Source organism: Triturus cristatus, chromosome 12 (assembly GCF_964204655.1).
Source record: "Triturus cristatus chromosome 12, aTriCri1.1, whole genome shotgun sequence".
NCBI lineage: Eukaryota > Metazoa > Chordata > Amphibia > Caudata > Salamandridae > Triturus > Triturus cristatus.
The window spans coordinates 22,569,585-22,713,763 of record NC_140595.1 but is presented as its reverse complement, the minus strand read 5'-3'; the positions used below and the strand labels follow the sequence as shown (position 1 = coordinate 22,713,763).

The following is a 144,179-nucleotide window of genomic DNA, read 5'->3' as shown; positions in this document are numbered from 1 at the left end:
AAGAACTAAACCTGGGCATTATTTTTAACCAAGAGCTAAACCTGGGCGTTATGTTTAACCAAGAGCTAAACCTGGGTATTATTTAACCAGGAACTAAACCTGGGCGTTATTTTTAACCAAGAGCTAAACCTGGGCATTATTTTCAACCAAGAGCTAACCCTGGACATTATTTTTAACCAGGAACTAAACCTGGGCATTATTTTTAACCAAGAGCTACCCCTGGGCATTATTTTTAACCAAGAGCTAAACCTGGGCATTATTTTCAACCAAGAGCTACCCCTGGGCATTATTTTTAACCAAGAGCTAAACCTGGGCATTATTTTTAACCAAGAGCTAAACCTGGGCATTATTTTTAACCAAGAACTAAACCTGGGCGTTATGTTTAACCAAGAGCTACTACCCCTGGACATTATGTTTAACCAAGAGCTACTACCCCTGGACATTATGTTTAACCAAGAGCTAAACCTGGGCATTATTTTTAACCAAGAGCTAAACCTGGGCATTATTTTTAACCAGGAACTAAACCTGGGCATTATTTTTAACCAGGAACTAAACCTGGGCATTATTTTTAACCAAGAGCTAAACCTGGGCATTATTTTTAACCAAGAGCTAAACCTGGGCATTATTTTTAACCAAGAGCTAAACCTGGGCATTATTTTTAACCAGGAACTAAACCTGGGCATTATTTTTAACCAAGAACTAAACCTGGGCATTATTTTTAACCAAGAGCTAAACCTGGGCGTTATGTTTAACCAAGAGCTAAACCTGGGCATTATTTAACCAGGAACTAAACCTGGGCGTTATTTTTAACCAAGAGCTAAACCTGGGCATTATTTTCAACCAAGAGCTAACCCTGGACATTATTTTTAACCAGGAACTAAACCTGGGCATTATTTTTAACCAAGAGCTACCCCTGTGCATTATTTTTAACCAAGAGCTAAACCTGGGCATTATTTTCAACCAAGTGCTACCCCTGGGCATTATTTTTAACCAAGAGCTAAACCTGGGCATTATTTTTAACCAAGAACTAAACCTGGGCGTTATGTTTAACCAAGAGCTACTACCCCTGGACATTATGTTTAACCAAGAGCTACTACCCCTGGACATTATGTTTAACCAAGAGCTAAACCTGGGCATTATTTTTAACCAGGAACTAAACCTGGGCATTATTTTTAACCAGGAACTAAACCTGGGCATTATTTTTAACCAAGAGCTAAACCTGGGCATTATTTTTAACCAAGAGCTAAACCTGGGCATTATTTTTAACCAAGAGCTAAACCTGGGCATTATTTTTAACCAGGAACTAAACCTGGGCATTATTTTTAACCAGGAACTAAACCTGGGCATTATTTTTAACCAAGAACTAAACCTGGGCATTATTTTTAACCAAGAGCTAAACCTGGGCGTTATGTTTAACCAAGAGCTAAACCTGGGCATTATTTAACCAGGAACTAAACCTGGGCATTATTTTTAACCAGGAACTAAACGTGGGCATTATTTTTAACCAAGAGCTAACCCTGGACATTATTTTTAACCAGGAACTAAACCTGGGCATTATTTTTAACCAGGAACTAAACCTGGGCATTATTTTTAACCAAGAGCTAAACCTGGGCATTATTTTTAACCAGGAACTAAACCTGGGCATTATTTTTAACCAGGAACTAAACCTGGGCATTATTTTTAACCAAGAGCTAAACCTGGGCATTATTTGTAACCAGGAACTAAACCTGGGCATTATTTTTAACCAGGAACTAAACCTGGGCATTATTTTTAACCAAGAACTAAACCTGGGCATTATTTTTAACCAAGAGCTAAACCTGGGCGTTATGTTTAACCAAGAGCTACTACCCCTGGACATTATGTTTAACCAAGAGCTACTACCCCTGGACATTATGTTTAACCAAGAGCTAAACCTGGGCATTATTTTTAACCAAGAGCTAAACCTGGGCATTATTTTTAACCAGGAACTAAACCTGGGCATTATTTTTAACCAGGAACTAAACCTGGGCATTATTTTTAACCAAGAGCTAAACCTGGGCATTATTTTTAACCAAGAGCTAAACCTGGGCATTATTTTTAACCAAGAGCTAAACCTGGGCATTATTTTTAACCAGGAACTAAACCTGGGCATTATTTTTAACCAGGAACTAAACCTGGGCATTATTTTTAACCAAGAACTAAACCTGGGCATTATTTTTAACCAAGAGCTAAACCTGGGCGTTATGTTTAACCAAGAGCTAAACCTGGGCATTATTTAACCAGGAACTAAACCTGGGCGTTATTTTTAACCAAGAGCTAAACCTGGGCATTATTTTCAACCAAGAGCTAACCCTGGACATTATTTTTAACCAGGAACTAAACCTGGGCATTATTTTTAACCAAGAGCTACCCCTGGGCATTATTTTTAACCAAGAACTAAACCTGGGCGTTATGTTTAACCAAGAGCTACTACCCCTGGACATTATGTTTAACCAAGAGCTACTACCCCTGGACATTATGTTTAACCAAGAGCTAAACCTGGGCATTATTTTTAACCAGGAACTAAACCTGGGCATTATTTTTAACCAGGAACTAAACCTGGGCATTATTTTTAACCAAGAGCTAAACCTGGGCATTATTTTTAACCAAGAGCCAAACCTGGGCATTATTTTTAACCAAGAGCTAAACCTGGGCATTATTTTTAACCAGGAACTAAACCTGGGCATTATTTTTAACCAGGAACTAAACCTGGGCATTATTTTTAACCAAGAACTTAACCTGGGCATTATTTTTAACCAAGAGCTAAACCTGGGCGTTATGTTTAACCAAGAGCTAAACCTGGGCATTATTTAACCAGGAACTAAACCTGGGCATTATTTTTAACCAGGAACTAAACGTGGGCATTATTTTTAACCAAGAGCTAACCCTGGACATTATTTTTAACCAGGAACTAAACCTGGGCATTATTTTTAACCAGGAACTAAACCTGGGCATTATTTTTAACCAAGAGCTAAACCTGGGCATTATTTTTAACCAGGAACTAAACCTGGGCATTATTTTTAACCAGGAACTAAACCTGGGCATTATTTTTAACCAAGAGCTAAACCTGGGCATTATTTGTGACCAGGAACTAAACCTGGGCATTATTTTTAACCAGGAACTAAACCTGGGCATTATTTTTAACCAAGAACTAAACCTGGGCATTATTTTTAACCAAGAGCTAAACCTGGGCGTTATGTTTAACCAAGAGCTACTACCCCTGGACATTATGTTTAACCAAGAGCTACTACCCCTGGACATTATGTTTAACCAAGAGCTAAACCTGGGCATTATTTGTAACCAAGAGCTAAACCTGGGCATTATTTTTAACCAGGAACTAAACCTGGGCATTATTTTTAACCAGGAACTAAACCTGGGCATTATTTTTAACCAAGAGCTAAACCTGGGCATTATTTTTAACCAAGAGCTAAACCTGGGCATTATTTTTAACCAAGAGCTAAACCTGGGCATTATTTTTAACCAGGAACTAAACCTGGGCATTATTTTTAACCAGGAACTAAACCTGGGCATTATTTTTAACCAAGAACTAAACCTGGGCATTATTTTTAACCAAGAGCTAAACCTGGGCGTTATGTTTAACCAAGAGCTAAACTTGGGCATTATTTAACCAGGAACTAAACCTGGGCATTATTTTTAACCAGGAACTAAACCTGGGCATTATTTTTAACCAAGAGCTAAACCTGGGTGTTATGTTTAACCAAGAGCTAAACCTGGGCATTATTTAACCAGGAACTAAACCTGGGCATTATTTTTAACCAGGAACTAAACGTGGGCATTATTTTTAACCAAGAGCTAACCCTGGACATTATTTTTAACCAGGAACTAAACCTGGGCATTATTTGTAACCAGGAACTAAACCTGGGCATTATTTTTAAACCAAGAGCTACCCCTGGGCATTATTTTTAACCAAGAGCTAAACCTGGGCATTATTTCTAATCAGGAGCTAAACATGGGCATTATTTTTAACCAAGAGCAACTACCCCTGGGCGTTATTTTTAACCAGGAGCTACCCCTGGGCATTATTTTTAACCAGGAGCTACCCCTGGGCGTTATTTTTAGCCAGGAGCTGCCCCTGGGCGTTATTTTTAACCAGGAGCTAAACCTGGGCATTATTTTTAACCAAGAGCTAAACCTGGGCATTATTTTTAACCAGGAACTAAACCTGGGCATTATTTTTAACCAAGAGCTAAACCTGGGCATTATTTTTAACCAGGAACTAAACCTGGGCATTATTTTTAACCAAGAGCTAAACCTGGGCATTATTTTTAACCAAGAGCTAAACCTGGCCATTATTTTTAACCAAGAGCTAAACCTGGGCATTATTTTTAACCAGGAACTAAACCTGGGCATTATTTTTAACCAAGAGCTAAACCTGGGCATTATTTTTAACCAGGAACTAAACCTGGGCATTATTTTTAACCAGGAACTAAACCTGGGCATTATTTTTAACCAAGAACTAAACCTGGGCATTATTTTTAACCAAGAGCTAAACCTGGGCATTATTTTTAACCAAGAGCTAAACCTGGGCATTATTTTTAACCAGGAACTAAACCTGGGCATTATTTTTAACCAGGAACTAAACCTGGGCATTATTTTTAACCAGGATCTAAACCTGGGCATTATTTTTAACCAGGAACTAAACCTGGGCATTATTTTTAACCAGGAACTAAACCTGGGCATTATTTTTAACCAAGAACTAAACCTGGGCATTATTTTTAACCAAGAGCTAAACCTGGGCATTATGTTTAACCAAGAGCTAAACCTGGGCATTATTTTTAACCAAGAGCTAAACCTGGGCATTATTTTTAACCAGGAACTAAACCTGGGCATTATTTTTAACCAGGAACTAAACCTGGGCATTATTTTTAACCAAGAGCTAAACCTGGACATTATTTTTAACCAAGAGCTAAACCTGGGCATTATTTTTAACCAAGAGCTAAACCTGGGCATTATTTTTAACCAGGAACTAAACCTGGGCATTATTTTTAACCAGGAACTAAACCTGGGCATTATTTTTAACCAAGAACTAAACCTGGGCATTATTTTTAACCAAGAGCTAAACCTGGGCGTTATGTTTAACCAAGAGCTAAACCTGGGCATTATTTAACCAGGAACTAAACCTGGGCATTATTTTTAACCAGGAACTAAACGTGGGCATTATTTTTAACCAAGAGCTAACCCTGGACATTATTTTTAACCAGGAACTAAACCTGGGCATTATTTTTAACCAGGAACTAAACCTGGGCATTATTTTTAACCAGGAACTAAACCTGGGCATTATTTTTAAACCAAGAGCTACCCCTGGGCATTATTTTTAACCAAGAGCTAAACATGGGCATTATTTTTAACCAAGAGCAACTACCCCTGGGCGTTATTTTTAGCCAGGAGCTACCCCTGGGCATTATGTTTAGCCAGGAACTAATATATCCAAAAAATGAACAGGGGGGGCATAAGGGCGCTTTTTGAAAAAGGTCCAGCTATGTGTGCCCTCAGAAAGTACAACAATAATAACAGAGCTGTTCCTATATGTGAGGGAAGGAAAGGGGAGGAATGTGTTCACGGACACTTAAAATATTGGATATTGAGGCCCTCACACAAACTCAAGGGTATCGTAATTCACGTTACCCCTTCGAATGTATTGCATCATCATCGGGCTGCTCCTGCGTCGAGTCGGCTGGTGCAATACCCGACGGGCTCTTGTTTAAGGAGCACTTTTATGGAGATCTTTTTAATCCAATGAAGCCGGTGGATGCATGCGTGTGTGGGGCTCTAAAGTGATGTAGATGAAAATGCGTTGGTAGTTAAAAATAGGGGTCGAAGTACTTGCTCAACTAATTTATCAGGAAGTCTTCTCCCCTAGTTAAAAAATGCTGAGGTCAAGTGTTATTAACCTAGAGTTATCAAATAAGTTATATACACTGCCTCAGTTGGGTCGACATGTTTCTCGCTCTATTTAGAGAAGTACTCTGGCGATTCTTCAGGACCAAAAAGATGTTTGTCTATCTACATCTACAGTCCTGGTAGAACGGGGTAGGTGTGTACGAGACACGGACTCGGCGTGTCAAACGCGAGGAACTCCTTGCGTTCATCTACCAGGAACTGCAGTGGACTATCCTTATGAATTGTTAGGGTAGACCGAGCTGCAGGTAACACTATATTTGTGACAGAGAATGCATACTGTTTATTTAGATATTATTTTAGATGTAGATAGACAAACATCTTTTTGGTCCTGAAGAATCGCCAGAGTACTTCTCTAAATAGAGCGAGAAACATGTCGACCCAACTGAGGCAGTGTATATAACTTATTTGATAACTCTGAGCAAGTACTTCGACCCCTATTTTTAACTACCAACGCATTTTCATCTACATCACTTTAGAGCCCCACACACGCATGCATCCACCGGCTTCATTGGATTAAAAAGATCTCCATAAAAGTGCTCCTTAAACAAGAGCCCGTCGGGTATTGCACCAGCCGACTCGACGCAGGAGCAGCCCGATGATGATGCAATACATTCGAAGGGGTAACGTGAATTACGATACCCTTGAGTTTGTGTGAGGGCCTCAATATCCAATATTTTAAGTGTCCGTGAACACATTCCTCCCCTTTCCTTCCCTCACATATAGGAACAGCTCTGTTATTATTGTTGTACTAGCCAGGAACTAAACCTGGGCATTATTTTTAGCCAAGAGCTGCCCCTGGGCGTTATGTTTATCCAGGTGTTTGCGCTTCGCGCTGCGGCGCAGAAGGTGTGGTTCTTGCATTTTCCTCTTCTGTAGAAACCCCTCCATATTTACAACATGTCGCGGTGACCGGGGAAACCTTCCTCTTGCGTTTGGCATGCGCCGATCCCCCGTTCGTGGGCTTCCAGAGATTGCAGCTGCAAAGTTGCGTAGACTACAAAACATGGCTGTAAGACTTGCTACCGATTACATAGGTTTCATATGTTTGGGGACCTCAGATCGATTCAATGGCTGCCGGTAGAGCAGCGTATTCACTTCAAACCTGTGTGGACAGCACACCGGCCTCCGCAAGGGGCGGCGCCAAGCTTTTTGTCCTGTCTGTGATCCTGTACATTCATGCAAGGCCTCTCAGATCGAGCATGATGTACCACAAAGTGCCTCCCTTTCAAGGCACTTGCTGCAGCATCATGGCTTTTCTGGGTCTTCGGACCCAACATTTTGGCGGATCACTCCATCCATTTCCCTTCCATCTTTGATCATTTTATTTGGCGTCATGGGACGCGTGGATTAAATTTTAATTACGCCTGCGAAATTCATGAAATTTCTCATTACATAAAATCCATGAAATTTCTCGACAGTGTGCATTACACCATCTTTCCATTGATCTTTTTTACAGCCCACTTTTACCAAAGGAGGCTGAAGGAGGCAGTGGGACTTGGACCATCCGGGCCAGAAGCAGCTTCACCACATAGTGTGGACATTAAGGCACTCTAGGAGGACCAGTTACATGCTGACGCTCTTCTCGCTCTCGGAATACGCACTCCCAGGTCTTCGAAAGTGTCAATGACCTATCAAGTGCTGCACTCAAATTTTTAAAGATTTGTTGGACAGTAAAGACCTTAAATTTTCTCACACAAATCGAGAAACTAATTTTATGCCGCATGAAACCCCTAAAACACAAAATTAGTAAAATATTGCAATCCTCCAGCAAACAGTTTAAAAATCTGCATTTCGCGTTGCGAATCAATTTTGCAGAAAATCTGTGGAATAAAGCAAATTCTCTTTTGCAGATGAATATCTAAAAAAGTCAAATTTAGCTGATTTTGGATTTCTGCAAAAACGCCACCCACCGCTAGTCTGTAGCACAATGACCTGTCATGGTGCCAATAGCTCTCTGTTAGATTTCATGCGACATTTCTCTGTCAGCAGTGCCGGGAGCTATATGGGTATTGAACCCTGTCTGTTCGATACCTGTTGATCCATTGGTCACTTACTCTGCACGTAGCTCTTTGGTTTCCAAGCAGGAGCATTGCTCTTATTAGTGCAGTAGGTGCAGTGCACCGGGGCATGGGGTCCACTGCACACAGGTGTGGCTGCCTTTTACTGCTCAAGAGGTGGCAGGCGTCCATTTTCCCAGGGTACCCTTGTACTCAACGGAAACTAAACGCTGTCTGTCTGATATACATTGATGCCCGTAAATGTACAGATGTGGGGGTGTTGTTCCTCGGTTAGGGGGTCACCTCAAAAGAGAGGAGTAAGAACATATCTTGTGAATCGACTGACCTGAAGAGTGAGACCAATTAAAAAAGAGCTTCCGCACAAGACAGAACGTCTCTTGTCTGATTCCCTAACTAGCAGGTGGCTAAGAGAGGTTTCAGGAATCAGAAACGCGTTCTCGCTCACTGATTCCAGCGCAGAGGCCCGCAGGATTCTACGGAACTGTTGGATATGGTTATGTTTTCCAGTTTTCCATTTTTACTGATTTTTACAGATACATACAGACAGAAAACAATATGCTTCTTGTCTGTATTTATTTTTTAAGCCTAAAAAATACAAAAAATAGTGTTTCCTGTGAGTGACTGTCCACGCTGTTCTTCATGAATTTCAAGCCAACAGCTGAGCAGATAGACAGCATTGGGAGGTAAAAAGCAGGATGAGATTTCCTTAAATACCTACATATATTGACATAAATCTGTATTCAAAGTTAATATTTACTTGTGGATGTAGTGCTTTGACGTGTATGTGGCTGCTTAATTTGCTAAAATGCAACGGGCATCTAAGTATGAGTGCATGTTTATCGGTCAAATAACTTGATTATCAATTCATTAAATATGGAAAAATACCATTTTATGGTTCCACTTATCATCAAAACACAAAATAAACATGGATAAATACCAATACAATTTGAATAAAAACAGACAGAAATGCTGAAAAAAAGAAATACCATAAAACTGGGAGCGCTAGATATGATACAGTCCTGATGATACATACTACCTCTCTTTGGCAGTGGCGTAAGGAAACAGGGGGGCCATGCAAATTACATAGAGGGGGCCTCACTCAGGAGCTCTCAGGCCAAGATACTGTTCTAAAGGGCCCCCCTGGAGCTCGGGGGGGGGGCTGGGCTCCTGCACTGCGGGCCTTTCTTATGCCACTGCTCTTTGGTGTCTGGAGAGAAGGCAGTAGAGCTGGAGGAGTTTGAGCCGACAGTCATAACATTCTGTAAAGAATAAGCCAGAATTCCGAAAGAGAGTCTCACACCACTATGAATAATACCTAGATTTGTGACTTAACAGGGGGGGTGGATAGATAAAAAGATAAGCAGACAGACAGACAGACAGACAGACAGACAGACAGACAGACAGACAGACAGACAGACAGACAGACAGACAGACAGACAGACAGATAGACAGACAGATAGACAGATAGATAGATAGATAGATAGATAGATAGATAGATAGATAGATAGATAGATAGATAGATAGATAGATAGATAGATAGATAGATAGATAGATAGATAGATTTGGAGCATTTTAGTGTAGCCTTGGAAACCTACTCCAAGGGCTCCGGATCCAGCTGGAACCATGTCTCCTGCCCACTGCTCGAGTCTGAGTGGCCCACCTGTCCAGTGAAGTTTCCCCAGCAATCCTGACCTCAAGGCCAGCATTGGCTGGCCCCTCTTGGACCCCGATGATGCCTAAAGCCTGAAACCAGAGACTCCCCCTGACCGCGACCGGCAAGAAGATTCCAATGTATGAAGGCACCCATGTAGCCAAAGCCCTGCACCTTAGTGAGCTGAATTGATGGTGCCCCTATGACCCCCTACAGCTCTACTTACATCTGCTGTCGTACCTTTCTCTACTGCAACCTCTGGTACGCTGCCTGCAGCCTGTTTGTCGAAAGCAGAATCCTCATTGAACAGCAATGGGTGCCCGATGCTGAAATTGCACCCTGCACCCCGGCCGCCCCTGTGCCACTGTGAGTGTATATCTGGTGCTGCTTTGTGCCCCCAGTGCTTAACTTAGCCCCTAAAGCTTGCCCCCTGCAACCAATTTACTTACCTACAAGCAGAGTGGCTTTGAGCACACCCAGTCTCTATTGAAACGCAATGGACCGGACTCAGATTTTAACCTCTGCACCCAGCTGCTCCTGTGCCTCTGGTGGTGCAGTTTTGGTTCTCACCTGACCCCTGCTGACCTTTTGTCCCAAAGACTGGAACTGTAAGTGTGAAATTTACCCGTATGTTGGACAGGCCACATGAAGGGCTTGCTCCCTCCCCGCATGACAGGGCCCGAGCCCCGGCCCTCCAGGTGTTACCCACAGAAACAACCCGCACCCCGTCTCCAGACGGGACTCCTGCCCCCGGACATCTCTGTATCATGGGGCCGAACCACTACCGGCTCCCTCGCCCGGCCCGGCCGCCATCTTGGACACTGCACCACGAGGCCGCGTGGCCTCAGCTCGACCCTAACCCTGGGCCTGGCCAGGCCCCGACATCCCGGCACCACCATCCACCCAGGAGGTGAACGGACCACTTGGCAGGTCGATGGGAGAAAGAAGTGTCGATGGCTCTCCCCCGCCAGGTGCCGATCGCCCCCCAGCTCCCCCGGGCGCTGGCTCCACCCCCCTGCTGGGTGTCTGGACTCCCTCATCCCGGACCTCCCGACCTCCAAGTGCGAGGGTCCGGACATCAAAGGGCGCCAGACCTATAACTGGGGCAGCTCCAGAGCAGGAAGGCAGTTGTATCCTGGAGTCGAGAGACACCGAGAAGAACTCATCCTTGACGGACTACCGGCGCTGCCGTAGCCCCGCTTTGTGAACTATCATCCTGCCTGCTGGCGCTGCCTTCTGCATCCTCCATCCTCGTCGGGACCTGCTGGCGCTGCCGCGGACCGTTGTAACTACCACCTTCGTTGGGACCTGCTGGCGCTGCCGCGGACCGTTGTAACTACCACCTTCGTTGGGACCTGCTGGCGCTGCCGCGGACCGTTGTAACTACCACCTTCATTGGGACCTGCTGGCGCTGCCGCGGACCGTTATAACTACCACCTTCACCGGGACCTGCTGGCGCTGCCGCGGCCCATCCCGCTAGAACACCGAGCTCGAGGATTGTGAGCTATCCATCATATCATCGCATCCACCAGATTGGTAACCAGACTGTCCCGCTACCCCCTCTCCCAACCAAGAGACTAGAATCGAGGGGACCCCTGAGTCCAGACCTCCTTGTAACATTCTATCGTACCTAAGAGATCGCTTATAAAGAACGTTAAAACCTTATCCTTGTGTGGTGTACATCTGTGGGGGGGAAGTTACTCGACTGTACGATCGCTGGAGACGGCTCTCCCCGGAGACCTCTCCCCTTGTCCTCGGCCGACCCTCCCGGTCCGTCTAACATTGGTGGCCAGCGGCGCGATCCGAATCAACGCGTAATCGTACAGAGAGTAGCTCACCCCACGACGAAACCACAATGTCAACCAAAGAGAGCGGATCCACCGAGAAATTCCAGATGGAGAAATTGGAAGAGTACAGCCATCGTGAATTGAAACAATTCTGCATTGAACTAGGCATTGCTACCACCGGCCTGAGTACCAAAGACGATTTCAAGCACGCCATTGAGTCGTGGGCAGAAACCGGGGCCGCCAGATCCCCGGACCAAAACATTGCAGCATCAGAGAGGAACACCACGGCTCCCGAAGAGCGAAGAACGGGCCTCTCGCAGGAAGAGATCCAAGAGAGAGAAAAAAACAGACTACATGAGTTAGAAATGGCACGGCTCAAAATGGACGGTGAACTAAAATTAGCCGAACAAAAACTGAACCTAGAGCATCTGCGGCTCCGAGAAGAACGGGAAGAAAAACAGAGGCAGAGAGAGCTCGAAGAAAAGAGATTAGCATACGAACACGAGCGCAAACTGGCAGAAATAGACCTACGGAAGCAGAACAAAGAACTGGAGGTGCCCGAGCGACCGCGCACCCCGAGAGCGACAGAAAAGAAAGTCCACATCCCCAAGGATGTCGTTCGAGAGTATGTCCGAGAGGACGACATACAACAGTGGTTCAAGGCCTACGAGATCGCCATGACCTCCCACCGGATCGATCGAAATGACTGGGGAGCCGGTCTATGGGGGAGGTTCGTCAATGAAGGCCGCGATGCCCTGTTACAGCTTCCAGACCATCTGATGTCATCCTATGACCACATGAAGGCTGCCCTCCTCACCCGATATGGGCTCACACCCGAAATGTACCGCCAGAGGTTCCGAGACTGCACCCGGATCCCGGGTACAACTTGGGTGGAATATGTCAACTATTTCAGCCGAGCCTTCGAGGGTTGGATCAAGGGAAGCCACGTAACGACCTACGAGCAACTTTTTAATCTCATGGTGTGGGAGCACCTCTCTAACAACTGCTTCGTCGAGCTCAGGCAGCACCTCCTCGACAGTAAATTGACTGACCCACGGCAACTCGCCGCCGAAGCTGACCGGTGGGAAAGCACCCGAGTGGGCCGGAGAGGGCCGCACGAACAGAACCGGAACAACCAAGGTCAGCACCGTCCCCGAGGAGGAGGAGGAGGCCAGGGACGAGGAAGAGACACCGTCCCGGCCGCTCCCGCTGCCAGCACCCCGCCCCCGGCCAGCCGGGGCAACCCCCCGATGCGCCCGGGGTTCCGAGCCAATGTCACGTGTCACCGATGCCAGCGAGTCGGCCACTACGCCAATGACCCGAACTGTCCACAGAACCAAACTCCGAGACCCCGCCAGGTAGCTGCCGCCGCCCTGGGGGGAGAACAAATCTCCGAAGAACAGGAAGAATACGAGCAGGAACAACAAGAGTGGGAACCGGCCGCCATGGTTCTAGCGTGCCTAGGGGGAAGAGACATGGTCCCGCGGGCTCCCCTACCCGCCAACACCAGAAAATATAGTCAGTGGGTGAACATTAATGGACGCCGGGCCGAAGCACTACGTGACACGGGGGCCAGTGTGACGGCCGTCCGCTGTCACCTGGTAAAACCAGAGCAGATCCTGCCGAACATTCTCTGCCCCGTCCGTTCAGCCGACAATTCGGAGAGTCTATGTCGGATGGCCTGCGTCCCCTTCGAATGGGGAGGAGTCTCCGGCATGTTGAAGGTGACGGTCCGAGATGATGCCCCCGTGGACTGTCTCCTGGGGAATGATCTTGAGAGTTCCCCGTGGGCCGCCGTAGAAAGAAGAGAGCACCTGGGGATGTTGGGCCTCCCGGACTGGGCGTGCGTAACCACCCGGTCGATGGCCGCCCGTGCCATCCCCCGACCAGAAGAACCAGAATGGCCAGCACCTCCTCCCCCGATCGCTCCAGTAGAGGACACCGACCATACCGACCCCCCAGAGCAAACCCCCAAAGGGCTCACTCAGCCCCAGGACCTTCCCAACCTGGCTCAGTGGCGTCAAGAAGGGGGGCCCACCCAGGAACAGTTCCGTCAAGAACATAAGACCTGTCCCTCCCTCGAGGGACTCCGCCAGCAAGCCCTCGCCCAGAGCGCAGGGGACACCACCGGAGCCCATTGGATCTATTGGGACAACGACCTATTGTACAGTGAACAGAGAATCGCGGAGTTAGGGGCCAGTCGAGTGCTGGTGGTGCCCCTCCGTTTTAGAGACTTCCTGTTAAATTTGGCCCACGATGTCCCTCTGGCTGGACACCTGGGCCAGGACAAAACCTACAGTCGCCTGGTGACCCACTTTTTCTGGCCAAAGATGAGAAACGACGTCCTCAACCACTGCCGGTCCTGCCCCACGTGCCAGGCCAGCGGGAAGAGCGGCCGCAAACTCAAAGCACCTCTGCAACCCTTCCCAGTTGTCACCACCCCGTTCGAGAGGGTGGGAATAGACATTGTGGGGCCCCTGGACCCCCGTACAGCACAAGGACATCGGTTCATCCTGGTACTGGTGGACCACGCCACCCGCTACCCCGAGGCTGTGCCCCTGCGAACTGTAACAGCCCCGGTGGTCGGCCGGGCCTTAATGGGGATCTTCTCCCGGGTGGGCTTCCCCCGAGAAGTCGTCAGCGACAGAGGCACAAACTTTATTTCAAAGTATATGAAGTCCCTCTGGCAACAGTGCGGGGTCACCTACCGATTCACGACCCCCTATCACCCTCAAGGAAACGGACTAGTCGAGCGGTTCAACCGCACGCTCAAGGGAATGATTGGGGGGTTGGAAGAGCTCCTCCGTCGCCAGTGGGATGTACTACTTCCGTGCCTCCTCTTCGCCTATCGAGAAGTTCCCCAGAAGTCCCTCGGCTTTAGCCCTTTCTAACTCTTGACCGGGCACCCGGTGCGAGGGCCCCTCAGCCTAGTCAAAGAAGGTTGGGAGATGGCCCCCCTAAAGACCCCTCCAGACGTCTTCAAGTACCTCCTGACCCTACACAATCAGACCAGGCGATTCAGAGAAATGGCGAAAGCGAACCTTGAGGCCAGTCAGGAGGACATGAAAAAATGGTACGATCAAAATGCCTCCTTCATCGAATTCGAACCTGGCCAACAAGTGTGGGTGATGTCCCCCACCGAACCATGTGCCTTGCAGGACAAGTGGACGGGGCCCTTCAAAGTGGTCGAACGCAAGAGCCCCGTCACCTATCTCATCGATATGGAATCTCCACGGAACCCCCTCCGGGTCCTCCACACCAACAGACTCAAACCCCACTTTGTGCGCTCGGAGCTCAGCCTCCTGATGGCTACAGACAGTGGAGCGGAAGAAGACTCCGGGCCTCTCCCTGATCTCCTGAAGGCTCGTGAGAAAGATGGTTCCGTGGACGGGGTCCGGCTCTCCGATGCCCTCACCCCGGAACAGCGCCAAGGCTGCCGGGACCTCCTGCTGCAGTTTGCTACCTTGTTTTCCCTCACCCCAGGGGTCACCCCCTGGTGCTTGCACGACGTGGACACTGGGGACAGTCCCCCTATCAGACACCGGGCGTACCGCGTACCAGATCGGGTACGGGCCTGCATCCAAGAGGAGGTATCAAAGATGCTCACGCTCGGGGTCATCGAGCCCTCGGACAGCCCCTGGGCCAGCCCGGTCGTGCTGGTCCCCAAAGCTGCTGCCCCCGGCACCACTCCTGAGCTCCGATTCTGCGTCGACTATCGGGGCTTGAATGCTGTTACCAGAACCGACGCTCATCCCATCCCCCGAGCGGATGAACTGATCGACCGCATGGGGGCTGCCCGCTACCTCAGCATCTTCGACCTGACAGCGGGCTACTGGCAGATCGGTCTCACACCCCGGGCCCAAGAACGATCCGCCTTTTCTACCCCCGATGGCCACTACCACTTCAAAGTCATGCCCTTCGGCATGAAGAATGCCCCAGCTACTTTTCAGCGACTGATGAACCAGGTCTTGGCGGGGCTCGAGGAGTTCAGCGCCGCCTACCTGGACGATATCGCTGTGTACAGCCGCCACTGGTCCGACCACCTCCACCACCTCCGAGAGGTCCTGCAGGCCCTCCAACGGGCCGGCCTCACAATCAAGGCCAGCAAGTGCCAAATTGGTCAGGGGTCCGTGACCTATCTCGGACACCAGGTGGGAAGCGGGCTGGTGGCCCCTCTGCAACTCAAAATCGCTGCCATCCAGTCCTGGCAGCCCCCAGTCACGCAGACCGAGGTCCGAGCCTTCTTGGGGCTCACCGGCTACTACCGGCGGTTCGTGAGGGACTATGGCAGCATTGTGGGGCCCCTCACGGGACTCACATCCAAAAACCACCCGAAGAAGATCAACTGGACCCCAGACTGTCAAGCGGCCTTCGAGAAGCTGAAAGCCGCCATGTGCACTGCCCCTGTGCTCCAGGCCCCCGACTACAGTCAGAATTCATCGTACAAACAGATGCCTCCTACCATGGCATCGGGGCGGTCCTCTCCCAGCTGAACTCCGAGGGACTTGACCAACCGGTGGCCTTCATCAGCAGACGCCTCCTGGCCCGAGAACAGCGCTGGAGCACCATCGAGAGGGAGGCCTTCGCAGTGGTGTGGGCCCTCAAAAAGCTCCGGCCCTATCTCTTCGGTACCCACTTCCGGGTGCAAACAGATCATCGACCCCTGCAGTGGCTAATGCAGATGCGGGGGGAAAACCCCAAACTATTGCGTTGGTCCATCTCCCTGCAGGGGATGGACTTCACTGTGGAACATCGACCGGGCCAAGACCACGCCAACGCAGATGGCCTGTCACGCTTTTTCCGCCTCGACGAGGAGAGTCCCCAAGAGGATGGGTGACTCTCCCTGCCTTCAGCTGGGGGGGACGCATGTTGGACAGGCCACATGAAGGGCTTGCTCCCTCCCCGCATGACAGGGCCCGAGCCCCGGCCCTCCAGGTGTTACCCACAGAAACAACCCACACCCCGTCTCCAGACGGGACTCCTGCCCCCGGACATCTCTGTATCATGGGGCCGAACCACTACCGGCTCCCTCGCCCGGCCCGGCCGCCATCTTGGACACTGCACCACGAGGCCGCGTGGCCTCAGCTCGACCCTAACCCTGGGCCTGGCCAGGCCCCGACATCCCGGCACCACCATCCACCCAGGAGGTGAACGGACCACTTGGCAGGTCGATGGGAGAAAGAAGTGTCGATGGCTCTCCCCCGCCAGGTGCCGATCGCCCCCCAGCTCCCCCGGGCGCTGGCTCCACCCCCCTGCTGGGTGTCTGGACTCCCTCATCCCGGACCTCCCGACCTCCAAGTGCGAGGGTCCGGATATCAAAGGGCGCCAGACCTATAACTGGGGCAGCTCCAGAGCAGGAAGGCAGTTGTATCCTGGAGTCGAGAGACACCGAGAAGAACTCATCCTTGACGGACTACCGGCGCTGCCGTAGCCCCGCTTTGTGAACTATCATCCTGCCTGCTGGCGCTGCCGCGGCCTTCTGCATCCTCCATCCTCGTCGGGACCTGCTGGCGCTGCCGCGGACCGTTGTAACTACCACCTTCGTTGGGACCTGCTGGCGCTGCCGCGGACCGTTGTAACTACCACCTTCGTTGGGACCTGCTGGCGCTGCCGCGGACCATTGTAACTACCACCTTCATTGGGACCTGCTGGCGCTGCCGCGGACCGTGTAACGACCACCTTCACCGGGACCTGCTGGCGCTGCCGCGGCCCGTCCCGCTAGAACACCGAGCTCGAGGATTGTGAGCTATCCATCATATCATCGCATCCACCAGATTGGTAACCAGACTGTCCCGCTACCCCCTTTCCCAACCAAGAGACTAGAATCGAGGGGACCCCTGAGTCCAGACCTCCTTGTACCATTCTATCGTACCTAAGAGATCGCTTATAAAGAACGTTAAAACCTTATCCTTGTGTGGTGTACATCTGTGGGGGGGAAGTTACTCGACTGTACGATCGCTGGAGACGGCTCTCCCCGGAGACCTCTCCCCTTGTCCTCGGCCGACCCTCCCGGTCCGTCTAACACCGTATAACCGCATTATTGTTTTCCTCCATAGAATAACTTTTAACTGCTCAAAAATTGTTCGAAGTGTCAACTTTTGAAAGTGAAAAGTATTTCTGTTTAAAATGTACTTACCTAATTGCAAAGATCTTGGTCCTAAAATAAAGAACAAACAAAAGCTTATTTTTCTAAAATTGGTGTGGATCTCCTTTTTGAGTCGTGTGTGAGTTATTGATCAATGTTTTGCAATAAATGTCTTACACTCCTCTGTGTTAGGCCTAAGGCTGCTCGCCCACACTACCACTAATAGAGCACTGTGGGTTTAACAATGAGCCCAGTGCACTTCTGGGGTCTTCTCTGGACTCTGTGCACGGTAAAACCACTCAGTGGCAATATCATATACAGAGTCAGCTTTCGACGAGATGCACAACTGAATTTTTAGTCGTTTTTCTCAAAGCATGATGATCAGTAGTGTCTTTAAGCTTAAAAGCAATTTATTCCTGGATGCTGATGCAAGGACTGAGAAGGAACTCCCACCTGACGTTGATGATGAATACAAAAAGTGTGTATTAATACTCAGCCTCCGATAAGAGGAAGCACAGAGGGAATGTATGACGATATTCCGCAGCCTTTTATCCATCAGGGAATCACAACGCGGTCGTTGTAACGACCGCGTTGTGATTCCCTGCATTTTAAAAGTTTCGGGTAAACGTTGTTTACCGCACAGAGGTTCTCATCTGGGGTGTTCATACAGCAAAATAATGGTGGTACACCATACACTCACCAAACCGATGTAAAAGGCAAAAAAAAACATTTCTGATTGGCGTGCTAATACCCAATTACAAATTAGGTGGACAAATAGCTCACATGCACTATTTCTGCACCTTGGAATGGGGAATAACATGTGCTGTTGGCGCGTTAACCTCTTTCCGAGGTACACAAAGTGGAACATAGGAGGCAGACTCCTGCTGAATACTGAAACCTTCAAAATAAGTGTGTATCGAGTGCCCAGTTTGCATCCGGGAGGTCAGACAATGAGTGGCCCTATTATAACCCGCTTGACACTGCCCATTCTGACGATATTTTTCAAAGTGTATATATAGATTAGAGAACGGGGACCTACTTTCTCACTTTATTCCTCATTTGCTCGGTGCTTTTAGTAGTTAAAATGTACCATGTTTGCAAAGAAGGGCTGTAAACAACTGAACTGTAGCAATACCTACAGATGTATGAAGGGAAACAAAGCGGTGTTATATTTTATTTGTGACTGTATTATATAGAACTGTTGACTTGCTGAGCAGAAATCCAGAGAGCGCTTCCATCTGGTTTTACCATGTGAGACAGTGTGTAAATTGTTCTTTAACACACTTTGCATGTAGCAGCAGTTCTATACTTGGCTACAATGTAGCCACTGTTCTCTGACACTCTACAATGTAACCTTTGTCCTGTACATTGCTACTCTGTTGCCACTGTGCCTTAACACTGTGATTATTGTCCCATGAGACATCACAATGTCACATTCCCTGCCCCCACATCACGTGCTGTCCGTGGGATGCCAGCACATGAACTGGAGGGGTCGTGGTAAAACACACAGTTCGTGTTGGTGGCGTTTCAAACATAGTTTAAGGGTCACACACAGATCCCTTGGAACGAAAATGTGTTTATTCCGGCATTTCATGGTGATTTCGAGTGGGCTCACAGGAGGTGAAGTCAACCGAGCCGTTCTGAAGAGGCCAGAGTTTTACATCAATAAGGACCATGTCCTGATATTAATGCCCTGACCGCACAGGTGAAGCCCTCTCCTTCATTAGAAACTGCATCCCACCCATACGCTGTTGTCCATTATGAAATAATCTTAGACTTCAGGGTATGTTTAAGAAGAAGTAACGCAGCGAGTCACCTTGCTGCACTGGGTCACAGGGAAAGGGAAGGCATGTGCCATATTTATTACAACGCAGCGCATTCCTGCCCTCTCCCCAGTGCAATGGGAACACCCACGCAACGCCCAGGACAGAGTAACGCAATGCAGCTTTTTGCCCTTCGTTTCATTACTCCTGATTTATCAAGCCACAGAAATGGCCTTGCGTGGCTTAATAAATCACATTTTAGTCTTTTGTGTCGCACATGCTTTACGTTGCATGGTGCAAACGCAACGCAAACCCTTGAAAAATATGCCCTTCATGTTTAGGCCGTTCTCATTCAGCTTCATCTCTACTCGATCAAAATGAAAACAAATTTACTTCCTGGTTGTAGGCAGAGCATTCTAGGCTACAGACAGTGAAAGGGCCTTCCCGCTGCTCCATAATATAACCTCGGTGACCTATAAAGCAATATATCATTTTATTCAGTTGTATTATATATCTTCAAGTCACTTAAAAACACTTCTCAGAAAAGTTGAAAAATGTGTCAACACTGGTTGTATACGCGACTGACCCACTACTGCGGGGACAGTTTCCAGGTAGTGTCTGTTCAGCGATTGGTCCCAATACCTCCTGGATTGGGGATCTGCAAACACGGATAGCCTTCGGGTAGGTTCAGAAATGTTGTTGTAGTGGTACCTGCGAGGAATGTGATGGAGGACAAGTGTGGAAACCCTGTTTTCATCAAAAAGTGGAATGATGCTAGAAAAAACTGATTTTGAAGTCTTTCTTGAACAGAACGTGGGTCAGTTGAGTTCCTGGGGCCGGTAGATGTCCTTCCAGAATGTTGAACCCTACAACACGTTCAATGTGGTTCCTCTCAACCTGCTTAGGACTATCGAAATAAAATGTCATGACTTCAGCTTCTTTTTGGGAACCTCAGTAATGAAGAGTTACTTTTTAAGTAGAGTTGAGATGTTGTTTAACCACCAAACTCCATAGTACCAAGGTAGGAGCTTGGAATGTTACCTTGTGTTGCACGGAGTTCGGTGACGAGCTTAACCTACTTGGTGTGGGACCACGCCCGAGAGTCGAAACCATCTAAACGATGTTATGGTTAGGCCAGCCTTCATTAATACTGCTGATTGTGCCTTGCAGGACTGGTGAATCTTAAATTCATCCAAAACGATATGTGTTTTAAACATTTTGAGATGTTACAACTTGGCGATGAGCTGCCCACCATCACACAGCTGCTCTCAGTGTTGTCATATGTTGTACTTTGAGGACCCAGGCTAGGCGATGTTTGCACACCCAATGGGTCTGTTTCCCAGCCACTGAGGTCGAACAAAAGATAGGGTTGTTGGTTCGGTTTAGGCCTGGGTAGAAATCGCAGAGTTTAACTCTGCGGAGTCACAAAAAACATCTGTGAGATTTGCAGAATTCTACGAATGGGTGGAAATAGGCACGTCACGCTGCTTGTACTGTGATTTAGCGCCAGTAGCTTTTTCTGTACTGAAAAATCAGCGTAAATGGCACCATATGGCGTGCAAGAGGGCGCCACTGGTTGAGTCGATTTTGCTGCCACACAAGTAGATTTTCAACTCGAGCTGCAACTTTCTGACCTCGAACGATCGCGACCTCCTGTGACTGCCTTCATTGGAGAAATCATACTAGGAGACACCAAATCTAGCTCGCTAACTTACCGTTCACGAGACGCGTACGACAAAAACCTCTGCCACGTGGCAGTTGGGGGATTTGGCTGGAACTCCATGTTACAAGCATAACATGGGGCTCCACAAACTCCATCAACACCAGCGGTGGAGCGGAATATACCGCTCACCACTAGTTTTGTTACCCATCAGTGACACCTCAACCTTTGGTTTGTTAAGTAGAGAAAACTTCCCCTCACACATTACTGGATATGTTTCAAACATTCTGTGATATTTCTGTGTGCCCAGGGTTCTTCCCACAATTGGAGGCTCAGGCGCATGACACATTAAAAAGTCTGATGCACAAAATTGACTATATTAGGGCTCCTGGTTTTCCATTCAAACAGATTTTTACAAAAAAATACAGACGGAAAACAAGTTTTCCTTTGTCTGTATTTATATTTAAAAACGGGAAAATACTAGCACATTTTGCGGCACTGCCGTGCTCCAGCAGTGAGTTGTAAAACAGTACGGTATGGTAATTGCTCACAAAGTAAGTATTGCCTCTGGGGTTATCAGTATTTATGAAGTGAGAAAAAGCCATTCAAGATAAAGAGTCTTTTGGGAGAGTCGAGTGCAGCTTCTAATTGATGGATGTTCTGTCAAAAAATAGACACAAAAACGGCCTTGATTCTGCACATTTCCACTTGGACACCCCTATTTTACCTTCAAATATCGTAAAAGAAAACTCATGAGCCACGCTAAAGATAGAGTCATCTTAAAAAGTGAAAAAAACATTTCTCAACTATGTTTTAATATCACAAACACATTGCATCACACACATATTTTGGGGGATTTTCTGTGTCGAGGAATCAGACAAGCAAATCTCTACTGATGGGTTTCAGTCACTACAAAAAAAAAGACAGAATAAAGTTACTATAAAATATACTTTGTCAGACAAAGAAAGATACCTCTGATTGATGCAGAACAAAGAGGCTAACATTTTACTTTTACAAAGTTCATGAAATGCCCAAAGGAAAGGCAGATCACTTGAACTTATTTAGTTCCAATTCTAAAAGGTAGAATATCACCCCAAAAACAGTGTGGTCCAGGCCCAAGCGTTAAGAGATTTGAAAACCATCGAAGACCGCTATACCAGGCTCATCTGATATTGCTACCATAGCAGATTCTGGTCGGTTTACTGATCTTCTGGACTTAGAGGTAGGGAACTGATAAGAAAATATAGTAAGCACAGCTGTGCTAATGCAATGTTGACATTTCGGGTGCACAAACTGATCACTATGCTTATAAAAGCAAACACTGCTGACGCTATGCACCCTGGATATTTAACCTTCTCTTTGACACCTGCTTGTGATCCTGCTAAATTATGATGTTTAAATATTCAGCGTCTTTGGATTGTTTTTCGACCCTGCCTCCTACATCCCAGCTTCTCCTCAAAGACTGTGGAATCTCACCCTGGTAGATGGCATTACCATAAAGGCTTCCAGAAACAAAACATTCATATTTTAGGTGAAGGGACCACTAGTATATTATCGTTTATTACACTTAATTTAATTCTAAATGCTAAAACGTTATTCGCCTAAAATAATTAGATGGGAACAGCAGTGATTTCACGAGTGAATCTAAATCACCTCAGAGGGTGTCAATACAGCCAAACAGCAAGAGCCCCTGTGATTGTGCTGAGATCAGACTTACTGCTAAATTAGATTGGAGTCCCTAGTCCATGTGTACCTAATACTTTGAATTGCTGTTAATGTGGAGGCTTGCTTGGGTCCTGAAAGAACCTCTCAATCTCTGAGATACGAGTCTAAGTGCATTTTCATGTCAAGTAAACAAACGAAAATTACCTAATGTGTTTCTCCCTGTTCCTTTTGTTTTGGAATTTGTTTTTTTTATACTCTACTGTGAACAGGGTTCAGTCAAACCTGTACTGTTAAAATGGTGTTTCTTTATTCTCTTTAGTGCATCCCGTGCCCCTGTGTGTCTGGCCAGAATTGGTGCCAGGAGCTCAAGCTGACAATGGCAAAAACTAACATATTAATAACCATGGAATTATAAGGAAACAGTAAAGTGCAAACCACCCTCACCGTGCAATCTGGGTCAGTTAGGGTAGGGAAAATCCAGATATTTTCCCAATTCAAAAACGATAACATGCAGTTTAGAAAGCAGTGCTGGGCACTGTATGTGCCCAGCACTGCTTTTTAAACTGCATGTTATCGTTTTATCTGTCTGACGCTTTTTCAGGCAGCAGATTGCTCTTGTCTAGTGCATAATTTGAATTGAGTTGCTTCCAGGTGTTTATAGCGGGCACAATTGGGTTGTAGCTGGAGGCAGTGCGAGTTTCTCTCAGTGGGGCAGTATGGTGTTCAGTGTGGGAGAGGATGTGGCACTCCGCGGATGACAGAAACTGCAAGGCTCTGAGACAAATGGCTTTTGATACCACTTTTAGGCGTAAATGGGACATTCTGAGAATGGCAACGTTTTCAGATGAATGTATTGTGTTGACCAATAACAAACGAGTGCATGTGTGCATTGTCAATCTAAATAAATGTGAAAAAATACTAGCAGCAGCGTCATCTTTTACTTGTGGCAAAAATAAATGTGGATAAATACACATAAAATGCCCCAAAAATAAATATGGATATACAGACGGAAATGGCAAAAAAATGAATACCATAAAACCGGGAGCCCTAACTATAATCAACACCGCTTGTGCCATAAACACAAACTTACAATGCATAGTTAAAGCAAAGTGCTTAGATCTGACTCAAGCTTCTTACTCAAGGCTCCAAGATTTAAATGCACCAGGTTTGGTGATCACATTATAACACACCTTGCGCCACCTGCATCTGGACAACAGCTGCTCATCTCGCCAAGTAAATGTTACATCTATGCCATGATGTGAAGTTACCAGTGGCAGTGCTGTGCGGTTAGAGCAGGCAGCCGTATATCAGTGCTAACCGTGTGGTGTGGTGGTGCTTAGCTTGACCTAGGTGCTCAGTTCATGGGAAGGTGTATCTTCCCTTACCTCTCAGACCATGCCTGCATTTACCGTGACTGAAGTCACCCAGAGAGTTGTTAAGCAGCTTGAGCTGAGCACCTGTCTTGAAAGGTGGCAGTCAGAGCATGGACGCTCACAGAGGAAAAGGGTTATCAATCGTGGACTCATCGTCTCATGTTTGCAAGATGCTGTGGTTAGCGTTATATATGACCCTTTCCAAGATGGTGGCTTTTCCAGTGATTGCCGCAAATGTTCCCAATCCAAAATGGATCTAATCTATTATTCACTTTATAGATCATATATAAAGGGGCACTGATGAGAGGAATGCAGTGCAATGCATTCATTTCCCTTTTTTTTGCCTGACTAAGAGCCCCCAGATCCAACTACCAAGACAAGTATGCAATTATTTGGGGGGTGTCACAACCTAACCCACCTCCCCCCGAACCTACACTCCTGACAATTGCTGACCTGCTAGAATTCATCAGAACTGCAATTAATAAAACTTCTTTCTAAAGATTCCACCACCAAATCTCCTTCAACCTAAATCTCTCAAGACCCAAAACTACCACAGCACTACCATCAACTACCTCCCGGCACTAGAAACAACCAGACCTCTGAAAAACTTATCTCACTTCACTTTGCATTCTCCCACCGAACAAATAATGGATGTTGACCAGCTGTCTGACTGGCTCTTCAAAGCCTTTGACAGTCATCCCTATAAAAAGATCCATGAACTTTAAATGATGGTACACAAAGCCTTAAATTAATGATGAATTAAAGGCGATCAAATCACAAATGGCTGTACATCAACACCACTAAACGAAAGACAGAAGCACAGCAATAAAACCCACCTCCAAGGACTGAACAGGACCTGCATAGTCTTTCCGTATAAAGCTAACGGGCCAGAATCCTCAACCAGAATGTCCAGTGCTAAGTGTCCCCTAAGGGAACTGCCAAGTGTTCTCACAGAATTCCATAACCTAGAGAGCACCACTGCCCAGACCGTTCGGCCTCAAGCAGTGCTTTAAATGGGCCGGTACTAACTGGCACTGAGTACCGGCACTTCTTTTTTCCCCCTTGGAGTACCGGAACTTCTCCTTGCCCAGGCTGAGTACCTGTACGCACTGCAGCATGTTGGGATTTCCCAAAGCAATGGTCATCATGAGAGCATGCACAGCATTTCTACTCTGCAGTGTATGCACACATGTTTGGCATTTCACACTGGCAGTGACCATCCATCATCTTGCCATCAGCAAAACGTGTGAAGTTACCACCCCGTAGCTGTGTGGCAGGAAGGAATGGAAGCCCTCTAAATGTGCAGTTTGCAATGGCTTTCCCTTCCTCCTTTGCCATACAGCCGCGACCATCATCGACAAGGAGCCAGCCAGGAATAGTAACTGAGTAGCAGGTTTCCCTCCAGCGCCATCCGGGACCCACGAAGCAGCAATCAGATTCCTGCAGGTGGGCCCCCATCCATACAGCGTCACTAAGGACCCAGGACACCAGATGGGCCATTTTCACCTCCTAGCCTGCCTGCTACTGGGGTCTCACAGGGTCTTTCAGCTGACTCCTTTGCCCCCTGCCGAGCTGGGACATTGAGCCCATAATGGGGGGAGATGGCCTGGGCGGCGTCCCTGGAGCCCAGGTGAGTTTGGAGGAAGGCTCTACCCTGGTGGAGACTCTGCATATAGGACCCAGCAGTGCTCACTCTCTCTGCTACTGAGAGGTCTCAGGCCCTGGGGCCTTCTAATCCAAATCAACTCTGCCTGCTGCAAAGGGGGAGATTTTTGTTTTACAATTGTTTCTAGCTGTTAAAATAACTGCCCTGGAGTTAAGGTGAATAGATGCCTTTAAATGTTGTGTTTTCTCTTGCCACAGAAGTTGAATGTGAGGCGATACCATCGGGCAACCGGCTGCTTATTCTTTTAATATAGAGATTGATGATTGCTTTTCTTTAATTGAGTATAGGGTGAGAGCAATTTTGAAAGTTTGGAAGCATAAATACCTGTGAATGAACTGTACGGATGTTTCAGATTACGAAATATAAAGGAAAAATGAAGCAGCTCTTTTGTTATTCTGAAGTATCATGGAAGAATTTAATAGGATACTTTACTGGGTGATGTGCAAAAGCTAAATATTCTCAGGAGCCCGGGGCCTTGCTCCCATTGGTGCAGCATGTGCAGTGGCACCGAGGCCTGGAGTCCATTGAAACCACATAATTGCTATATTTCACAGATAAAACAGGGGTAAGTGGCCCATTCCCTTTCTTACACTAAGGCCCATGACACACTGGATATGTCACTGGCTGGTACCCAATTCCACACATTATTCGTGGTGCACTTCATAGTTTTTGTCAGTAAAACTACATCTGTGCAAATTTAGTGGTAATGACAATGGGAAATGTGTTGTCCCTGAATGACAGTGCACTACCACACTATGCACCACCAGTTACATACCACACAGATGCCCGTAAGTGTTGGCCAGTAGCACCGCCCCCTGGGCCCACCCCTCAACTCGCCTCCTCGCCCCACCCCATCGGTCATAGCTCAATTTGGTGCGTACCTGCACTTTTCTCCCCACATTTAAAGCACTGGTCTCAAGAATGATGAAACTTCATCGCAGATCATGCTGTGGTGAACGTAAAAATCTGGGAAATGATATCACCACCAAGGCACCAAACTCACAGCTGGCTGAAGCCAAGCTAATGAGGAACACGTCAGATGAAAAAACAAGTGCCAAGAGTGTCTGAGCAAAGTTGAACCTCATCAGTACCTGCTCAACACCTGACTATATCAATCAGCAACTGAAAGGTGGCCAGTTAACTGTGCAAAATATGTGCCACTCTGCAGAACCACGCGTGGTGGTTTTTGTTTGGTAACTTTAGAGTTTATGATAAAAATACTTTTTAATCTGCAAATTATACAGCAGATGACAGATTATATGGTAAATGTGGGAAACTCAAAATCATTTGGAGAAGACCTAGTCAGCAGAATCACATTATTCCAGTGCCCCTGATTATAATGCAGATACTGGCATAATGCCCTCTCAGATGGGTTACCTCTCTTGTAGCTCATGGGCAGACCCCCCAGAGCATATAGGAGCACTTTTGGCATGGGTTGTGTTTGTAATGCTGCTTGGCCAGGCCCAGCAGGCCATGTACTACACCCAGTGGTATAATATTTTATGATATACGTTACTTCACTGTCTCTGGAAAGGCGGGTTGTATTGGAGCCAATCAAAGCATGCGCCACAATGTGGCACTTCATACACAGTGTGAAGCGTGACATAGTGTGCTGGACTTTTCACCTACACACAATTGTTTGCAAGCATACTATTCTAGTTTGGTCAAAGTATACAAGCCAAGACTACAAAACCCAAAATGCTGTAGGTTGTCACACAAAAGCCAAGGACTGGAAAATGTCCATAATGGTATAAAGTGGTCACCTTAATTTAGCTGGAACTACCACACTACAAGGTAGATTACATGTCCAGCACATTAACAAATGCTAATGTGGTCTTCCTGCCAGTGCTAGCAGCCGCCGTCCCTGTCATAAAACCAGCCCTCCCAATTAAACCCCGAGGAGACAGTGGCGGTGATCCAAGGAGCCAATGACGTGGGTTTGTTGGCTCCCGGCCGATGACTGGATTACGACGATAGTGGGAGTGAACCGCAGGATCGTTGTTGTTTGTGCGGATATTGTGAGGTTTTAGGCCCGCCCGCGCTCTGTTTCCGTATGTATCCCTCCCGCGGCCGCCACAGGTCCGCGCGCGTCCAGGATCCACAGAGCCGCCGCTGTCACCGGGCGATATAGTGTGTGTGCGGCGCCCGCCCGCCCCGCGCCCTGCCTTTGTCCCTCCTCTCCGGAGCTGCACAGGGCGGAGCGGTGCGTCCCTCCCCGGAGCACGGGAGAGCAGCCGCAGCATGCCCGGGAGAGCCGAGCCCGGGGACCCCCGGGGGGAGCCGGAGGCCGGGGTGCTGGGTGAGTGACAGGGGGTGCAAATAAGAGAGGGGCACTGGAGGGCAATGATGGGCCGGTGTACCAGATGAGGGGGCCAATGCTAGGTGAGGGCAATGCAACGGGAGGGGGGTGGCAGGATGCAAGAGTACTGGGGCAATGCAGGGGGTGCTGTGAGCCTGGCACTGAATGCAAGGGCATCGTGAGGGGGGCAATGCAGGCACGGATCATGGATGGGTGATGCAGGGACCCCCGGGTAGTACCACGGGGCATGGAGGGCGGCTTGTCTATTGCAGATGGACACAGGTGAGATCCTGGCTGTGTGCAGGCTTCTAGGGCACTGCAGAAGAGGTAATAAAGGAGGGACCGGGAAATGCCATGGGGCAATACTGAGGTGTCCGGGGCAACAGACCTGACTTGGGTGGTACAAAGGGGCAGACAGGAAAGAGTCTGAGGCAATGCAGGGGGTCAGGGCACCCAGAGCCAAAGGATAGGCGCTGTACAAGGTGGCATCAGAGTGAGTTTGGGGCACTGCAGAAGCGCGTGCTAGTGACGATGTGACCCCTGCCTCCTCCCACGTGTCATTCTGTAAATAACATTGTTGTATATATATGTGTGCGTACATGAAGTTTACAAGCGCCACAGCCCAACCACCTACAGGGAAGGTAACCATTGGCTGGTCGTTGAATGCGTACTAACAAGACTGCTCTGCATCGGCTCGCATCGAGGCGCTATGATTGATTGTAAGTTAATATACAGAAGTGGGAGCATGTACCGGTGCTGACTGTGTCAGAGAGCGAATATGATACATGGTATTTTGGGAATTCATTCACGGTGATTGTTGGTGGGCGGGGGCTCGGGGAGCACCTGCATGGGGGGGGGGGGGTCCTCTTTGGGTCTAATGCACAGTCTAGGCTAGGGGGTGGTTATGTACGGTGTCCAGCCGGGTCTGTGCAGTGTCTGGAAGCGCCAGGGCATTTTATTTGGTTGTGGGCGCAGGGTGTCTGGACTATTAACGCAGGGTGTCTGGGAAAGGCCTTTGCAGGGGATGAAACAGCCCGCACAAGACGTCTGAAGGCGGCAGGATATGGTATCTGCTGTTGTCGGTGCAGGACGTCTGGGCTGTTAATGCAGGGCGCCTGGGCTGTTAATGCAGGGCGCCTGGGCTGTTAATGCAGGGCGTCTGGTCTGTTAATGCAGGGCGTCTGGTCTGTTAATGCAGGCTGTCTGGGCTGTTAATGCACAGTTTCTGAGGAAGGCCCGTGCAGAGGATGGGGCAGCCCATGCAGGGTGTCTGGAGGCACCAGGATATGTTACCTGCGGTTGTCAGTGCAGGGCGCCTGGGCTGTTAATGCAGGGCGCCTGGGCTGTTAATGCAGGGCGCCTGGGCTGTTAATGCAGGGTGTCTGGACTGTTAATGCAGGGTGGCTGGACTGTTAATGCAGGGTGGCTGGACTGTTAATGCAGGGTGGCTGGACTGTTAATGCAGGGTGGCTGGACTGTTAATGCAGGGTGGCTGGACTGTTAATGCAGGGTGGCTGGACTGTTAATGCAGGGTGGCTGGACTGTTAATGCAGGGTGGCTGGACTGTTAATGCAGGGTGTCTGGGCTGTTAATGCAGGGTGTCTGGGCTGTTAATGCAGGTTGTCAGTCTGGACTGTTAATGCAGGGGGTCTGGACTGTTCATACAGGGTGTCTAGTCTGCTAATGCAGGATGTCTAGTCTGTTAGTGCACAATGTCTGGGCTGTTAATGCAGGGTGTCTGGGCTGTTAATGTAGGATGTCTGGGCTGTTAATGTATGATGTCTGGGCTGTTAATGCATGGTGGTGTCTGGGCTGTTAATGCAGGGAGTCTAGACTGTTAATGCAGGGTGTCTGGTGGAAGTTCGTCCAAGGAGACGGTTTGGGGGTCTGTTCCATGCTCTGCTGGGCCAGTTTTTACTGTTGGTTTCCTTGATATTAAAACAAGCATTGCCTGCAGCAAGCCTAAACACAGTAACTCTCCCATACCCTGCAAGTTCAGAAGCGCCCCAGTTTGCGAACGCGGGGCACCTCTTTCGCTATCTGATTGGCCAATTAGGGGCACTTTAATTCTGGTGCCGGAGCCTGTTTTCTGACCCTGGCCACCACCTGGTATAGCCCTTGGTTGAACTGATACTCAGGGGTGTGTCCGGCCCTGCAGTGCCCCCTTCCCCACTGGCCCCTGGTCAGTGGGGGGGGGGGGGCAGCTGCCCAGCACCCCTGGGGAGGGCAGTTCCTATTCAGCTCGGGTGTATGGATGGGGGTGCATGGGATACCCTGCAGTGATTGGGTTAGCTCCCCCCCCCCCCCGGGAAAGGGTGGGTAGGTTCACACGTTGCGGGGCTCGACCTGTGTGCACAGGGTGGGTGGTCTGCGGGGCCCACTGCCCTGCCCGAGTCCGCATCACCCTGTGGCTGGGCCCCCATGCAGGGCCGACCCCAGACCCTCGCGGAGTGAGGCCTGCTGGAAGGGGCAGGGTGGCTTCGCACCTGCGCATCGTGTTCCTGTTTACGAAACCCGCGCTGTTGTGCCTTTGACTTTGAAGCTGTGTAAAGTTAATGGCCCAGTTCTAACAGCACGTGGGATAATCGGTTTCACTCTAAACTACTTGTCTGCGCCGGTCCCGGCCTCCAGCCCCCGGGCGCGCATCTCCCCATAGCTGCTGTGTGAGCATGTGTCTTGTGGGACACCTGCAGCCAGGCGCTGTGCATGCTGGGATTTTTAAAGCCACACTTATAATGGCAAAAAATAACAACAAGTCCCAGCATTCAGTGTGGTTGGCTAGAAAGTCTGGACCGGCTGAAGGTGTCACGGATGACGTGCGGGCACGTGGCAGCCGTGTGTTTACTATGAGCAGAGAAGTTAGAGGTGCAGTGATGTAAGGGGAGGGGAGGGGGGGGGTCTTGACTGAAATCCAGGATTCGTGGGGCAGAGATATCAGACTCATGTAACTGACTCCTTGCCAGCCCTTGCAGCCCTACGCTCAGCACCATCAAGTCTCCTCCTGGTCCCGTGTGGATGCGCCCACGCGAGGGATGGTTGGCGCAGCTGTCTGCGCGTCTCTGGCGCAAGAGGCCAACTCGCTTTCTCTGAGAGATGTAACGTTCAGCGACAGCCGATAAGCTCCAGGGAGACGTGGACGACTTTCAGGCGACGCTTGGGGTCACCGTGACCCGGCGCGCAGCTCGAGGAGAGGATGCGCAGTCCTGGGTACCAGCGGGGATGCGCGCTTGGAGGCAGCTCCCAGGGCCTCAAGGAGAGCCGCCGGCGGCGCTGTCCTTACCGCTCCCAGCCAAGGTTAGCGGAGAGGCCTGCTCTGCAGACAGCCGGACCCTCCTGGCCGTAAATGCGCAAGGTCGACCCTGTGTCTGTCGCACACAGAGCCTGTTCCCTGATATTTCGGATTCTTGTGTTTTGAAATGAGACGCATACGGCCCGTCGTGGCCCTGTCCCCTCGCCTCAGCCCCTCGAGCCGCGGAGGACGAGGGCAGAGCGACGGCTGTCGCTGCTGCTATGCGGTCCTCGAGCAGGCTGCGGGCGCGTGATGCCGGCGCTCCGTCCTGTGCAGAATAAAAATGAGATATTTTTCCTCACAAAGCCTCCCTCGTGTTCAAACAATCCGACACCTCCTCTTACAAACAGAGGGGCTGCAACCGGGCCGACCGGTTTGTCGTACTTTTTTTTTTGCCTCTTTTCTTTTCCTGCACGAATGTCACTCGCTTTGAGGTACACGTTCCGCGGGAGGAAGGCAGGGAAACGTGTTTGTCTTTTGCAAATCTCGTTGCTCCTTTTTGTTTCTCAAGATCTAAATTGTTTCCGCCTTCAGCTCTAGAGTCGACGATCTCAAATTCTTCCTATGTTGTTGTTCGTTTGTATTTTGTTTTTGTACTTCCAACTTGTGTAGCGCTTCTTTGCCTCCAGCTAGATTAGCGCTACACGGCGATCCTTTGGTACCAGGGCACAAGTCCTAAAAAAAGAAGTGGAGGAAAGGGCTAACATAGTTAGGCAGTTTGCAAGTGACATCATGGTGCATGACATTACGTCGCGTGACATGTAGCTTGACATCACGGCGCACAACATCACAGCGCACGACATCACAAATGGCATCACAGGAATTGACATCATAGAAAGTGGCATCACAAGTAAGGGTGGGCGTAGTGGGCGTAGTGGGGCTACGTGAAGCAGCACGTAGTGTGCCCAAATCTACGCACACTACGCGCTTCGCGTAGCCCCACTACGTGCCACCCACCTCCCGCCCGCCCTTCTTTTAAATAATATAAGCATTGAAAAATAAATTAAAATAAGTCGACTTACCCGTAAGCGCGGCGTCTCCGGGGCTCCCTCTTTCTGTTTCTAATTTCTTCTGGCAAATGCGCATGCGCGGACGCCCGCGCATGCGCATTTCTCGCGAGAAATGCGCATGCGCGGGTGTCCGCGCATGCGCATTTGCCAGAAGAAATTAGAAACAGAAAGAAGGAGCCCCGGAGAAGCCGCGCTTACGGGTAAGTCGACTTATTTTAATTTATTTTTCAATGCTTATATTATTTAAAAGAAGGGCGGGCGGGAGGTGGGTGGCGGGTGGCAAGCAGCTACGCTAAGCCCTCGGCGTGTGCGTAGCGCTGCCCTGCTTCGCCTACTTCGGAAAGTGCGAAGCAGGCAGCGCTACGTACACTACGTGGGCGAAGCGTAGTGCTACGCCCGGGGTTAATCACAAGTCACGACTTTACAGGAAGTGGCATCACAAAAAGTGACATCATAGAAAGTGGCATCACAAGCCACGACTTTACAGGAAGTGGCATCACAAGGAGTGACATCAGATGTAAAGCCTTCACATATATGTTTAGCAGCTCTATCATGTGTATGTTTGAGCGCGTTGCGACGATAATAGCACAGTGAGCTATGGAAGATGATATGTGAATTCTACATCTTGCAATCCCCCAGTTTTATGTAACACATCCTGTACATTCATTTACAAACATGTATAATTTATTGCATATGTAATATGCTTGTCTGATGTAAAGTGCTTTGACACCCGGCATTGGGATAAGTAGGGCTATACAAGAAAAAATAGTGGTACCTGTATTATTTTAACACCTCCTTAGGGGAAGTAAGCTTTATATAAATGCAATTTGTTTTGCTGTAAATACTGGGAAAGACCAACACATCTGACATTCGTACAGTGCAGGCATATCTCCTAAACAGGGACTGAACCAAGTGAAAAGCTGCCTCTCTTAAGTATATGTGAAGTGCTAACAAGGTGTGAGCCTTTGTTTCCCCTCCGCTGCATTTGCATCAGGTGTGAGGCTCCTGACTGCTCCCAGCCAAGAGACTTGAACCAAAGGAGGCCGATGACACCTCAGACTCAGCCTTTGCTACGGGCCCAGCAGGAGTCAGAAATAAGAACGCCCCCTCCCGCCTGCAGGTTGTTGCTGATCCCAGCAGACAACAATGTGCAGGTGCTGCTGAATGTGTCCCGGTACTTGGAAATCACACTGGGGCGAGTTCAGCACGTTATTCTGTGGGTCCAACTTCTTGGCAGTGCCAACCACATTCACCCTGTGAAAATAGTGGGTGGATGCTGTCCACCCGCGTGTACCCCCAACATGTGCCCTGATTGGTACATTCCATTCTCCAGGATTGTTGGTTTACTTGAATGAACTGTCATAAGTGGGCAAGTAAAACATTTGTATGGTCTACCAAGAGGTGTGTCATGGGGTGGGCGTAACTCGCAGAGTAAAATGAAAACGCTGCAAGATTCAGCAGAGTTCTGCGAACGGGTGGAAATCAGCACGCCACACTCATTTTAAGCACCAGGAGCTTGTTCTGTGCTGCACCACGTGGCGTACCAGTGGACGCTGCTTCTTTGCAGCCGCCCAAGTAGATTTTCTAGTCGAGAAGCAGCTTCCTCACGACTGCCCACGTTGAGAAAATCTCACCGCGTGCCTGAAAATCATGCTAGGGGACGCCAATTCTCGCTCGCCAACTTACCGTCCGCGAGCTGTGCACAAGAAAAAACTCCTGCACACGGTGGTTAGCAGAATTTGGCTGGAACTGAACGCCGCCAACTCCGCCGGCGAAGCAGAACTTATTGCTCACTCCTACTCATATGGTGTACAGACCTCTTATGGCTGCGCCAAGTGTCCTATGTTTATAAGATGCGCACATTTCACCTAAGACACACACTGACACATAGATTTTAACAAAAGTTCTAATACCTCCTTAACTGAGCTCCACCTACATTTCTTGGCACTCGCATTATATTTTTTCATGTGAAGGCTTACCCACTCTGCTGTTAAGTTTACGTAAAGGGGTCACCACATCTGTTCCTCTTAAAATAATAAAAGTCCACTTTACACAACAGTCTCCAATTGGAAGTTTGCTCTTACTTTGAGTATTTTCACCCAGTTTGCAGATACAATGGATTTAAACATTAAATGTTTCTGATTTACCTGCTAATCTAACCTCTAGAGTTCTGCTTTTAGTATAATGTAAACATTTTAAAACAATGCAATTGTAGAATGAAACCATCAACATTAACATTAAAAAATCTACCTCATGCATATATTTTGTCAGTAATGCAGAGTTTGAAAGTGTGTTACAGAGGATGTCGCCGCCAGGTATACTGTCAAAGCATGAACCGGTTGGTACAAATTCACAATATGGGTTTTGCAATAATTAATGTTTAATCTTGATTTTTTATCGAAGTATTTAGTTGCTATAGTACCGGTTTGCTATAATCGATTCACATTTCCATGTTTATTTAAATGTATGGATAGTAAAAGTGTAAAATTCACAATTTGAATCGGTTGCGGGTTTTTGAAATGCACCGGCCTATAAGCCCTGCTAACGTTACTCGTCTTCAAAAAGCCCTCCGACTGTCTGTTTATGGTTAAGAGCTTCTGGGCACTTAGTAAAGATACCAAAATGCAAATCGTGCAAATGTGTTGGTGGTTAAACTGTTTAACAAAAGCGTGTCAATAACTTAAATAGCTTTTAAACGAAACACTTCATAGTCCTGTATGCTATATAATATATCAGAGTAAAATTTGTGGAAACATTCCAATATCTAGTGCTGTAAAGTGTTATCACCTGGTTATTACCTGCTCAGTTAGGGGGCGGTGGAACGTAAACATGATTACGAAGCATCCCACATCGAATCCCTTGTGGAAGAGGTGTGGCGCTGCGGCCAGGGCGACTGACTCCGGAATCTGGGGATCACGGTTCGATCCCCGGCGCCGGCGGCAGATTAGCCCAGCACCATGTGACTCTGGGCAATAGCTTGCTTAATCTTGCTGACGGCCCCCAGCACCTAGGACCCTTACGGGTGAATGTTCGCGCTTTACAAATGTGGATTATTTGTATTAATACTTTGGCCAGTTCAGGGGAAAGGCCTAGTAATCTTGGTGCTTACAGCAACGGATAATATGGGCAGCAAATTTGACTTGGAAGCAGCAAAATTTGACAGAGTAATGAGTGAGGGCTGGCAAAGGGCCCTTTCTACCGCGTTTGAAACTCCTGCACAGTCTTTTCCTGGGAAGATTAGCTTTGAGTTTCCAGTTACTGGATCACCTTCTTTATATAGCTGACTTGAATCTTTTCCCCGCAGGCGGCCATCTTGCTTATTTTTTATTTAAGAAGTTCTTTATGTTGTGTCTACACCTACCCAAAGCGCATGCGCCAGGTGTACATAGATCCATTTAACCAACTGGGCAGTGTTCACATATATACGGGATTTCCTTTAAATTATTCCTTGCGAGTTGGGCACGTCCCTTATTTTGGCACTTTTTTACTGGTTTGAGAAAAAGGCGTCACTGGTCTATTTTTTACCATTTTTATTTTATTTTCCATGCTTCAGTTATAGTCATTTTGAAGAGGGGTTTGAAGTTTTGTTGGACCTGAGTATGGTACTGGAAGATGTAATGTGATCGAGTGAGTGTGTGTGTTGAGACCGGCATTCCCTTCTCCTCATTTTATGGATGGGATTTGAGGTCTAGAGCTCACCACATTCTGATGTGACATGTATCCTCCGTTGGAACAGTCATCGTAAGTGGATGAATGCAATGCGTCATGCTTCGTCTAAACATAACTAGTGTATCTCCAAGTTCTGGGGCAGTGACCCTACCTAAATAAATGGAAAGGATCGTGCCTTGTCCTTGTGTGATGAGTGTATCGTCAAGTCTTGCAAAAAGTGATCGGTTACTGGATAAGTGGAATGAGGTGAGGACCATGGAACGCTTGATATAGAGGAATCTTCACTGTTTCTAGATTTTTCGCAATGGTACGATGGATTTTGTGGCAGTTGGGTTGGATTTGCCGTGCATTCCCCAGTTTCTTAGTCAAAGTGACTGAGTTTCAAATACAGACTGAGCCAAGAATTGAAGTTTAAGGTTGCTTAACAATAAACCAAAGGATTTGTTCACTTTTAATGGGACATTCTCCGCTTCTGTCAATTTTTTTACCAGTGTTAATTGTGCTGTCCTTCACCGTGTCATTTGACCCTGCAGACACCATAGGACAACACTTTGTGTTCATTCCAGGCGTCGCAGAAGTGAGATGATTCTTGCTCCACATACTTTCTAGCATGCAAATTTACGGCTCGGCAGTGTGCGCCAGTATCAGTAGGGTTTGCAGTAATCGGATGCTTTTATGAGCCATAGACTACTGCACCAACTTAGGGGTGAGCGGAATGTTCTATTACGCCCGCTGAATATTGGCCACTCAGCATTACTTTTTAAGCGGGAGTTCTAGCCAAATGCTGCCAATCGCTGCATGGTGGAATTTTTCTTCCACGAGGGTACAGCATATGCAAGCTGGCGAGTGCGAGCAAGATTTGGCGTCCCCTAGCGCAATTTTCTAGTGCAAGTGGTGGCCGGCGTTTGCGAGCGGCTGTGGTCAGAGTGCTGACGTTCGAGTAGATTTGCTGCCGCTCTAGTAGATTTTTCTTCTCAAGTGGCAGAAAAATCCACTCCAATGGCTGTGCGCTCTTGCTTTTCAGCACTGATTGTGCCACTGGTGTTAAATTGTAGTGCGAGATGCATATTTTCTCCACGAGTTCTGCACAACCCTAATTGCAAACTATAGTTTCACAAAAGATGTAAAATATAATTGATTAAAAACTTTTGGATTTAGTTATCAACACAAGAGGACTTTTGTAGCTGCTTCTAAAAGGGTAATCCATTATGGTATGTGACTTTTGTCACTGGTGGTACCAAACACTGCTGTTTGCAGGATTCCAAGTAATGGCGTGATACGCTTCAATTTTTGATATCTGTGCTACAGCTATCCTGGTTAGCTTCAACCACTAACGGTTATCTGGGACTCTGTACATGGGTAAGGCCCCTATCACCTCAGCTAGAAAGGGCCCTTTCACAAGCAGACTGGTCGTTTGAGCTCAGTGGATAAGAAGTGTGCTAATTGCTCTTAGATTTCGATGTAAAACACAAAACAATTGTGCGCGAGGACTTGTATGGTAAAAACATTAATTTCTTAATAATTGATAATGGTCTGGAGTGTGTGTCCAGCAGAAGTCCACTCTTTCCCAGCATCCTGATGATCCCTGGAGTTAACTTGTTAACTTCTCAGTTCTCCAACCAACCACTTTCAAGGAGTCCAAAGTGTTCCGCTGTGATTGTCCTTCGTGAACTGGAATCCTCTCCTCCTCACTAGAGGACTCGGTTGTCTCTGCAAATAGGTTTCTGGGTCGCCGGTCTCTGAAGGGATTTCCTTGCTACTAATGCTCATTAGCGTTATCTAATCAAGTCCCTTTAAAGGGATTCCATGTCTGCCTCACATTCGATTTTAATACAGAAATAACAAGCTTCTGTTTTATCTCCGAAGCCCGACAAAACTTGAACACCGCCTTTCTCATGCCTTAAATGTTAGATGTCGGCTGATAACTCACCTTTCTCTGAAGTTGGCCACATTTGCAAGCGTGTAGGTCGGTCTTCATGTAAGATGCTATTTGAAGTACGACAAACTTGTCTTTCGATGGGCCTCAAGAGAGAATAGAAAACAATAATTGGAACTCTTGTTCCCATGAGAGCTTCAAGACGGCTTTCTTATCAAATAAGGTCGCTGAGATACGAGAAGGAAGATCAGAAACATTAGGTGCAAACTGCAACTCAGTTTTTTTAGATCTGCCTTTCATTTTGCGATGTAACTACGTGCTCATAGCTAACGTCACAAAATGTCCAGTTGCAGGGCTTCACAGCCTAATGAATATTAATTAGCCCATTTGATAATTAATTACAATCCCCTGTGATTGGCCGTGAGCAAAGTGATGATGGCTGTGAGGAACAGACGGCCATCCTTGCATTCACATTCCAAAACTGGAATTTACTAAGACGGGCTTTAATCCTTAGAAGAACAGTTACTGCTTTAAAACTAAAGAAGTTTCCTGCCAAGGAAGGGATACGGGGCAGCTCGTGCCGCGGCTACCCAACATAATTCCCAAAGTAGAAGTTGTCCAGTGGACACAGCATGCCTTTACTAATGAGTTATCGCTTGCTTTGTGGAGTTTGTAACTTTCCGGTGAATTGTGACTGTAGTTGTGGCCAAAGGCGATTGATACTTCTTTCCTGGCCCCTTGCAAATGCAGTTTGGAATCTGCGGCAAAAGCCGTTTGGCGATTTGGAAAGGCGTTTTTTGGATCACAAAAAGAGGTTTAGTTCATTACATAAAATCATTTTGTGAATGGCAGCATTTGCCGTTGCAAAATGTTTTTCTCCATCCGGTCCCAAATCCCTTTTCTATCCAGTTCCTTTTAAGCCAAATTTGGAGAAATTGCATTTTTATTAGTTTCCTTTTTGTTTTTCAAACCGCCATCTCCCAAATGTCAGGAGTTTTTCTCCCTGAGGGATTTTTTATTTTGGGGGTCTTTGAAGGCCCTTCCTCCTGTCGCTCGTATAGGTGGGTTGCGTGACACTGCCATCTTCAAAGATGTCGGCTGGTCAGTCTTACCCAGGGTCTTGGCATCTTTTAAAGACTTCATGCTGCCTTTATCTCATACATACACTTGAATAAATTCAGTGGTTTTGCTTTTTTAGCAGAAATGAGCTTCTTAATCCCTCATGAAGGCAAAACTTGAGCCATGAGCGATTTCATGAGCGTGAAGCTTTGAGACCCACCGCTCTGGTGCCAGCCTGCCGCCCGCCGCCTGTGAGCATCTTTCTGGCTGCTCTTCCTGCCTCTCCAAGATACGATTATGCAGATGTCACTCAAAGGGGTCTGCGGCGCGCGCGAGGGGTGCGCGAGGAGCGGAGCTCCTGAGTGACAAGCCGCCTTCCACTGCGCAGCGGGTCACATGCATAATTGATGAGGGCGGTGGATGGGTCTGGAGGAGACAGGACGCTGTCGTTATGTTAAATTTTCTAATCCCCCATTAAAGATTTGCTCTCCCATTAGGTAATGCAGTGCGTCAGTGATGTCGTCAGCAAATTGAAAGTTACCCGTGAAAAAGTTAAATCTCCTCACGGATTTGCATGCTCCATGGAGTTTTGCACATTTCAAACTTCCTGTCACGTGATACACTCCAGGAAGTCCACAGCAGTGACTTTAAGTTCACTGCAGGAGCCCAGGTGTCTGCGCATGTACCGCTGAGCGCTGATGTCGGCCTGCCCGGCGGTGTCAGGTCCGCCTCTCCTTCCTCCCTTGTACACATGGAGTGCATCAGTGGACTTGTTCTCACTCGCTCTGCCACAGGGAGGGCACACCGGGTGCACCTGTCCTCTCTTGTGCCACAGGTACCACAAGAGGTGAACCTCTCTTCCCTTCTCTGGCACAGAGGGCACACCAGGGGCACCGTCCTCTCTTGTGCTACAGGTACCACAAGAGGTGAACCTCTCTTCCCTTCTCTGGCACAGAGGGCACACCAGGGGCACCTGTCCTCTCTTGTGCCACATGGAGTGCATCAGTGGACTTGTGCTCACTCGCTCTGCCACAGGGAGGGCACACCGGGTGCACCTGTCCTCTCTTGTGCCACAGGTACCACAAGAGGTGAACCTCTCTTCCCTTCTCTGGCACAGAGGGCACACCAGGGGCACCTGTCCTCTCTTGTGCCACAGGACCACAAGAGGTGCACCTCTCTTCCCTTCTCTGCCACAGGGAGGGCACACCAGGTGCACCTGTCCTCTCTTGTGCCACAGGTACCACAAGAGGTGAACCTCTCTTCCCTTCTCTGCCACAGGGAGGATACACCATGTGCACCTGTCCTCTCTTGTGCCACAGGTACCACAAGAGGTGAACCTCTCTTCCCTTCTCTGCCACAGGGAGGGTACACCAGGTGCACCTGTCGTCTCTTGTGCCACAGGTACCACAAGAGGTGAACCTCTCTTCCCTTCTCTGGCACAGAGGGCACACCAGGTGCGCCTGTCCTCTCTTCTTGTGCCACATGGAGTGCACCAGTGGACGTGTTCTCACTCGCTCTGCCACAGGGAGGGTACACCAGGGGCACCTGTCCTCTCTTGTGCCACAGGTACCACAAGAGGTGAACCTCTCTTCCCTTCTCTGGCACAGAGGGTGCACCAGGTGCACCTGTCCTCTCTTGTGCCACAGGTAATGTAAATGTATGTGTCTTGTAAAGCGCACTGCTGCCCTGAGGCGTCGTGGCGCTGTAGACCGCTGGGGAACCTGTCCTGGTTATCCCTGTGAGATGGTCCCTCCAGGGTATCTCCAAGGTGAAACCAGGCATCCCCGGCGAATGTGGGGGGCCGTTGTGGAGATGAGGCAAGCTAATGCCCAGAGTTGCCGAGTGTGATCCCTGGTTAGAGTAGGCACCGAAGCGAGAATTATCGAGTCCGCTGGCCCTGGTCCACGACCCTGCCGCGTCGGGAATTGAACCCTGGTCCCGGGCCGTCCTCTGCTTCCGGGTCTGCTGCCTCTAACCAGTGAGCCACACCACACAAGAGGTGAACCTCTCTTCCCTTCTCTGCCACAGGGAGGGTACACCAAGTGCACCTGTCCTCTCTTGTGCCACAGGTACCACAAGAGGTGAACCTCTCTTCCCTTCTCTGGCACAGAGGGCACACCAGGTGCGCCTGTCCTCTCTTCTTGTGCCACATGGAGCGCACCAGTGGACTTGTTCTCACTCGCTCTGCCACAGGGAGGGTACACCAGGTGCACCTGTCTTCTCTTGTGCCACAGGTACCACAAGAGGTGAACCTCTCTTCCCTTCTCTGGCACAGAGGGTACACCAGGTGCACCTGTCCTCTCTTGTGCCACAGGTACCACAAGAGGTGAACCTCTCTTCCCTTCTCTGGCACAGAGGGCACACCATGGGCACCTGTCCTCTCTTGTGCCACAGGTACAACAAGAGGTGAACCTCTCTTCCCTTCTCTGGCACAGAGGGCACACCAGGGGCACCTGTCCTCTCTTGTGCCACAGGTACCACAAGAGGTGAACCTCTTCCCTTCTCTGGCACAGAGGGTACACCAGGTGCACCTGTCCTCTCTTGTGCCACAGGTACCACAAGAGGTGAACCTCTCTTCCCTTCTCTGGCACAGAGGGTACACCAGGGGCACCTGTCCTCTCTTGTGCCACAGGTACCACAAGAGGTGAACCTCTCTTCTCTTCTCTGCCACAGGGAGGGTACACCAGGTGCACCTGTCCTCTCTTGTGCCACAGGTACCACAAGAGGTGAACCTCTCTTCCCTTCTCTGGCACAGAGGGCACACCAGGTGTGCCTGTCCTCTCTTCTTGTGCCACATGGAGTGCACCAGTGGACTTGTTCTCACTCGCTCTGCCACAGGGAGGGTACACCAGGTGCACCTGTCCTCTCTTGTGCCACAGGTACCACAAGAGGTGAACCTCTCTTCCCTTCTGTGGCACAGAGGGCACACCAGGGGCACCTGTCTTCTCTTGTGCCACAGGTACCACAAGAGGTGAACCTCTCTTCACTTCTCTGCCACAGGGAGGGTACACCAGGTGCACCTGTCCTCTCTTGTGCCACAGGTACCACAAGAGGTGAACCTCTCTTCCCTTCTGTGGCACAGAGGGCACACCAGGGGCACCTGTCTTCTCTTGTGCCACAGGTACCACAAGAGGTGAACCTCTCTTCACTTCTCTGCCACAGGGAGGGTACACCAGGTGCACCTGTCCTCTCTTGTGCCACAGGTACCACAAGAGGTGAACCTCTCTTCCCTTCTCTGGCACAGAGGGCACACCAGGGGCACCTGTCCTCTCTTCTTGTGACACAGGGAGCACAATAGATGATCCACTCTTCCATCTTGTGCCACAGGAAGGGCACACTGGCTGAACCTGTTCTCTCTTGTGCCACAGGGACCACAAGTGGTGAACCTCTCTTCCCTCTTGTGGCACAGGAATGGCACACCAAGTGCACTTGTCCTCTCTTCTTGTGCAACAGAGAGAACATGAGGTGACGCTCTCTTCCCTTCTCTGGCACAGGGAGGGCACACCTGGTGCACCTGTCCTCTCTTGTGCCACATGGAGTGCACCAGTGGACTTGTTCTCACTCGCCCTGCCACAGGGAGGGTACACCAGGTGCACCTGTCCTCTCTTGTGCCACGGGTACCACAAGAGGTGAAGCTCTCTTCCCTTCTCCGGCACGGGGAGGGTACACCAGGTGCACCTGTCTACCCCTGTGCCACAGGGAGCACAAGAGGTGAAGCTCTCTTCCCTTCTCCGGCACGGGGAGGGTACACCAGGTGCACATGTCCACCCCTGTGCCACAGGGAGCACAAGAGGTGAAGCTCTCTTCCCTTCTCCGGCACGAGGAGGGTACACCAGGTGCACCTGTCCTCTCTTGTGCCACAGGTACCACATGAGGTGTACCTCTCTTCCCTTCTCTGGCACCTCGTCCCTTCTCAGGCACAGGGAGGACACACCAGGTGCACCTGTCCTCTGTTTTTGCCACAGAGAGCACAAGAGGTGAACCTCTATTCCCTTCTCTGGCACAGAGGGCACACCAGGTGCACCTGCCCTCTCTTCTTGTGCCACAGGGAGCACAACAGGTGAACCTCTCTTCTCTGGCATGGGGAGGGCACACCAAATGGACCTGTCCTCTCTTCTTGTGCCACAGGGACCACAAGAGGTGAACCTCTCGTTCCTTCTCTGGCAGGGAGGGCACACCGCGGCACCTCTCCTCTCTTCTTGTGCCACATGGACCCTATGAGGTGAACCTCTCTTCCCTTCTCTGGCAGGTAGGGCACACCGGGGCACCGGTCCTCTCTGGTGGTAACCGGAGCGCAGCAGTTTCACCTGTTCTCGTGGCACATGGAGCACACCGGTGCACCTGATCTCCCCTCTCGTGGCACTGGAAACATACCTGGTGCCCCATCATGTCTTTGTTGCCTCCTATCCCCTTCCCTTCACCCCGCAGTAAACAACAAGCATTTGCAATGCAATAGGTCTTGCATTCACACAAGTTTGAGCTATTGGCATTGTAAATGACAATGCCTTTTATTTATGTTTTGGTTTTTAAAACCGAAATAAAAGGCATTGTCATTTACAATACTAATAGCTTAAACTCTTGCCCCCTGCAGGCCCCGCAGCAATATATAATGACGCTGACTCTCTTAACCGCCTCTTTCTGCAATGTACCCCTGCACGGACCAGCTGCGATGGTCCATCGCTGCATTTTGTTCTGGACACTACGCACACGTTGTCGCAGTAGGCCCAGCCACTAACTCCCTGTCAGTTCTCCGTGTGGGTAGTGCTGCCCCGCCACTGCCGACACGTGCAGGCATTGTCCTGTTCTTGTTGTCCATTAGCCCCTGGCTGCACACCAAAGGCCAAGAATGTGCCATTTGTCTGAACAATTTCTGGGCCGTATCAAAGACACATGTTCACTGCAGAGGAGAAACAGACCTGGTCTACACTGCAGTGGAAGGGCCAGCCACACACACACACAATGGCATGGGTATACAAAGATACAGTTCCATAGAACAGACACACAGTAGTGATGTGCTGCCTTTGCTCTATATTTACAAGCTCCTTCAGGTCGGGCGTTCATGTGCTGGAACCTGCATTCTTGCAGTTTCCAGTTTCCATCGATGTGAGCATCAAAAGCTGATGCTCTGGGGCATGGCCAGCGGCATGGCCGGGTAACAGCACCATTGGGCAGCTCCGTCAGCCCCAAACTAATCTTGGTACTAATCCTGCCTTCGTGATCCCCTTAATTGACCAAGAAGGAGGCCTGATGTCCCCTAGTGTATAGCGGTTGCAGCGGAAGGGCGAAAAAGAAGACTAATACCCTGTGAGGAGTGTCTGTGGACGACTCCAGTGACCCAAGATGGTGGTGGGGTGCAGACATTGAACCTGGCCGCCGTGTCGGAGAAAAGGAGAGCTCTGAGGCGCGGACATCATCAGCCCTCCAAGAGTCCTGACATCGGCAGACGAGGAAGCGGTGCCGGGAGTGCTCTCCGCGATAGGTGTCCGTGCGGTGCACCCGACGGCAACAATCCCTTTGTCGGGAGCGGCAGGGGGAGGCCTGCGCAGCAGCGAGACCGGCTGCAAGAAGGAAGCGGGGGCGGCCTGCGGAGTTCTGCGGACCTCAGAGGGTGAACCGACTTCGACGACAGTGGCCTCGGTGAGTCATTGTTGGTGGGCGGGGTGGCCGGGAACAGCATAAATACATAAAGAGCAGTGGGCGGCAATATAGGTAATAAGAGAGACGCGGCCGTCTACCTGGACGGCGGCCGCTGAAATTGTGGGCGGGGACCCAAACCAACCGGCACCTTAAGCCCATAGAGACTGATAGTGAGTAGGGGAACCCCAAATTCCATAGTACACAGCGGCTGTAGACAAGTCCCCATGAAACTGCAATATATATGGCCACACAGGCAACCAGCAAGGAGAGCTACGGCCTGATTACTTCCGGCGGTGTCTTGGAAAGAAGCTGGGGCGGCCTATGGATTTCTGCGGACCTCAGAGGGTGAACCGACTTCGACGACAGTGGCCTCGGTGAGTCGCCGTTGGTGGGCGGGGTGGCCGGGAACAGCATAAATACATAAAGGGTACTCGGCGACAATATAGGTAAAAAAAGAGACGTGGCCGTCTGCCTGGACGGCGGCCGCTAAAATTGTGGGCGGAGATTTAAAACAAACAGAGCGCGGTGTCCCTTAAGCTGGCGCTGCGCTCTGAAGTAATAAATAAATAAATAAACAGAGCACATGCAGAGATGGGAAACTGTGGGATCGCAAAGAGTAAAGAAAGTGAAGGTGCGCATTGCTATTAAACTAAACGCCCGGGGAAAGCAAAGCAGCACGTGCATAAGTCTTGTCCAGGCGCGTGCACATGCTCTGTCCGAGCAGGCACGCCGAAGGAAGACAGGGAGGGAACCAAATATGCTTCGCTCTCAATGGAAACCACGGATTTGGCGGGCGTGCCAGTAAGAAGCGTGGGTGGAGCTTCCACCCTCGCTTCACAAGAAAAGCAACGACAATGGATCTCACCAGGAGCAAGCAGCGCATGCGCTGCGTCGCTAGGTGAGACCTAAAAACAAAGCATAAAGTCACCAGTGCTAGCCACGTCTTAATGCTATTTTCCTCACACCCTCGATTGTCTGTGTTGCCAGTCCACACACACTCACTCCAGTCATGTTATCGCTCATCCCACCAGCAATTTAAAAAGTGCCATGAAGCATCTAGTGCTGGTCATGACAAAGCCAGTAGCTCTCTCGTAGGTGAAACCTATTGATTTTGCCTATGCTTGTTTTCCATAGAAGCTGGCCCCATGCTCCTTCCAGGTCTGTGATCATCGACAGACAGGTAAATGGACCTTGTGGGGGCAGGGAGAACTCGGGGTTGAGTATCCTTTGAAGCCCCCCCCCCCTTCTTGATCCTAGCTGGCAACGAGAGACCCCCCCCCCCCCTTTCTTTCCTACTAGAACAAACTGTTCTCTTCCTTAAAGGAAAACTCAAACTCACTGCTTAACTTCTTCCAAAACCTCAAACAAACCCTGGTTTTGGCCCAGGGCTGGCGCCTTGCTGTCCGTCAGTCCGATACTCAATGCTGTTTGCACCTCCATGCACAAATGGGCTTTTGCAGCTGTAAAACCACTTTGGCTATCCTCAAACGGTGATCCTGCATTCTTAAAGGATTGACCAGCATGTGTGTAACTTTGCTGTTGGGATCAAGGAGGCAATGTAGCTAGAAGGATTCCCAGCAGGTCTTGAACATATCCATTCGTGGGTGTTCACAAACGTTGCCTCCGCTCTTTTTCAGTCTTGAAAAAGGTATGGGTAAATGCCTTTCCAGGACGGGAAGGCATTTCTTACCCACAAACAAAGGCAAGTTGTTAGGGAATGAGTTTCTCTTCAGGGAAATATATTTTCCACATGGAAAAAAATAAAAGGCAAAAGTTGGCTTGTGTATTAGAAACTGCTTATTTGCCTTAAGCAAAATATAATATTTGTGCGTAAATTCGTGCATGCTGATGTGAATTAACTTTACCCAGGTTGGCAGGACTGGCATAGAAAACCTTTGTGAATTGCAAAGGTCTTACACTTCTACCCATTCGAGGTCTGAAACTTAAGCATGCAGTTTATGACTGTATTCATGACTCATGCCTCCCAAGCTTACTTAACGTATCCAAGTTTGCTCAGGTGTAAGGACCCCTGGATTAGGGTGATCACCTCCGGCCTGGTCACTGCAGACACTGTTTCCTGTAATGGACTTTTGTGTGAAAGCAGAATGCATTCTGGGTGTTGTAGTCTTGTTTTACTTGTATTGAACTCATTGTACTACAAATCTACCAACATTCAAAATAGTCTTACACTGCGAGAGAAGGGGGCGGCGCCTTGAAGGTATGTGGTTTAGAGTCGGGGAATGGAACTTTGAGCATATCACCACCACCTGGTCAACCAATGAGGAGGTGGGAGTCTACGAGGGGGCGGTGCTTAGAGCCCAGCAGTGTCCAAGCAGACCCTCCCACTATCCCCTGCCCAAAAAACAAATTACAATGGTGTCCGAGGCAGGGCCGTTTCTACCATTAGGCAAGACTAGGCGGCTGCCTAGGGCAGCAAAACGGGGAAGGCAGCAAAAAACATGAGTCTGGGAATATCTAATGCATCAATTCTTCTAGCCTGGATGACAGGGGGAGAGAGTGATTGTAGTAAAAGGGAGGGTGCTGCATTTTTCAATTCTCGCCTAGGGCGGCAAAACACCTAGAAACGACCCTGGTCCGAGGCTGCCGCCGACGTCCTGACGAGCCGCGCGCAGTGCAGAACCTCCGAACATTGAGCTAAAATGTCACTCTCTGCAGGGGTTTCCAGCTCGATCTGTGCACGCCGTGGGAGACCATGTGGAGGCGGTTGATACTGTGCGACACACAATGACGCCATGGGAGTTGGCAAGTCTGAGACTAAAACATCTGAAATCAGTGATTTGTCGGTGAAAAGTTCAGCACTGGAGAAAGTGTCCGCAATGACCTGGAGTGGGGCTGCCCCCCTACCCTAGATCCTCACTATTACAATGTATTGTAACTGCACTTTTATAGTGCTTACTACCCCCCACGAGCTCTTCATGGCGCGTGGCACAATAGTCCAGATATTATTGGCAGGTGAAAGGTTCTTTGACCTGGGACCTGTTTGTCATTGGGCAGCACAGGGGGTGCTCACTCACACTCGGTGACATGTTAGGGAAGGGCAGGGTGGGCTCTGGCCCGGGGCCCCAGCCTTTCAGGGGGCCCTGATGGAGCCAGCTCTCTTCTGCACACAGTCTTGCCCTGATGACCTTGAATAATTCTTAAACAGATTTTTTTTAATGTTATTGACAGTTCCTTTTAGATCAAAACAGGACCTCACTTGTGAGAAATGGGAGGGTGTCACAGAGATCATTTGCAGTAATATGAGCGAGCTGCTGCTGCTGTGTTACAAAATTGAACACAGCCCTGAATATTAGATGTAACAACTTCAGAATTCGGACAGGTGTGCCTGTGCACTCCCAGTGACCTGGCAGGAAAGACCTGCAATTGGATCATAAAATAAAAGCGCACTGTATAAACGCACAGGGGCCCCCAACATACGTTTGGTCCAGGGCCCCCCCAATCCTTAAGATATCCCTGCTCACACTCAACCATTCTAACCCCTCCCGCATCACTCCTGCTTCCCCTCAGACTGTGGTTCGCGCCACCTCTCCTCCTGCTGTCTCCGCTGTTACCTGAGAGGGAGTTCGGCTCCGAGGCACAGTCCGCTCCTCAGAGTCATTTTACAGGTTTATATCCGGCGTCGACGCGCCCTGACATCTGTTTTCTCGAGATAATGTGACTGCGTTCAGGCTGTTTATCCCGGAACTGCGTCATAAGAGGATGCGCGGAGCGTGAAGATCCCGGCGCGCCCCTTTCCCTGCCGTGACCTTTGCCGCGAGTGCTGGAGGGTGAGGGGTGCCCTGGGGCAGGATAGGCACGTGCTGGCATCACCGCCTGGGCATCAGACTCCGAAAGCCAAGGGCTCTGAAGGGCAGTTAGTTGGGGGTCGGCGAGCCAACAAATGAACAGGTGGAGCCGAGCCACGGGTCGGCTCCGGCTCCAAGGGCCCTTGAAGGGCCCAAGCTTAGAAAATATTCGGCATGTCAATCATGCAACTGAGAGCTTAAAAGTGCAAACTGTTTTTCTCTTACATGTGGAAGCATCTCACCTTAGTATATCAGATTGTTCCAGAAGTATTTATGAAAAGTGAGTGTTATTAGTGAATTAAGAGGCGAGTCAGAGGTGATGTGTACCCCATATGTGGCCTGGATTCACATTGTAGATGGAGCACGATTAGATAAAATTCAAGGGAGTTTTTTTTTTGTACAGCGGACATCCTAAACGCAGGTATTTGAAGGTTCTCTCATATGTGATAATGAACAAAAAGGAAATTTAATGAAATAAAGTTTTTGCCTAAGATCACACAGTTTGGTCAGGCAGGGAAGCCAGGACTGAAGTAGAGTGGCTCCTCATTCTGACATTAAAGGTTAATGCTTTGTCCTTAAGTCTCTGAGGACGAGCGCAGAGCGGGAGTGGTAGCCAAAATCCACATTATATTTTTGGCAGCTTTACATAGCGCAAACCTCGTCCAAGGACATAAGCGCGTTTCATAACAGACTCAGACAATGTTAAGGGCATTTTTTCCGCTACATGGAGATTTGCTGGGCTCGCAGGATGGTGCGCCAAGGCTGGAAGTCGAAACTGTTTCCCCGTGATGCGTGGCCAGCAGCTGTAGCAACTAGGCCACATCCCATTTAGCTCGGCTCGTTTTTGGACCCGAGGGTCAAAGAGGACCTCAAGCTGAGCCAGGTCTCTGGCTCGAGCTTTCGGTGGTTCGTCAACCTCCTCTGTAAGGGCACAGATGTGCGCGTTTTCAGAACAGAGCATTTGACCAGCGATAGACTGGACACTTCGGGTCATACCTGGGCCTCGCCGGCCTGTGAGTATCAGATGTGCACAAGTTGCTGTTGCTACCTTTGCAAAGCGCCAAAAAGATATGCGCCTTTGTGAAAGCAGAAAATCCACCGCATATAGGGCAGTGGATGGGTCCCTGCTCCCCGAAACCTACATACGGTGGACTTGGGTGGTCCGTAGTGAGCTGTAAGATGAAGCTAGTACCAAAGGTCATACTACTGAGGGATGCCAGAAGTTGGCATATGAAGCTCCTAGTCGCTGATGAGCATGTGGGACCCCGGACCCTCCTTGGTGCACCTAGTGCTCAAGGTCATCAAAAGAGGAAGCGGCGCTAGTGGGGTGTCCAGGGTGAAGTGGTGTATAGCTAAGCCACAGATCAGTGAATAAATCAACAGTAACAACCAGAGGTCTTGTCTTCACAGAAAACATACTTTCAGTAATGTAACACAAGTATAGAACACTACTCCATGCTCAATGTTATGGTCATGCGGCAGCCAGAGATTACAGTCCAATGACTTCACAGTCATCTATCTAGAAGATTAGAGCCGGCCCCTGCAAAGTTCAGAGTGTCTACCTTGTGTTGTGTAGACCACTACACTGGCAAGTGTAGGCACTTGCAACGTTCAAAGTGTCTACTTTGTGTTGTGTAGACCACTACACTGGCACGTGTAGGCCCTTGGAAAGTTCAGAGTGTCTAGTTGGTGTTGCGTAGACCACTACCCTGGCACGTGTAGGCCCTTGGAAAGTTCAGAGTGTCTAGTTGGTGTTGCGTAGACCACTATCCCTGCATGTGTAGGCCCTTGGAAAGTTCAGAGTGTCTAGTTGGTGTTGCGTAGACCACTACCCTGGCACGTGTAGGCCCTTGGAAAGTTCAGAGTGTCTAGTTGGTGTTGCGTAGACCACTATCCCTGCATGTGTAGGCCCTTGGAAAGTTCAGAGTGTCTAGTTGGTGTTGCGTAGACCACTATCCTGGCATGTGTAGGCCCTTGGAAAGTTCAGAGTGTCTAGTTTGTGTTGCTTAGACCACTACACTGGCACGTGTAGGCCCTTGCAAAGTTCAGAGTGTCTACCTTGTGTTGTGTAGACCACTACACTGGCACGTGTAGGCCCTTGCAAAGTTCAGAGTGTCTACTTTGTGTTGTGTAGACCACTACACTGGCACGTGTAGGCCCTTGGAAAGTTCAGGGTGTCTAGTTTGTGTTGCGTAGACCACTATCCCTGCATGTGTAGGCCCTTGGAAAGTTCAGAGTGTCTAGTTTGTGTTGCTTAGACCACTACACTGGCACGTGTAGGCCCTTGCAAAGTTCAGAGTGTCTACCTTGTGTTGTGTAGACCACTACACTGGCACGTGTAGGCCCTTGCAAAGTTCAGAGTGTCTACTTTGTGTTGTGTAGACCACTACACTGGCACGTGTAGGCCCTTGGAAAGTTCAGGGTGTCTAGTTTGTGTTGCGTAGACCACTATCCCTGCATGTGTAGGCCCTTGGAAAGTTCAGAGTGTCTAGTTTGTGTTGCTTAGATTACTATCCTGGCATGTGTGGGCCCTTGGAAAGTTCAGAGTGTCTAGTTTGTGTTGTGTAGACCACTACCCTGGTATGTGTAGGCCTTTGGAAAGTTCAGAATGTCTTGTTTGTGTTGTGTAGACCACTACCCTGGTATGTGTAGGCCCTTGGAAAGTTCAGAGTGTCTAGTTTGTTTTGCGTAGACCACTATCCTGGCATGTGTAGGCCCTTGGAAAGTTCAGAGTGTCTAGTTTGTTTTGCGTAGACCACTATCCTGGCATGTGTAGGCCCTTGGAAAGTTCAGAGTGTCTAGTTTGTGTTGTGTAGACCACTATCCTGGCATGACCACTATCCTGGCATGTGTAGGCCCTTGGAAAGTTCAGAGTGTCTAGTTCGTGTTGTGTAGACCATTATCCTGGCATGTGTAGGCTTAAGAGTGAATTTTTCTGAGTCCATATAGTTTGGAGCTCAATGGAAAAGTTGCGTTACTGTATTAAAAAAAGAGCAAGCCTTTCATACGATGTGATGTTCAAACTAGGTTTTTTTCAACACCCAAACTTGTGCTTCTAGGCGGGGGCTGATATACAGGGCTCTGTGAGGGTCTCCCAGCACCACCCACTTCATGTCATATATATCACAGTGGGGCTCTGCATCAAAATAGCCACTTTAACCAGGTGTGCCAAGCTCAAGGCTCAGGGGTGGCTCCTCCACGTGGGCGTCGGAGCGTCGCCCCACTGCTTTCTCGCAGTGCGAGAAGCAGAAACGTAAAATGGTCTAATTACCATATTACGTTTCTGCTTCTCGCAATGCGAGAAAGCAGAAGAAGGGTATGCCTGGTTGGGGACGGGTGGGTGGGAGGGTTGGGGAGGAGTGGCTAGCTCAATGTTATGGGCGCTGACTGTTTGGTCGGCACCAGCGCCGACCAAACCAGTCATAGCACTCCTTGTTTTCTTCATGTAGGCTGCTGCACAGCCTGCATGAAGAAAACAGCCTCCCCGTAGACGCCTGTAAGGACGGAGTCCTAGCCAATCACAATACTGCCACTACAGCGTTGTGATTGGCTTAGGGGACGAGAGGACGGCTGCCTGCTTCTGCTTCCTGTGAGCAGAGAGCAGGAGACACGACACGGGAGTCTGGGACCCAAGGCGAAGGTACTTTTTTTGTTTTTTTTTGTTTATTTATTACATTTTATTTAATTAGGCAGTGCATAGTGGGGGTGTAAGTTACAGTTAGCTCAGTAAACTATAACCAGTGTATTTCAATGCTTTTATGTTTTTTTAAATGGCATGTTTCTCTGACTTTTTCACCAAACTATAACAACACTTTCACCTTTGTGTTTTTTAGGTTAATTTGTAAGTTTAAAAAAATGTAAAGTAAGATATTATCAGGCATAACTATAATGTTTGTTAAACCTTTGGTTACTTTCAATTAATTTCTAGTTTTTTTTTTTTAACATAAAGTAATACATTATTACCAGACCTAACTATAACCTCACTTTAACCCTTGTTATGTAAGGTAAGATATTACTAACACACCTAACAGTATGTATTAGGGCCGTGGCCACGTAAGGAAGCTTGAGTATGTGGAAAGACTGGCCTTTGCTTGAAGACCTCTGTACTCGGTGAAGGCTGCACGTAGTAGGGTTTTTTGAGGGAGTTGTCTTTCCTTGAAGACTTCTGCTCATGGCATAGTAGGGTTTTGTGAAGGAGTGGCCTCTGTGAATACCTCTGTACAGGGCATAGTCTGTGCATAGTAGGGTTTTGTGAGAGAGTGACCACTTTGTGAAGATCTCTCTACAGAGTGAAGGCTGTGCGTAGTAGGGTTTGTTGAGGGGGTTGTCTTTCCTTGAAGACTTCTGTTCATGGCATAGTAAGGTTTTGTGAAGGAGTGTCCTCTGTGAATACCTCTGTGCAGGGCAAAGGCTGTGCGCAGTAGGGTTTGGTGAAGGAATGGCCTCTGTGAATACCTCTGTACAGGGCATAGGCTGTATTTATTGCCCATATTGTTTACCTTTTATTAAAAAGTATGATGAATATATGATTTTAAATGTATTTTTAACATTGCCAATATCGATTGTATAGAACATGATCTTTTGAATAAAATAGTGATAATACATTCCTTTGAATTCATACATTTGATTAGAAATTGATTATTCTATGTATGATTTTATATATTTTTGTCTGTAAATTTAGCAACCTGGTAAAATTTGTCTTATTATATCTCAGTATATGGTCTTACTATAACTAAGTTAACCAATCCAATTAGAAGATCGAATCCTCATGTTTTCAGAGTAGAAGGAGAAGGGAACTTTGTGTTTGTTTCAGTATCTACACCCTTCCCTTTTCCAAGTACTAGGGTACCTCCCAAACCTTTTTGAGTTAGTGAGGGAGAAGGCCTCTTCACGAAGACCTCTGTATGGAGGGAAGGTTGTGCATAATAGCGTTTATTTTTTTTTACGTTTAGCAAAGGGAAGGGGGCCTCGCTTAGTCTTGCCGGACCTTGATCACTTTTTTTTATTCAGTTTAAAGCTCACAAGCTAGGGCGTCAGGATATCCCTACCCTGCCCTCTTATGTTCTTTTTTCAGGACTCTGGGAATGAGTCCTCAAGTCCTGTAATGGCGGCTGCAACATATTTCCCATTGCAGCCAGCCAATCACATCAGCCGTTCCTATGGAACTCCATCAGAAGTCCTGCAGGACCAGCCCATCAGACTGCTTTTTGTGCCCTTGCGGTCCTGTGGTAGTCCTGCGGCAACAGATATATATACATTTTGAACCGTACTTTCTCAAAAATGGCTGAACAGAATGACCTCAAATCATGAAACGTGCACTTTCTGGATGAATACCTAGGTTTCTGTCAAGTTTGGTGTTATTCTGTTAAGCCGTTTGGCTGCATCGTTGTTAATTGTTTTCCTATTGAAATAGCATTTTGGGACCCCCCCCCCCCCTTTTTTTTCGGCACCTGCTTCATAGATCACCCTGAAACTTTCCAGGATGGAGCTGAAGTGGAATCACATTTTTGGGGAAAGATTAGTGAAGATTTGTTGACTGGTGCAAACGATATTAGCAAATCAAAACAACATCTTCCTATGCTAACTGTGACTGAACTACACAGTGGCAACCGTAAGTGTTTGTATATATATATATATATATATATATTATGGACTTAGGAATACACCCTTGAAGTGGGCCTAATTATGAAGTCAGGATGCTAGGAAATTTTTCCTTTTTTTTAAACTGCACCAGCTTCACAGAGAATTTAATGTGAAGGCTGAAAAAGAGTCCTGTGCTGCACCAGGACTTTCCCTACTGCCCCAAAGGGACAGGAGCATCAGCCTCTAACCATTTTTAATTGGCAATATTGACCTACAGATCAGATATATCTTCTGTGGACTTCTCTGATCCAAGGGGTGGGGGCGTGTCAGAATCCATTGCAATGTGGCTGTGGATTTCAACATAGTAAATCTGATGAGATGTGGACTTCTGGTTACAAATTTACAATATGTAAATAGTAAAAATGGTTAATTCGACTATCCCTCTGTGCATGGATCATGGATGCAGGGTAGAACTAGATTCCGCCGGTGGAACTACTAGGGTCTGATTTCTAAACTAGGAAGAGGTGCTGCCCCTCAAGACTGGGATGCTTCACCTGAGATGTGTCTGTGGCTCCCAGTACTGGGGCACTGGAGTGCAGGTTTTAGTTGCTCTGGTCTGTGAGAGGGTTGTTTCTGAAGTGAAGCCTGTGGTGCAAAGCCGGAGCACAGTCTGGGACATGTGACTGCTGCAACTTCCACACCCCACCCCTGCCTATCTTTGCAAGATAAGAGCCTACTAACCACTAAAATTAACTGTTTCTTCATGCGCATCTCTGCCTTTGGTCCACAAAGGCCAGCTGATTATAGGAATAATAGCTCTTCATGCAAAGGCAACATCCCACAACATTTCTAAGCGCTATAAATAACAGGAGTTACTATTACCCAATTTAACGGCAGCCGTTTTACAGACCTGGCACTGAGGGTGGCAGGTCTGCCCTTTCCAGAATTGCACTTATGAATTGCTGATCACAGTAGATGTCAGGGGCTGGCGTTTAACTCGACCATCTTGCTGCTATATTAAACAATTCAGAGAGTTCTCGGATTTATCTGATCTGTATTCTGCTAAAGTTGTGCCTTCTACATCAATTTAAATAATCTTTAAATTATTTTATGAGTCCACTTCTGTGCTACAGAGCGAAAAGTGTTGACTCATCCAAGTTTTCCATAAATTCATCTGAATTTTTGAAAAAGTGATAGTTCAGCAGTGCTTATTTTGAACCGGTGGTTTCCGGAGCTCAGCACCAGCACTTAATTGTCAACATTGGCACTTATGACAGTCTGCCACGTGGTGGCCCTGTTTGTCTAATTTAAAGATCAGCACCACATCAGTAATTTATTGTTTCAATACACATTAAAAATGAATAATACCTGCCACCGAAGCCATTCTTATTGCTTTGGAGGCCTGAAGTAGTCTGAATTGTCGCGCTTGTAGGAGTGTGATGGTTAGTAGTTGTGTTACTGTCATTGGCAGCGCTGGCAGCGGCAATGGCTGGTGCAAGCTGCAATGGCCTCCTGATAAGGGTCCTGGAACTTTTAAAATTACAAATTAAGCACTGTTGCTTCAGTAATTTATAGAGATGCCTCCAAGTTTCTCACATGTACCAGACTTCTTAGCCTGTGACGTGGTAGCAGCCATTTAATGAGAATTACCATATATACGGAAGAGCCACAAAATGGATCTTCTTTGCACTCTGGCACAATAAATCTGTTTCCGCTGAATCTTGGTACAGTGGATCAAAGACCTCTGGGCTCTGCGGGCATCCCTTGAACTCACCTACAGGGTCCAGCGATTAGTCGAAAGTGCCCAGGAGAGAGGTAAGGAATCAATCAGTCAATCAGGGAATTGTAAGCGCGCTACTCACCCATGAGGGTCTAAAGGTGCTGAGGAGGGTCTGCAGATCTGTTTACCCGAAGAGCCGGGTCTTGAGGGTCTTCCTGAAGGTGTTCAGGGAGGGGGCGCGTCTGAGGTCTGCCGGTAGCATGTTCCAGGTCTTGGCTGCAATGTGGGAGAAGGATCTTCTGCCTGCTCTGGCTCTGTGGATGCGTGGGGTTTCGCCCAGTGCGAGGTTGGAAGATCGGAAGTTTATTTTGGGTACGTGGAAGTTGATTCTGTCGTTGAGGTATTTGAGTCCATTGTTGTGTAGGCATTTGTAGGCGTGAGTGAGGAAGGCAGAGGTACCCCGATATGTTGTGCTTATAAAGCTGAGACTGGAGTTATGGTATGTAGCTTGACCTCTCCCCCCCCCCTAAGGAGAGCTGCCTAGGCAGAAGGCCCAGGGTTGACACCGGAAGGCAACAAGAGTGGTGTTAAGTCCGCAGAGTCTGCCCTTGGTGATCTGTTCGGACAGGTTAAATCGAGAGCATTAACAACACCGCCCCACAAGGAGGCGCTCTACTCTTCATAATCTGGGAAGCCATAATCATCATGGCCTCTCCTCCAAGATCCAAATGTGAAAAACATGCCTTACCTGCCTTCCTTAACCAACCCCACCACCTTCCCTGCCTTCTGCTGCGGTGCTTTCTGCTCTCAGAGAGCCCGGTCAGCCTGGCCTCGAAGCCTTTACGACATAGCAACAATTACCAGATTTAGAACATGGTGTAACCGATAGAAGCATTCTATAGAAGCCTTGCAGTAACTATATTGATAAACACCTACAACATAAGGAAACTCCTATGTTTGTAAAACCAAAATATATATGTAGAGTGATTTATCTGTACTACTGAGCAATAGTTATTTGCCAAAGATCACACTGGGTGTCAACTGACTGTCGAGTTGCTGAAAGGAAGTTGCTGGGTAAGGATCAGCTGAGAACAGATAAGAGGAGACGGTTGAATACCCTGTACTGTCTCTTCCTATCTTGTTTATAAAATCCTCTTTGGTGCTTGTTTTTCTCTTTAAACTGGTGAGCTTCTAAGTAACTCTTATTTTAACCCGGTACTTCCTGTCCTCGCCTCTTTCTCAGGAAGTGGTCATTGTCCTGTGAGGTGAAATGGTTTAGTCTCTGACCCCTCTGCAGGGTCCTAGCTCCCACTCTGCTGCTGCCAGTGCAAGCGCTACATTACAGCTGGAACTCTCCTCTGCCTGCACCAGCATCTGTCATCCCACCTTCATCCACACACTGACATCATGAACGGGATTTACTGGCAACGGTCTTCACCGGTTCTCCTCCTAGCTATCCAACTAACCCCAGTTTATTCACATGGGCTAGAGTGGTCGGCCTCTAAGCTGGGGAACTGGGTACCAGTCTGGACAGGGACGCTCAACATCCTGTGTCTGTCTGTAACGCAACTGGTGCTCACGTAAAGCGCCCTGATACCTTCGGGTCGAGTTTGCAGTATATAAAACTGCCCCCCCCCCCCGCCAAAAGGTCCCTCTTAAAACATGCGGAGTCCCCACAGTTTCATTTGCACCCCCACTTTTCCAGCCTCCACATGGAGTCTCCGGGGACCCTACTTACTGATAACAGAATCACAGTTTGCAAATACGCAGTCATACAACTCTGCTTGAAAGTACCCTCCCTCCAGACGTCCTGCGCCACAAGCACGGCCTGCACCTCGTTTACAGACAACACCTATGTGAGGCTCAACCCAACCAAACAGCTACTCACCACGAACAGCAAGGACACTTGCATACACGCTGATGATTGGTTGGCAGCGTCCTTGGTGCTGCTTTCACAACTGGTGGCTGCTGTCTAGCGATGAAAGATGCACATCAGAGCCCCGCGCAGCCAGCTCTGCAGTGCTTGGTATGTACATATGTACCCATGCCTTGAGCCTGGCCCATTGGCAAGCCCCGCAGTAAAGGTATAAATATATACAAAGATGCCCCGATTTTTTTTTTTGTTATATATATATATACACATACATACACACACACACACAATCAGCAGGGTCATGCAGCCCATTTGCTGGCAATAACCATGCCACTTCCCGTAAGTTTGTGGTGATTGGACTCGAACTCCCAGCATGCCATGCATCGTCTCATATGAGCGTCCCAATCAATGGGCATGCCATATGCATAAATTATGGGAGTAGAGGCCGTCCTGCACTCACCTGATATCGTCAGCCTCTGAGAAAGAAGGAAACTTTGAAACGCGTCAGGCTGCCGAGAAGTCAGCTGTTTGATTTGCCAACGGACGTATTCCCTCCATACCAATAAAGGCTCATGGCAGCAACGTGATGTCTCGAGTGCTGCTTTACTGAGGGGCAACTTTGGAGCATAACATATGAAGGTGGCTGTCCTACCACCAAAGCGCGCACCACCCCTTCGGCGGGGGCCACGGAACTTGGCAATTACTGGGTTTCAAATGTGGAGCATCACAAATGGATTGAGGATGGAAGAGTCGGCTGGGGGCCCATTTGAGGGCCTTTAAAATACAGTTATAGTGAGTGCAGCCATTTGGGGACTTAATTTCGGGACTCGAACTCCCAGCATGCCATGCATCGTCTCATATGAGCGTCCCAATCAATGGGCGTGCCATATGCATAAATTATGGGAGTAGAGGCCGTCCTGCACTCACCTGATATCGTCAGCCTCTGAGGAAGAAGGAAACTTTGAAACGCGTCAGGCTGACGAAAAGTCAGCTGTTTGATTTACCAACGGACGTATTCCCACCATACCAATAAAGGCTCATGGCAGCAACGTGATGTCTCGAGTGCTGCTTTACTGAGGGGCAACTTTGGAGCATAACACATATATATATATATATATATATATATATATATATATATATATATATATATATATATTACCTACTGGCGGTCGCCAGTAGGTAGTTATAGTTAGGACCACGTTTCCATAGGAAATCCTCAACATTCTATTTTGAATAACTTTGGCGCCGGTCGACGAATCCTCGCGAATTTTTCAAAATAGGTGGGGCGCTACGCTCCGCTCCTACCCTGAAAGTCTCGGGGGGATTCGTCAAGCGGGGGCTGAGATAAAAGGGGGGTCCCAAAACGCGTTTTTCCCATGCATTTTTCCATAGGACCTTTAGACAGGGCTACAGCCCGAACGGCTGAACAGAATTACTAGAAATTTGGCAGAGAGGTAGTCCTCAGGTCAAGGAAGTGCCTTTTGTAGGTTTGGTGTAAATCTGTTCAGTAGATTCTGAGAAAATAGCCTTTAAATCAATATATATATCTGAGCCAGCTTACGGTGCGCTTACGGTACGCTTACCGTACGCGTACGGTGGCGTGCGCGAGCGCGATTCTGATTGGCTCTTAGATCTTAGTAAACATTCGAATCGGCCGAAACCGGTTTGTGATAAACTATAATATTTTAAACAAAAATAATAAAAGAAAAAATTATCCATACTCTCTCCACCCCGTGTGCAAATGGTGCCCGAAGGGCACCATTTGTGCATGGCTTATAAAAATTACGAAAAATTAAAATATTACCTTTCAAAACGAAGTGCATCATATTTCCTCCATGTGCGCACGGTGCGCGAAGCGCATCGTGCGTACATGGCCCATCTAGCGTAACGTGGGCACGCGGTGCGCGAAGCGCACCGCGTGCTTACTGTGCGCGCACGGAACGAACTGCGTTAAGTGGGCGCGCACGCCACGAATGGCGTAATGTAACTTAGCATTTAAAAAACCGTACAAATTCACTGAAAAAACCATAGATTTCACACACGTTATAGTTAGGAATTAGCATTTAAAAAACCTTGCAAATTCACTGAAAAAACCATAGGTTTCACACATGTTATAGTTAGCGGAAATTTTACTGATAAAAAACCAGTGAAATTCCCCCGTTATAGTTAGTGCAGGCAACTATAACTCACGCGACCGCAATCTTCTGCTGATGACATATGTGTCTTTATGAAAAAAAAATATTTGTAATATATGTATAGCTAAAAATGTATGGAAGAAGACATGGGCAAATAAGTGTCTAAATACAGTATTAGCATCAGCAGAGGATTGCGGTCGCGTGAGTTATAGTTGCCTGCACTAACTATAACGGGGGAATTTCACTGGTTTTTTATCAGTAAAATTTCCGCTAACTATAACATGTGTGAAACCTATGGTTTTTTCAGTGAATATATATATATATCACCTTAATACTCTTTTACCGCATTTCCTTCCATCTGGATACTGGAGACAAAGAGCACGGACCACAGAATCCTTTTGTAATACCGCTCAGTTTATTTGCAAAGTTTACACAACAGGAGCGGCAGCCATTGCGCGTTTCGTCCCTCCCTGGGGACTTGATCACATGACACGCCTTTGCCAATAGGAATGCTTTTTATAGGATACACACTTTTTTTCAGTTTGGTTTTTTACTTTTGCTTTTGCGTTTTTTTCCCACATTAACTTTATGTGTTACAATTGTGCTTGTATCTTAAAATCATCGATAACAATATTTCAAAGCTAGTAAAAGACATCAATATACATTGCTTATTTGTTGTCATCACAATTTAAAATCATTTAAATTGAGGTTTCAGATTTCATTTTGATGATAAACATAAGGTGCAAGGCAATGTGTGCAGATTTGCAATTGTATAAATAAATAAATAATTAAATATTTAATAAAATACAAATAAAGCACGATTTTATGTTTAAAATACATCCTTAAAAAATCCGTAAAAGCCATTTTTTTATGGTGATTAAATGCGTCACATTGCATGATAAAATTATTATTATAAATAAATAAATACATGCATAAAAGTTAAGGTCACAGGATAAATCCTTGTTTGTTCGATCCGCCTAAAATGCTCATTTTATTCACTATATTAGAATTTATACTGAGTATCGGCTGAACTAGATAGATGATTTGCTTTTAATCATTTCCATGTAATGGTTTACCTTTGCTGGTATTCTAAAAGGATATTGTTAAGCCTGGGCGTTGATAATTCATACACCTTAGTCTGAGGCTGTATTCTAAGCAATGTCTAGTGTCTTTACTTGCTAATCAATTCAACTTTAATGATGTTATTGTGTTTATTGAATAAAAAACACCCATAAGTGTCTGAAAACTAAGTGCTGGTACAAAAAGTGCTAAGTGCCTAAAATTGATCTAAAAAAAGTGGTTAAAAACATTCACTTGGGGAGGGAGATTTCAGTAGGTAAAATAGTTGGAATAATGACGGTAACTTTTATAGTGGTTCAAATATCCAATATTTTTGTTACTGGGGTCTCTTGTTGCGAATATTGTTATAGCTTTTTTTATAATGTTAGTTTATCATTTCACTCAAAATGTTCCACGGTGTATATCTGAGGAGCATTTTTAGTTATTCATTTGGTGTCAATGCTGGTGGACCATATTAATTGTTACAGACTAGCATGAAGTTCATCAGAGCTATTGAGTCCATTTGGTTGTTTGGTATCTAGATTCAGAATATAGTTCATTTCCAGGATACGCAGGGTTCTTTCCCTGTTACCTCCTCGTTTGTTTTTGGGGACTGAGTCCAATAGGAAATATTTAAGATCCTTTGGATCTCCGTCATGTTGCTCATGAAAATGACGGGCCACCGGATATGCCTGATCATGATTTTTGATGGCCCTTGTGTGTTGGATATATATATATACACATACATACACACACACACACACAATCAGCAGGGTCATGCAGCCCATTTGCTGGCAATAACCATGCCACTTCCCGTAAGTTTGTGGTGATTGGCCAGTATCCTGGAGGCCCGCACTGTCGGTCACACTACCTCTGTGTGTGTGTGTGTGTGCGTGTGTGTGCGTGTGTGTGTGTGTGTGTGTGTGTGTGTGTGTGTGTGTGAATGTAAGCCTGGGAAGAAGTTTATGCTTTTCTTTCCGGTACTCGGGTCTACCTCTGGAGGCCGGGGTGCAGAGGAGCGGAGGCCCCACTGATAGAGTAGACCGCAGTGGCACCACGTAGGCAGGAAAGTCTTCATGGGGCATGACTAGGGGTGTGCAAAATTCATATAATTTGCTTTCGAGTAATTACACAAAATGTCAATGAAATTATTTTGAATGCAAACCGGTCTTTTGTGCTAAATGCATCCTCCTATCAATTTTTGGCATTTAAAGAAATTAATCATGAACAGCAGTAGCTCTGGTTCTCTTGTTTCCATGCGCTCACAGTAAAAATAAATGGTGCATAATTAGGCAATGTGATAGCATAATTTTGAAGAAAGCCTAATACAAATTTCCTAAAATTCCATTCATTATGCTGGCGTAATTTAAAATTAATCTAGGCCTAAATAAAACGCAACACGACGGGAGGCCTAAAAGTCTAACGAGTTTTAATGCAAATATAGCAAGCATCAAAGGCAATAATAAAGCAACTATTGTCATTTCTGTGACCTGAGCTCTCACTCATAAAGCCAGTTGGAGCATCGAATGCTAAAATGCAGGCAATTTTTAACGGCTCTTACACACTTTTCTCTCAATACAATTCTATGGAGCATAAACGTGTGACAGAAACTGTTACTTTGATGGAACTAATGAGCCGGCGGCAGGATCTTCTCACAGAGAGAATGTGAGAAGACCTTGAAGATAAAGATACATAAACATACTGCTGAATTCATTATTTTCTTATAATCACACTTGGGTTTGCCAGTGCTTTATGACAAGATGCAGCAAATGTGCAGCTGTACTGCCTCAAATGAAAAGACTTCTCAGCCTGCATGAATCCTAAAACTTAGCATGCATGTTAGGTTGGTCGTACACTTCAGGGTAATATAAAAGTGCTATCCATTTTCGACCATGTGATGGATCAGCGCATGTTGTGATATACCTGTGCAAAGAGCCCTCAGTATTTAAGGCAACAGGATAACATGCTTATGGTTTTTCAACACAAGCAACAGACATTCATTATAAGAACATGTACTTATTGGCATAAATGTGAAAATTTTATTTAGTGCTGTACATTAATGTATGGAAGAAGTGTTACTTGGATGTTACCTTAAAGTGCTGGGGGCGTGGCGTGCTGTTTCCTGTGCTTTGTCGGACAGAGCGCCCTCAGGATAACTGCTCAGAGCGGAGAAACACGGATGGGTGGGCTGGGGAAGCACAGATAAGTTTGTCACAATGCAGGCAAGCAAAGCCCTCTTCATCTTTAGGTTAGGTTCGCCATTTACGACAAGCACATTGTATTGCATACATAGTGTCAGAAGCTTTGGCGCAGCCTCTTTCAGCCAAGAGGCTTTTTGACTAAGGAACTGTTTAATCTCAATCTGAAGAGTCAAAAGATTAATGGCAGAGATTCGAGAGAACAGATTGAAATTAGAGCATGGAATAGGGTGGAGGCGGGGACCCTGCATGAAGACCTGACCTCCTCAGCAGCCCATATAACACTGGGAACTGAAGAAGCAGTAGCCTCATATACGAGATGGCTTTCGCAGGCATGCGAAGAACTAGCTCCTCGTAAATTGATCTCTCCTAAAAGAGATCTTCCCTCAGCCCCATGGTACACAGAGGAGATAAAACTGCAAAAGTGTACGTGCAAACGACTGGAGCGTAATTGGAGGAAAGGGTATCTCGATACTGAGAAGGTATTATATAAATCCAGCCTGCAAATTTATTAGCAAGCGGTACGGTTGGCCAAACAGAAATATTACTCAGCCCAAATAGAATCGGCCAAGAACTCCTCTAGAGAGCTCTTTCATACGGTCTCCAAGTTGGCCATTCTAAGGCCATCCACCATCCAGTCTAACCCGGATCTCTGCGACGAGATCGCCACGTTCTTTCGAACAAAGGTTACAAATATATTCTCAAGCCTTTGTGACCCAATAAAGGACGTCTTGATTGAAGTTACTGATTTGGAAGACTCAAAGTTTCCGGCAGGGACCATGAAGGACTTTAATCCACTGACGGTGCAAGACACGTTGGAGCTATTAACAGGTGTTAAATCTGGCTCACCTTTGGATCCATGCCCATTGAAAATTATTAAAATGGCACCTGTCCCTATTGCACGGTGTCTTACTCCAATTTTTAATGGTATGTACGAAGGTGGAAAGTTTCCTATACAATGGAAGATGGCTTCCATTCTACCTCTCTTAAAAAAGCCCAGTCTTGACCCTCATGATCCGGATAACTTTAGGCCAATCTCCCGCCTTCCTCTTCCCGCGAAGATGGTAGAAAGGGCGATGAATAGACAACTCAGTGCCTTCTTAAAGAAAACTCATATGCTGGATTCTTCCCAACATGGTTTCAGGGAAGGACATAGCACTGAGTCTGCCCTGATTAAAGCCACAGAGGAAATCAGAGCAGCAGTGGACCAGGGAGGCAGGGCAGCCCTGATCCTGCTAGATCTTTCAAGAGCATTCGATATGGTCCATCATGGGATTTTGATGGACCGTCTAAGAAAATGCGGCGTAGAGGGCAAAGCTTGGGAGTTGCTTAATTCATTTCTCTCCGACAGAAGCCAGATAGTAGCACTGGGCAAATTTCATTCAAAATCCTTTTCATTACCATGTGGCATCCCGCAGGGGTCGTCCCTAAGCCCGACCCTCTTTAATGTATACGTCTCTACCTTGGCTCCAGTTATTAGGTCCTACGGGTTTAGGATCACCTCGTATGCAGACGATACACAAATCGTGGTATCACTACTACCTGGCAAGGAAACTGGATTGGATAGGCGCTTCCAGTCATGCATTGTAGAAGTCGGACGTTGGATGGCAGGTAACTGCCTGAGGCTGAACTCTGATAAAACCGAGGTGATGTTGTTTGGAAACAACCCCAACTTTTGGACTCCCTCTTGGTGGCCGACTTCACTGGGGTCTCTCCCCATCTGAACTAAGAAGGTTAAAAATTTGGGGATCTTGTTAGATGAGAAACTTTCCATGGGAGCCCAGGTCAATGCGGTAGTCTCCAAAACAGGGTACGTCTTAAGAACAGTGAAAAAAATCTTGAATCTTCTGCCGCTAGACTGTCGTAAAACCGTAGTAACGGTCCTGGTTTTATCAAGGCTGGACTACTGCAACAGTTTATATTTAAACATACAGCAAAAACTGTTGCACAAGCTTCAGATGCTCCAAAATGCCACGGCTAGACTCCTTACAGGTACCCCCTAATTTGCCCCAATCTCCAACGTGATAAAAAAACTGCACTGGCTCCCGGTTAGAAACCGGGTTCAGTTTAAATCACTATGCCTGGTATTTAAAGGTCTGCATGGAGAGGGACCTGACCATCTTAAAAGGCAATTTCAATGGTATACCCCAATGCGTACACTCCGATCGTCAGAAGCGAAATTGACCGCCGTCCCGTCAACAAAAAAAGCCCTCTGGGGCGGCCGAAGCTTCACTTTCGGTGCCGTAAAGGCCTGGAATAAGCTACCTTTTTAGTTGAGAAATGCTAATAATCTGTTAAGTTTTAGAAAGGACTTGAAGACCTGGCTTTTTGATAAATAACTCTGCCTGCCCTGGCCTTGCCTAAAGAGAAGCAACCAGCGCCAGGACACCTGTGGGCAATCGTGCGCTCTAGAAATCGCCATAACATAACATAACCTATAGTGATTGGCTGGAGACATTGTCAATCACACCTTGGTTCCGCCCACAAGAGTATTTTATCCTCGCCTTATTTCTGTGGGCTGGGTGTGTCTTTCTGTCTTCACTGGGACGCACGAGGAACGTCTTTGCGTCAAAAAATACACTTTATCATCAGACATTCCATTATATCATCCATGCAATCCATATGTTCTCTGTTGTTTTGCGCCTCCGTGCAAGCGTCAAATGCATTGGCTTTGCCAATGCTTATTTTAACTAACAAAAACCATGAAATCTTAATTTGATTAAAGTTGGGTTCTTATGGATGAATTATTTGAATGCGAGCCATTGTTTGCCGTCTTATGATTTTTCTCTTTGCTTGTGGTTTGCACTCCATTATACAGGAGTCATGAGATTACAGTGTTTATTTACCTCGCTACGATGAATTCATATACGTCGTACATAATTAATCATCCGTGTGCTGTATAATTTGAAGTTTTTTTTTTTTAAGTTAACTAAAATCTGCCAACCATTAGACGTAATGTCTCATTTGGTATTTAATATATTTAGGTTTTGAATGCTCGTGTCACACAATTTAGTCTTGCCACATAAATTGTACCACGTTGCACCATAATTGCAGTGGCCCAACTTGTACCTTAGACGCGTGTAAACAGGTAGTAATGCCTGCAGACGCGTGCTGCAGCAGCGACACCTAGTGGGCTCTTTGGTGTACTTACAACACCTGACTAGAGCAAGACTGCTTCTTGGACACGGTTCACGAGTTATGCGGATTTTGGTGCAGGGATACCTTGGGTCTGAAATTTCCAATTCAGGACAGGGCTCGTGGGGGGGGGGGGGGGGGGGGTGATGTGCGGTGTACCTTGCTGGAGTTTGGGGCGGTGGGGGGCCTTTCTGCCCCGCCTCGGCTTGACGCAGACTTGTCCCCAGCTTTATTTCTCCAGGGGCAGGAGGCGGCAGACAGAGTGGTGTTTAGTGGAACTTTGACCCCCCCCCCTCTATCTAGGTTGCTCCAGGGGTAGGTGGGGGGAACCCTGGACCAGTGATTCTGGGCCAGAAATTACCAAGCAGGTGTCTGTGGATCCAGTCATTGGTGCATTTGTAATCACACGGCGAGGTGTCTGCGGAGGTGATCTGTTTTCAATCAGTAATTCATACCTTCTGGGGGGAGTGTTTCGAGATGCCACGCCCTCCGTGGCTCTCCCCTCAAAGTCTCGGCAGCTGTCAAGCAGCGAAGCTCAGTCCCGAGTCTTGTGTTCTCCCAAAGGGCGCTGTTCTGGTCTTAACCCAGTTATCCAGAATTAAATCCTTCTGCTCCAGGTTCTCTCCGGTGCTAAATGTCCCTCGTATTTGAAATGTACAGTTATTTTGTAGCTCCTTAAGGGATCTGTTTTGGGTGGCGGAAGCGTTCTCTTTCTGCCTTCCTCTGTTGTCATTCAAGTGACTCCGGAACCGAGGGAGTGAAGGGCACCAGTCGTGTTCTCAAAGTGTTGGTGGCGATGTGGTCTAGTGTGTGGGATGTGGTCTCCTGGAGGACATGAATTGAGGTGGTTGAGATGTGGTCTGATGGCCAGGTGGTACCCTACTAGAGGACAAGGGGTGTCACTTTGGAGATGTATTCAGACGGCCAGGATGTGGTCTGGTGGCTGGGATGTGGTCTGCTGCAGGACAGTGAATGTGGTCTTCAGATGAGGTCGGTTGGCCGGTATGTGGTTTGCTTGAGGACAAGAGCAGTGGTATAGGAGATGTGGGCTGGTGGCCAGGATGTGGGCTGGTGGCCAGGATGTGGGCTGCTGCAGGAGGAGTGCTCCAGTGGCAACGTCGCCAACTCTAGTGGTAGGAGGCCTGGCCTCTTCTCGACTCCTCCCATTAGCAGTAGAGGTACTCAGCAGAGGCAAAGACCAGAAAGTTTCAAGAGCTGATCTGGTCTTTGAGTCCGTTCAGCTGAACTAGGACAACAACTCCCAGAATTCATTACACTTTAGACTGTATCTCGAGGAGGAGCACCGTGATCGTGGTGACATGGAGTCATGTGGGAACTGCCAGTGCTTATGTGGGAGGACAATGACCACACGTTGCATAGGACCAGCCGGGAAGTCTAAAGGCAGTTCCTCTTGAACCCTTGTCCTGGAAGGTTGCTGTCTTACCATGGACAGAAAGAGGGACATAGTGGGGTGTGCTGGCCTCTCATAAGCTTTTGTGGGGACACGTCAAAAACTTTTTGGGAGCCCACACTCTGGCTTTCACCTGGTAAAAAGAAAAAAACATATTCACCTGGTAAAAAGAAAAAAATATTCTGCGGGTAAGAGAAAAGACAGTATTTGTCGCCACCTGGAGGTGAGGACTTGTTAGCAGCCTTGACCTGTTATGCTTATTAATCACAAATTCGTTTTGTGGTGGAACCACAGGGCTGCGGGGTAAAGATGCCACCCTGGGGGTGTGGCAGTAGACCACTGTGGTCCAGCCGGTACATGTTAGGGAGTTTACAGGGGGTGTAGACGAGTGGTTAATCTATAGAGGGGAAATATGTCTCTCTGGCTGACCTGGGGGAAATGTTTTCGGGGTCAAGGAGTGTGACAGGGACGTGCTCCGGCGCCTAAAGTTGTCAGCTGTGGCTTCAGGAAACCAGTGTTCATCAATCCACTAAACTGCTTGATCCTGGGCACATCAGCCTATCTGCTTACTCATCGTGCCCCTGGTGTGTCGGTGTGCACTCCTCTGTAGCAGAGGTGCGCTCTTCTATCAACTAACAGAAAGTGCTGAGTCAAGGGTCCCGCTTGGCTATTGGATCCCGTGCACGAGGCGAGCCAAGTGACGTAAAACAAAACAATCCCCCACCCCCGCATAATGTGATGAGGGGCTCCAGTGTCCCTCCAGATCGCACAGATATTCATTGATCTTAGGCTTTTTGTACATGGCACATTCTGAACTCTGGCTTTCCAATGTTCTATTTCCTGCATTAATGAAGAAAAAGGAGGCACAGAAAAATAATGTTTGCCTAAGATCATACAGTTTGGTCAAGTGGGGAAGGCAGGATTAATCCCAGTTTTCCTGGTTTAAATTCTTCCAGCAGATAGGTATCTTTTTCTCTAGTTTTATGTCAAGGTTAAATGCTTACTCTTTAATTCTTTGAGTTAAACTTGAGTGGCAGGGAAGAGCCATGTGAAAGTTCGGCTCGTTTGTCTACGAGTATCTCGAGCCGAGCCAGACCCAGGCACCTGGCTCCTTTATTCAGTAGCAGGCCACTCCTGGCGCGACAGGACGTCTCCGTCTCCCCTCTGTGGCGCCCCCTCCCGGCGCCCCCCTGCAGACGCCACGCGTGCTTTGTACTTGCCGCAGTCTGGGTTAATGGGCGCTCGCCCAGCCAAGGTTACTGCAGTCGGAGCTGCGCATGCGCAGTCTGCCAGGCTCCGAGCCGAAGACATGCAGTTCTGGGCCGTCTAGCACATGCTTGGTCCGTGCGCGCGGCTGGTAGGATGGAGAGCCCTCCCTGACCCCCACCCGTCCACCATTTGTAGACGTAAAAGGGTCATTCTAGAAAAAAACGTTTCGTTATTTTCTGCAGTCCTCGTTTGCACTGCAGGCTCGTACCTCTGCTGCATGGAGTCTGCCCACTCTGCTGCCCTGGCATGGCAGAGAGGCTGGTGTGGGCAGCTGGCGGACCAAGGGCACCTGACACCCTGCTGCAGGAGGGGCTGGTGCAGCGAGCCCCACTGCCTCCCGCCCATCAATGCTACCTGCCCTCCTGCCTGGTGGGGGCGCACCGTCTTCCCAGGGCAGCAAGGGGGCGCTGCTGGAGCGAGGACATAGCGTGACTCACACAACCCTCTGTTACCTGCATGCCAGAGCCCAGAGTGCACTGCGCACCCCACTTTACTACTCAGCTCGAGAGTGGAGTGCGCTCGTCCAGTGCTTAATTTGTCTACTGCTACTCACTACACGTGTGTACTACTACTCCCCCACCTTACTACTCACAGTTTACTGTGAACGTACTCCGCTCTAGGGCGAGTGTGCTCGTGTGTAGAGACATCCCGGTCTTTACAGGGGCATTGAGGTTGGGGGCTGTATGTGAGCCTGGGCAGTTGTAGCGCTTCACCCTCATTGGCTGGTCGGTGGAGGTTACTTGGCGCTATTGCGTTTCATTCTCGGGATTCGGGGAGGGGGGGGGGGTGCCCACCTGCCCCTCACCCTGGGGCTGTCATCTAAAGCTCCCGCTGGCTTCTCACGAGTTAGATTGGGGGGGAGGGGAGCAGAATGTATCTCTTCCCAGGGTTTGGGGGTGGAGCAGGGGGCGGTTTTAGCTCATTTAAGTCTTGCTACGTAAGAGGCTCGAGGAGGGATGTGTAAGTTATACCACCTGTAGTCACTCAGGCATTTAATTAGCCGTGCGGTAATGTGACTGGTCCCTGGCAGCCTGGCACCGATGCGGGCAGGGTATCACTTTCAGCTGTCAGCCTGGGCCCAGACTCGAGTGCAGGGACCGACAGGCAGACTGGGGTCTCTGCGGCTCGGACCGGCCTGCAGGCAGGCAGTGCCCGATGGGCCGGGCTGACAGAGCAGTGATTTCCCGGATATTATGTTTTTTTAGCTCTGTGCTTCCCTAAATGGGCAAAAACCAAAGGAAATGATGGACGGAGTGTTGAACATTGCAAGCACTCACCCCCAGTCAACTGATCTGGGTTTAATCCATCACCGTTCTTTAGCCCACTCTGCCACCCCAGTTCAGACATGGCCATATGCAAATCAGTCTGACCCTGTGCCGCATGGGAACAGTCCAGCCCGAACTGCCAAGCCAGGTCTTCCCTGAACCGGAAACAAGCTTCCTAGGACCGGTTTCTGGCATTTCAGCCGTCTTCAGCCAGGCTTGCTTGAATCCAGTGGCAAAGTGAGCAAGGGACTCACGTCTGAGCATACCCTGCCAACTTATGGCGAACAAAGCAAAACCAAAGGAAATGATGGACGGAGTGTTGAACATTGCACAGGGTCAGACTGATTTGCACATGGCCATGTCTGAACTGGGGTGGCGGAGTGGGCTAAAGAACGGTGATGGATTAAACCCAGATCAGTTGACTGGGGGTGAGTGCTTGCAATGTTCAACACTCCGTCCATCATCCCCTTTGGTTTTTACTTGCCTAAATGGGGCCACTTTTATGTTGGTGCCGGACCCTCTGTGCAGTGGCGTAACTCAAAATGATGAGGGAACTTTGAGTCATCCATATCTCAAAGGTATTCATGAATGGGGGCCTCCTGAAAAACTAGTGGCCCCTTAAAGCTACACCCCCCCCCCCGCGCTAAAGCTTGTTTTAAGCCCCTGTGTTTAAGGACAGGCCTGGCTGACATTGACTCTCTGAAGGACTGGCCGGGAAGGTACTGACTCTCTAAAGGCAGGCCTGGCTGGCATTCACTCTCAAAGGGCAGGCCAGGCTGGTATTGACTCTCTAAAGGACAGGCCTGGCTGGCATTGACTCTCTAAAGGCAGGCCTGGCTGGGGCTGGTCTCTGTATACGGGCATGCCTTGCTAGTGTTGGTCTCTCGAACAGCATGGATGGCTAGAGCTGGACTCTGGTATAAGGACAGCCCAGCCTCTACCGTGCCCATCCCTCTATAATGACAGGCCCGCGGGCCCTGGCCGGAGGTCTGCCCTGGCTCTGGTACAGAGACTCCTACGAGCTGATTCAGAGACGGATGGGCTTTCACTGTGCCTTGGGGCGAGTGGGCGACGCACTGAGCGCCAACAATGACTGGGCTGTGCCGCTGTCACTTGGCACCACTGGCGGGCACAAGTGGGGGATTGTCTAGTGCTGCCGATGTGTCGCTGGGTGCAGAGGGGATTACAGAGGAAGGGACAGGCCAGTGTGATGTGACTGTACAGGGACACCCGGGGTACGGGAACATATCCCAGAGATTTCTATTCCATGTTATCTCTGCCTTTTGATATATTTACTTTGCTGCTATAGTTTTCTTTTGTTTAGGAAGTTTGTGCTATTTCAATTCCTTAACCTGTCATACGTGCTGAATGATGCTCAGTAATCACACTTGCATGTTCATTTGTTAACTTTCCTTTCATTCAAACATGTTGTTGCGTTTCTATTTTTTTTATATTCACAAAATAAAGACCTGCTCGCATATAGACTTTTTAAAGATGCAATAAAACTGCCCTACAGTCAAACATGTCTCCTATGTAATGTCCTGCTGCTTGTGCCTTTGAAGTTCACCACTTACAACACACACTTCATCTTCTGTCTCCTTTTCACATCACTTTTCTTTGAGGGCACCGTTCAGTTCTGCTAATGCAGTTTCTTCCAGTGCCATAATACAAGCTTCTACCCTGTTGTTGCACAAGATGTGGTTTTAGTGCCCTGACTCTCCTTTTAGTGATATGAGGCACTACATAAAACTTTAAATTATCGTTTCTAGTGGGCTACGAGCTGAATTTTGGTGGGTCAGGAAAGTCTGAGCAAAAAATAAAGATGCCTTTAAATTGTTGATCTTGTCATGTTACCTGGTGCTTCAAAGAGAGAGGTCAGATGTCAGGCTGGGTCTTCAGACACATGGCTGCTTATTCTTTTAACATGCGGATTGGTGTTTACTTTTCTTCCCCTGACTGCAGAGTGAGAAGAGTTGTTGAAGTGAATTTTGTGATAATCTTTGTGGTGTACAGGGGGTGCAAAAGCAAAGGCTGTAGGACGGTTTTTAGGAACACACAGCAAAAATGTAAATATCTGTAAATGAACTATATACATTTAGCAGTTAGGAAAGCAAAAATGAAGCATTTTTTTGTAATTCTGAAGTGTTGTGTAAATTAAGATTTTAGTAGGATAAAAACAAATCGAGACGCTGTACTTGGTGACGCACAAATGATACATATTCAGTGAAACTCGATTTCCACACACCATTGCTCGGGTGCTGTATGGTTTTATCAGCACAACTGTATCTCTGTGCCTTTCAACCTCCATTTCAATGGGAAGCGGCCTGCCTGTATATACCAGTGGCTACCACGCGCCATGCTTTGCTTGCTTTCAAAAGTCCCCGCCTCACGTCCATGAAAGCTAGGTGGGTCGTGAAAGTATGTGCCTCTAAGAATGGGGTCATGGTTCTTAAAAGTTTGGGGCGCGCTGCCCTCTGCGGTTTAGTCTGCAGGGTGGCTCGCGTGCTAGGCCCTGGTGGCTCTGGGGCACCCGTTTATTAAGAGAGTTATCATATAGGGTGCCCACCAGCCCCAGAAATGTAACAGCTTCATAGCTGTTAGTTTCCAACGGTGAACAACCTTTACAACGCAACTTTTACACCGCACTACCATTACAACGAAACTATTACAACGCGAAATCTGTTACAACGCATGCCATTACAACGCATGCTATTACAACGAAATGCACTAGATGGCGTGCTAACATTAGAAATAGTGTAGTTTTACTATCCAAACACCTTCCCTACTGCAACGTGGACTGGAGTTAGAATAGTAAATTATACATTTCTAATGTCAGCACTCCATCTAGTGTACGTCGTTGTAAAAGCATGCGTTGTAAAGGCTGGCGTTGTAACAGATCTTGCGGTGTAAAAAATGCGTTGTAACGGCATGCGGTGTAAAAGCATGCGTTGTAACGTCATACATCCGTTTCCAACACGAGGCCTCTAGCGCCCTCCCCTCCCTGCAGGAATATTCTTAGAAATAAAAATGGGGGGCATCCTCGTTAAGTGAGAGGTTCAGGCATACATATGGGAGACGCTCTGAATTCTGACGTTACCATAGAGACGCGGATGGGGAGTGTCTTGCTCTCTGTTTCCGGTAGCGCCTCCTCGAAGGCAGAGCAGGGGTACCTGCAGCTAGGGGGCCGAGGAGACCCGGGAGAGCCGGACGGACAGAGGGAACCCCGGGGTAAGGTGCATGCCGGGGGAGGAGGGGGCGTTCTGCAGCGCAGGGGTAGCGCCTGGTGGAGTGCCACGCTGGGGGAACGATAAACATTCTTGCAACCAGGTCTTCAAATGAATGACATGCTTTCTTCCACTCTGTGTCTTGTCGGTTGCCCCAGGAAATTGTCGGCCTAGCCATGAAGTAGCTCGGTGGGTTCTGCATCTGCCGCAGAGGCCTATGTGCAACCTACAAGGTCACCATCAGCTTGTCTGACCTTTCAAAATCCTTAAAACAAATGCGTTTTCGCAGTTATAACAAGGCTTGCTACATAAAGTGTCAGGATCACGTCGGTTGCATTCGAGGCGCTTTTTTTTACGACCAGGCAATCACCCCACGTCTATCTAATCAAACCAGCAGAGGGCCCCTTGCTTGGGATCTGCTTAACATCCACCCCTGATACATCACAGGCCACGACAAGGCCATTCGGAGGGGGGGGGGGGGGGGGATATAGATAGATAGAGGTAATATCAAGAGAGAGAGAGGACTTTAGTACACTTAACAGAAACGTCACAGGCACGTCCCTGCTCAAAGAATCAATCTAGCGCCTGTGAGCTTCACACAACACACAGCAAAAACAGTACACTGGCGAGTTGAAATTCACGACAGAACTTTCACGTTTTTTAAGGTTTCCAAATGAGACCTCTTTGGTGCAAGTGACCGAACTTTTTATCTCCTACACGCACAGGAAGGGTCTGTGACGAATAGGGCATAATGTGCAGGTGACAAGAGTTAAATTTCTCTTATAAGAATTATGTTTTCATTGTGAGGTGTTTTTACGTATTTTGTGTTTTTATTAGCGGTTTCCCTTCTACTCACTCATCCCAGATAAAAAAACTAACACATTTTTTAAATAATTCTTTACCTTTTCTTTTTGTCACTTTTGTTACCATATTTTTTATTTTTACCTCGTTTGCAAGTAAACATTAGTCCTTTTTACCAATTCCATAAGAGATGTCCTTATTCGGATCATCTGTGTACGGAATACTGTCCCTAGATATTGTAAGGGATCTCTTCCGCGGTGTACCTTGCCTTCGTAACTCCTGCCATCTTATGCACCAGCGATGTGTTACATATGTTCTCTCTTGAGGTAGGTCTGTTTAAGGGATGCCATACGTTGTGTCTTGGATGTGTAAGAAATGCCACCCTCTGTAACTCCTATATGTTCAAAGTCACCCTTAGTACATCCTATGTACAAGAGATGACTCCATTCATGTCCCCATTGTATAAGCCCATAAAGTTATGTCACCTCCCTCGTTCAATATGTGTAAATTGGACCAGTCTAAGCCTACTATATGTAAGTTATGTCACCACCCAGCTCTCCTCTGTGTAAGTTATGTCACCGCCCTGAACTCTTAAATGCAAATTGTCATAATTTGCGACTTCTACATGAGTTATATCGTCCTCCATACCTCACACCCAGAAGTTGTATCACCTCCGATCTCCTACCCAGAAGTTGCATCCTCTCTGATCTCCTCCCCAGAAGTTGCATCCTCTCTGATCTCCTCCCAAGAAGTTGCATCCTCTCTGATATCCTCCCCAGAAGTTGCATCCTCTCTGATCTCCTCCCCAGAAGTTGCATCACCTCTGATCTCCTCCCCAGAAGTTGCATCACCTCTGATCTCCTCCCCAGAAGTTGCATCCTCTCTGATCTCCAACCCAGAAGTTGCATCCTCTCTGATCTCCAACCCAGAAGTTGCATCCTCTCTGATCTCCTCCCCAGAAGTTGCATCCTCTCTGATCTCCAACCCAGAAGTTGCACCCTCTCTGATCTCCTCCCCAGAAGTTGCATCCTCTCTGATCTCCAACCCAGAAGTTGCATCCTCTCTGATCTCCAACCCAGAAGTTGCATCCTCTCTGATCTCCAACCCAGAAGTTGCATCCTCTCTGATCTCCAACCCAGAAGTTGCATCCTCTCTGATCTCCAACCCAGAAGTTGCATCACCTCTGATCTCCAACCCAGAAGTTGCATCCTCTCTGATCTCCTCCCAAGAAGTTGCATCCTCTCTGATCTCCTCCCAAGAAGTTGCATCCTCTCTGATCTCCTCCCCAGAAGTTGCATCCTCTCTGATCTCCTCCCCAGAAGTTGCATCACCTCTGATCTCCTCCCCAGAAGTTGCATCCTCTCTGATCTTCTGACTCCTCCCCAGAAGTTGCATCCTCTCTGATCTCCAACCCAGAAGTTGCATCACCTCTGATCTTCTATCTCCAACCCAGAAGTTGCATCCTCTCTGATCTCCAACCCAGAAGTTGCATCCTCTCTGATCTCCAACCCAGAAGTTGCATCCTCTCTGATATTCTATCTCCAACCCAGAAGTTGCATCCTCTCTGATCTCCAACCCAGAAGTTGCATCCTCTCTGATCTCCAACCCAGAAGTTGCATCCTCTCTGATCTCCTACCCAGAAGTTGCATCCTCTCTGATCTCCTCCCCAGAAGTTGCATCCTCTCTGATCTCCTACCCAGAAGTTGCATCCTCTCTGATCTCCTACCCAGAAGTTGCATCCTCTCTGATCTCCTCCCCAGAAGTTGCATCCTCTCTGATCTCCAACCCAGAAGTTGCATCATCTCTGATCTCCTACCCAGAAGTTGCATCATCTCCGATCTCCTACCCAGAAGTTGCATCATTTCCGATCTCCTCCCCAGAAGTTGCATCCTCTCTGATCTCCTCCCCAGAAGTTGCATCATCTCCGATCTCCTACCCAGAAGTTGCATCATTTCCGATCTCCTCCCCAGAAGTTGCATCCTCTCTGATCTCCTCCCCAGAAGTTCCATCCTCTCTGATCTCCTCCCCAGAAGTTGCATCCTCTCTGATCTCCTCCCCAGAAGTTGGATCACCTCTGATCTCCAACCCAGAAGTTGCATCCTCTCTGATCTCCTCCCCAGAAGTTGCATCCTCTCTGATTTCCTCCCCAGAAGTTGCATCACCTCTGATCTCCAACCCAGAAGTTGCATCCTCTCTGATCTCCTCCCCAGAAGTTGCATCCTCTCTGATCTCCTCCCCAGAAGTTGCATCATCTCCGATCTCCTACCCAGAAGTTGCATCATCTCCGATCTCCTACCCAGAAGTTGCATCATTTCCGATCTCCTCCCCAGAAGTTGCATCCTCTCTGATCTCCTCCCCAGATGTTGGATAATCCTCTGTATCATCTACCTGGAACCTACGTAGAACTTCTGTTTACTTCCTGATCTTTCGTTAATGGATAATGTCCCTAGGTCTTTTACGGAGAAGTCTTGTATTTGTCCAGATCTACTTACTAACTATAAGTAACTACATGGAGATTATTTTGTTCATCTCCTATGGGTAATTTATGTGACCTCCGGATCTCCTTCACAGTGCCCACATTTTCTAGCCCTTTATGTGCTCTGTGAGTAGGCGTTACTGTGTCTGCAGCTGGCACCGGCGGTGGTGTCTGCAGCTGGCAGAAGTGACGGTATCTGCAGCTGGCACCAGTGGCCCTGTCTGCAGGTGGCACCGGTGGCTGTGTCTGCCGCTGCCACCGGTAGTGTCTGCAGCTGGCACACGTGACGGTGTCTGCACCTGGCACCGGCGGTGGTGTCTGCAGCTGGCACCGGCGGGCCCGTCTGCAGCTGGCACCGGCGGCCCTGTCTGCAGCTGGGACCGGTGGCAGTTTGACGAGCAAGCACTTCTGGGCAGTTCATCAGGTCGCAATGCTGTCAATATGACCGCAACACGCAATGCTCCAAATTCACCCAAGCGCCTAGAAGCGAAACTATTTCGTGGGCAAAAAAACGGGCTCACTTATTTAAGCATCTCCTATGTCATAGTCCCTGTGTGTCTGCTCGAGGGTAGGCCGGGGGGGGGGGGGGGGGTTGTCTCCTCCTGTATCGGTGTCTTCTTGCTATTTACAGCTCAAGCTGAACCTGCAGGATCGTGTAGCCCCCCTCACCCCCCCCTCACCCGCCCTACCCCGTGCTCTCTCCCATCACTGCGCACCGCTTCTCTCCGTCTCCCCACCCCTCTGGCCTTTCTCTGCCCCTGCCTCTCTCTCTTTCCTGCCCCTTCTTCTCTCTTTTTTCTGCCCCTTCCTCTCTCTCTGCCCTCTCCTATTCACTCCCACCCGTTCCTCTCTTTTTATCCTTCACCCGCCCTCCACAATCTCTCTTTCTGGCTCTCATATCTCCTGCTCTCCACTTTCCCCTGACGGCCTTTTTAGTCACCTTTCACCCCCCGCCCATCCAGTCATTGACCCTCTCTTCCCGCCCCTTACATTCCGCCCTCCTCCCCTTTTACCCGTTGTTCCCCTCTTGGTTGCTGACCTCTCCCCGGCCCTCTTCTCTCAGACCCTCCATCCTTTCCCATGCCCATCTCTACCTCACCTTTCCACTTCCCCTGCTCCCTCTTCCCCTGTATCCCTCGCCCTCTCCTGCCCTTGCCCCCTTCTCAGCCCCCCCTTGACTCAACCTCTGCTCCCACTTTCAGATAAGCTCTTCGGCAAGAGGCTGCTGCAGGCCGGCCGGTACATCATGTCCCACAAGTCCTGGATGAAGACGGTGCCCACCGAGAGCTGCGACGTGCTCATGACCTTCTCAGGTGAGCCGGGGTCCGGGGATGGGGTCTGCATCTCTGCTGCAGGCCAGGGCTCCTCGGGTCACTCGCCTAAAAGCACCTTGCCTCTCGAGTTCCTGCTCTATGAACCTGGCTTCAGACGTGCCGGATGACGTGTGGTCGCTTGTGAAGCGATGGTGAGGGTGGGCGTCCATAAACTACATCTATCTATCTATCTGTCTGTCTGTCTATTTATCTCTGCTAGAAACATTTTGTAAGGATATAGGGTCCTAGACTTAGAAGCCCCTAACTCAAAAAGTTGGACATCTGCTATACTCCTAAAACTGGTAGGTTTATTGGGCAAGAAAGTATTTTGAGTATGTTCTGCAGGTAAGGAGGGCCGTGTGGTGGAAAGATACAATATTCAGCCAACACGTGTTTCGACCTCAGTGATGCGTTTGCCTAGGACTTACCCAGGGCTCGGTTATTATCGGCGGGTTTGATTCTGCTTCTTCGGAGTGCGTACACAACATCTGTAACAAGCGGCCAAGACTGCTGCGGTCAGTTTGTCGTTGTCAGGTGGATGCTGAGCGGCCTCAAACTACGATGACCCCAAGCAGTAGGGGTGATGCTGTAACACAAAGCTGAGCATTGTCCCTTCAACTAGTTGTAAATTTACTGTGGAGCAAGATTATGCCCTATAAAGTGCATCCTGACCTGTAAGGTTTGCCCTTCAGAGACACTGAAGGAAGACCTTTCAAGAGACTGCTTGCATGTCAAATGTCTCCTTCACTCTGGCCCTTGGTTCAAATGTGTCGGCATTCATATAATTTCATTTCTCAGGGCTAGGATAGTCATGGTTCGTAAGTCTTGTGTGTAGATTGATTTTACTTAATTATCATGTACGACTGTAGATAACGAAAAAAGTAGGTCAAGGAACCGGTCACTACAAGCCATGGCTTTGGTCTGCATGGGCGCGCAGGCGAGTGTTACTGTCCATTCATTTATCCAACATTCAACACTCGTCCGTATTAGGTATTTAGTCTTATAATGTTTTCATCGTCTCAGACTCCCCTTCCTTCTCTCGCCTGTGCCTGGCCCACAGGGGCCCATGACATGTGTCTGTTCTCACAGAAGCTCTGATCTGGGGCCCAGAGCTTATCCAGAGGGCATGTCCTGTCCATGGTGTGGTCTCATCACCCTTACGTTGAAGACGTGGACCAGACTGCGACGCCTGTGGGGACGCTCCCTTCAGGAGTTCCTCAACATAGATTTCCTTATGCCCCTCCTATTCAGGACATACAACTTCATTTGATTCGCTTCATGGCGTAGCATGAAGTCCAGTGCCCCTCTCCATTGACTAATTCCTGTTCTCGGAGGTCCCCTCGGTGGATTGTCCTGGGGCAGAGAATCCTCCTGGCGTGCAGAGGAAACAAGGCCACAAGGTAGTGAGTCTCAGGAACTCACTCTTAAGGGGCCCACCAGACATTCTACACTTGCCAGGGAGGGAGGAGAAATGTGGGCAGATTTCGTCTCATTGCCACAGGAGGAAGGAGAGAGGCTCACAGCCGGGCATGGGAGAAGCCTGCTAATTGATGCCAGTCGACTAGTTGCTATGTATGGCCCTGTGTAGCAGACGTTGCATTTCCCACTGTGTGAAGGACCCCAAAACTTCCTCATGAATTAAAAAACATAAAATCGAGTCCCAAGTCTTGCTTCTTTACTACTTGCACATGCCCCATATGCCTCGAGGCCACATTCCGTGGCACGTGCGCTCTGGAAAGTGTCCCATCTCAACCCAGTCAACACCATACCAGCACCGACCACTGGCGTCACTGGAGCACTGCTCCATCCTTTGTGCTCAAAGCCACTGTCCTACTCTGCTTGTCCGCTAGGTGTCGCTGCTACCTCTGTCTGTTTATTAATCTTAGTTTAAGTGTGCCTTTGTCAGTCACTCATTCTGTGACTGATCGTTAAGTGTCTTTGCTGCAGATGCTTCTCTTAACTCTTTCATTATATGTCTTCTTTTTTCAGTCTCATTCAGTGACTGGCCATTAGGCGTCACTGTTACAACAGTTTCTCTTTACTCTTTTGGTGTGTGCCTTTGTCAGTCAGTTTAATGACTGGCCGTTAGGCATCACTGTTGCAGCTGTTTATCTTTACTCTTTCAGTATGTGCATTCAGTCACTCATTCAGTGACTGGCCATTAGTCCGCGCTGTTACAAATTTTTGTTTACTCTTTCAAAGTGTGCCTTTGTCAGGCGTCGCTGTTACAACTGTTTCTCTGTACTCTTTCGATGTGTTCCTTCGCGAGTCAGTTCAGTGACTGGCCATTAGGTGTCGCTGTTACTGTTTCTCTTTACTCTTTTGGTGTGTGCCTTTGACAATCAGTTCAGTGACTGGCCATTAGGTGTCGCTGTTACGGTTTCTCTTTACTCATTTGGTGTGTGCCTTCAGCTGTTGCTGTTTACTCCCTCACAGTGTAATCTCGGCCAGTCCCAATCTGATTGGACGTTTGTTGTCGCTCCTGCTCCTGTATGTGTCTCCCTCTCTCTGTCTCCTCAGTCAGCGGGATTCTGTGATTGGCCGATTGCTGATCCACAGTCTTTCCTCTCCACTCACGCGTTGAAGTCCAGTATGTCACTACTGGCCACAACCAAACGTTTGCGCTACAGAGCTATCTCAGCAGTATTTCATTCTCAAATATTTTTGTAGTGGGTTCGCTGGGAGAAGTATTACAATTGTATTATTTGCAGAAGTACTTTGACTTGCGGAGTACTTTCCTCGGGGAAGTACTTAGCATGGGGGAGTATTTTGACTGCAGGAGTACTTTGCAAGGTGCATGTGCACTGCTTTGCATGGAGGAGTACTTTGCATAGGAGTACTTCGCATAGAAGGCCACCTTACACAAGTACTGCTTTCTGGAGGGGGGTACCTTGCTCAGAGGAGCTCTGTGCAGGGAATAGCACTTTGCATGCAGTGCTACTTCTATTGGCATAGGACTTGTTTGCAGGAGTCCCTGTCTGAGAGCTGTGGGCTTGCTTTCCGATAAGTATGATACAGTCCTGGATCGCGGCATATGTTCTATGGCGGGTGTAGAGGTGTCGTACAACCTCTAGCTCCTTGCGCTGACGTTTAATTCTTTGCTTTTTCAGACACCGTTGACGATCACACGCTCCTCTGGCTGCTGAACCACGTCCGCCTGGGGATTCCCGAGCTCATCATGCAGATCCGGCACCACAAGCACACCAAGGTCTATGCTTTCTTCGTCACCGCCACTTACGAGAAGTACGTCCTTCCATCCGCACATCATTCAATCCTTCCATTCTATGCAGTCCTTACCATGGACACCCACACGGCACACCTGAGCATTCTGCAACAGATAACTCACAGAGAGAGATCTCCACTCTGAGACCCTTTACTCAAAACACAGATCTCCCAGGATCTCAAAGTCAGCAGAGATCTGCTTCCAATTAATACCCAAAAAACATTCACTAATTCACTTAAAAACAATGATCCACTCAGCAGCAGAATTCAGATAATCTGTGCTCTGTATCATTAACCAAAACAAAGATTTGCACCCAAAACCTTTTTGAAAATGACTTCAAATCAATTCAATTGTTTCTAAGAAATGTACCAATATAATATCAATTATTATGTAAAATGTATCTGTTACATTATTGTTCCTTACTTGCATACTAAACCTCTGGGTGATCATACAATTCATGACTGTAGAACATTGGTTAAAAGACCTTCAACAGATTGTGGACCCAAACAAGATGTCTGGGCCAGAAGGCTGCTGCGTTCAAGATGTCTGGGCCAGAAGGCTGCTGCGTTCAAGATCTCTGGGCTAGAAGGCTTCTGTGTTCAAGATCTCTGGGCCAGGGCTGCTGTGTTCAAGATCTCTGGGCCAGAAGGCTGCTGCGTTCAAGATCTCTGGGCCAGAAGGCTGCTGTGTTCAAGATCTCTGGGCCAGAAGGCTGCTGTACTGTGTTCAAGATCTCTGGGCCAGAAGGCTGCTGTGTTCAAGATCTCTGGGCCAGAAGGCTGCTGCGTTCAAGATCTCTGGGCCAGAAGGCTGCTGCGTTCAAGATCTCTGGGCCAGAAGGCTGCTGCGTTCAAGATCTCTGGGCCAGAAGGCTGCTGTACTGTGTTCAAGATCTCTGGGCCAGAAGGCTGCTGTGTTCAAGATCTCTGGGCCAGAAGGCTGCTGTGTTCAAGATCTCTGGGCCAGAAGGCTGCTGCGTTCAAGATCTCTGGGCCAGAAGGCTGCTGTGTTCAAGATCTCTGGGCCAGAAGTATGTCCTGAGCCAGATCAGGGACTCAGAGATACTGAGAGATAAGAGTGAGAGAACACTAAATTAATTAGAAGAAAACTCTTGTTCATGTGATTGACCCGATAGCGGTCTGTCCCAGGTCACTGAAATCGAAGAAGGCTATTTTGAGATTACAGACATGAGTCTTCATAAATGCAGTCAGAATTTGTTATATTTCAACTGTATCGCAAGATCTGTCTCCTATTGGTCACAGAGGATAACGATATCGCCCTCTGTTGGGCCAACTGTGAATTACAGTATTTCACTCAGTCTGGGGTCCTGTGGACCTCAGCATTTCATTCTGAGCCACACACTACATCTCCCTCTACGTGGGACACCCTGGTAGGTTTGCACACAGGCTCCCTGACCGCAAAGGCTAGTCTAGTCTAATGTTTTTGTATAGCGCATGGCTACCCAGAGGCCTCCCAGCGCTGCAACAGACACCATAAAATGATAAAGCTTCAAGGAGATCAGTCACGGAAAAGCCACATCTTCAGGGCCTTAAGGAAGGGGAGTTCAGGTTCTACTGAGTGCAGCTCCAGGGGCAGGGCGTTCCAAAGTTTAGGAGCGAAAAACAAGGTGGAACGCCCACCTCATCAGGATTTTTGATCCTAGGATCCCTCAGGGGACGAGCTGAAGAGGATCAAAGCGTTCTCCCATGCATGTATGGGGAGGCTTTCTGTCTCAACAGTGAGGGCCCTCTATTGTTGCGAGCCCTATGCATAATGTGTCTTAAACGGCACTCAACGTTCCACTGGTAACCAGTGGAGAGCTGTCTTAGCAGGCTGATGTTTGGGAATTTTCATTAAAAGTCGGGCAGCGGCTTTCTGCACAGTCTGCAATTTTCTATTGAAATAGTGGGGCGAGCCGACATGCAGGGCGATTCCCAAATCAAGGCGGGACAGCACAAGAGCCTGGACAATCACTCTCCTAGCTGTGAACGGGAGAAGGGAGAGAACCTTTCTCAGCAGTCTCAGGTTGCCATAACATGTGGCGGGAAGCATGTTCGCTTGATGATCCATCCTGTGACTGACGTCTCAACACATCCAAAGGCTCTTTATTTCATTTTTTGGGGCTGTCAACTTGCTCAAGACATCGAATAGGGGACTCAGAAGGTTGCTAGCAAAGTTATTTCCAAGCAGTATCTCTTCGTTTTGGCCTCATTAAGCTTTAATTTGCATCCAACCATCCAACTGGCTACTTCTTGGGGGCAGGGGGTCAAAGAAAGGTGACAGGAACTGGTATTGGATGAAACTGAAACGACCAGCTGGGTGTCATCGGCGCATGAGACCAATGACAAGCCAAATGAATGAACAATCTCGGTGGGAGGGGGCATGTAAAGGTATAAAGTGGGGCTCAGGAAGGAGCCCTGAGGAACCCCACAACTCAGAGGAAGAGTGGCTGAATAGCAAGACGGATCCAAGAACTGTAAGGAACGATTTTCAAAGAAAGAGGCGAGCCATTCTAGTGCTCGGCCCTCAACACTGACCCATGAGACTCTCGGAATGCGCGTATGATGATCCATGGTATCGAAGGCTGGCGTGCTTTTGATTATATCTGTCCGCCTGCCAGAAAGTGAGACCATATCTCTCCAACTTGAGGGAGTTCCCTCGTTACTGTGATGCTCACCTTTTCACACCTGTTTTTGACAAACACTGTCCCACCACCAAAGGAATGGAGATGGGACTTCCCAGTAAAAGGACCTCTTCCGAACCCATAAGACTAAGATCTACACATGCGTTCTTGTGATCGAAGGGTTTCTTCAACAAGCCTTTCATTGTTATTTAAGCTGAAACAATTCACATATTTAGAAAATATCTAAAATCTGTTTTTGCCCCTCATCAGTGAATTTTAAATTGTAATAATTTACCTGAATATAGTCTCATGTTAATCTCTATAGTAGAATCACTGGAATGTGTGTCTTGCTATAAAGGTAAACACACCCTGTATTAACTACATTCTGTTCTCTGCTCACAGTTTGCTGCGGGGGGCTGAGGAGATTGGGCTGCGGAAGCCAGTAAAGGCAGAGTTTGGAGGCGGGAGTCGGAGTTTCTCATGCGAGGAGGACTATATCTACGAGAACATTGAAAATGAGTTTCATTTCTTCACATCTCAGGTGAGAGACGGTGAGCTCAAGCGCACACAGTGCGCCAGTACTCTCAACGAACGGTGATCTTCTACAGCCCTTGCTCCTGTGGTTCTGCCTGGATGATCCAACCTGGAACTACCTGTTTCTTACTCCTCTGGATTTCAGCCCACGGCTGTTCCCCAATCCTCTTCCAACACCAGGTTTTTGAGTGTGGTGTCCTCAGAGGCCTTCTTTGGGTGGTCACAGTACTAGCTTGGAAGCTTACATGAAGGCTGCTTCTACAGAACAAGTCACCCAGCATGTACTTTCAAATATTTAAAACCTTAGTAGAAGGTAAAAATGAAGTACTTAATATCCACTTTAATTAACTTCTACTGAAAGAATTAGAATATAATGCAGTGATAAATACATCCAGTGTGGGCCAAGCTGTCATGTCCTCCAAGTTATCATACTCATTCTGTAGGCACAATATTCTCCCAAAGAAAACTCAGGTCAGAAAATGAGGAAGGTAATTGTGAAAATAGTTCCAAATTCTCCTATTTTTATGCACGTTTTTGGCCTGTGAATGCCCTGGAAAGCTGCAGAGCTCCTGGATGCGATGAAAAGGGAGTTGGGTCACCTAGGCATCCTACACAAATCTCTCTTCCACTTAAGATAAAGAGTTGTTGCAACACCTTCCCTCTGGCCCCTCCGCGCTCTCCCCTTCTCGTGTGAGGCAGTGTGTAATCTACGACTTCGCCATATTGTATTATAAGGATGCATATAGTTACCTGGTCAGAGCCATAGCTCTTTACGTCTCATCCTCCCTATGTAACAGAAGCTACTCTTGCCTTTGCAGGAACGACAGGAAATCATCCGGTATTGGCTGGAGAACCTACGGGCGAAGCAGGGAGAATCTCTACACAACATCTACTTCCTGGAGGGGCAGCCAATCAGTGAGTCCCTTGCAGCAGGGTCACCCTGTTAACCTTCAGCTGGGTTGTGCAGCTCTAACCAGTCCCCAGTCCAAGGCAAAGAGTGATGGGAGCTTCTAAGAGGGTGTGAGCGTTGCCTGCTGTACAAATGAGATGCTTCCTTGGGAAGATGTCCTGGGGCTAAACTTCCCTCTGGAATATGCGCTCTTCATTGAATTCCACTGCATCACCACCTATAGGAGACAGTTCACATGTACATTCTACCATCAAAGTGATATTTATTCTCATGCTTCATTTATTTACTGTCTCCTCATTCCTTTCATCTTCTTCTCTTCTTCCTGCTCTCTTCAGCTCTCCTTTCTTCTTCCTGCTCTCTTCAGCTCTCCTTTCCTCTTCACGCTCTCTTCCTCTCTTTTATTTTCCCTGCTCTCTTCCTCTCCTTTCTTCTCCCTGCTCTCTTTGGCTTTCCATTATTCTTCCTGCTCTCTTCAGCTACCCTTTCATCTTCCTGCTCTGTTCGGCTACCCTTTCATCTTCCTGCTCTCTTCCTCTCCTTCCTTCTTCCTGCTCTCTTTGGCTTTCCTTTGTTCTTCCTGCTCTCTTCAGCTATCCTTTCTTCTTCCTGCTCTCTTTGGCTCTCCTTTCTTCCTCCTGCTCTCTTCCTCTCCTTTATTTTTCCTGCTGTCTTCCTCTCCTTTCTTCTTCCTGCTCCCTTCCTCTCATTTCTTCTTCCTGCTTTCTCCTTTCTTCTTCCTGCTCTCTTTTGCTCTCCTTTCTTCTTCCTGCTCTCTTTAGCTCTCCTTTCTTCTTCCTGCTCTCTTCGGCTGTCCTTTATTCTTCCTGCTGTCTTCATCTCTCCTTTCTTCTTCTTGCTCTCTTTGACTCTCCTTTCTTCTTCCTTTTCTCTTCCATTCCTTTCTTCTTCCTGCTCTCTTCCCCTCCTTTTTTCTTGCTGTCCTTTCTTCTTCCTACTCTCTTCCTCTCTTTTCTTCTTCCTACTCTCTTCCTCACCTTTCTTCTTCCTGCTCCCTTCCTCTCCTTTCTTCTTCCTGCTCTCTTTCCTTTCTTTTTCCTGCTCTCTTCGACTCTCCTTTGTTCTTCCTGCTCTTTTCAGCGATCCTTTCTTCTTCCTGCTCTCTTGATCTCTCCTTTCTTCTTCCTACTCTCTTCCGTTCCTTTCTTCTTCCTACTCTCTTCCGTTCCTTTCTTCTTCCTGCTCTCTTCGACTCTCCTTTCTTCTTCCTGCTCTCTTCGACTCTCCTTTCTTCTTCCTGCTCTCTTTGGCTTTCCTTTATTCTCCCTGTTCTCTTCAGCTCTCCTTCATTCTTCTTGCTCTCTTAGGCTCTCCTTTCTTTTTCTTGCTCTCTCCGTCCAAGTCTTCCTGCTCTGTTCAGCTCTCCTATCTCACACTCTCTCTCTGTTATTGTCTCTTTTACAATCTTGATTTTTCACTTTCTGTCTCTCACTCTCCTGTACAGTCTCCTCCCTTCTCATGCTGTCCAACTCTCGCTCTCCCTCTCACAGTTTCCCTCACATGTATTGTCTTCAGTCTCTTGCTTGCTCTTTCTTTCACTTCTCATCCTCTGTTATCTTATCCCCCTCTCTCTCCCTCTCTCAGATGTGCTATCGCTTTCCTTTCTTTCTAACACATGCTCTCTCTCTGGTCATCTAGTTCCAGAGTTGGCCGCCCGGGGCGTGATCCAGCAAGTGTTCCCCATCCACGAGCAGAGGATCTTGAATCGACTCATGAAGTCCTGGGTGCAGGCCATCTGCGAGAGACAACCACTAGGTATGAAGGCCGGAGCGACTAGGGTGGAACTTCCAGACCCAAAGGCGAGAAGCTAGAAGAGCTCAAAGGCGTTCACCCCTTTTTCCCATGCTCCCATCTCACTGCTGTGAATCTATACCCTAGGCCTAACTCACATGTCCGACTAGAGTACTGCGTAGCATTCACAACTGTGTGTATAAGACCCCTTCACCAGGATGCACCAACCCATGTCCAAGCTGAAGCCCTCCAGTCTTCAAAGAAGGAACCCCCAACATCTATGTCATAAAGGGGACCGAGCTTCACTCTAGGTACTTGGCAATGTGTATCAAGTAAATTCATCTAATGTTACAAATCCAATAAGAACACAGGTAAATGCCACTATTAAAATATACAGTGCACACCACAAATTAAACTGTCCAAGTGTAGAAGTATAGGTGTCCCTATCCGCGTGTATATATACTCTATTCCTGAAGAAAGCATGATTAATACTATTCCCTGGGATAAAAATATAAATTGGGGCCTCAAGTATAATCAGTCATTGCAATTAGGGTCTCACTAACACAATCAACAAGTGTAAACATGTTAACCTCTTCATGGAAAAGCAATAAGGATAGATCTGTGGAAGATGGAAGTTGAGCATTTGGTTTCCAATGTTGTTTCTTGTTTACTTCTGTAAGAAGACCGTAGCATCCAGTGATCTATAGGACAGTACCGCGGTAACCTCTTGGTATGTTAGAATATAAACACTTTAAACCATGGCCAAAAGCTAAAATAATAAGGATCAATGTTAAACACTAAGCACAAGAAATTGAACAGGATCTCAAATATGTAATGGGGATTTTTTGTATTCACTAAACAATATGCAATGGGTATGAACAATCACATGGGAAATATTAAAACCTCAGCAAGACAAATGTGATAAGCAGCCCTATTTCTGGAAAATGTAGGTAGTAACAAGAATAAAAACCCAATTACAAAAATAAGTGTTTTAAAACCTATTTAAGGAAGGGCTAGAATGCTTTTCTTTCCCCATCATAGGTTCTTCTGAAATCCCTACACCTTTCTTTTTCTGCCTCACTTTGAAGTTCAGTGATACCTAACGGAGAAACATTACTTGTCACTTAACCATCATAGCAAGGTGTGATCAGTTTGTATAGTTATGGCTAATAAATGAAACCATTCAATTGCAAGGGATAAAGAGTGCTGCACCCCTGCAAAGTCAATCAATGATTTGAACCCGCAATGTATTGAGTCAGTGCGAACAAATTTGTCAAGAGATATTTTTAAGGAGTGTGCTTTGCCTACCATTGTCTTGGAAGAATTCACCAACTGGGCTCCTAGGGGTCTTCAGTTCCTCTCCCAATCTCATGACTGTGTTGGAACAATAGTTTTTATTTTTATTTGTCATCATGGGAATGTCCGTTGTGATCACTGTTGTCCCTGACTGGTGCCTAAATCCTCGTCTGTCTCTCTCTGCCTCTCCCAGATGACATCTGCGATTACTTTGGGGTGAAGATCGCCATGTACTTTTCCTGGCTTGGATTCTACACGTCAGCCATGGTTTATCCAGCTGTGTTCGGATCCATGCTCTGGTTCTTCACGGAGTCGGATCAGGTGAGAGGGCGGTAACTTTAGATCAGGATGCAGAATGTGAGATGCCAAGATAAAGACATTTCAACAGGACTCTAAGGTGGGTCATAGTAACAGAATTTAAGAAGAGAGACCTGGAAGGGGGCACCACAGATGGGTCAATGGAGCACGATTGGGAAGAGAGAAATGCAAGCATGGTGCCACCGGTAGGTCACCTGAGCAGGATGCATGTTGTGAATCATGGAAACCAGACCCCACAGGTGGGTCACTGGAGCAGAATTTCAAGAGACATGCAAAAGGGGCATCACAGGTGGTTCATCAGAGCAGGATGTAGGAAACGAGAATTGCAAACATGGTGCCACCGGTAGGACACAGTAGGAGGATGCAGGTTGTGAATCATGCACACTGGACGCCACAGGTGGGTCACTGGAAAAGTATGTCAGAGAGAAGACATGCAAAGAGGGCATCACAGGTGGGTTATTGGAGCAGGATGTAGGAAACGAGAAATGCAAGCACGGTGCCACCGGTAGGTCACCTGAGCAGGATGCAAGTTGTGAATCATGGAAACCGGACACCACAGGTGGGTTACTGTAGCAGAATATCAAGAGACATGCAAAAAGGGCATCACAGGTGGGTCATCAGAGCAGGATGTAGGAAACGAGAATTGTAAACATGGTGCCCCAGGTGGGAGATAGGAGCAGGATGCTGGTAGTGAGAGACGCAAACTGGGGCCACGGTGGGTCATTTGAACATTGGAGGTGCCAGAGAATAACCTTGAAGGTAAGAGGCAGGTGTAAGTAATTGTTCCTCAACCAGTGGGGTCCTCATCAGAAACAAGGTGTTGTGCCGAGAAGGAAAAATTAAGGTCCTTTGACATTGAATAATAACTTCTCATGGCCGTGGGAGACCTTGGGGGCTCCAGATTAATAGTACCAGGGGGCACCTGGAAGAGTGTGAGAGATATCTCTTCATGTGTGCAGTCCAACTGTGCAATCCTGACAATGAACGCAAGTCTTGGGTTTCTAGTATGATGTTTCGGACAGAGTATCCTACTGTGTGTTTTTTTTTAATGCCAGCGGTGATACTTTGCTTAATCTGTTGACGGAACTCAGTCTTCCAGCTTTGTTTTCCAGACCAGCCGCGACATCAGCTGTGTGGTTTTCGCCCTGTTCAACGTGGTGTGGGCCACCCTATTTCTGGAGGGGTGGAAACGACGAGGGGCAGAGCTGGCCTACAAGTGGGGAACTCTGGACACACCAGCGGAATCCATTGAGGAGCCCCGTCCACAGTTTCGGGTCAGTAGTGTTCTGTTACATGTTTTACTTTCAAAGTTCCATTCATTTGTTAACATTGATGCAACATTATTTCAAATCTGCTTTACGCTGATGTCCTGGATTGTAAATTAGAATCATAGTACTTGTGGCTTGGAACATCTTGTTGAGCACATACACTTTTTTTTCCCTTTTTTCGGTGCCTGCAGAATCCTACCTGTAAATGTTATCTCTCTCTTTGCTAGAAGAAACCTTTAATGCTCTGAATGTTTTGTAGAAAAGTTTCTGAACGGTATTAAAATGATCATATCGGTGCCCGGGTAATGTTGACGTTTTGTTGGGCTTTGGGCAGGGGGATATGTCCAACAGGTTTGCACCAGTTTCACATTTGTAAATCTGGCTCCATGAGGTAAGTGTGCCTGGTTGTAACGGGATCGCAGTGTAGCGTGTTTGTTACATAGAGCCTTAAACTAAGTGAAGATACAACTCCATGGAGTCCGCTCCAGCGCTGTCCAGTCCGGTAGCTGAGCTTGAAACACTGTGTTTCCCCTTACCCTCTCTTCTCCTGACCACCAGTAAAATCCCTCATTCCTCTCTGCAACGTCAGCTGAGTTCAGTTATGTAAGGCTTCTGCTCAGCGAGCTCTGCTAAACCCCCACTACTAAATCCAGGAATCGCTGTGAGATTATCCTGGACTGACGGCGCGGAGCAGGCGAGAATCCATCATCATACACTTCTAAATGCTGAGAGCCTTTTAGAAAAATACTTTTTTGTGAGATTACTGTGGGGTGAGGAATGAGTGGGGCAAACCACAGGGGTCAAATCTCAAAGCTGTTTTAAGATCCCAAGCGAAGTGTCCAATTGGAGCCCACAGCGTTGTGCAAAGTATTTGGGGTCTGGAATTCCTATCTCTGTTTCTTGCTTATAGAATGCTCCTACCAGAGACCCTTTACTGAAAACAATCGAATTGTTCTGATGTCTGTGACTTCTCAAAAAACTAGGAATTGTTGGTCATTAAATGCCAGGATTTCATGAGCGATTTGCACCTCATCATGGACAGCATGGCTTCTCTGATGCACATCCTCGCGGTTTCGCAGGTTTGTCTCACCTTGGCAACGACAGAGTCTGAGAGAGTAGAGCTCACTGTGTTATGTCCTACTCCAGGGCGTGAAGAGGACCAGCCCCGTCACCAACTCCGAGGAGTTCTACTACCCGGCCTGGAAGCGCGTCCTTTTCCAGTACTTGGTCAGCCTGCCTGTCTGCCTCGTCTGCCTCTCCTTCGTCTTCCTGGTCATGTTGGGCTGTTTTGAACTTCAGGTCAGTGAACACAAGTATATTTTGGGGGCTAGGAGTTTCACTTAAAGGGGGTCCCCCCCTTCTGAAGTATAAGACTCAGAAGACCTTCAAGCCAGCACCCTCACCTGCCTCCTGCTTTGACTCCTTAAATTACCTATATTGTTTTGGGGGAGAGATTGAATATTCTTTCCTTGTCGAATCGTTGCCTTATTCACCTCAAAGTAACAATCATTACTTCTAATGGGCGCACGTTTTGCCACTGTTCCTGTCTTGATATTTGTACTGGAAAGAATAACAAATTGAGCACAAAGAGTTTTTTTGATATAAAACAACATCCATTCATCTTCCGTACCACAAAGGAGAGACTCCGTAGTGCGGAAATTGAATCTGTCAGTGATGAGCAGCTTGTAATGTTTGCTCCTCCACTGATAAGGGCAGTAAATCTAGGGCCAGTCCCGGCAAGTAGAGGTGGCCAGTAGCTGTCTGACAAGCTCTCCGCAGTGACCGGACTATCCTGCAAACCCTTCAGCTTCCTGGTTTTCACATGAAGATTCCCCCTCACACAAATTCACTCTGTCTTTAATCCCTCACCCGTAAACATTACACCCATTTGTAAAGAGGCTTTGAGTGTTGTTTGAGAACTAGGGGCCAGATGTACGACCATTCCATTTTGCAAATCGCTAATTATGACGTTTTGCAGATCGCAATTTGCGGCTCCCAAAATGGAATGTACAACAGTGTCTCTGACACTGTTTGCGGTTCCCAATAGGGTCGCACTTGACCTGCCTCATTAATATTCATGAGGTAGGTCGAACATTGGGAATTAGCATTGGGACCCCATTGGGAATGGCTGCACTCCCAGGGATGGCCTGCTGGGGTCAGCAGACAACCATGTCTGTGACTGCTTTTTAAATAAAGATTTTTTTATTTTTGAAATGCTGCGCATTTTCCTTAAAGGAAAAATAGGATGCTTTTTTTTTTTTTATAAAACGTTTGTTTCATTTATTAAGGGTAGGCAGTGGTCCGTGGGACCACTGCCTGCTCTTTAAAAATATTTTCGCTGCCGGTCACAAAGGAGAAGGGGTTCCCTAGGGACCCCTTCTCGTTTTCAAGTGACTTACCACTTACTTGAAGTAGGTGGTAAACTGCGAGTGTTTTGCGACCGCTATTGCGATCCGAATCCCCGTTTGCGACCAATAAAAAAGGTTGTACATCTGGCCCTTGACTTTTAAATCCATGTCTAGCCATTTTGAGCAGATGTATTGTTCGCCAGGGAAAGGCCCCCCATCCTTTGCAGTCCAAACAAAAGGGTAGCTGCCCTGTGCAATGGAGGGCATGCTGGGCAGGATGGCCTGGTGAGGTTACCAAGAAGGTGTCCCAAGCCCTAGATAGAGCTGGAAGGCCAGTTTCAATGTTAGCGAGACCATTTCTCAGTTTCTGCGAGATCATACAGAAAAGACTCTTTGACCCTAGTAAGTAGGTGAGGAGGGCTACACCACTCCCTTTAATGTAAGCAAGAGAATGTAAGCAAGAGAGGTCCCTTGTTCCTATAAGATCAGATATGGAGGGAGTGCGTTTCACCACCCAGTTAGGCAAGAAAGAGAGTGTGAGAGGTATCAAGAGAGATTCAGTGACCTCATGAAGTTGGAGAAATAGTCCCGGGCATCACTTCATGTCCGCAAGAGACTATCCATGTTGCTTTGAGGGCTGTGCCAGGCGAAGTTAAGGGTTCACACAGCTACAACCACTAGAAACAATTTAGTGTGCCCTTTTACCCACTCTCTGTCAGGCGTGTTGAATGTATGTGAACTTTTCACACAAAACCCTTCATGGCAAGTATCCAGTACAGCTATTTACAGAGACAAATTCCCTGTTTCAAGTTTTTGTAAGGTTTGTCGAGGTGATCCAAAGACACGTTCTATGATTTATCCAGATGTTTCTGTTGTGCCCCCCCGACCCTTCCTGCTCTTGTATTTGGACAGGAATTTGCCCTCAGCATCAAGGAGCTGCCGCGCATCGTGCGCTTCCTCCCCAAGATTATCCTGGCGGTGTTCGTGGCCACCTGCGATGAGGTGTACAGGAAGATAGCGTACTGGCTCAACGACATGGGTAAGTTCTCGCCCACCACAACTTTCTGCAAAGTATGGGGGGAGATGTACAGTAAAACAGAGGATTACTTGAACGGTAACGGTGGAGATTGAGGAGTTCAAAGTGGAGGAATTCACAGAAGTAGATTACACCTTTTTTCATCTATAACTCAATAACTGATCCATGGGGGGCATGAGGGGAGATTATGGTTGGCCAGAACTGTTTAGATCGCCTTTCTTAACAACAACAAATGAACAATGTGTACTTTGTTTTTACAATAGCAGGCATGACAAACCAGTTCTTCACTTGCACAGCTGATGCACTGAGAGCTCAAGCTGTTGCATGTCTGGTGTAAGAAGTTCATCCATTTATTGCCCCTGTTTGCTTGCTGCTGCCCCGGATGGGTGTGAGGTATGTACCGGGCACTGTAAATACCTCATACTCTCTATTCCCTCCGAAAACAATTAATCCCACATGGAATTGGTGGGTTCTGCATGAAATTCTAAATGCATCAGAATTTTCCAGGCATTTTCCTTCAGTTTATTTTGACAGGTTTGTCCTGTTAAATTGTTTCTCAATGACCTCCGCCAGCAATTTCTGGCCTCCGAGGTGTCCACCTATTGCGGAATCCGCATTCATCAGCAAATCTAATAATTTTCGATAGAACCAAGTTAGGCCTGCAAAGTTGTCTGATCGAATAGTGTAAGATTAACAGGCCTGTAATATATTATCAAAAGACACATCTGTAATATTTAATAAGTCTCAGAAGCACCATGTGTGGTATCTGGCATTTAAAAAACAGCTGATTTCTTGGACGTTTAAGCATTTGGGAACAATGTCTCGGAGCCCAAACCGAGAGTCATCAGCCGGTGGAGTTAGGATGACTCTTATGGTTAAACTGGCGCGGGTCGTGGGAAGGGTCTTCCAGTAAATGCCCTTCTGGAGACCTAGAAGTCCAGGATATCCCACCCATTTCTCTGGTGTGTGCTACTATGATGCTAGTCTCCAAATTTAATCTTGACCAAACATAAATTAATTGTTTTAAAAGAGCATTTATTTCCACCAGCTGCTGCTGAGAGCCAGACTTGAACTTGCAGAAGCGAAGCCCGAGATTCACAACTTCACAGACTTTGTGAAAGTGAAACAGTGAAATGCAGTTTACTTTGCAAGCTGGAAAAATATTTCAGACTCATGAAACACTTATTGCAACTTAGTCTTGATTGCAAAGAGGTGGGATGTGAAAGGGCAGCTTCCCCGTTAGGAAACATGTTGGTTCGCCTCAGAGGGCGGGTGGTGGTCCAGAGGACGACAGGAAGATTTGGGCTGCTTTAAAGACAGCCATTTAGAAAAACGACTCCATGAATCAATGACAGACACAGATACTTGTAAAATAAGAATATATATGATTGTGACAAGAGCAGGGCTGGATTTTGGCATGGGCAAGCTGAGCCCAGGCCCAGGGCGCCAATCTTCAGAGGCGCATGAGCTGTTGCACTAAGGATATGCCAACAGCAGTGTCCCCTCACAAAAGGAGTCCCCCTTCTGCCTCATTTTTTCATCGACTGCCATGAGGGTGCCACATTTATTTGTACCCAGGTGTTATTTGACCAAGGGAGAAAATATGGTCCTTCCCAGCTGATGGAGTTTGGGGCAGCCTTTCAAGAGCCCCGAAGCACTGCATGTCTAGCTGAATGGCTGGGACTGAAGGAGGTGGGAGTCACACCACTGGCATTTACATCTGTTTTCAAGACCATATCCAATGATGGATTTATGGCACCTTGCCACATGCTTCTGACTTTGTAAAAATAAATGGCTTCAAATCCTCCGTTGACAGCCAGGTTCGATTACTGATTGACATTGCCGGGCCCTGTTCGCGAACATGTAGAGTCAGTAGGAATTTGACTGTCTGTAAAGAAGTTATTTTGTAACGCAAACATTTTTGTGACTTTTTCGGGAACTTATTCCGTCTGAAAAGACACACTACGTTCACTACTCCACTTTGCTCAATCTTTCATCTTTCCGGGGTTGTTAAAATGTGCACCATTGAGTTCAGTACCAATATGCATCCTTTATGTCAACAGCTCCAGGAGGCCTCTTTGGGGTGAATGTGTGCTCTACGAATACGCCTCTTATATTGCATTGCTAACTCTAGCTCCAGAGCAATTCATCGCCTTTCCTTCCTCTTTGTCTTACAGAAAACTACAGACTGCAGAGTGCCTATGAGAAACACCTGATCATCAAGATGGTTCTGGTGAGCTTGTTTTTTTTATCTATGCTGTTTTACGGGCTTACTACAGGGAGCTGCATAATCCATATTTCATAATATAATAAGAAATATTTGTTAAGCGCAAGCATATCATCCCTTGAGGTTTCAAGGTTTTGGAGGCCATCAGAGAGATTAAGTGAGCTGTTGCCCAGACTCTCATGGTACTGAGCTGAGCTGCCGCCGGTGCCGAGAATCAAACCGCGAGCCCCGCTCTCCGGAGTCAGCTGCCCTAGCCGCTCTGCCACACCTCTGCAAAGAGTAGGCCTGTATCGGCTGCTTGCTAATGATTCGATGGCTTACTTGTCTATCCCAGTTCACTGCTCCTATTGGATGACCTGCCTCCCAATTTTGTGCATGTCCTGCCCCTAGAGCATTGCTTGTTTGTTCTCACTTTTCATTTGATACTGCTGATGTCACTGTACTACTTTTTTCTTTTTTTTCTTTCCCACATTCCTTTCTTTTTTAGCACTCCATGCATTTTCTGCTCATTTCTCAGCGTTAGTGATTGAGAGCGTGCTCACACTCTTTCATTTCTGGTCAACTTAATCCGACAGCAACCTCGAAAGTATAGAATACGTTTTCATACTTTAAAGATGGCCACAGCTTATGTTGTTGTGTTTCATCATTACACTGCTAAACATCTTGGTAGTCATCTTGGCAGCATAGGCAATAGTGGCATCCAACAGTATCCTCAGAGCGAAACTTATAGTCTTTGCTAATGCTTGTTTATAGCTTGTAAATCATGTAACGTAATTCTTTCGCAAATGCCCTCTTTATTATGGACATTAACAGAGTGTCATCCAGTGGCATGGCTTTGGTGAAACAATGCCGGTGAATTTATTAGTGCGGTGATAGATTGATTTATTTAAAGCCGCTTTAAGCAGATACCAAAACTCCTGCATCTCCACAGTTTATTTCTGGTTTCACGGCCACAGCCCAAGGTTACAATGAAACCAGTATTCCTCGTTCCGCATAGAGTGGAATGCGAGGGACGAGCTTCACATGTGCACTCTAGCGCTTTCCAGGTCCGAGCAACGTCATTACCTTAGTGGTCGTTGGATGAAGTTAGCCAGACTTCCCAGCCCCTGTCTCTGCTTGAATCAGGTTCCCAGGAAAGGGATTCTGTCCTGAGCGCCTGCCCGCCAGAGGGCCAGGAAGATCCCGCAGGCAGACGCAGCGCATAGGTTTCCGGCTTGGGAAGTTACTCTCAATTGCTCTGACAGAGGCCAGGCAATGGAATTATCTTAATGCAATTACCATTTAAGTAATTCCATTAACTGACCCCTGATGGAGCTCCTGAAAGCAATTGTGTTTGGCTTTGGGCTTGAGTTTTTTCTCCTGCGGACCATCCCTACTTGTTCTACAAGCTGACATATAGATGAATGTCACCAGTTTGAAAATCCCCCAATAATTTTGACTAGAAACATTCATTACAACATTCAATTCTTTTGTTGGTTGCAATAATGGATGCTCTGGAGTTTTTTAAAGGTAGAACTGGCCTAATTTAAAGGAAAAATGGGGTGCTTCTAGACAGTTTTAAAAAACTCCACAGGGGGGAGGAGCCTAGCGCGCAACCAAGATGGCCGCGTAGGTGCGAGGCTCCCGAGGACCTCCACGACCTCCTACATCTATCCTGTCCTCATCCTGATTTGGTTGAGGGGACTTTGTCTGTGAACCTGAGCCGAGGTGGTGCCCGTTTTCCGTTTTCGAATCGGACCCCGGGTGCGGTGATGGGCTTCGCTTGAAGTTTGCGGCCTGCTTCTCCTCTGACCCCGGACTTGAGTTGAGGGGCGATCCAGTGGTGAAGTGAATAACAACGGCGGGACGAGCCTGGCGGGGCGCACACCCCTCACTTTCACTTTCACTTTCGCTTTCGAGCCCTCTCGCCATCATCACAAGTGGGATCCCGGCTCTTTCGCGGAGTGTGGTGGTTGGCTCACTGGGGGACCCTGCTAACTCTGCGGGGACCCGTTCCGCCTTCCTGAGGCGACCTCTGGGGTCTTCGGCCTCGATTGTTCGCCCCCCGTCGCTGGACTCGGGGGTGCACGGATTACAGGGCGATGGCGACGAAGCAGGATGGAGAGAGGCTGAAGGCCAAATCAGCCCGGCGTGGTGCCTCTACCCAGGCCAACGTTATGGATCGCTACACCCTGCCGAAAGGTTCTCCCGGCGGGTCGCATAAGTCTCCGGAGCGGCCCGCGGATGCCCCGGATTTGCCAACGGACCTGACCTTGCAGGATATCATGGGCGCCATAGCGGAGATGAAGACCTCGGTGGGTCAACAGTTTGACACCCTGGCGCACAAACTTGACGCGGTTCTCATCGATGTCAACCTTGTTAGGGCTGATCTTTCCAAGACAAATGATAGGGTTGACTCTTTGGCCCTCACCGCGTCGGGCCTCACGACTGTGGTGGCTGCCCTTCAAACGGAGGTACGTCGGCTCCGGAAGGCCAGTGCTCTCACGGATCGGCGACTGGAGGATTCCGAGAGTAGGGCCCGGAGGAACAACGTCCGCATTATCGGAGTGCCTGAGGGATTGGAGGATTCGGCTGCGGATCTCTTTGTGGAGGACTTGATTTCCAATCGTCTGATGCCTCGGGGATTGAGCAAATTCTTCGCTCTGGACAGGGCCCAGAGAGTTCCTGGTGGCAAGCCGAAGGTTGGAGCTCCTCCGCGGCCTCTTATTGCACGTATCTTCAATTTTCGGGATAGGGATGCGATTTTACAAGCCTCTAGAGTGCAGGGGCCGCTTAAGCTAGAGAACGTTGAGGTGAACTTCTATCCTGACTTCACGCAAGCGGTCCAGAAGCAGAGGCTGGGTTTCATGGGCGTCAAACGGCGGCTCCGAGACATGAACTTGAAGTACGCCATGCTTTTCCCGGCCAGGCTGCGGGTGGAATCCGAGGGTCGTTCTCATTTCTTTGACCGTCCGGAGGCGGCGGGGGATTGGTTGGACACTAGGGGACGTGATCCAGAGGGACTGGGGGCCGCGAGTGGGGAGTGCCCACCGGACCGGGCCTAATGTATTGACACTGGGGCTACTTTCTGGTGATGTCACCTCTTTGTTGGGCTCAGGGTTCCTTGACTGTCATGCTTTGTCCTCCTTCGCTTGGAGGTTGTGGTGTGTCTTGAGGGGGTTCTCTTTCCTCCTCCAGGGGGTCTTTTTGTAGTTTAGTTCATGCAAGGGCGACAGGCACACTGCAAGTTGGGGGGGCTGTTTGGGCTCATGCAGGGGTGCAGGGTGGGGGGAGTTTTGTTTGGAATGTTGGGTTGGGGTTGGGTATTGTTTGTTCGTACCACAAGGCAGGATTATTGTTGTTTCATACTTAAAGTGCTCTCTGGGAGGGTGGTGATTGGGGCTGGTTGTGATGGGGGGTAGGGGACTGAGACTTCTTTCCTGGAATGTTAACGGACTGGGGGACAGGATAAAACGGGGGGTGGTCCTGCAGTTTTTAAAACGGATCTCACCCGATATCGTGTTTCTGTAGGAAACACACCTCATTGGTAATTCCTTCCGTGCTATGAATAGGCGGGGCTATCGCCTTCTGGCTCATTCGGGCTTCACCTCTGGTTCGAGGGGTGTGGGCATAATGGTTAAAACCTCGCTCCCGCTGGAGGTTGACGAGGTGATCCATGATGACAGGGGGCGCTACACTGCACTGGTGGGCAGATGGGAGGGTAAAGTGATTGTTTTGGTTTCTATTTATGTCCCGCCGGGTTTGCAGACTACTACTTTTGCCGACTTGGGGCGCCTTCTTCTTGGGCTACCAGAGGGGATTCTAGTGGTTGGAGGGGACATTAATGCTGTGGTTTCCGGAGCCGAGGATCGATACCCCCCCAGGGACCTCCCCCGGGCCCAAACTTGGTTGTCTGGACTCTTGGACACCCTGGGATTGGTGGATTGTTGGCGGCTAAAACACCCTGCACAGACACAGTACACGTTCCACTCCGGGGCCCATGGTAGTCTTTCACGACTTGATTAGGTTCTTATGCCAGCGGCCCAGGCGGGGAGGATCGGGGAGGTGCGACATCTTGCCCGGGGTATTTCAGACCACTCCCCGCTTCTGTTACGCTTCGATATTGTCCTGGGGGTGGAGGGGAGGGTGGTCCTGATCAACTCCTGGTACCTGCGTAATCCCACAATTCGTGCAGATTTGATTAAATCCCTTGAGCAATATTTTGAAGATAATGTGGGATCGGTCTCGTCTGCCGTTTCTCTTTGGGAGGCGTTCAAGACGGTACTCCGGGGGGAAGCCCTGTCCCTCATTTCCCATTCCAAGAGGCGCGAGCGGGAGGAGGTGGCTTGTATTGAGTCTGAAATTACTGAGTTGGAGGGTGACCTGGCTCGTGGTGTCACGGAGGACAAATTGCATACTCTCAGACTCAAACAAGCAGACTACAAGGCCCTGGTCACTGAAGCGGCCAAGGGCATGAGTAGGGAGCAACAGGGGCGACTGTATGATATGGGGGATAAGGCTGGAAAACTGATTGCGTGGCTGGATAAAAAGGAGAGAGCGAGTCGAGTTGTGCCGCTGGTTGAGAGAGTGGATGGTGTGTGTGTTACTGATCCCGAGGAAATTGATTGCTTTGCAGAGTATTTCCGCGGGGTGTACTCCCCGGTCTCTTCTCGCCCAGAAGAGGATTCCCGCGTCCTGCTTAAAGATATTGGGTTGCCTTCCCTTTCGGAGGAGGATAAATTGTTGATGGACGCGACTCCGACGTCTGAGGAGATCGCCCTGGCCATACGCTCAGTCGCTTCTGGCAAGGCCATGGGTCCTAATGGCCTTCCCATTGAATTGTACAAGTTGCGGCCGGATACCTTAGCGCCTCATCTTCGTGATATGTTTCTCGCGGCTCGGGCGGCGGGTTCTCTCCCGCTGGACCAGCGTCTCGCCACCATCGTGGTTATTCATAAGGAGGGGAGGCCGCGGGATCGAGTCACGTCCTACAGGCCCATTTCGCTTTTGAATGCGGAACCGAAAATCCTTGCTAAGGTGCTGGCTAATCGACTGGTTGGCGTGGTGTGCAATCTGATCCATCAGGATCAGTCCGGTTTTATTCCTCATCGCAACACCGCGCTTAACCTACGGCGTCTGCATGGGGTGCTCGCGAGGGTTCCGTTTATACGTGAGCCGGCCATTTTGGCGTCCCTGGACGCCACTATTACGTTTGATACGCTTGAGTGGCCATATATTTGGGCGACGCTGGAGAAGTTTGGGTTTGGCCCGGGATTCATCGGTTGGGTGAAATTGCTGTATTCTAGACCGCTGGCGCAGGTGGTGGTGAATGGTAGAGTGTCGGCTCCCTTCGAGTTGGGCAGGGGCAAGCGTCAGGGTTGTCCGCTGTCGCCTCTCCTCTTTGCGCTCGCTTTGGAGCCCCTGGCGGAGTGGCTGCGGTGGCACCCTTCGATTCGTGGTCTCCGATGGACCCCGGAGTATGAGGACCGAGTCTCTCTCTATGCGGACGATATTCTTTTGTATCTCGCTTCCCCGCGTGAATCGTTAATTGTGTTGTGGATGTATTGTCCTCCTTTGGCCGTAACTCTGGCCTAGTCATCAACTGGGCTAAGTCCTGTGTTTATGTTCTTTTTGGAGAGGCTCCTATCCTCCCGCGGGGTTGCCCGATCCAGGTCGCTCATCAGGGATTCAAGTATCTGGGAATTTTTATTACCCTGGACTCAGCGGCCCGATACACACAGAATTTACTCCCCCCCCCCCTCCAACGTTTGAAGGCGGATGTGGCGCGTTGGCGGCGCTTGCCGCTCTCGCCGCTTGGCCGGGCGGCGCTGTTTAAGATGATGTCACTGCCGCGGTTTTTATACGCCTTACAAAACACAATGGATGTCGTGCCGGGTAGCTATTTTAGGGAGGTTGAGGGTCTGCAGCGCCAACTGTTCTGGGATGGGAGGCCGCGGATCGCCCTCGCGAAGCTGACGCTCCCGTGGTACGACGGGGGGGTCGCCCTCCCCGATATCAAACGTTATTATTGGGCTTCCCAGCTGCTAGCGATAAATCACGGGCTTTATGGGCCTGCCCTTAATCCGGCTTTTGAGATGGACAAATTGTTGTTGCCGGGTGGCGACTACAATAGGGCGCTCTACTCCAGATCGCTCGACGCGCGGTTGACGGGTCCGACACGGGTCACGGTACGTGTGTGGCACGCGGCAAACTCGGCGATGGGGTGGAAGGATCGGTTGACCCGGGCGACGCCATTGTATGCTTCCGAGCGATTGGGTTGTTTGTGGACGACGAAAGGTTTTGAGAAGTGGGACACGATCGGCATTAGCAGGGTAGGGGATCTCTGGACGAAGGGGGGATTTAAAACGTTCGATGTGCTGAAAGCGGAGTACCAATTGCATGACAGGGAGTACTTTCGGTATGTGCAGGTTCGTCATGCGTTGCTCCCCGTATTTCCGGAGGTCGCGTCCATCCCGGAGTGCTCCCCATTGGAAGATAGAGTACTAGATGGGTATGTGCCGGATAGCACTATTTCATTAATCTATAAAAAGCTCGTCAATGATCGCTCGGGGCTGCTGGCCGCCCTTCGTGAGGCATGGGTCGCTGATGGATTGGAGCTGGATGACGAGGATTGGGTGTCTGCGGTGGCCTCCCCGAAAGAGGTGGCCATACCGGCCCGTCTTCGGTTCGTCCAACTCAAGATACTCCACAGGGTGTATGTTACGGGTCCTGGCCTGATGCGTATGGGATATGCGGTGGATGGGATGTGTAAGCGTGGGTGTGGTATGATTGGGACCTTCCTCCATGTTTTGTGGGAATGTCCGGAGGTGACTCGGTTCTGGCGTGGCGTGCATGCAGTATTGCAGGCGGTCACGCATGTTGCGTTGTTCCCCGAGGCGAGGAGGTGTTTGTTGAATGTTTGGGAGCCGACTGATTACACGGTGGCGCAAACGTGGTGGGTGACATTGGGATATATGGTGGCCAAGCGTGACATAGCACAATTGTGGGGCTCCCAGAGGTCACCCACGATTTCGGTGTGGAAGGAAAATATGGATTGGTGTATGTTCCGAGAAAAGACTGTGTATGTGGCGAGAGGCAAGCCTGGGAAATGGGTGAAGGTGTGGGGCCCCTGGAACTCCTATCGTGGCGGGATTTGCGCCCCGCCCCTAACGCGTGACTCTGCTGAGGCCCTGTCTCCCTAGTCTGCGCATCTCCATGATTCTGTGTTGTCGGGATGGTTTTGTCTCTGCCCCCTACCCTTCCCCCCCCTCCTTTCATTGTAGTTTGGTAGGCCCCTCCCTAGGGGAGCGCATAATGTCACCTGGACTTTTGCCGCCTTGTGGGTTTGTTTCTTTTTTTCATTTAAAATGAAACCGCCATTTGGGATGTCAAGGCCTATAGCCGCAAATGATATTTCGGATCCTTGGGACCTGTACTGCTTGCTGCTTGTGTTTATACCTATATGTTTATGACCTTATTGTTTACTAGCGGCCGGCCCGAAGGTTGTAGGCCCATACCTGTATATCTATTGAAATTTGTAATAAAGGTTTCAAAAAAAAAAAAAAAAAAAACTCCACAGCTGCCCCAGGCTGGCATTTGTGGTTTAAGGATTTTTGAACCCAAGACAATAAGACTTTTTAGCTAATAAGACACTCCATTTGCCATAGCAACGAGGAGTTTTGATGCCACTTGTTCAAATCTGGTGCCTCTGTGTAGTGCACCATAAGAGAGCTGCCTTCGGTGGCCTTAAAACAACACAAGCACCATCTGAAATTCCTGCACAGTCCTGGGCACATAGGTAGGAGACAACTGCTCACACTGCTGAATGTTAGCAGTGAACACAAACTGTAACAAACACATTTGTGGAAGCCAAAGGCTTTCGGTTGCACAATTTCTAACGGGAAAGAACAGCCAACTTTCTTCCTTGGTGACATATCCAGTTTCTAGCTCCTTATGTCCTGGTCATTTTCTGCCTCTCTTAACACTTCTACAAAAACAACTGTTGATGGACAGAATGCAGAATAATGTCATACATTCACCCCAGTACAGAGATCTGGGTCTAAATCCATCGTTTTTTTGCTCGCCATTCCAGTTCGAACCCAGCCATATGCAAATCAGTCTTAACCCTGTGCCTCATGGGAACAGTCCAGCCCGAACTGCCAAGCCAGGTCCTCCCTGGACTGGAAACAAGCATCCTAGGACCGGTTTCGGAGTTTCACCCCTCTTCAGCAAGGATAGCTTGATTCCAGTGGCATGGAGAGCACATGACTGTTCCCATGAGGTACAGGGTCAAGACTGATTTGCATATGGCCTGGTCTAAACTGGAGTGGCATGGTGAGCAAAACAATGATGGATTTAACCCAGATCTCTTGACTGGGGGTAAATGGTCTGATTTGTTCTACATTCCGTCCGTCAATTGTGTGTCTTTTGCTTTCTCGCCCTAAGTGCGCCGGGTATGCCCAGACGTGGGTCCCAGGCTCACTGTGCCACTGGAATCAAGCTATCCTGGCTGAAGAGGGGTGAAACCCCAAAACCGGTCCTAGGATGCTTTTTTCCGGTCCAGGGAGGACCTGGCTTGGCAGTTCGGGCTGGACTGTTCCCATGAGGTACAGGGTCAAGACTGATTTGCAAATGGCCAGGTCTAAACTGGGGTGGCATGCTGAGCAAAAGAATGATGGATTTAACCCAGATCTCTTGACTGGGGGGAATGGTTTGATTTGTTCTGCATTCCGTCCATCAATTGTGTGTCTTTTGCTCTCTTAACACTTCTAGGCGCCCACGCATCTCCTCCTCGACATGGTGCCTTGAGGTCCTCGAAGTGAAACCGTAGACCGGTCCAGCTTATAGCGATCATCCTTCTCAGTATTAACCCTCCACCTTGCCTCTCTTCTAGACGTCTCTTTTCTAGATAGCACTCTTACCTAAATCACTCCTGTTCCAAATGCCCTCTCATCTATATGTTGGTCTTATCTACATACACTCTTTCTCTCTTCCTGATCCCTCTTCCTTCTAAAGTCTCTCCCTCCCCTAAGATACTACTCTCCTTTATTCCCTTCCTCCTCTTGTTTGTCTTCTAGATAATTTTCCGAGATCATTCTCCTTTCAAGAACTTTCTTTTCTGGGTGCATCTCGCCTTTAAATATGTCTCTTCTTGATCCCCTCTTCTTGGCGTCTTTCTTCAATGAGGTCCTTCTCTTAGAGCCCTCTCCATTCTAGCTACATCTCTTGTTCTCATCTAGATGGCACTCACCTCTTGATCCTCGTGTCATCAATATGCTTTTCTTGTCTAGACCCTCCTACTGGATTTCTCTATTTTCTTCATTCCTCTTCATGATGCAGTTTATATACTAGTCTCTGTCATTTTGTTTGCGTTTCTCATTCTAGACTTCATTCCTTTTCTGTCTGTAGATATAGAACGTCTTTCTCTCTTTTCCCAATCTTTATATTCAGAGTGTTTCTTCTTGTTGTCTTCAATCTTCTGTTCTTTTAGATTATTTCTCCTCTTCCTTTTGTCTTCTTGACTTCTTCTGTCAGTCTTTATCAGTTACCTGTCTGTCGCTTTGGTATTTGTTCTATCTTTTGTATCGCCTTTTCTGACTATATGATTGACTTATTTATCATCTGTCTTTCTCTTGCGTATTGTCTGTTTCCTGTTCCTCCCTCTGTCCATCTCTCTTCTCTGATTTTACTTTTCTCTGTTCATTTCTGTTGCACCTCTTTCTCCTTTTCCTCCTCCTTGTCTATCTCTTTAAATATCTTAACTGCCTCCCAGCTATATTCCTCCTCTACAGGCCTATCTCTCTTTTTGGAGAGAGAGAGAGAGAGAGAGAGAGAGAGAGAGAGTGAGAGTGAGAGAGAGACCCCCCCCCCGATTTACACCTTTCTTTGTGCTCAGTTTGAAGATGGGTAGGAAAGGTCTCTGGTTCTTGACATGCCTACCTTCTTGCCCAGCTGAGGAGGGTGATGCACCCTGGTGGCAGGATGAAGAAGTTGGTCCTGCAGCAGATGACTATAAATCGGTCTCACTGCTTATGACCTGTAGTTTGTTAGTTTAAAACTAAGCACAAGCTTTAGTCTCTGCCACTTTCATAGCAGCGTCCATCATCAGCCCTAAGTTTATGACCACAAATGATCATAGTACCTAGAAGTCAGTGTGTGCTTTCAGTTGAAGTATTCGCTTTTGCATACTATATAACATTTCTCTGGGTGACTAGCTGCTCTGTGCAGGACTGACTTGTGGCTGCCTTTGGAAGGATGGGGGTACAAGCGGCTCTGCTCGGTGGGCACATTGATCACGAAGGGGTGGAGGGAGAGCGCAGGAGGGAGAGTCTGTCTTACTGACACTCACGTTTCCTTCTCTCCTTTCCACAGTTTCAGTTTGTGAACTCGTACCTGAGTCTCTTCTACATCGGCTTCTACCTGCGGGACATGGAGCGGCTCAAGGAGGTAAGGACTCACCCTGCATGGGACGCTCTCTGGAGGTCGCTGAACGACTACAGGATTCATCCGCTGCGCTCTGCTTCACCACCTGAACGCTTCACTCCCCTCCTGTCAGCCCTCTCATCCCTCTGCTTCACTCCCCTCCTGTCAGCCCTCTCATCCCTCTGCTTCACTCCCCTCCTGTCAGCCCTCTCATCCCTCTGCTTCACTCTCTCCTGTCAGCCCTCTCATCTCATTGCCTCTCTCCACTCTGGCAGTCCCATCATGTCTCTCCTTGTCCCCGCTCTGCCAGCCATACGCTCTCTCCCATCTCTCCCCTCTCAGTGTCCTCTGACCTCTCCAAGGCATCTCAACCCTCCCCCATATATATTCTTTAGAATGCTTGTCCACCCTCTACCCATTCCGTCCAAACTGCAAAACCCAGGATGTTTTATGATTGGGTTGCCTTAAAGATGTAAGCATCCAGAGAACCTGGATGTACCAAGGCCTGTTGACACTTCCCTTCTTGCATAAAATAAGTCACACCAATGTTTGGAAAACACCAGCCCAAACCAAATGACTTGAAAAGAAAAAGCACAGACATGTCATCTGTATAACAGTCCTTCATAAGGCACACTCTATCCAGTTTTCATCTGTAAAACTCTTCATCATTGGGGTACCCTCGATCCAGGCCCCGCTTGGATAACAACATCTCTTCACAGCGTCATGTCCTGCATCCAGCCCTCATCTGTAAGACTCTAGAGCGGCATACCTTGAGAGGGTACCCACCAGCCTTCATCTCTGGGAGAAGGCCTCGTCACGGAGGGATTCTCCATCATCTGCAGGCAGTGCCTCGCCACTCATTGGGATACTTCCAGTCCTCATCTGTAGAGCTCTCTTCACAGGGGTACCCGCCAGCAGCATCTTACGGGCACCGCCCGATAACAAGGACAGCCCAGCCCTAATCTGAGGGTCAGCTCCTCCTCGCAGAGGCACCCTCCAGCCATCATCTGTAACATAACATCCATCATGCCTTGTATGTACTGCTACAGCTCATCACCAAGGTGCCATCTATCGGGTCCGCCTCTAACATTTAACGCCTGACCACAGGACCACAATTTTCAGTGTCTTTCCATCACTCTACACACGAAGCGCTCACCTCTGGAATGTCTACTCACAGAGGCAGCTTTAGAGGGTGGGGGTGGTATCTGTAACACCGATAATGCTGCCTGAACGGCATGGGCTCCGATGGCGATCCGGTTAACCTGAAATTGAAGGGCTTGCTTACAAAGAGGTGTCATTAATGTCTGTTTCTCAGAAATGCTGGAGCCCCATCATTGGGCAGACAGGCACCGGGTTCAACTGTATCCCACGAGGAGGTTGTTTCTGAAAATGGCTGTGAGAGTGAGTCTCAAATGCATACTTCATTGATAAACCCACTAGATGAGTAACTAATCTTCCACAAATGACCACCCCTTCCCCAGAATAATCACACCTGCCCTTGTATTACTAACCCTGCTCCTGAGTCACCAGGACCTGTCCCTGAGTTTGCAAATTCTGCACCTTAGTAGCCGGACGCTACACCTGAGTAACCAAATACCTCCCCTGCATAACTAGCCCAGACCCTGCATAAGCAGCTCCACCCCGGCCTATCTAGCAGCGCCCTGCCCAATTAGCCCCACCCCTGCATAAGTAGCTCCACCCCTGACTATCTAGCACCGCCCTGCCCAATTAGCCCCACTCCTGCATAAGTAGCTCCACCCCTGCCTATCTAGCCCTGCCCAATTACCTCCACTGCTGAATTAGTAGCTCCGCCTCTGCCTACCCAGCCCTTTGCCCTGCATTACTAGCTCAGCCCCCGACTAACTGATCCTGTGCTACCTCCAGCCTACATTTTGATCAGATGACATTTTTTTTTTTACTCTTCATTATTATTACTTTGAACCATGTGCTTGTTTGCTCTAAACTTTCCTTTCAGTCTCAATTCTTCCTCCTCTGTCTCCGTCTCGCTCTACAGTTGCTGCTGATCTTCTCCCTGTCCCAAAGCTTTGCCCGTCAGATCAGAGATGCCCTGTGCCCTTTCATCACCCTCCACGTCCATCTGTCCATCATCTTCCTCAAGGGCCTTATGGGCTTTGCCTGGTGGATGAGCCGGTCCAAAGTACGGAGGGGAGGGAGTTATTGTGATTGTGCTTGAGGTTTTTTATTTTGGCTTCATGCATGCCAGTCTTGTCCTGCGTGATGTGAGAGGGCACCATGTGGGTGAGGAACAGCAAGGAGTTGTGGGAAGGCGCGTCATCCCGGCTTTTTGATGCTTTTTCCACTTTGCAGCTCCTACCGGGTCCAAGCCTGATTCTAGTTTAGATTATTTAACACTAATAAATTGGTTCTGCGTAAGAAACACTTTGCAGAAAATAGCCGATGTCCTTCGCCGGTGTAATGCCGTTGTGCATAGAGAACCTCTGCAGTTGGTAAGCTTGCAGAGAACAGTTCAGGGTAAATTTTCCCACTTGGTTGAGTTTACTAAGAGAATATAGACATTCTTGTTATGAAGTAATTTATTTCCCCTTGAGGAGAAAAGTTTTGCAAAACGTTTGCCAGCCATATATGGGCAATGCGAGGAAAGTAACCCCTAAGATAGGTGGTAGAGTGTGGCACAGGTTCTTGACGGCAGGAGTACTGCTGCTTTTTGGCCATGTCGGATTGCACAGGTCTGAGTGTGCACAATATTTAAGCGTGCATGCATGCCATGCAATCTGTGATGAGCAGAGCAGATACTAAATACTGTGATTAAACAGAACATTTCATTTGTGTGTGTACAGCCGTGTACACAAACCCCACTGCAATACACATGCACACCTGTCTCTGTACACAACTGTGTGCATGCATGCATGTCTGTACATATAAGGTGCTGTGAAGGCATATCTGAGAGTTTATGAACCACACTTATGCCTGTCTGTAGATTGCATTCTGCATGCCTCTGTGTTCATTCATATCCTGTACATGCATGTGTGCGCACACAGCGGCAGGTGTATTTATTTGTGTAATGGGATATATGTACAGGAAGGCCTGTTAGTGTGTATAGATGAGCGTGCAGCTAATTCTTTCTGCTTTCTTATGCAAACGTCATTGTGTTGGTGAATATCCGTGTGGGTGTGTGTACACCCTGGTGTGTCTGTGTAATAATGCCTGCATTAAAACAACTCGAGTATGTCAACAGACACATAATGTGGAAACTGGCAGACCTGAAAACTATAGGGGATGAAGGAGGGGGGCTATCTGCAGGACGTGGGTGCAATCGATACAACAATTACACAAACATATAGCCCCATCTCAAGCACAAATCAAAGACTGAGGCCCCGCGCTAAAAAGGGCCACTTGATTCAAGTTCTGAAAATAAAAAAAGCAAATGAATGTCCTTCGAGAGAGCTGCATGTCTTGTGCAAGGCAATCTGTGATAGAACCCGGGCTGATGGGCTCTCAGCATTCTCTCCACCTTGGTTTAAAAGTGCATCTGACGTGATCCACCCAGCCTGGACAGCCCGACCTCCGCGTCTTTGTGGTCTCAGTGGGTGAAACCAGTTTCAGGAGGTGAAAGTCCGTCATACAAGAGAAGAGTGTCCCCCAAGCATGGGGGTCTTGCGGGTCTGCGCCTTTCTGCGCTGATAGTCAACACCCTGACCGCTTACGGGTTATCCGTGATTTGAGAATTGTTTGTTCCATTCCAACGCATGGAAATGGAAAGCCGCATAGACGAAGATGGTCCTAGTGGACAGAGGTTTGGGAGTTCGGCTTTGCTTCCATGGAAAGTTGAAGCAAACTTCAATGGTCTATGGGCGTAATGGGTCTGCAAAGTGTATTTATTAAAGAAGCTGTGAACACTGAAAATGTAGTCTCGCCCCCCCTCCCCCGGCAGCTGTCACGGAGATAGGCAGAGCAATGCACACACATGTAGTACATGTTGGAAGGTTATAAATTGATTATCTTGGCTGCACCTTTCAATGCTAGGAGGCCCGTGTCAGAATTAATTAATGGGAAACTGTGAAACTTGAAGCAGGCGTCCTTTGTATCTAACCATTGAGCTTGGGCCCTCACTGTTCTACACACAGCAAAAAGTGTCTCATCTCAAGTGTCAAGTTCAATGCTCAGCACCGAGCCACAGTATGCTCGTTGGCAAGGTCTCGAGGACGACGACTGCTACAGGTTACATGATTAGCATTAGGCATTATTTTATTTTCATGTGAAGACATTTTACATGGCTGTTGACTTATCCTCCGATATCACTTAAGAGCGGCTCTAACTCCAGTGTTTGCTTGGCGATGGCTTACTTGTGAGTAATCTCGGACTTTCACAAGAGAATACTGATTGTGTCATCTCTCCCTTGCTTCCTAGATGCTCGCCACTCTTCTGATCATACGACAGTTCCTGCAGAACGTGAAGGAAGTGTTCCAGCCACACCTGTATGAGAAGTTCAAGAGGGGAAACATCAACAAGCAGACCATATGGCAGGTCTCTCGTCACATCTATAAGCTCCTCACCCAGAAATACCCAACACTTCCAACTGCCGAGACTCCTCCAGAAGCCCCACCACAGGAGGAGCTCGCTCCAGAGCCAGAGCAGGAAGATGCACAGGACGAGGAAAGTGGTAAGGAGGAGAAGTGCCTGAATGGGGGCTGCGGGGTTCCTGAAGAGGAAGAAGAGGAGCGGCTTGGGCAGGAACGAGAGGAGGATGAAGGAAGTCTCCTAGACTGTGGACTGAAGTTGAAGAGGGTGAGTTTCAATGAGCGGACAGAGAGGAAAGGTGCGGCCAGCTCCCTGGAGGAAGACAGCTTCCTGGAAGAAGGCAGCCCCACTATGGTGGAAAAAGGAATGGACCCGGCGTCCGTGTTCGAGATGTGCGAGGATGACGAGGAAGAGAATGGTGGTGCTTCAGGGAGCCCCCAGAAGGGCGCCATAAGCAGCCAGGAGCTCGCAGTTGCTCTGCGGAGGCGACGGAGAAGGGCAGAGAACGAGGACGAGGAGAGACGAGAGCAGAGGAAACAGAACCGCGCATCTTGGATTGACCCACCAGAGGAGACCTACTCAACCAACCTGACCCAAGCCGAGGTGGAGAGCTGCATGAAAACCTATGAGGTAACCATAGCGATGTAATGTTTACATTTGATTTGGGCTAACTAGTGCTGCAGGGAATATAAGAGGTAGGCATTGAGATGGAATAAAGCCTACAAGGAAACCGCAGCCATCGACTACATAGATTCAGGCTAGTCTCGCTTGCGCTGTATGAAAATCTTAGTGGTAACCATAGTGATTGAATGTGTAGAATCATGCGCTGCTCCCGAGCGCTGTATGAAAACTGCAAGATAACCATGGTGATGGAATGTATATATCCAGTTCTACTCTGTACAGTGAACCTGTGCTAAAAAGTCAAAGAGTTGTAAAGTAGGCCACATCTGAGAGCTCTTCATGACCCTTTTTCCAACACAGATCTGTGCTTTCTGCATGACAGCAAGCCTGTTTGGTGATGGTATGTCATGGACCCATGCTTGCTGCAGCACAGCACGCCGCATGGGTGACGGTATGTCATGGATCCATTATTGATGTAGCAAAGCACATCTAGTGGGTGACAGTGTCACGATCTATGCTTGCTGCAGTTGAGCGCGACTTATGGGAGATATGTCACGATCCATGCTTGCTGTTGCTAAGCACGCCTCATAAGTGACGATATGTCACGTTCCATGCTTGCTGTAGCAAAGCACGCCTCATGAGTGATGATATGGCACGATCCATGCTTGCTGTAACCAAGCACGCCTCATGAGTGACAATATGTCTTTGATCCATGCTTGCTGTAGTTGAGCACGCCTTATGGGCGATACTATGTCATGGACCCATGCTTGCTGTAGCAAAGCACTACTCATGGATGATGGTATGTCACAAACCTTGCTTGCTGTAGTTGAGCACGCCTCATGAGTGACAATATGTAATGGACCCATCCTTGCTGTAGCACAACACGCCTCATGGGTGACGGTGTGTCACGAACCATGCTTGCTGTAGATGAGCACGCCTCATGGTTGATGGTATGTCACGATCCATGCTTGCTGTAGCACAGCACGCCTCATGGGTGAAGGTATGTCACATTTCATGCTTCCTGTAGCACAGCACGCCTCATGGGTGACGATATGTCACGATCCACGCTTGCTGTAGCAAAGCACGCCTCATGAGTGACGATATGTCCTTGATCCATGCTTGCTGTATTTGAGCACGTCTTATGGGGGATACTATGTCATGGACCCATGCTTGCTGTAGCAAAGCACTACTCATGGATGATGGTATGTCACAATCCTTGCTTGCTGTAGCACAGCACGCCTCATGGGTGACGGTATGTCACGATCTATGCTTGCTGTAGATGAGCACGCCTCATGGGTGATGGTATGTCACGATCCATGCTTGCTGTAGCACCGCACGCCTCATGGGTGAAGGTATGTCACGATCTATGCTTTCTGTAGTTGAGCATGCCTCATGGGTGAGGGTATGTCACGTCCATGCTTGCTGCAGCAAAGTGTGCCTCGTGGGTGATGGTATGTTACGATCCATGCCTACTGTAGGAAAGCATGCCTCATGGGTGACAGTATGTCACGATCCATGCTTGCTGTAGTTGAGCATGCCTCATGGGTGACAGTATGTCATGATCCATGCTTGCTGTAGCAAAGGACGCCTCATGGGTGACAGTAAGTCACGCTGTGGTTGAGCATGCCTCATGGGCGATACTATGCCATGGACCCATGCTTGCTGTAGCACAGCATGCCTCATGGGTGACAGTATGTCACGATCCATGCTTGCTGTAGTTGAGCATGCCTCATCGGTGACAGTATGTCATGATCCATGCTTGCTGTAGCAAAGCACGCCTCATGGGTGACAGTATGTCACGCTGTGGTTGAGCATGCCTCATGGGCGATACTATGTCATGGACCCATGCTTGCTGTAGCACAGCATGCCTCATGGGTGACAGTATGTCACGATCCATGCTTGCTGTAGTTGAGCTCACCTCATGGACAACAGTGTGTCACAATCCATGCTTGATGTAGCAAAGCATGCCTCATGGGTGACGGTATGTCACGATCCATGCTTGCTGTAGCAAAGCACGCCTCATGAGTGATGATATGTCACAATCCTTGCTTGCTGTAGTTGAGCACGCCTCATGAGTGACAATATGTAATGGATCCATACTTGCTGTAGCACAGCACGCCTCATGGGTGACGGTATGTCACGATCTATGCTTGCTGCAGCAAAGCACGCCTCATGAGTGATGATATGGCACGATCCATGCTTGCTGTAACCAAGCACGCCTCATGGGTGACAATATGTCACGCTGTGGTTGAGCATGCCTCATGGGCGATACTATGTCATGGACCCATGCTTGCTGTAGCTCAGCACGCCTCATGGGTGACAGTATGTCCCGATCCATGCTTGCTGTAATTGAGCACGCCTCATGGGTGACAGTATGTCACGATCCATGCTTGCTGTAGCAAAGCACGCCTCATGAGTGACAATATGTAATGGACCCATGCTTGATGTAGCAAAGCATGCCTCATGGGTGACGGTATGTCACAATCCATGCTTGCTGTAGCAAAGCACATCTCATGGGTGACAGTATGTCATGATCCATGCTTGCTGTAGCAAAGCACGCCTCATGGGTGACAGTATGTCACGCTGTGGTTGAGCATGCCTCATGGGCGATACTATGTCATGGACCCATGCTTGCTGTAGCACAGCACGCTTCATGGGTGACAGTATGTCACGATCCATACTTGCTGTAGCACAGCACGCCTCATGGGTGATGGTATGTCACGATCCATGCTTGCTGTAGTTGAGCTCACCTCATGGACAACAGTGTGTCACAATCCATGCTTGATGTAGCAAAGAATGCCTCATGGGTGACGGTATGTCACGATCCATGCTTGCTGTAGCAAAGCATGCCTCATGGGTGATGGTATGTCACAATCCATTCTTGCTGTAGCAAAGCATGCCTATTGGGTGACAGTAAGTTACGATCCATGCTTGCTGTGGTTGAGCATGCCTTAAGGGTGACGGTATGTCACGATCCATGCTTGATGTAGCATAGCACGCCTCATGGGTGACGGGGACACAATCTTTACAACACAGTCATTACATCGCACTGCCTTTACATAGCAGTCATTACATCGTAACATCCTTTACATCGCATGTCATTACAACACAGCCATTACAACGCATTTCACTACAACGCAGTCATTACAGTGCATACCATTACAACGCATAGTACCCTTACACTATCCAACACTTACCCTACAGTTGCACTCACTCGAGTTAGAATAGTAATTTTTACCCTTACACTATCCAACACTTACCCTACTGTTTCACTCACTGGAGTTAGAATAGTAATTTTTACCCTTACACTATCCAACACTTACCCTACTGTTTCACTCACTGGAGTTAGAATAGTAATTTTTACCCTTACACTATCCAACACTTACCCTACTGTTGCACTCACTGGAGTTAGAATAGTAATTTGTACCCTTACACTATTCAACACTTACCCTACTGTTGCACTCACTGGAGTTAGAATAGTAATTATTACCCCTATACTATCTAACACTCACCTTAAATGCGATGTAATGGTATGCATTGTAATGGTATGCGTTGTAAAGGTATAATGCGATGTAATGGAATGCGTTGTAAAGGTAGTTTCTGAAAATGCAATGTAATGGCATGCGATGTAAAAGAATGCATTGTAAAGGATGTTGCGATGTAAAAACTGCGATGTAAAGGCATGTGTTGTAAATGTATGCGTTGTAACATCATACATTCGTGTGACGGTATGTCATGATCCATGCTTGCTGTAGTTGAGCACGCCTTATGGGTGATACTATGTCATGGACCTATGCTTGATGTACAGAAGCATGCCTGTTTGGTGATGACCAATGCTTGCTGTGGCAGAGCACGCTTCAGGGCCGATAGTATGTCTTGGATCCGTGCTTGCTGTGGCAAAGCACGCCTCACAGTCAACAGTATATCATGGACCCATCCTTTGGGTACAACAGCATGCTCGGGGGATGATAGTACGACAGGTCCATGAAAGTTGTACGAGAACACGCCAACGGGTGATAGTATGTCATGGACCCATGCTTGCTGTAGCATAGCACGTCCCCCGGGCTCTGGTGTCATGGCTCCATGATTGTTATAACAGAGTTTGCTTCATGAGCGATACTATGTCATGGATGTAGTCTTCCTGTAGAAGTAAAGTAAAGTATATATCAGAACTATACTGATTGTCTGAGAGCACGCCTCCGGGAGGGCAGTATTTATTAGATCCTCGCTTGTTGTAGCAGAATATGCCTGCAGGCGATCGTATGTCACAGATCTGTGCTTGTAGTAGCAGGCATGATTCACAGGCTATAGTATGTCACAGATCCATGCTTGTTGAACAAGAGCATGCTGCATGGGTGTTACAATGTCATGGATCTATGCTTGCTGCTGTAGTGTATGACTAGGGGCATGTCGGTTCCTCCTTGCTGGTGTAGAAGGCGAGCAGCAGCCATCACAGACCCTACCTGCTGATACATAGTCCAGCTTGTGTCTATCAACGACCATTTCTTGCTGTAGTACAGCACATGTAGCAGCCGTCACAGACATGTACGTCTGTCATGTAGCACAGCTTGGGTCCCTGCCTCACGTCCATCACAAATCCCTGCCTGCTGCTATAGGGCGCGACTTGAGCCCATCAGAAGTCCTGGCCTACTGTAGCACAGCGAACCTCACACCTATCACAAATCAATGTCGCTGCTTGAGAGCGTACCATATGTCCATCACAGATCCCTGTCTGCTGCAGTCGTGCGTACCGTTCATCCATTGCAGATCCCTGCCTGCTGGGGTAGAGCGCGCCTCGCGTCCGTCACTGATCCCTGCCTGTTATACACACATTGTACCCGTGTCTGCTTTGACTCTCAGGACACGTTTCAGGATTACCAGGAGATGTTTATTCAGTTTGGTTACGTGGTTCTCTTTTCATCCGCGTTCCCCCTGGCAGCCGTCTGCGCCCTCGCCAACAACATCATCGAGATCCGCAGCGATGCCTTCAAGCTGTGCACGGGCCTGCAGAGACCCTTCGGCCAGCGTGTGGAGAGCATCGGGCAGTGGCAGGTAAGACTTGCATGGTAGTGTGCATGTTTCTGTGGCTTATGGCGATGGGGGAGGATCTGCTAGCGTGAGTGGTTACATGATCTCACACTTTTTCAGAGAAAGTGTTTAAACTAATGTCTGGAATTAAACCCTTAAGGATTTATAAAGGTACAATGTTATGTTTGTGTATTTGATTAGCGTGCGACTCAGCCCGGAGGGTATCGAGGCGCAGGAGCTGTATGGGGCTAGGGGAAGAGCCAGGTCTTTAGTTTCTTGCAGAATCCAAGAGTTGCAATCACCGTCTGAAGTTCTGCACCAGTGCTGCATAGTCATTTGAGATAAAGTACTCCGGTGATAGAATGACCACCACATTTTCCTCTCCAATATAAAGAACAACAGCCAAATTTAAAAAACAGAATGATAGCACTGCCGACAGAAGAAACAAACCTTGCAAGAGCACCAAAAGCAAATAGGGAGTAGAGGAAATGGGGAATTTGTCCTGTTTCCACCCCGACGCTCCCTGGATATAGTCCGGTCATGGCGAACCGCAGCACAATTCAACAAGGGGAAGCTCAGAAATGGCTGCCTTAAGTAAATACAGTCTTTAAGGAAAAATGCATAGTTTCCATTGTATTTTGCTGGCTATCCAGAAAGTATGGATTCAAATGAAATATCTGTTGTTCAACATACTTATGTCCGTAAAATCAACTTTCTCAAAGTTTTTTTAAATTGTGAAGTATAGGAGCCCTACCTTAACCCCATAAATATGCCCATTTTTGGACGTGAGATAGATGCTCACAGTCTCTGGATTTGGAACGTTCCTGATGGGAGTTCTTGTTGCTCATTCACACTCTGTGGAGGTTTCCATTCAGAAAAGAACCCTGCGCTTAGCATTATCTCGCCCTAGATTGGCTTAGACGACTGAAGCGGGTGATGTGGTCGAAGCACTGGCTACATCACACTATGTCTATTGCTGAAATGGGCGCATGAGGGCTTTCATCTCTTGATTTGTGCAAGTGGCACACCTGTGCTACTTGCTGGCTTTTCCACTTTTTAAGTGTTTCTACTGACAAGGTTAAATTGAAGTATGTTTGTACGAAGTGCTTTGAGGCTTGAGTGCATAAATTAAAATTAAGGTTAAACAGAAGCTCAGTAGTCTAATATTCATGTCGCACAGATGGAGGCTCGTGTGATATGTCTCAGACAGATGAAAGGCTGAGTCAGGGGTGCCAGGGCTTGTAGGGTTGGCTGGCTGCTCTCTTGTAGGAGTGGTGACTACTCAAATCTCCGACTGCTGTGGTAGCATTTTGAACCCTCACCTTGTTTTCCCGCCTTTCTCTTGCAGAATGTAATGGAGGCCATGGGGGTGATCGCCATCATTGTGAACTGCTACCTGATTGGTCAGTGCGGCCAGCTGCAGCGGCTGTTCCCATGGCTGAGCCCGGAGACCGTGGTCATTCTCATTGTGGTGCTCGAAGTACGTGAAGCCAGGAGTGCGGGAGGTGGAATGGGGGGGCAAACAGCTGGATCCAGGTATTTCGCTCAGGGGTGATGTCGATTGGATCAAAAAGGGAGTAGCCAATTGTTTGCAAACTGTTTACAAATGGATTTCTGTGTCTTCACCTGTAAACAGTGCAACAACGCATGACCAGCATTGGCGTTTTGAGTTTTTAAATAGGTCCCAGAAGAACCCTGTGTAACCCCGCTGACACTGCAACAAAAACGTTGTCTTTGTGCACTCAATCTCCCCTACAAATTCTTGTATTAGATATTTTCCTATCAATGCTGCACAACTGCCTCCAAAGGACACCCCATTGTCAGTATATTTAGCCGCCCAAACCATAACTAACGTGTCAGCCATGCGGTACTCATGACCTCACACATGACATCACTGATATCTCAAATTATGTAAATGATATCACTGGTGACATTCCAAATGAAATTGCTGATGGAATTAATGGTGAGATCACTTATGACCTCATCATTGACATCACTTTGCGAACACATGTAATCTGTGAAACTGAGTGCGTACATGTAGAGCAAGCACTGGTGATGTTTAAACACCACTCTGTATACATCTGTGAGATGCAAAATACCCAACAGGTGTCGTTTAATACCCGGGAAGTGGCTGACTACCCTGAGGAACACAGTGCTTGTATAGTACGTATTATGCACAAAGGCACTTTTTGTACCAAGGAGCAAGAGAGCTGGCTTGGATGGTTTGAAGTCTCTGTGTATTTTTTCTGTAGCTAACCTGAATAATGGTGGCTTGGATGGTCTGGTGAGTGACACTTGTCACCTTTTAAGCCGCGTACAGTGTGTCATGATAGAGGCAAATCCATCTTCTTTTGAAACAATGGCACTTAGTGCACAACGGCAACTCGGAGCATGGGATGTCTGCCGGAAGCATGATTGTCTGCCGAAAGCATGACCTGGACGCAAGACAGAGGGCGTGGAGAGCCACGTGTGACTGGAATCCTACGCGGTCACAGACTCTTCCAGTCGTTGGAAAATGTTTGTGAATGTTATTGTTGAAGCTAATCACGGAGTCTGAAGTACGGATGTGAGTACAAGCTAAAACAGTCTAGGCCATCCATGAAGTCAATGTTGTGTTTATATCAACAACAACAGATTGCACCCATTTTAGTACTCGTGGGTCGTGTGAGAGAGCAAATGCTCTCAAACTGGGCCTTACAAAAAATCTTTCACAAGCATTCATTGATGTTGCATGACATCATTAGTGTTCACAACAATGATGTAATGGATGATGATGTCATTAGTCATGTCATATGTGATGTGGCAGTGTTGTCATCTATGATGACATGTGTAAGGTCATGAGTAGTGCAAGTTTGCCTGTGAGTTATGACTTCCGCTGCATAGTATGTCTAGCTAATTTCATGGGCTTTTATACTTGCTTCTTGATTATAACTTCATGTAAACTGAGTTTTGGGGGAATTTCTGAGATTTTTTTAAACGTACATTAATGTTGTATGAACATATAAAACTTAGCCTTAATGTTTTTTCTGTTTTGTTTTTAAACAATATTCTTCATCCAACACCCGTGTTTTTTAATTCCACTATTCCAAGCGCTAGGTGTGGCCAACTTAAGCAGATGGTAACAAATTAAAAGACAAGAACACAAAAGTACCTCTCTGGTTAACACTTTTGTAGCATGTAACACCTTTTGTAACAGAATTAGTCAACAGCACTACTGAACAGAGTTGCACCCAACCCCAAAAATGCCCTATTGTGAGTAAAGTTCTAGCTTTATTCCAAATTTGGAACAATTTTGTTCAGCAGGGTTTGCATCTGCAGTGAGCAGACATTCATTTGGGTGACTAAATGGTAAATGCAACTTTTGCCCCCAAACACCACCCTATACCTTTGCCCCCCACCACAACATGGATCTGCAGATGCATCATCTGTTTCCAAAGTTGTAAGAAAACCAGAAAAAATACTCCTTTTCAGTGGAAACCTAACAGTAACTGTGCAGCTGATATCACTATCTGTATTTTATATAAACCGCAGTGTAATGGATTAATTATTTGATGCCTTGAAGATTGTTTTTTTATGGCCTCCCTGACAACATGCGCTCATGACGCTGTTGAGTTTGCACAAATATTTTCTCCAGCATGTGCCTTGCAGGGTACGCGTGTTGCCCGGGACAAGTTTTATTCCGCTCCCAATTTTTTGAGAGACTCTTGGGACAATAATCTTTGCGAATCTGGAGCTCAAAACTACATAAATCTTCTGAAAATAAAACCAATGGACTCCCCCAGACAGATCAAAAAGATCTGCAGATCATTTTATTACTAAAGAAAACACAAGGTTGCTCTTCCAGAGAAGTCCTGACCTTATCAGCATCATATAAAATCAACAAGTATGTATTTGTTTATGATGATGCTAATATATAGAGCGCATGGCTGCTTCTAACGAAACGTCCCAGAGCTAGGATTCTGTCATCCGAGGGCTCCCTTAATTAATAAAGGCAGATGAAAAGATGGACCCGTTGCTGATGGAGGTTTTCAGCTGTCTTCTGTAGACTGATTCAGAAGAACTTTTCCATAAACTATGTGGCTGCTGTTCCAAATCTTTAGGGCAAGATCTCTAAAAGAGCAGTCCTCTATTCTTACCTTTTAAATCCTTGGTAGCGCTGGCAGCTGAGAATCGTAAGACCGCAGGGATCCTGAAGGGGTGTTGGGTTTTATTAGTCTTTAGAGATAAAATGGGCCAGTCCTAAAGCGAGACCTGTACGTCCAGCACATGGCTTTCACTTGGATCCACTTCTCAATTGGCAGCCAATTTAGTGCTCTTAAGCCTGACCTGATGGACGAGCGTCTAGGGATGTTTAATAACAGCCAGGCTGCTGAATTTTTAATAATTTTGAGGTGTCTTAGCCATTTCTGAGAGCGGCCCGAAAAGAAAACATGACTGTAGTCCAATTGAGAGGTTACCAAAACCTGAACCACAGTTTTCTGAGGTGAAGAAGGCAGAAAACAGAACACTTTCTTTGAACATCTTAACATCCTGAAAAACTTGGCAGACAGCATTCTGATTTAATCGAATGTATGTCGTTACAACGCACACTTTTACAACGCATGCACTTACAAGGCATTTTTTACAACGCAACATCCACTACAACGCATTCCATTACATCGCATGACACTACAACGCATTTTTAAAAACTACCTTTACAACGCATTCCATTACATCGCATATTACCTTTACAACGCATACCATTACAACGCATAATATTACATTGCATTTAAGGTAAGTATTGGATAGTATAGGGGTAAAAATTACTATTCTTACTCCAGGGGGTGTAACAGTAGGGTAAGTGTTGGATAGTATAGGGGTAAAAATTACTATTCTTACTCCAGGGGGTGCAACAGTAGGGTAAGTGTTGGATAGTATAGGGGTACAAATTATTATTCTTACTCCAGGGGGTGCAACAGTAGGGTAAGTGTTGGATAGTATGGGGGTAAAAATTACTATTCTAACTCCAGGGGGTGCAACAGTAGGGTAAGTGTTGGATAGTATAGGGGTAAAAATTACTATTCTAACTCCAGGGGGTGCAACAGTAGGGTAAGTGTTGGATAGTATGGGGGTAAAAATTACTATTCTAACTCCAGGGGGTGCAACAGTAGGGTAAGTGTTGGATAGTGTAGGGGTTTTAATGTAATATTATGCGTTGTAGTGTCATGCGATGTAATGGAATGCGTTGTAGTGGATGTTGCGTTGGAAAAATTGCATTGTAAGTGTAGTTCGTTGTAATAGTTGCGTTCTAAAGGTTGATCCCCGATTTTAATCATCACGAGTGAGGTTCTGGTCTAGTTATACACCTAAGTTTTTTATTTTGGGCTTTAAATTAGGGAACAGGCCCCCGGAGTTTGGCCATCACGCGATGGATCAACTGTTGGCATGGTTTCTCAATACCATCCCCTCTGTTGCCTTCCCATTAAGCTTCAAACAATTTCTACCCATCCAATTAGCCACCCCAGGTAGACACAAATTCAGCTGAGAGGCGCTCTCGCTGGGCTTTTAAGTATTGTTTTGTCCGCATAGGAAATTTACGTAAATCCAAACACACCTTAAACTGCCCATGAAACATTAGGATGTAATTGTGCTGGCAAGCGGTGGGGACTTCCAAGTGTTAACCCAGGACTACCTAGATTTCTAAAGAGACTAAACATCAGGGACAAATGAATCAGTATGTTTTGGACACCTTTTAAGAGGTTATTTAAACAAAGACCTCGGTTTATAGACTTCATGAAAGTAGGATTCAAGGAATCCGGTTTTGTCTCTTTAAGTTGTAAGTGGGACTTGCGAAAAATGTCACATCAGGTGTCTGAGTCTCACGCGGGCGGTTCTACACTTACAGGCATCTCTGTATCAGGGCTTGGCTTGAAACTGCTATTCCACCAGCCTCACGGGTTCTATGTTTTTCTTGTTGCCGCAGCACTTCGCGATGCTTCTGAAGTACATCATCCATGTCGCCATCCCAGATATCCCCGCGTGGGTAGCGGAAGAAATGGCGAAGCTAGAGTACAAACGCAGAGAGGCTTTTAAGGTAAGTTCCACTCATGAAATCGTATGGGGGAAACAACATTGGGAGCATGTATCGGCACCAGACAGCGTTAAAGCAGTCTCAGAAGCGTGGCATCAGACTTCTCTATACATACATAGCTGCTCGTTAGTCCCATGTTGTTAGGGACCCCTTCTGCAATCCTGGCTTGTTAGAGCTGCTTTCTACAATATAAAAAGTATTCATAGATTTGTGGTTTCCATAGTGCCCAACATGTCAACTCAAATCAACTTCAAAGCACAGTGCAAACAGAAAGAAACAAGCATTGGCATAGCCAATAGGTCTCGCTTTTGGGACCTTCTAAGTATTTAGTTATGCAGCACAATATCCTTGGTGCAACAACATTAACTGTTGCATGGCTAAACACTTATAAGATCCCAAAGGCGAGACCTATTGGCTATGCCAATGCTTGTAAGCCACAGCAGGAAGCGGGGGGGACAGTTGTTGGAAGCAAGTGGGAGCAGGGGAGGAAGCAAGGGGGAAGTAAAATATTAAAAAGAAAAGTCAGAAAGGGAATGGGGAAAACAAGTTGCGTTTGGAAAGGGGTTGGGGTCGTAGAAGCAACAGACAAGAAGGGATTTAGAAGGCATGTGCACGATTGGAGTGCTACAAACAACGAAAATGTTTCTTGAATGAAAGCAGTGGAACAAAACATGTCATCCAATCAAAAGGATGGTAAAGAGGCTTTGCTCTATGAGAGGCACAAGCAAATAAATAGGTAGGTAAGCCATCCAACAAGAAGCAAGACTATGAGTGACAAAGCCACAAATGATAGGTGTGTGTGGGGGGGTGTTAAGTTCACAAATCTCTCTTATGTCCACAAGAAGATTTTGTTTACGTATAGCCAAAAGTTGCCTGGTGTGCAAGACAAATGTGCACCAGGCGAAGAGGTTACTGAACAATAGCATTGTGCAGGAGAGAAAGTGTGTAAAACATTCATTCTACTATAGAACCTTAAATGTCTGGGTGATGGCAAGCAAAATTAGCAAACTTCAGCAGAAGACCTTTGTTTACCAAGTTAACACAAAGGTAAGCCATTCCCATACGAGTTGCGCCTAGCCTTGAGGACAGCTAGTGCGGCCATAAAATAATTTCACCAACAATTTAGGCAAGAATGTGGGTTTCACAGAGCAAAGAGGTTCCAGTACCTGCAGGGGAGACACTGGATCACTCACAAAACAAATTAGAAAGGAAGGAAACAAATTGCCACCAACGTTTGAGAACTTCTTCAAAACTCTCACCGCTCACACTCTAGCCATATCCCTTTTCCAGTGGAAGTGGGAAAAGAACTAGATCGAGATAAGACCAATGGAAGCAGATCTTCAGAAAACACCACAATGTCCTCAAGGAGGTCCAGGGGAATAAATTATTATATACATTATATAGAGGATACTTTTTTAATATGTGCTCTGATTGCTGCTGAATGAACTGCAGGAAACCGGGTACAACCGTATGTAATCTTGTGGGCCTGTCCAGGATTACAATATACTGGAATAAGGCACAGGAGGTATATAGGCATCACAGGATTTAATCTTGGTATATGTGTACTGGTAATCTTATTGGGGGTCCCCTTCAAGTTCTACCCACTACATGGCAATACAAGGAAAACAATTTACTTGCCATTCCTAGTGGCAAAATGCACCACCGTAATGTTCTGGAGTGTGGTAGATAATGGGGAGGACGCATGGGCATACATTATGACTACAAAAGGTTTGTGGGCGAAGTGTGGGGGGGTGGAGCGGGCGTGCTGAGAAGCTGGCATACACACACTTCAGGTAAAGGCTGCACATTCAAAAACAATCTAGCTAGTGATTTTATCAGTATAATCTGCCCCAGGAAACCAAGAGCACCATGGTTTCTAAATACAGAAGAGAACAGAATACGGGCAGCATCAGAAAAGAAAGACAATGACCTTGAACTATGCATATAGATCAGACGGTTGCACCAATGTAAAAATACTGCTGGGACCGCTAACGGGAGATGAAGTTGAAAGGCATCTGGTATGAAGCATGTGAACAGTACTTGATTTTCAGTAATGCTGATGAAAAATAAATACCAGCCAAAAGATGAAAGGTGGGGTGGGCCTTTGTTGTGTAGGAGTAGAGAAAATGTACAGCATGTTTATTTAGACCTATTTTGAAGAGCATAAGAACAAACAATTGAGAAGGATGTGTCGGCAGTCTCAAAAGGAGTAAAGGTCCCCTTGGTCTCATGTGGTAAAGCAGAGTACAGAGCAGACCTGTTTAAGAGCTATACGCTGCTAGTATCAGTAAAATAAGACTTCAAGCCCTTGATGCTCTAAAATGTCGGTGTTTGCATTAAAGACATTCAAATGAACGCTTAAAGCAGAACCCAGAGCAAAAAGCGCATTTGTTTACTTTTACACCAAATCACTCATAGTAGATGCACCAAGCTTCTTCTGAAAAAGTTACTACTGTGTTAAATTACGCTAAGCAGCATACACACCAGCTACAAAATCGTTGGTGGTTAAGAGGTTCAAGCAGCGAGATGACTTTAAAAGTATTAAAAAGTGTTGAGAAGCATCAATTCATTCCACACAGCAGTCCTTTCAAAAACCATATGCAGAGAAAGATAAAAAGGATGTTAAGGCCAACATAATAACTGGGAAAGGGGCACACAAGAACATGCACCATCAATAAACACTGAACAAGGATCAGGAAAATGGACCATAATGCAACAACAAAAAAACACCATTGCTAAATTATGCCTGAAAGCAGAATAAAAGGCTACAAACTCAATGAAAGGAAAGTGCCTCCTAATTGGCTCTCTAAACACTCTTAACCTACTGACCAGCTTAAGTCGGGGCTCAAAGGGAGCGAGTGGGTGAGAAGTGGGGTGTAAACTTTAATTAAAAAAATTATTTATTAATAAGTAGTCACCGGTCTAGACCTGCAACCTCCATAAAATAAACACCAATGTGTAAAAAAAAATTAATTCATATGCTATGAAAGGCTTTGCAGTACTGGGGAAGAAATATTCCCTTTTCCATTTACACAGTCTAAGTGGATTGGAGAAGAGTGGTAGGGACTGGTCTTCACTACGGGCCTATTTAACGAGTTTCTAAAAGTAGTTAAAGACAACAGGATCTGGGTGCGAAAACCATTGGGAATGAGTGTGTCTGCCCACAGAGTTAGACTTTCTGGGTGTCCCCACAATTCTATTGGCCTAGCCCCTAGGGCACCCAGGTTCCCGACCCGATCCTCCATTTCTGGCTGCATAAAATCCACAACACTTGCAAAACATCCAAGTGGTGAGTTCCATCTTTGAGCCCAATTGTCTGCAGAATCTGAGTTTGATTCGAAATCAGCCATTTCTGCTAGAAGGTAACATGCGTTACATGGCAAAGTGTACCTTAGCTGCACAATGTTTCCTGAATCTGGCTATGTTTATATGTACAGTGCTCTAGTCTCCTCTATCGTGGCTCAGGTAAACCCGTGTGGAGTCAATGCTTCGCCTTGGTCTTCATGTAAACTGAGAACGAGGTCCTCTCTGTTGTTCCTCTCCATTGTCTTGCTTTCTGTCTTCTTGCTTGATATGAATCCTCACTGGGGGTCTTGGAGTGGCATGTTTTCGTCCCCGTATTCCCACAGCTGCCGAAGAACTACCCTAACTGGTGGCTCGGGGGAGATTCATGATAATAATGTCATTAGGTGGATCAGCCAACAGTTTCTCCTGGAGCCTGGTCACTATAGCTTGTTCGGAGCTTCTTTAGGCACGGTTGTCATCACTAGTGATTCATCAACAAGGTCTGCGATCTCGAAAGACAGGTGTTTAGGTGAGTATATTCATGGAGGATGGACAGTGCCTTTGCAGTAGCTTCAAGTCTTTGACGTTGTCTGAATGTCTACTATTCACTGTGATATCTCGAAAAGAAGGTACAAATGGAGCTCACTAAGTATGGTGGATGTTTGGGGTGAGAGGTTTATCTTGGGTTATTTATGTCTAACCACCATTTTAATCTGGTCTCCCTCTAGAAACATGAGCGGCAGGCGCAGCACCATTACCAGCAGCAACAGCGGCGAAAGCGGGAAGAGGAAGAGCGCCAGCGACACGCGGAGTACCATGCGAGGAAAGAGCGGGAGTCCAGCAGGGACGAGGGGAAGGCCGATGGCCCAGGACCTGGCCCGACCCATGAAAAGAGCCACTCTAAGTCCAAAGGAAGTGGTGGTGGGTCCCATGGCTCGGACAAACCCAAGCGGCCCACATCACTGCTCGCAGGCAACAATGTGATGAAGCTGAAGCAGATCATACCGTTGCAGAGCAAGTTCTTGTCGGGCAGCGGCACCTCCACGGCAGGTGGCGTGACAACTGTCAAGTCACCACAGTCTCCAACCAGCAATGAGACAAAGCTGCCGGGGTTCTTGAGTTTCAAGTTTTTAAAATCACCAGAGACTAAAAAGGAAGCGACAGAGAAGGTCCAGTCGCCCACCAAGCCATTCAATCCAGGGAAACTTTTCAATTTTGGGGGCAAATCGGAAGCCAATAGCAACGGAGCTGGGACCGCAATCTCTACCCAGCCACGACCCAGCTCTTCTACAGACAGTGCTGATAGAGTGCCCGGTAAATCACACCTCAATGGGGTATCGGAGGAGAATTACTCCGAGGACACAGAAATCAAATGTGAAGTGGAAAACGTAGGCCATAAACTTTAGAGAGAAGGAACAGTGGGGGGAAAACGGGGGTTTCGATGGAACTGTTCTATCTGTTCTTCAAACAGAATAACACGTTTCATATGCCGCACAGTTTTGTGTCGCTCACAATCAACCAATCACAGTTACCACCACTGGAATTTCAGGTGTGGGTGGTGCAGGTGAAGACCGCGACCTTGTCAGGACTGGCTCATGTGACGAGGCCCCTGTATGGCTTCAGTGCTGGGCTATTTCTTTCTAAAGTGGCTGCTCCCAGGACTGCAGAGGGCAAGGGAGCATCCGCTTGCTGAGGGGGAAGGATGAGCAATGGTTTTGGAAGAGTAAAAGTGATTCTTGTCTGTATGAGGTGCAGTGTGGGACTCCTTCGACTACAACGTGGAAGGTGATCTGCATGTCGGACAGGAGGTGCATTGACTGAACCGCTTCTTTGTGGTTTTGGGGCTGAAATAGCCGTGGGGGCATTGGCCAAGCTGTTGGGGAGGACATAAGTGTTTTCCTTTCATTGGATTCTGCAGATGAAGGGTTTCGAAAGGAATGTATCGCAGTGACCGTTTTCAAACTGGTGGCACTGCCTCTGTAGAGAATGTATCCTGGTCCGGCCCACTGTGCTGCCAGCAGTGAAAGATGCGTATCAGTTGAGTTGTGCAAAGAAACTAAACATCTTCAGGTCTAAGGAGACACTTGTGATGAAATTGAAGTTCTACCGGTCACAAATGGCATGTGTGTCTGTGATGTAGCCAAAGATATGCAAGTCTAAAGTGGGGTGTGTATGATGAGTCGAAGTTCTGTAGGTCAAAGGTGGCATGCGCGTGATGGAACCAGAGATCCCCACTTTGAAGCGGGCATGTGTGATGGAGCTGGTGCTTTGTAAGTTAACGTGTGTGTGTGTGTGTTTGTGACATGGGGCTGAAGTTCTTTAGACTGATGGTGGCTATTCTGTTGAAGTTCTGTAGACAGATGGTGGCACATCTATTGAAGTTCTCTGGTTCCGGCATCCACAGACCCAAAGCGATGCACACTGACTGAAGCAAGCACAGCCATCAAGGAAAATGGATGTGCTCTGACTGAGCTTAATCTGAGAAGGAGTTAATCTTGGCATGAAAACTAGATGTCCCTGGTGTAGCAGGTTGAGGTTTTCAGCTTTGGAGGTGCACGGCTATAAGTGGTGGCACAGTGACAACGGGAGGTCAGTTCTGTGGTGAGCTAAGGGAAGGATAACATGGATAAAGCCAGTGATGGCTGTTTATTGAAAGGTCTGTGTTTGGCGCCTGGAACTGAGTTTTTGAAGGTGCACTCCTGGTTGCAGCTCCAGCCTTGATCATTAAGATGATATTGCAAATGGTGTCTGAGGTGCGTTGCTTAGCCTTGCATTAGACCTTCTGCTGGGATAGTAAAGATTTCTATCCCTTTGATGTAAGGTGGATTTCAGGGCTGAGAAAAGAGGGGAAGAGGTCGGCCAAATGGACAAACGTTAATCAGCTCAGCCTTTTACTAGGGCTTCGTGGGCAATATTTATTTGACTCACTATCCTTGCACCACTAGCGTCGCTGCAGATCCGTGGACCCTGACATACATGGGTCTGTGGCAAAAACGTTTGTGGAACAAGGAAGCGGCTGTAGAAAACTAACAGCAGGGTTCAGTAGTGAATTGACCCACTCCAACATAAAAAAGCAATTCCATGATGAGCAGTGCTGCCTTGTGGTATCCAAGCGCTGGTGAGGCCCAGAGGAGAAACTGTGAAATTTAAGACTGTGCGGTAACTGCACAGTCGGCATGGTGCCACTTTGCCGGATGAGAAGAAGCATTAGCATAGGTAGATTTCCCATCACCAAGTAGGCGTAACTGAAAGCTTTTCCTCTTACACATGCCATGTTGACATACGTGCTGTGTTATTTGCACTATTGTGCATCATGGACTGAACAGCCAATGTCCCAACCATGACTGAACGTCTCCCTTTCTATCCCTCTGCCGTTTAAATCTCTGACCAATCCTAGCAGACTCTATCGGAGGCTGCACAACACCAGCCTTTGGCCATGATCGAAGAAATCTTGGTTGGTGTTAGTAATATCAGCTCAGTGCACGGTCATAAGCACTCCGGGAATTACAATCCGAAGCCTGTACACGGCACAGCCTGTTGAGAATGCTGGTCACTGGCCAAAGGTGAACCGATGTCTTTGAATCGAGTAGATCTGTCGTCTTGAGATTTCCAGGTCGGTCATCCCTTCCTTCGAGACCAGCCTAAAACTCCAATGCAGCAGATGCTCCTGTCATTTAAGTCGAAAAACACAAATCAGTTTAAGTGGGTCATGGAGGAAGCCGTTTATTCAACAGGGTTGGGTTTTGTGCTTCGGTAGCGGAGAAATCCCTGCACATTTCAGTTCCTATGCAGATCACTTTCCAGCCGCCACATGTCGTGGGTAGATCCCTGCACTTAAACACAGCAATCGGGCTCTTATCCCCCTCGCCGCCTCCGTTAGAACTTCTGCTTGGTGAACAGATCCGGACACGTTCGGAACAACATATTTCCATGCATGGGTGACACTTTTTTGCACTAATCAACTTGAATTCCATTCTTCTGCAGATGGCTTGAGGCAGAGAGCGGGTCCTGGTGCCTCCTCCGCGTGGGAAGCGTTAAAGTGTATGCAATGGTTGGCTTCTGGTTCAGGCGCTATGGAACCACAAATTTGGTTTACGGTTTGCTTTTTGTTTCTCTTTGCAAGTGGGAAGAATGAGTTGGAAAAATCTACCAAATGATTTGGTGATGGCAATAAGACAAAGCACCGCCAACTTCGTGCGCATGTAGATTTTGGTGGACCTGAAACCACATCATATGTCTGTTTTTGCTACCAAAACTCCCAGAAGGTTTTGATGGGTAGACTGGAATCTTTTAATACTGGGTAATGAGTCTTTCTTTCTGGTGTGTGTCCATTGGAATGCTTTTTCGTGACGGAGACGTCATCTCGAAAGCATCTCTGCAGAGACCTCAAGGGTAATTTATAGTAGCAATATAACTTATTTTAAAGTGAGGAATAACATGTCCTTGCAGAGGAATGAAATGGGTGGAAAAATTGCTGCACCAAAGTACAGCTCATATTATAGAAAAACATAAAAATAGCAAGCCGTTGAGAAGTCCTACTTCGGATATAGATTACATGTAATAGGTTGGTGTATCCATTCGGATGGGACAAGTCCTCAATTTGGGCAGAGATCTTTGGGACCCATGGCTTCAGCCGGCGATGTTCTGCCAATGAGGGCCCCTCTTTTCAAAAGGCACCTTGGAAGTAATGGTCGTTATACTTTATAGCATTCTGCTTAATATGTTTACATTGCGTTATTTTAAAAAGCAATTTTTTTTACAAGTATGAACTGGCAGGTGAACGCTGCAAGATATGGGCCTCTCTGTTGACAAAGGAGGTCTCCCAGTGTTCGGTTTCTACCAATGGGGTAGACAAAAAGTGACAAGTTTGTAAGTGCAGGAAAACACAGCATTGTAAAATGAAACAAATGGGATATTTTTTTTATTTTATTTTAAGTCAACTGGATATGTAGCTTCAAGAGCATAGCCCACTTCCTTGGAAATGACCGAACACCACGTGTTCCACATATGCAAGCATTTTGTAATTGTTTTTAACTGCCGCCTGCAAAAGATGTTTTCTTCATGTGAACAACACAACCACCAGCACACAACATTTATAGATTCTGGTATGGGCCGAGGTATCACTTAAATCTGGGCAGAAATTTGTAATTTTAAAATTGCGAAGGAGTTGAATGGCGATATCAGGGTCTGGGCCATGTTTGTGAGGCTGCCGTATTGTTTCTGTGTCCAACCCCCATTGGGATGGGGGGAGAGGGAGTCAAAATAAGTGCCCTTGTCCTGTCTTTGTCTACTGCGCCTTGCACATGCTTAGGGTCATATTTTCATTTTATGTTTACATATAACTCCTTAAAGTGATCCATCTTTTAATTAATACGAAGAATGCGTTTTTTCACCCTCTGCCATTGAGTTTTATTCAGTTTCAGTTTTTTAGATCCTTCGAGAGCTCAACTGCATTGATATAATCTTGGGGTCACCTCAACCCCTAGCCCTACCCTTGCTACCCCTGGTCTAGGGAGGCATGAAAGCAATTGTGGAATAAAATATAAACATGGCTGTTTCTGGCAGGTCTGCTGTCTGTTGTTCCCCTTCCTCAAGCCATGCAGCACCAGATAGGTTATTGAAGGTCATTGGGTGTGTGGCGACACCAACGACCATGACCAATGGCCTGTAGTCCTCAGCAGTGCACTGTCTCGACAGAGCAGCAAGCCCGCCACCTTAAAATCGAGACCATGGGCTGTGGCTCAAGGGCAAATAGGCCGATCACACTGCCCATGGCCAGCATGCGTAGACTTTAAATGGCTGGCTTTGCATCCCCGTGGTTGCCTGTTAGCAGCATTCATTTCAAAAGTTTCCTTACGCCACTTGATAAACCGATTATGGTAATTATGTATCTGGAAGGCAGGGACCACCTTTTGCATATCAGTAGCTGAACGCTGCATGGCATACCTCCCCCATTGGTTATGGTTTGGGCATATTTACTACTTGTCTTGAAACTCAATGCTCTTTTTGTGGGGTTTTTTTATCTCAAGGAGTCCTCAGTTATTCCAAAATATGATTTAATAGTTCTTGTTCCAACAAGCAAGATCAAGAGATGAACTCATTTATCCCAAAAGTCTGCTTGATAAATGTTCTAGTTCAGAAGCTCCAGCATTCATTCTATTAAAAAGACCACCCTGCCTTCCGGTGTCCTATAGATGCACTGTGGACCCCGTTACATGCTGTTGGGGGGAAAAACTGAACCACAAACTTTTGATGGGCTGGAGTTTGTGATCAACAAGATCACAGAGAACCAAATGGCTTTTCACTGGTGAAGCACATTCAATACCGTCTGTGGTTAGAGGAGGTGGTGTGAAGAAGGAATGCTTCCATCATTAATGATAAATCGCTTTCATTTCTTTAAAGATCTAGTCCCTAAATTAAATCAATTAATGATCTTTAGATTTAGTGTTCATCCAGCGATGATGGATTTATCTCATCAGGTGAAAAATGTGTGTCTTATGCTAAATCTTAGGAGAGAAAAGAAAATAGCTCAGCCAGTTCCAATTTATAATTTGCCAACCAAGGTGGTCAACACATGCAAAATTGTGGCAGTTCCTGAAAATGTCTAGGGAAGGATTCTCCGGCATTTCCAGTAACTAAATATGACTCATTGTTTCAAAAGAGGTGGCTGGGACAGCCCTTTGCAGAGCCCAAGAACCTTGCCTGCTACCTTTGGTTTTCAGCCTTTTAACCCATCGGCCTTATAGCACCAGAGCCTGTTTGTCTTGTTGAGATGTTTCCAGCTATCATCTTCTGTTCCACCTAAAAAGGGCAGGATATGTCTGTTGTTTCATGAAGTGGGTGAGCAGTGCCCACCCGCTTTCATCCAATAGGGCCCGTTCAGTCACTTGTTTACTCATCCATACAGCATTAAAGGGCCAATGTTTATCGTTCATCTCTACCCACTAACTGTATAAATGTGGTTCTGTAATGTCTGTCTAATTGCAGGTAACAATTCCTGTACAAAGGACAATTTATGGGGCTGTGGTTTTGATTAAGGAGAAAAAAGTAAAAACAAAAAAAAAACCAGGGAGGGGGAATAATTTATTTCTTGTTAATTTATTTTCTCATATTTTTGTAAAATCTGCAATAAAAGTATATTTCAAGAAGCCTTGTATCCTCTGTTTTTTACAAATGGCGCAAAGGAGGAATGGACGGAAAGTGATGCATGTTTTAGATGGTACCTGAGGTTCATGTTCATGCTGTGCTGGTGTTTTCTTGTCTTTCCATCCAAAGTCAATAACGGGAGGAGGGGCTGATGCCTTGGGTAATTGATGAGTTTGGAGTAGTTGGTAGCTATCACAAAGTTGGAAGGGAAAGCCGGTCCCTCTGAACAAGAAGCAATACACCGCTTTGTCTTGGCGTTAGCCCTTTAAATAAACTTTTTTGACGACTGGGCGCCAGTTTCCAAGAAGACAACATTTTAATTTTTTCTTTGTAACCCTCCTAAGGTAGAGCTCTGCATTGAGGCTCCACAAGAGTAGTGCTCCTCAGGAAGCTGCACAGAGGTTGTCTCTTGGGTCATGCCCTGAACATTCAATTCCAGGACATCTGCAAATGGGTTGCCTCTTTCCACTCTAGGATCAGCAACGAGCCGTGTCCAAACTCTGTAATGTGGTTTTGCTCCCCCCCCCCCATAACATGCTAGGCTACTGGTTTCAGCACTGCTCTCGGTTCCTCCAGCCCCTCTAAGATTGGAATCCTTTTACTAGCTGATCAAGAGGCTTTCTCAAATTTTCCCCTGTGCCCGGTCAGATGGTTTTCCCGAACTCTGTCCAAGTGGCCTTTGAGCTTTCCACGTGTGCAATGTCCCTTCCATTTTTGTGCGATGCTTTTCCGCCCTTGGACTGAGCTCTCCAGTAACCCTTAAACATAGCACTAGAAATTCATGGTCTATCAAATTTCGAATTTATCGGCATCAAAAGGGTAGCTACATCAACACTGTCCCTGACCAAACCGTGATGATCACGCTCTTCGGTTGCTTGTATTTGGGGTCAAAATGTCAACAATTTTCATAGCTTGGAGTGTCATTTTTAGGCTGACCGAGAGATCCTGGATGTACTATCTTAATATACAGCATAAGACCTTTTTCTTTAAAAGCTGTTTTTATATTGTGCTCTATATTTGCCTAGTTTCTCTGCACAATTGTATTCACCTGTGCAAGCCATGCTCTTGGGGCCACCTTATCTGTCAGAGACTGTAAAGATAAGGGTGGTGGAGGCACTGCCATCATTTATAATAAACAAATTTAAAGTTATAGGTGTATGTATACGTATGCTTTTCTGGATTGTGGAAGTCTTTTTTTGCAATCTCACTTACTCCGACTTTCACTTTTTCTGGAGCTTTATCTTACAGGCCCCCCGGTCCAACTGCCCAATTCCTGGCTTAAGGCACTCTCTGATGTAAGTGCCAGTTTGGCTATGAATAAAGCAAACTTCACCTTGTTGGGAGACTTTAACATTCATTTTTATGATTCCACAAGAATGTACTTCAGGCTCTGGCCTCCTTACAGCTTGTACAAAAGGTTAGGGGCCCTACTCATGAGAAATGGCACACTATTCACCTTGTATTTTAGTAATAGCCCAACTCTGCATGTATCACAACCTGTACCAGTAACCTGGTCAGAACATGACCTGATACCTGTTATTTTGTTCCCCCCACACCTCCATAAGTATTCCCCCATAGACCATGCAGAAGCATTGTTGCTGGTCCAAATTAAACTATGGGGAGTGGAAAGGTATCCTTAGTTAGTTTAAGTCCGAATTAGGTGTCCATGTTCCCCTCTCTACATCAAAATAATTCTTCGACTGGATAAAAAATTCTCTATACCAGGTCATTCCGGTGAAATCACATAAATGCGGGCGACAAGGCAAGCAGTTTCCATGGTTTGACCCCCTCCCCCACCCACCTGCTGTCACTAAAGAAGCGCTGCAAAAGACTAGAGAGAAAATGAAGGCAGTCTTATGACGACTCGAGTAAACCAGAGAGTACCGTAATGCAATTAGAAACTATCATTCCGGGGTTAGAGCCTCCCAAGCCTGATGCTAGATTGCCAAAATAGAAATAGAAAAGGCCTCCAACTCGCCAAGAGAAATGTTTGAGATTTTGAAATAGCTGACTGAGTTTAGAATGGATAGCTCCTTACCAGAACCGACGGTGGCACTTTGCAATGACCTGGCCACTTTAATTTTTTATAAAGAAAATGTCAGACATCTATTCTACCTTTTCAAATAGGACAAATGAGTTAGACCTCTTTACGATTAGAAAATTTATAGATTGCCTTGAGCAAGCTCTGTCGGTTTTCCCTGGCATTACTGCCAGACATTGTTCAATAACATTTAGCCGAGTCAAGTAAGGTCAGGCTCACCCCTTGACCCGGCTGCCCTTCACATTCTGGAAGAGAGAACATCTTCCAAGTCTGCAGGAACTATTGAATGTGTCTTTAACATCTGGGCTATATCCCCCTCAATGCAAACGTATAATAAAGCCTTTGCTTAAAAAAAAAACTAGCTCTGACATACTTTGTCTGGGTAACAATAGACCGATCTCTCTACTGCCAGGAGTGTCCAAAACGTTTGGAAAAACATTGAAGCCAACATCTGTTTTTTTGGGAATCCAGCAAAATCCTCCGCCACACCCAAACTAGATTCATACTGCAGCATAGCACCAACACTGCACGTTTACCCCGAAGTAGAAGAACTCAGACAGACCTTCCATCAAGGGGGCTCTGCAGCAATCACCCTTTTGGACCTCCGTGACACGGTTGACCATGCAATACTCATTCAGACAACTGCAGACATGGGCATAAATGGTGGTGTGCTAAAATGATTGACGTCTCTTCTTGAGAGCAGAACCTTCCAAGTATTAGACCAAACGTGCTACGCAGACATCTTTCCCCTTGAAATGCGGAGTACAGCGGGGCTCAACTTTGAGCCCTACCCGCTTTAATCTTTACATGCGCCCCCCTCGCTGAGACTGAACGAGATCTTGGGCTGAAAATAGTCTCCTACGCAGACGACACTCAATTAGTTGTGTCTATCTCTCCTGAACATTGTTCCACCTCCCAACAACTTGCACCCTGTCTAGAGGAGGTGACTGGATGGCCAGTTGCTGCTTCAAACTTAATGGGGTTGCCACGGAGCTCATGCTTTGTGGTAACAAACCTACTAACCAGGTGCGGTTCTCCTAGCCAGATTGTCTAGGTAACATGCACAGCCCCAAAAATCCCATCAAGAGCTTGGGTGTCTGGCTAGACAACACTCTTACCATGTAATCTCAAGTTAAGAATCTTTCAGCAAGTTGTTGTGGCATACTCTGAATGCTTAGGGAAGTGGTTAGAACGTCTCCCTCTCTTTTCCAGAAGGCTTATTGTACAGGCCCAGGGAATCTATCAGATAGATTATGGGAATACTTCGCATATAGGATTCCCCTATAATGTAAGAACAAGTATTTACAATGCAATAGGTCTCGCATTAGTGAAAGTTAGAGCTATTTGCATTGCAAATGATAATATGTTAAGATTTCTTTTTCGTAAAAATATATTCCAGCAGTAGTAGAATTCATAAAATAAATTTTACTAAGCAAAGAAAGGTTGCAGTACCATAGTAGGTGTCACTTTGGGGTTTTAAAGGGACATCTATTAGCCACATAAGGTACTGTACCCTTAATGCAATTATAAAGAAAAAGATTGCAGCTGTGCATACCTTTCCATTTGTTTTTACTGGAAGTAAGATTGTTGTTTGTGTTGACTACAGTGGCGTAGGAATGATGACAGGAATGAGCAGCTTGACCTAAAAACAAGCCCTTTATGGCAACTGGTGTAAATGTAAAGTGCTTCCATACCTATGTCGCGGTTTTACAATGTACATCAAAACATGCTGCAATGTTAAAAAAATTGAGGAACTTATTTTTTTTTTTTCAAAGAGCCTCAGTTTAACAACGTATTGTGGGATAGTAGGACTTTGTGGTGAAAAGGATGTTACGTTATAACCCTGGGGCGTTAAAGTGTAAATTCAAAGGCGGAGGCATGGCCAATGGGAGGAGCATGCCGGGAGGATACCACGCCACTTAACCCCTTCACCACGGGGGTAATTCCCCCACTGCGCGGGGGGTGCACGCACGGCGCCACGGTGCTAGTGATGAGCCCAGCTCGTCATGAGGCACAGTGGAGCTGTGCTCATGACGAGCTGAGCTCGTCACGACCCCGCCCACTGATTGATTCTCCCGCACAGGCAGGGAATCAATCGTGCGTGGGCAGGCCGCGGTAGTTATGACGAGCCCAGCTCGTCATGAGCACAGCTCCACTGTGCATCATGACGAGCTGGGCTCGTCATGAGCATGCAAGCGGTTAAAGGGACGGTGATCTGATCAGAATTAGAGAGGCACGTAGAATGTTTTATAAGTTGAATACGGCGAGCCGTGCAAAACAAAAGAAAGCTGTGCAGCTGCCATTGTTAAAGTAAAAGTGCAGCATGGCACGATGCAAACCAAAATAATAATAGTGTTTTAATGCAGCACCGTTACAAAGCAGCGCCCACTAAGGAACAGAAACAAACGGAAAACACAACTTCAATTGTTCAATTACAAGAACAATGGGTCGGGGAAGTGCCTAGCTGTTGTGCCTGGAACACCAGGTACAACGACAAAATCATTAAAAAAAAAAGTGGTGAGAAACTATAAATGAAACTACAGAGTATTGTCACATGTAACAGGGTCTGTCCTTATGGAAGGTTACAAGAGTAGAAATGAAGGGACTAGGATGGGACTACTAGCGAAATTAGACAACGAAAAAAAGCATTTCCAAAAGATAGTCCAAGAAGCCAATTAAAAACATGGGCGGAAGTTAAAGCCCATATTCTGAGTACAACACGTCTTGAAAAGACAGCGCAAACGCTGCCTAGGCGAGACCTAAAAAGGCTCAGCGCCATGTGGGAGGGAGGCCTCAGCAGCTCAGAAGTTTTAGGGCAGATCGCAGTGCAGTTGGGGTTTATACACATTGACTGGATTTCAAACTTTTAATTTCTCGATGTGAGAGCTCTACTAATCAGTTGCATTTCCAAATGTGGGTTCGAAGGATGTCGTAAAACATCCAGCCTAATAAATACTAATCAGGCAAGAGGTGTTCTGTTGTCCTGCAAAGGCCTGTGATTAACCTAATGGAAGCAGGCAAGTGACAGCAAACCTCTGCCCCTATGTTTGAATTCATAGCATGAAAATATTTTTTTCTAAATCAACCTATGTCCCTTAAAATGACACGCACTTTAAAAAAAAATGTTCATTCAAGTAATGGCAGGTGGCCACTACATCCTCAAACTCAGCATTCCCACATGAACAGCTTCCCATTTGAAAATCTGTTACCACCTCACCACAGGGGTGAGAACAGATCAGTGTTTTGTTACTGCAATTATGATCAAAAACATGTATAAACAAAGGAACTCAGAAAGAGGATTTGGAAAAGGGTAGAAAGCTTAGGTACACTGTGAAAAGGTGGATCCAAAAACAACAATTCTATTTGTGTCCATTATTTTTTATCAAATATCCTGCTGTGAATAGAGCAGCTGCGATCACATTATTAGCGACAATACACATTTTGGATGTGGTTTCGGCCAAAGAGCTAAATTAGGTTGTTTAAATGATCATTTGTAATAATTCAAGGGTTAAATATAATATCATATTGTATTACTCTTGTAGTTTGAGTGATGTTTTTAGCTTGTTAATTAGGTTTTGTAAGTTCATTGTTGTTTTTCTAGAGCTTACTCTATTTTATTGTTAAACATAGGGGCCCTGATTTGCAAAGAGACCCCGCACTTGGGGAGAAGGCTCCGCAGTGGTGGCCAGCTCTCCGCACTCAAGGTGGGAACCCCACAATGATAAATTGCAGTGCGGGGTTCCTTCCACGAGTACGGATATCCCACCAAGACTGCGGAGCCTCCCCGACCCAAGGACAGAGGCTCGTTGTGAATCGGGGGCTGCATCAGGAACAGCTGTGTTGACTCAGAGCAGAGCGGTCTCAATCGCATACACTTAAATATCTCTGAGTTGCATGTACAGCAGGCTCCCTGCCTGGAAACACAGCAAGGCAATCACTGCTCACTGTTTCCAACTTCTGGTGTTGCCAGTTCTTGCAATAACTTGGTGAAATTCTGGGCTAAATATATGCTCTTAGGACAACTCAAGAGCATAAAATCAGGAACTCGACTTTGGCATGGGCTAATGCTTCTGTTCATGATATGGCCCTAAGTGCAAAGCATTTTTATGGTTGTAAACAGCCTGATTGATAGAATTGAGCTGTTTGCGACAACATAAATGCTTTTTCAAATATACAATAGCATAAATTGTGATTCAGTAACACATTACTTAATCACAATTTGTGATAGCTACTCAGTGTTTGGGAAGGGGTGTGTTTAGGGCTTCCCTTCCAAATACCGAATAGTGATACGTATGAAAGTTTTGCAACCTAATAATGGTTGCAAAACATTCATTTTTTTACTGAAAAGGTGAAGGTGGTGATAACCATTTGCTGCTTGAGGTCCTCTCGCGATTCAAGTGCCTCCGACCTGTGTGTTCACTTAAGGGTCACACTTGTTTCTTTTGGGCACCCCTGATTGCTTGGGCCTGCCCTGACTCACCTGCCTTTGGTGAGTCTCCTGGACCTTGCTGATCCCGACGTTGCTCCTTCTTTGATTCCTGCATGGCTTGCCTTTGCAAAGGCTGGTTGGTGCACCCGCCGGACATCGACCCCTTGGCACTCAACATCCTTCATGGAACAGCTCGTGCACGGCTCCTGGTCCTCCTCGGCGTCGCCTGGTCCTCACAGCTGCAGAGTCACGGTCACCGTCGTCCATCTTGCAACACCAGACATCGGAGGGCATTCGCCTTCCAAGTCTCCTGGTCATCCCTGAGTGACAAACTCTGTCCCCTCTGCTTGCAGGTACATCTTATCAAGAATCCACCTTGGGATTCCACCGGACACTTTCTCCTCTTCCAGCAGTGGCACTTTCCTGAAGTCCTCCATTGGGTTAGATGGCCGTTTTCGACACCACTTCACACGTATGCACCCGGCTTCAATGGTGTAGGTAACTTGTGTATCACGCTATCCACGGGAGGGGTGATTCTCCAAACTTAATTCTTCGACTGGGTTTCTTCAGGGTCCACTGGGTAGGGTCCCTAATGTTTAAAAATGCAACCGTGATTTGCATGGAGCATGCGGTCGTGTTCCCACACTGCACACGCTCTCCGTGGGGTCCTTATCTACTTACCTTTGGTGGTTCTGTGGGTCCCCAGCAGTTCTACATCCTCTCGACATGGTCTTGATCCGAGTCGTGGTTCTTATACCACTTTCTTACTATATGGTTTGGGTCCACTGTGTATACTGTGCTATTTACTGTGTTTCTTGGTAAAGTATTGTGTGCATTGTGTTTATCTCCGTGTTGGAGATACTTGAACATTCTAGAGAGTACTGCATGATAAATACATATTTTTATAAATACTTGGTGTGGTTCTTTTTCACTTAATCTATACGATAAGATTGTATTCTGGTAAAACCAGTTGCTTTACACTCCTTCTGGTCTAATCCTGAAGGCTGCTGTCCACAGCTATCCCTTAGAGAGCTTTCTATGAAACATACAATACTCGTGGGTATGCTATTTGATCTGCACATCTACTATTTTACGGTATTGTAATTCTTTTAACAGCACTAAATACTCACAGGTCATAGAGGTGCTCTCATGGTGTCACAACACCCACCCACTTGGGTAGAAGTCCATTCGAACTGTGCACACATTTCAAAATCATGTGTCAGTAAATGCCAGTTTTTTTTTTTTTTTTTTTTTTTTTAATCTTGTACACATCAATGCTCATGGTGGTCACTTAATCTATACTATAAGATTGCATTCTGGTAAAACAAGCTGCTTTACACTCCTTCTGGACTAAGCCTGAGGGCTGCTCGCCACAGCTATCCCTTAGAGAGCTTTCTATTGTTGTCTGAGACCTCTTAAATCACCATAAGGGTGGTCTGGACTGGTGCAAGGTGCCCACTTACATTAGTGTACATCATATACCAGGCCAGCTTCTCACACTCGTGTTCTATCGAGTTCTCAGTTTTAAATCCTGCCTAGACAGACATTCGTGTGGGCACCAGTAAGATGGATAATAGCAACAGCTGTTATTTGCAAAGCTACAAACCAGCAGACAAAATTGTGTGGTAGCAAAAACTACACAAATATGACTAACTATTATTATTGCTGTTGTTGTGCATAGTGTAACCATAAGCTAAGTGTTTACACATCATCACACTTGTGCTTTCTGAAAAACGTAATTTCTGTCCAGGTGTTGTTAATGCTCTGGCGGTGAGGGTCCCAGAGACAGGCAAGAGATGACAGCCCCTGGCAGAGAACACCAGGTAACATGCAGACAAAGAACCTGGAGATAGGGTAGCCGCGGGGGGGTGGGGGGGGGGGGGGTATAGGTCAGTGGTGCAAACTGTTCTCCTGCCTAGGCAGCATGTCTGTACTTTCTTGTGCCATGCCTGTGCTGTAAGCAGACCCCTTCATCAGCAGCCCTTGGGTGTCTCTGCAGAAGTATCAGCGCTAGGCTTCCTCACAGCTGTCTGCACATTTCTCTCTCACGCCCCCCTGCGCCCAGAGGGTAGTATTCTGTGCCTTCATTTACATCGAATTATGAATCTGTTTTTTCCAGAGACGCCAGTGACACAAACGTTGCACAAAGGAGCATCCGAAAAACGCTCCAATGACGAGCTTAAACCTTCCCTCGTGCTGTCTCGCCGGGTTGCAGAGAGAACACGGCTCTTTGTTTCTCTAGATTCAGGGACTTTATCAGCTGGGCTCCTGAGTTTGTTTGGTGTTTTATAAAATGCTGCCATGCCTGCCGCATGGTGAGATGTTTGTCTTTGAATAATTATAGGAAGGTAGACAAGCAAATATGTTTCTACATTAGCTCTCACAATGCAAGATACAGAAATTATAGAGAAATGTTACGTTCCTATTAAAAACACTGTCACATAGTCTGTTTGTTGAAGCAGCAACACAGAATATTATTCTATTTTTTCTTGGTATCTGCAACAGTAGTAGAGTGCATACGCACATATAAACACACCACACACACGTACAACCGCGCACACCATACACTCACACAAAACACGTGGGCACTCAGAGGAGGAAAGGCTTTTAGGTCAAGGTGGACAGAGCCTGCAGTTTTACTCCACGGAATTCCGGGTCGTTGCATTAGAACTCCGCGGAGCTCCGTTCCGCTCTAAAGGCGTTGCTTGTTGATCTCCTGGTCACTTTGACTCAGTATCCAAGACTAGCAACATGGTGGCAACGTCCTCACATGTAAACTGGTGGCAGAAGAATAAGAGTGGAGTGACATGAATATCTCCCTCAACCCGCGTATGCTTCCCACTAGCTCTGGATAGCACAAACATTTTACATTGACTGCACGCTAGAGCAAGAGGATAGGGTTGAATGTATCAGTATCTTTCAACCTTTGCCCTTTTATCCTGTCGCAACGCTGTTTTCCGTAAAAATAGGAGTTAAGCATCCCAAGAAGCAGCATGCTACCCGTGGAATAGCGCTTCGCCAGTAGTTAATACTAGCGCTGTTTAACTGCTATTACAGTACAGTGGCAGAATTCCCAATATCGACGCGCCAGCCTTGAGCTATACTACCTAAAGTTGTGGCGAGAGCGCAACGTGCATAGCCACCTTCAGTATGGGCTAGCAGCTGGACAGTATAGTGTGCTGCTCACCTGCACTCCAACGGCTCATCGCGGTTAGTAAGCACTATATGAATGCAGTCACAATTTATTTATCCGTGCTGCTTTAACTAACGCAAACTTGACCGTTGCACTACACAACGCCAGATTCAGACTTGTGAATCTAACCTAGGTGCTATTCTCGTGTGTAACAGGTGGGTTGGGAGTGAGGCAGGCGGCAGGTAAACAGGAGCCGCAGGCGCTGAATTTTTACTAGCCCTGCCTGTGGTTATGGAGGGTGTTCCTTGCTTTCAATGCAATCAAACTTCCCCGGGGAGGCTGCCTGTCCCTTACCTGCGTATACCAAATGTTTTCTCGCTCTCCAGCCCCGCCAACATGGCATCCAATGCCTTCTGCAGCCAAAGCTGCTGCTCTACTAGCACCAGCCTTGCGCTCTCACTGCCCTACGTTCAAGGTACAGCAAAAGAGGCTCCTTCCAAGGACAGCAGCACATAAGACACCAATCTGATAGCTGTAGGCGCCATATTGGATTGAGCCACCTCCTTTTCTCCGCAACTGAGCAGCACACCAGTAAAGAAAAGCATAAGATACACAAAGTACCCTAGGTTGCAGGGTAGGCATGTCATCCACATAAATGCTTGCAGTGCCAGTTAGCGCTACGGTCCAGTTATTCCATACAAAACACTGATCATCTTTTGTTTTAAACTTTTTTCCCCCAATTATACAGTTGTGATGCAGACACTAAAGAGTGAAGCCTTAAGCTTTTCAAAGAGGACGAGATGTGGTAGAGAAAGCTCATGCAATTACACCACCCAGTGGATCTCTCTGGTACAGCTTATGCCTTTGTAAACTGAAATGTATTTGGTAGAACTATAGCGAGCATAGTACTCGGAGGATTAGGAGTCTTTTAACTGGTGGTTACTGCTCGTGACAGTAAACTCCATCACACGGCAGAATGCAGAGATTTTGCAGAACTTCGTGCTCCAAGCGGAGAGCGGAGTGGCAAAACTCCGCAAACTCCGCCGGCAGAGCGGTGTTCGCTGCCCACCCTTACTTTTAGGGAAATAAAGACATTTCCTGAATGACCTGTGGCCTTAAAAGAGAGGAATTAAACAGCAAGAGAGGAAAAGAGACTGCGAAACAATGCAGTGCACTGAATTATACCTACACATTTCACGACTGACCCGAGCCATACAATTAATTTTACACAGTAGATGAACAGAAAGACAAATCTAAGTTGGAACTACATTCTTTGGCGGATGGCCCCGCCTCCAGGGCCCATCAGGAAGCAGCAGCTTGACTTGAATGGATGGGTGAGAGTGCGTCACTACGGAGACGAGGACAGCCCCAGGAAGCAGGCTTTGCTGCCGACGTCTCGCTATAAGCGAGAAAAAATAAAATTAAAATTAGGGAAGTTGCAGCTAAATACACTGACACATATTCCCAGCAGAAGAGAGGCTGTGGCATAACCTTTAGAGCTGCCGACTGTGGACCTGGGGAAGCTGATAGTCTCGGCATCGGTAAAACTGTTCATTCAAAGAACAAAAAAATTAAACAAATGACAATCATTAAAACAAAGAAAATAAGGACTGCTGACAATCAAACTAAAGTTGGTAACAAGATGGAAGAGCAGGAGAGGCAGGGAGTGCACGCAGCAAAGTCGCCTCTGTTGGTCTGCTTGCATGAGAGGGGAGCGGGTAGTTTACAACCTGAACTGCATGAGAGGGGACTAAATTCTACATGGACAACGGGTGAATAATAACGAGAAAGGAAAGGCAGCCATCAGCTGAGCACGAGTGCTGCTTGAGGACAGCTAAAAAAAAAAAAAATATATACATATTGTCCTTACAAGAGTAAAAATTAAATGCAGGGTAGGAGCTATGTGGGGATTACAAAATTTGAAAAGGAGGGACTAGCAAGTTATTTCACCAATGAAAAGCCCAAGGACAGCAAGAGGAGCCAATAGAAAGCCCATATCCTGAACATAGCAGGTCTTGAAGAAACAGCGCAAGCGCTGCCTAGCGAGAGACCGAAAAAGGCTACAGGTCATTCAAAACGCAGCAGTATGCCTCCTCCTCAATATTCGGAGGCATGAGTCAGCAAAAAAGGGCGCTGGGAGACCTTCACGGGCTCCTGATTGAACAGCAGGTGCAATTCGAAGCCCTTTGTATCAGCGTCGGATTGGTAACGCGGGCAATGCCCGAGGGGCCATTATCCAAATTGCAGCTGTGGGCTGCATTTTTTTTTAAGCAGCCTG

The 144,179-nt window shown here is 47.4% G+C and overlaps 1 protein-coding gene across 2 annotated transcripts; it reads left to right on the top strand.

Annotated features, from left to right (window-relative positions):
* Nucleotides 1-27,721: 27,721 nt before the first annotated feature.
* Nucleotides 27,722-132,187, top strand: ANO8 (anoctamin 8). 2 transcript variants are annotated; one of them, XM_085639766.1, is made up of 18 exons: nt 27,722-27,907; nt 77,605-77,715; nt 80,826-80,958; nt 83,964-84,102; nt 84,914-85,010; nt 86,662-86,778; nt 88,244-88,371; nt 89,481-89,642; nt 90,783-90,935; nt 92,897-93,023; nt 95,198-95,253; nt 105,598-105,672; nt 107,663-107,806; nt 110,038-110,778; nt 115,630-115,821; nt 117,146-117,277; nt 121,760-121,870; nt 125,881-132,187. In XM_085639766.1, exons 1-18 carry the CDS (start codon nt 27,850-27,852, stop codon nt 126,556-126,558), a joined length of 3,354 nt encoding a protein of 1,117 aa, XP_085495892.1. In that variant the 5' UTR covers nt 27,722-27,849; the 3' UTR covers nt 126,559-132,187. The 2 variants fall into 2 exon arrangements, with proteins under 2 accessions (XP_085495892.1, XP_085495891.1); XM_085639765.1 differs by lacking the exon at nt 107,663-107,806 and having other exon boundaries at nt 27,780-27,907.
* Nucleotides 132,188-144,179: the final 11,992 nt, after the last annotated feature.

Excerpts from the sequence above, each read along its gene's own strand:
- ANO8 (XM_085639766.1), top strand. The coding sequence starts at position 27,850 with ATGCCCGGGAGAGCCGAGCCCGGGGACCCCCGGGGGGAGCCGGAGGCC. Across the intron at positions 90,936-92,896 it reads TGGGCTGTTTTGAACTTCAG|GAATTTGCCCTCAGCATCAA; the intron begins GTCAGTGAACAC and ends GTATTTGGACAG. Across the intron at positions 115,822-117,145 it reads AGAGCATCGGGCAGTGGCAG|AATGTAATGGAGGCCATGGG; the intron begins GTAAGACTTGCA and ends TTTCTCTTGCAG.